General features: G+C 46.9%; 1 protein-coding gene across 1 annotated transcript; it reads right to left on the reverse strand.

Moving 5' to 3' along the window:
* Positions 1–9,664: 9,664 nt before the first annotated feature.
* LOC8050652 lies at positions 9,665–118,112 on the reverse strand. Its single transcript, XM_042286312.1, has 5 exons — positions 117,531–118,112; positions 91,716–91,929; positions 15,013–15,118; positions 11,171–11,223; positions 9,665–9,690 (listed from the first exon to the last, which is right to left on the reverse strand). Exons 1-5 carry the CDS (start codon positions 117,915–117,917, stop codon positions 9,665–9,667), a joined length of 786 nt encoding a protein of 261 aa, XP_042142246.1. The 5' UTR covers positions 117,918–118,112.
* Positions 118,113–144,179: the final 26,067 nt, after the last annotated feature.

Here is a 144,179-nt window from a genome sequence, read left to right on the forward strand (position 1 = left end):
TTATTAAACGGTCCGACAAAACACGAACTGCCATAGCTTCTAGAGTGGTAGTCAGCGGGACCTCAGCACATGGAGTAGACGGCTAGACAACTATAGCTACTCCACCAGAAGTGTGAGGTAGAAGAGGTTTGTCCCTGCGAAAAACCTGAAAGTGCCTTAGGATATAAGAGTGACTATTGTTTAAGCGTGTTTCCTGAAAACAAAATGCTATAAGGTGATTCTGGACTAACAGAGAGTACACGTCGTAGTTTCTGAGCAGTACTCGACAGTTCCACTGCAGGAATGGTGCCATCATGCATGAATTAGAAGAAAGACCATGGGTCTAGACCTTAAAATTAATTTTGATGCGGGGTGTATTTTCCTTTTTAGATGTATCCTTCGGTCTACCTGTGTTACTACAGGAGGTCGAAGCTAAGGACTTTGAGCTCGAGTAGGGCCTGTCGTCCTTGGACTTGGGCCCCCTCTGGTCTATCGGCTCGTCTGGGGCCGCCTCGGGCCGACCTCTAAGGGCCTGTGACCCCGACGGCTCATCAGGTTTCCGGGCGCCTTCAGAGGGACGAGAAGGAAGTCCCCGACCTCGAGGCACCTGGGTTTTGGATGGCGCAGGGATTGGAGAACCCTGCGCTTGAACGGACCCCAGAGTGATAGGATCCACATTTCATTTTGGGATTGAAGTGGTTTGTGCCCCTCCGGATGGGGTTGAGGGGGACTGAGGGGAACTGAGGGGGGAGACGCAGGTCGACCGTTGACGTCTGTGTTCCGGTTGACGTCGTCGACCGCCCCGGTCCCCTGCGCGTGGCCTCGGCAGAAGAGCCTTAAAAAATAAAAGAATATCTTTTCCATGCCTCTGGGCAGGAAATATTTTCTTTGGCCTTTAGTGAGAGAATTTTCTTCTCTCTCTTCCACAGGGGGCAGCTGCGAGAATATGCTGAGTGTGTTCCTTGGCAGTTGACGCAAAAATGGGTATTGTTGCCACAGTTGTCGGAAGGGGGGTCAGTGCTTGCACATTTTGCACAGGTGGCTTTTCCTTTGCAGGTTAGTGACCCATGTCCAAAGCACTGGCAGCGGAAGCAACGCCTTGGATTGGGGATGTAGGGGCGAACTTTGCCGTTTAGATACCCGGCTTTAACTGTGGAGGGGACCGTTGTCGAATTGAACGCTAGCACAAAGTGTTTTGTGTCCCGTTCTTCACCGTCGCGACGGATAGTGATACGTCGCACAGTGACCACCTCTTGATCTTGAAGTTCCTCAAGTATCTCGTCGGTAGATATTCCAAGTAGATCATCTTCAGAGATGACACGCTGCGTGCTGTTCAGTGAGCGATGTGGAGTCACTGATACTTTGTAATTTCTTACTTGGTTGAGTGCAAGTGCTTTGCTTTGCTCAGCATTTGTGACCTCCACAAGCAGGTCGCCAAATTAAAGTTCTTGGCTTTAAAAGATTTCCCAGTTACAGTTTGTAGGGTTTGTGCGACCAAGAACGGGGAAACCTTTCCAAGTGGTTGATCTTCGTTCTCCGAGTGCATTACTATAAATTTAGGAAAATTCATGACTGGCAAGGTAAGGCTTGTTGATGTTGTCTCTTCGGTCCGGACCCTTTTCGGGGCCCGATCAAGGAAAGATTTAGTTTTGGTATCCATATGAATGGGAAAAAGATTTCGGCACCTACGGTGTGCCGCCCTCCATTGAGCCCAACTTAGGGAGTAGTCAGCAGCCCATAACAAAACCGGCTTTGCTGGAACCGCTGATCTACTAGCACTTGCCCAGGTGCTATACCCAAGTGTGGTTAGAATAAGGGTATCTGCCACCACATAAGGTTGGCACTTGCCGCCAAAGAAGGCGAAACTGAGGGAGCGGGAAGGGGAGAAAAGAGAAAGAGGGGATAGTAGAAGAAAAGGCGACTAGACTGAATCATCCTGGCCGTGCCTTAAAAGGACTCCCGTCTACGAGAAGCGGGGGCCGAAGTGGTGTATTGCCTCACCCGGGGGGCCCCGAAGGGTCCAAACCTACCCCGAGCTCGGCTCAAGCCCAGGATGCCCTTTTCCCCGGGCACGGGAAAGCCACGGAGAGCCAGACGTGGGCGGGCGAACCCGCATGGCTCGGGGTCCGAGGAGACGCCACTCTCCAAACACTTGCTTTCACAGGTGCCCCCTGCGGGGAAGTTGAGAGTACAGCCAATGTCATAAGCACGAGAGCTCGAGGTCGCTGCTTTGATGGGTTCTTCCGGAGAGCGAGCACAAGCGGCAGAAATGTGTGGCTCAAGGCCAGAACCACGGCCTAGCCTGTGGTTATGGCCTGTTGTAGCTTTGGCTGTAGTCTCAGCTTAAACGGGTTATGACACGAAAATTAAACGGATAGATTTTTTTTTAAATGGAATGCTAATAGGCTACTTAGTTTATACACAAAGATACGCGATTAATAGAGCCCTGGTAATTGCAATAATAAATCTATGAATTTTGATAATTTTCATCTGGCGACCAGGCACCACCGCCCAAGTTGGTCACACCATGGTGTCCACAAACCACGTGATCATGACCACTTTCTCATTCAAAGCGCCCCCATGGTCGTCCAAACTCGCCTCACCGCGGTACAACCAAAACCGCTCACGCAACTCAGAAACCCGAGCGTTATTCTCGCTCTTGCCCCCGGCCCGTTGGCCTTCCACCGTGCATGCGCCTGCGAGATCCCATACAATGGTGATCACGGCGAGTTCGTCCGTAGCTCGCCGTCGCTGGAGCTGGTCGCCAGCGGTTCGCAGTAAAAATGAACAGCTTCCAATATCTCTTGATAGCAATCACTCTCAACGCTGCTGCGACCAATGTCGAGCACTTTGACGAGGCGAGCGATGCCGTAGACGTAATCGTCACGGACCGCATGCTCAAAACGTGGAAGGTAAACGAGGAAACTGAAGCTCGTGACGCCAAGAGAGCAAAAAGAGCAGACTCTGTGAGTACGTACAAGGGGACGCCGCGCGGTTAGCTGATGACGTCGCCGGCCTCCAGCCTCAAATTCGGCCTTTTCGAATGGGGCGGATCCGAAGGACCCACATATAGATCGATGTATCCAAAAAACTATCGTGACATTTTAAAGCGCAGCTCTTAGGCGCCCGTTTTCGGCTTGAGTGGCGTCGGCGTAACCGTGAAGTCACGTGACCCCTCCCCACCCCGATTAATTTCCCAATTAAATGACAATCGCCCTGTTACCATATGTTGTAAGGGTGGAACCAAGAATGACCTAGGCAACTATAGGCCAATTTCTGTACTGCCGCTTTTTTCTAAACTCGCGGAGCGTAATATTTATGAAATAATATACAACATTATGAAAGCTCGAAAAGTAATTAGTAAATAGATATATGCATTTCAAGCAGGTAAATCGGCTGAAACAGCATTATTAGACCTTAAATAACGTATACTCAATAACATTGAAGAACTCTTTGCTGTCAGGATTTTTCTCGACTTCCGTAAAGCATTCGATTCTATTAGGCACCACATTTGGATAAAAAAATAGGCATATATGGCATTCGTGAAGTAGCATGTAATCTTGTAGAAAGTTATCTCTCAGGTAGAAAGCAGTACACGCAGCAACATGAAATTCAATCCTTGATTGGTGTATTAAAATATGGCGCTCCACAGCGGTTCATACTCGGTTCCTTACTTTTCATCCTGGGAAAAATCGTACGGTTAGCTTCCCCTTAACCCGTCATATAATTCCATACGCTGATGACACTAACGTGGTTTTTTTCAGGTAAAGATATTTTTTCTATTGAAGGACGTGTAAGTGTATGGCTCAGTGAGCTACATATTTGACTTAACATAAACAAAATTTACATAAATGAAAACAAAACAAAGTTTATCACTTTTCGTCCGAACAACAAGCCTTGGCATTGTGATATAACGTTGCGCATCAACAGTTGTGAAATTACGCAAACAAACGCATGCAAATTCTTAGGAGTGGCCTTTAAATTTGATTGAAGATCACATTAACAAGGAACGAATAAAAATAGCCACATCTATTGGATTAATGTACCGATTAAAATTCCTTCTACCACTGAGTGTAAAAAAAAACAATATACTTCTCCTTAGTTTACTCCCACCTTGTGCATTGTCATCGCATCAGGGGTACGTGCAATAAGACTCATTAAGATCGACTTCTTTTCTTTCAAAGAAGGGTCCTACAAACAATGTTTATTCGTGAAGCTGTTGCTAACAAATGCGTATATAATAAATTCATCATATTACCATTTGTTGAGCTGTATAGTTTCTGCCAAGCTATTTTAACCTATTACATATTTAGACACGACTTGACCTTTTTTGCAAACAAACACTATCAAGAAACATAGCAAAAACTTTCGCACCGCAAAACCTTGGTGGGGTCCAGGTCCCGAACAAATTATGATACTCAAATTATTGATAATCAAATTATAGCCTGATGAAAAATGCATCCTTCCGTGATTGAATGAACTGAAGCAAGTGGAACAATATACTAATTAAAAAAAAACTTTAAAATTTCTTTTCTTTTCTACTCTTAGCTATACCTAATAAAACCAATCTGAATATTTCAACAGTAACTCGACAATCATCATCCCTTTTTCGGTTTGTGACGTTAAACAAGCTTATAGTACGTGTTTTAATTTCCTCGTTATTGTTTATTAGTTAAAGTGTTGGCTCTCCTTGCACTGTGCTTGTGCTAGGAGAATATACAAATATGTTGTATATACTTTTGTCTATGTTTTGCTGTATGATGTGCAAACTCGAGGTGATGGCCTCGTCAGGAGATACGTTGGGGTCCCTTAGCCGCACCTCAAGGACCTTTGTACTTTGTATTTATGTCCGGATAAACTTTGATTGACTTCGATTGATTGATTTTAACTCAAGTTGGCAAAATATATCACGTCTGAACATTACGAAGGATCTTCCAAAAAACCCAATGCCTGTGCGCTCGTCACCTGTAGATTTCCAGTACAGGGTACAGTTTAAACCCTTAAACATGCGTAGTCCGCGGGCTATATATAGTCTGGTAAAATACGATACTCGATGGAGCGGCCTCGGAGAGGATGCATCGTGGGAAAATTGTCTTTTCGGACACGGAGTTTTCAAAACGTTGTAGCCGAAATTTGGGAAGCATATTGGCCCTATCTCCTGCCAAAATACAGGCCATGGCTCTTGCTGTAGGTGCTTGGAACCCGTTTCCGGCTGGTGTGTTTACTGCGTCCCAAAAAGTGGCCCATTCATTCGGAGTGTCATATTGACGCCGGCCGCTCTCATGGCTGTGTCAGAGTAGCGAGTGCGGATGTGGCAGCCGCCTGTTCCGCTGCAAGTCGCTCTCCAGAATGACTGTCCACGGCAGCTTCGGCAACCAAGAGTTGAGACCCCGCGACGACAGCGACACTCGCGCTCCCTCGTAATTTTTTGCCGGAACTTCCAGCACCAATCGCCAGGATCGCGACATGCGACAACATGACACGCCGGCTTTTGTGGCGCCATTTGTTGCCAGTTCGAAACAACTTTCCCAGCATGTGCGTGATGTGGGACTCTAAACACACCAGAAGGAGACGGGTCCCAGGCAGCGTTTCTCGGCTACCGCATCCACGTACCCGCTTCAGTTTGCTCGAGTTGAAGGCCGGTGTTAGGAGCGTCCTCAATGCCCGCCACCTGCCACCGTAAAGCCTCGAGAGTTTCTCGTCGTTGACTGGAATGCCACTGGACATCTCGACGTATTGCTGCAGATGAAGCGCCATCTTCAGTAAGCACTGAAACCTTAATATCATCGCGAGGCACCTTCACTGATGTTCTTTTTTGCATTTTACCCATTGTAAGTCTATCTCAAGGTGCTATACACATACTGTTATAGGGTTTTTTTCCTACTTATGGTACTGCTTATGTATTTGTGTTTCTCCAGAGTCGTCTAGAGAACCACAAATACCTAAGCTTAGGAAATACTCATTCAGCGGCGGTCACCGCCGTGGTCACAAACCATACAAAAAACAGCCTGCAAGCACTTTGTGAGGCCTTCCTTACATGACGGTCGTTTTGGCCATACATAAACTGCCTGCGGACATGATCGAAGCACACATATGCATAAAGCAAACACATGCATCGAAGATTCTTGGCACGTGTCCGCAGGTAATGCTCTTATCATGTCTGCAGCAAACACCTTGAGTCTTTTGTACAATGGGTGATCAAGGGGATTGCCTGTTTGCAGGTTTCGACTATTGGATTGAAACACTACCAATGCATATCTGCAATCATTGCAGCCGTCAACAAGCGGCACGTTTAAGATTCAATTTGCAGACATTAATACTGCGTGTCGTAAAAAAAATCCGTAACAAAAAAAAAGCCTCAGCAACTTCGGTCAAGAACATGAACTCGTGAATTCTGCCGGGCGTTTTTGATTTTTTTTTTTTTTTAATATTATATTACCTTAAAGTGGTTTAGTTTCGAATACTTCGGGGGGGGGGGGGGGGTAGTGATTATCATTCTCGACTTTTGCAGTGACAGGATTAGGCGGACCATATAACAACAAATAGAAATGCATTATAATTTATCTAGGGTTCCGTTAAAAATTGCAAACGACAACGCAAAATTTGGTGCGCTCGACAGCAGCAGCTGTTACGTTCCTGAAAGAGCTGGCTTAAGGCATTTGCTTCGGGAGCTTTGCGTTTGGAAGAATAGTTGTCGGAGATGTGATTATTTGTAATGCTTTTTGTTATGGGATGCACTTTCATGTCCTGGAGTTTACGAGATGTCTTTGTATGAAATCTGTTTTGGGAACATGCGCTCTCGGCAACAAACTGAGACGTGCTTTTTGGTTGAAAGGCTCGTATGGAATGTTTTGTAGACGCGCCGGGGAACCCACCAGGGACCCGAAGTGGCAGCGGTTTCGGAGATGCGGCCATCTACAAAGGGAGCGATACCGCGTCTTGTCATAGATGACCTGGTTCTTCGAGGGGCGACGGTGGTGGGCGGAGAGCGATTGCGCGGCGGCGACGGGGCGGCGCGTCCTCCGAGGCCACGGGCGTTTTTCATACAGACGCCGTCGGATTTCACCGGGAAAGGCACTAACAGCTGCCGCTGTAAAATGTGGCCTCGGTAAAATTGAGCAAATGTGTGATACAATTTTTGATGGGCACAGTCGCGCTCCATATAATCATGGCAATCTGTAGGCGAGCAGCAATTGGACTCGAAGTTTTTCAGTGTTGCCAAGTTCATTAACCATAGCAAATCGCCTGAGTTCCGGTGCCTCTTTAATTGCTTCGTTTTGTTGTGGGCTCATGCCCAATCATATGCACGCTAAGAATTTGTAGAAAGCTATAGCTACGCATATCGCGTTTCCCTTAGTTTTAGATGTATACCACAACAAAAATTTGTGAGCGTGGGAAACCATCCCTATGCTGAGTGCAAGTTCGTCTTCTTCTTTTGCAGGGATTGCGGTGAAGTCAGAACGCCGAGCGTCGATTGGCTCGATTGGAATTAGGGATAGTGAGTAGACCGGAAGGTAGCTGGCATAGAGGTCTATACACACTGTCCTTCCAATCAAAGCCAATACGAACTCGGCGTTCAGACGTCACCGCAACCCCTGCACAAGAAGCCAATACGTGCACTCTGTATAGGCCTACACACTGTTCAGAAATAAGTCAGCGTTTGGCGGAGTAAAACGGCTGCGCTTGCTCCATGCCGAAAACAGCGCCACCACAGCGGTGTTACGTCAGGGCCATGTGCAGGCGTATAAAAGAGCATGTAGCAGCACAAGAAGGAGGAAGAATCCCTCCTCCAACGCACTCTGCAATAAATAATTGGCGGAAGGGTGGAAAGGAAGAGAGGCTTTTAGAGTGAAGCTTGTCGTGCTGTCCTTAAAGAGGCCCTGCAATGACTTTTTTACTAATTTTTAATTTGCACCGAACCTGAGCGCACTGAACGTAGTAACTTAGTGACACTTTTCTTTTCTCGAAATTCCCTTTATTTTTAAAAGTTATAGGCAAATTAAAATTACAAAAACAAGCAAAAAACAACCTCCCTCATGACGTCCTTGGTAGCTTGAGAGTGCCGTGAACTGGAGGAGATGTAGTGAGCTCATCAAGCGCTCACGGCTGCCGCACTCCGAGTCGACAACGCGAGAGGGCGCCATTGAAGCGTGTTCTGGATAGGCTGTATGCATTTGGCAGCCAGAGCGGCTCTCATTGCATTTGCTGCGGGATTAAATACTAATTCGGCATGACACTTCATTGGCCATAAACGACAGCAAACACGGGGTAAAGATCAGTTCAGAACGGGAGCCACTTCGCGCTGCCATACCGCCAAAGGGCTGAATCGCCAGCCAAGCCCGCGCCGAGAGCCTTGGGAACGCTCGGAACCGGTCGGATCCTCGAGCCGGCATACGACCGCAGCGCCCCCGCGCACATCCGGGACCTTTCCGTGTCGGCACCTCATCCCACTATTCCTTTCTAGTATGCGCCGCTTTTTCCACCGCTTGGTGGCGGGTAGGTCGACGGGTCATTTCTTGTTTCCATACTTTATAAACTGCATTCGTATCTTTTTTTATCTAAAATACTGAACAAAAGCTACTTTATAAATAATTGAAACGGTTCGCGCCACTTATATTTTGTATTTCGACTAAAAAGAAGCTTTTAGCGGCTCTGACCAGTAGTAAGCCCAGGACCAAAGACGTCACATTTTGTGCGCTTTCGGTACCGCGGTTCGCCCTCGTCGGTGGAGGAGGTTTCCGCGTCGTCCGGTTAAAGTAAGACGCACTGATATTTAGTTACTCTCTCCGTGCCCGCTGGCTTGCCCGAACCCCAAGAGACGTGGAAACCGCAAAAAAGGTGGACGCTTAAATATGATTGCAGGGCCCCTGGCCCTGCAATCATATTTTGGCTTGCCCGAACCCCAAGAGACGTGGAAACCGCAAAAAAGGTGGACGCTTAAATATGATTGCAGGGCCCCTGGCCTGCAATCATATTTAAGCCACAGGACGTAATTTAGTCGGAGTCACAACCTCTCCACACTTGAAGCTCCCGCTCTTTCGACGCGCCCGGAGTGGCTGGTGTACGCCACTCCGTGAGGTATAATACCAACTTTGTGACGCCCGATTGAAAACGGACGAAATAGCCGCAAACTGAGATCAGTGTCGCTCAATAAATATTGCTGTAAATGATTTTTCTCCAGGAAAAATTGTTTTTTGACATGCTTGTCTAAATTAGGCTAATTAAACAAAAATAAACTTTTTTTTTCAGTTACCATTTAACCTTCAACAGGCTATATTTTTTCGCACAGTGAAAATTCCGTCTAAAGCACCGAAGTATTGGATGACTTAAATATAAACGATACATCGGCAAATTTTATATTTATCGACCGAAATAATTTTAATTCAATACAATATAGGAGCTGCCGTTATAGGCAGCCCTTATACTGTTTATTTGACGTCCCTTAGCAGTGTGTTCCACTGCAGTGAATTCGGATTTAGCGAGCAATATCACTTCAAGTAGTAATTGCCAGTATAGCTTCACAGTGAGTGTTCTAATCAAAATACGACGTTTTATGTTTGTGCAACCTTCGCGATAGCCAAATAAATGTGCCTATTATAAGATGAATTTCGCACCTGTCTTGCCGAGAAGTTCTCGAAGTTTCTAATAAATATTTGCCTGAGCAATTCGGGGTCTCGTATGATCATCACGGGTCTGAAGCCATCAAAGTATCTAAAAAAACAAAGAAACCACACACACACAATAATGATATGATTGCAGAAATTCAATGGGCTATTAGAATACTTTTCTGTGTATCATAGTAGTGGATTATTGTTATTTCCTTTAACTTTCCCCAACAAAAATAATTGCTACATTATTACAATGATTGTTAGTGGGGGAATGTTGTACCGAAGATGACATAAACCGCCTTTGTCAAAATTATTTTTCGGCATTTGTCTGTTACCAGGCATTTGAGTTATCCGATAGGATGTCCACAGTGTGCCTCGGCGCTCTAAAACAAACCGGAAACATCAACGCCTGTACATAAAGCAAGCCCAAACGTTTACTGAATGTATATTGATGTGGTCCATTCTTGTGAATGAAATGTTAAGGCACAGCTCTCTTCCTGTGAAAAATTACAACACAAACCTCGTCAACGTCAAAAGCGGACGACAGAGATAGCGATACTTGTGACGCTTGGAGTTATCTCCCAAAAGGCGAAAGGACGACACGTCGTCTGCGGTTTGCACGGTTCGGGAAGTGGTCGGACGCCTTACAAGTATCAATAACTCGGTCATCTGCTGGCCCGTGTGTCATTGACCCAGGTAATTTTTTTTTTGTATTTTTATTCAAGAGAAGGAAGCTAAGCTTTGAAATTTCATCAACGGGAATCCACCATATTAATGTCCATGGGGAGAAAGTTTGGGCTTCCGAATGCCCAAGCACTGATTTTTCCGGCTCCTTTTATATCACAAAGATTCATTGCGGACATCCCATACAATAAAACCGGCACTTTCGTTAACCACTGCTTCCCAATGTGCCGACAGACGTCTGAATATAACATCTGATTATCTGAATGATTTCCGGTTGGAACAAAGTAAAACAAAGAGCAGAAGAATATGGCTTTCCAAGCTCTTTTTTTTTTTTTTTGGAGGGGAAGACATTGAAAACTTCAGGTGAGAAAGGTCATGGTAGATTTTCTGCTACACCTGACCGCGAGTGGTCAGGGTGCACACTGTTCAAGTCGCGAAAAAAGAACACTTTTGTTTCCGTTTTCAATGATGGGTCACCTAATCCAGTTAACGTTTTGTATAACTTTGTCTTAAAGAAACTTATTCTTCGTTCTTTTTTTTTTTTTTTTTTTTGAGCAAAGACCGGGCATTTGCTTCACAGTGTATACAAAGAGAAGTTTCGGCAAGCAAAATAAAATATGTTAATCTACAGTTACCCTGAGACGTAGGAACAATAAAAAAGTGTGGACAGAACAACGAAGTTTTATTATTTAATTGTTTCTACGTCTCAGGTTCATTATAGATGTCATTTATTAGCTCGTCTGCGTTTTTTACTTTTCGTCACATGTTTATCTAATTTAATGGACGGTCTGAACCGTTGTACTTATACATATTAAAGAACATTCAGGTTAGTTATTTTTATATGGCGTAGACTTTTTCTAGAGCTGAAGGTCACAAGAGAGACTGGCAACCCCAATTACCCAGTGATATCGCCATATTTGGAGGCCCATTTTTCTGTTGCTTCCAAACTGCCCTGGAAAAGAGACACAATTTTTCAGGGATACGGAATCAGAAGAGGCATCACAATAACATGTCATTTGAGCAGCACTGACTTCAAATAGACACCGCAACGAAATTAACTTTTGAAAATAAATGTGTAATGGCAAAGCAAAGAGTGTGTAATGGCAAAGCAAATCACGGTATAGTTTTCGACCTCCAGTCATGACGGCCTCATCAGCCACGGCATGACGTTGTTAAGGGCGATATTCTAGTGCACTACCTCGGTGCACAATTACCTGCACATTTTTAATGGAATCTTCAAACAACCTTGAAATCTAGTCTGGAATAAATAAGTTCAAAGACTCTTTGTAGTCGCCAAGATTTATCAGGAGCAGCGTCCGTAGCGCCTTCTGCCCGAAGTCGATCCGTCGAACACCTCCACTTCTGTGATGACCGAACCAAAAATCATCAGTCATGGGTGAACTCAGAGTAGAGTCACAGTGATATCTGCAAAAGCTTATTGAACCCTAATGCATCCTTATGTATCATGGAGCAAACCTGTCATGAACACATGATGGCCTTGTATAGATGCGCCCTGCTTCATCTGCCGCGGGCGGCGCTCTACGTGGAAGAACCATCGTAGATATCTGCTCGTACATTGCCACACTACTATATCTTACGCACGCAGAAGCCACCTAACAGACGCGGCATAAAACTGAAGTGGCATGATGTAACGTCACCGCAACTGGGGCCATCTAGCGAGGGCTGCGCGAAGCACATATGTGAAGTCGTCCCTCGCAGATGCGCCTTAAATCGTTTCCTAAAAAAAACGCGTTTTTGTTTAATTTTTTTCTTCCGCTTCTATGCATTTGGACACGTCGACCACGGTCGTTTATACACGAACTCAACTTTGTGACGCCACAGCGCGGTCGTGGCGCGTCGGTCGCACTTCCGGTCTCGGGCTGCGGGCAGAAGTCCCCATGCCAGACGTGTATTCTTGCCTTGTTTTGAAAGGAACCAGACAAAAAACCTGCCTTCTCGTCGTAATGCCGCGACTGGGGCCGTACCAAAACTGCCGAGAAAGTTTTGAAGGTCATTTTTCACGTGCTCGGTTCGTCCGAGAATCTGGATATGCGCCGTGAAAAGAGAAAGCAGACGCCGTCGGACAACTATTGCTCTGGCGGGAAGCATTTTAAGTTGAATTGACGGATAATTGTCGTGATCAGATGTTTTTTTGTTTTTTTTTTGTTCCAACATCAACGCCAGAAAACCGTCAAGGACCACGTGCGGACTACGCTCAGTACGTCTTCAAGTTCAAACGGCCGCCTGATCGTTCGAACTGTCGTCTGCTCTTTCGAACGTTTCTGCTTGTTGTCTGCTCTTTTGGACGACGCCGGCCCGTAACCGAATGTTGGCCCAGTACTGGCGGTAAGAAGTGAATGCAGGCCTCAAAAGACATGCGAATCAGGCTTTAGCGTACATACTGCGGCGTCCACGCGGAATGAATCGCCACATGTCACATTATTCACGCGAAGTTTTGCGGTATAACGAGCCTCGATAATTTCGCTGACGCCGCTCAAGTAGTCAGACACATCGCTAGGAAGACGTAGAATCAACAATTCAAACGCGAAAAAGGGCAGGGAGGCTCACACCGAGGCCGACTAGAGCACTATATAGCTCCTACGGAGCAGAGTAGCGCAACCCTTTGATCCGCGTGTTTCGCCGACAACATGGTTGACAGAGCAGCTCGGCGCGAGTCACGTGGTACTCAGGGTTCCAAGAGGCGGCCCGCTCTATGGGAGAATACATGGTGATCGACTCAACACGGCTGATTAAAAAATAAACGCCGAGTTCACACTTTTCAAAACTAGCCTGCCGTGAAGATGGTAAAACACTAAACACTTTATCAAAGTTTTAATAATATCGGATGCGTGTCAAAATTGTGAGAAGGCAATTTCCATGGCAATGGTGTTTGAAGCAGACGATTGTTTTGCGCAGCGGAGATGGACTTTATGGATTGGCCGGAGAGGGTCACGTGAATGGTGTGACGTCGCCGCGTCGTCTGCTGCGTGATGCCGCTCAAGCATTTTTTTAAAACAAATTACGTTATTACATGGCACACAACTTAGCGAAAATTATTGGAAACTGTTCCTTTATTATGTCAAAAATTATTGTCGTTCCGTACATTCCCAAAATATTCAAGAAACGGCGATTTTCTCACGTTCCCCATGCATTTGTGACCGGAGTTGGAACCCTCGGGCGTTCGCCGCTAGTCGCCGAGAGATGGCGTTCTCGATTGCGCTACTCTGCTCCGAAGGAGCTATATAGTGCTCTAAGGCCGACAACATCGCATTTCAATGGTTTGTTCATGGGCGACGACGAGCTTCTTGCCCACACCCCCATCGTGCATGCGCGGTGCCGGTGGCGTCCGCTGAGGGCGCTCCGCTTTGTTTGTAAATACGAGTTGGTGTATGCATGTGTTTCCCCGTGGTGTGTCTGATGGTAACAACAGGCTACGAACATGAGCGATGCCGTCTGGTTGTGGTTTTAGAAGCGATCCAATCGCAGCTTGAAAACCTCCTGACTGCTGAATAAGCAGGGGAGCATCCGAAAGTGTTAGAGAGGGCAACCGGAAGCTGGTTTCCTTCAGCCCGTTATTGAGAACGTGACTCGGAAGACGGTACAAAAGCTAAAAAAGTACTCCAAAATATTTTGTTTTCATTTTTAAAGCAAGGAATGCTTGTAATTGAAAGCCTTAATCTCGAAATTCTATACGTCCGTGCAATTTCCCGCCACATTTAACGGAATAATTAATGCCACGTGACGTCATGAAGTGATGTAACACCACAATAAACAAGACCATGTCACGTGATGTCAACTTTCCCCGCTAAAGTTAATGCGGAAATCGACATCAGGCGACCTAATATCGCGGTGACTTGATGTAAATTGAAATTTCGCAGCTAAAATTAGCGCAAATATTGACGTCACCTGAACTGACCTCACGTGACGTCATGATTTGACCCAGTGACGTAACGTCTTGTTACGTACATTTCTCAAATAAATTTAGCGGGGAAAATTTAAGTGACATAGCCTCGTCAATTGTGCATGACATCTGATTACGTACGTGGTGTCCATTTTTCTAATTAATTTCGTAGTGAACCAGCAAACGATGTTGTCCACTCCCGGAAACGACTCTTTAATTTCTTCTAAACAATATCGGACGGTTATTCCTGAACTACTGCATTCATGCATTAAAGGACATTGGTAATAAAGGTCGGTTGCCGTTGTTAAAGTAAAAGCCAGTGCATGCATGTAAAAATGGATCTCTGTTATTTATTATACAGCTGACAAGGCCTAACTCCTGCAACCGAGAAACCGAAGTTGCCAATATTGTGGCACTAGTTGTCCTTTTTGATATTGAGGCTGAGGTGTACAGTTAACAAAGAAAAAAGACAGCATACACATCGCGGTGTGTATGTTGTGTTTTTTTGTGTGTGCTAATTGTGCGCTGTGAAGTCGGGAACATGTTCAGCCGACTCGCCTAAGATGTACTTTTGACAACAAAAAACCTTTATGTTTTCAGAAATCTGCCCCTGAACACAATAAGCCGCTAAAACAAAATTTTGATATTTTAGTGTTTTTGCAGATCCTTTTGAGTTTTTTTATGTGGAATGAGGTAGCAGTCTTGTTTTCGGGTGTTTTTTTTTTTTTGTTTTGTTATATAAACAATATTTGTAGAGACATCGGCTGCGTGAGTTCGAAAGTTTCTTAATTGCAGCTCACCAAGCAAAGGTGTCAATGAATTTACTGCAAAATGAGGTACCATTTCGAGGATTTCAAGCAGATTTCCATAGATGGGGTGAGGGCTTGGTCCCGGTACACCCAGGTCTTTAAAGAATGTCGCCTTCTTCTTGCACGACTTGTAAACACTGCAGAAAAAGCGATGCAATCTTTGAGGGACTATACTTCAACCAGTGAACTTTACACTAACGGGCTTTGACAGGGTGCACTTTTTTAACCATCGTCATCATTGTTTGCGACGCAACGGGTAGCAGAGACGGCGCAGGTCGTGGTTCTGTGGCAGGGATCTCCAAGCCCCAGCCCTTCGAGGTCTTCCGAGCGGCCCGGGGCAGGCTGTGGTCCTTCCAATGAAACCCGTCCTTCGTAACGCAGTCCGTGGCCCGCTTCCAGCAGGTCCCGCTGCTAGCGGCGCCAAAATGAGCGCACGTAAAAGAACGGCGTCGCAACAGGCACCAACAGCGTAAACCTAGAGAGCCTCCAAGAAGTATTCGGGTATATGAACAGTAAGGCATATGCATTTTGGAGCCAAGATACAGAAACTGAGATACATTTTCTATGGTTTTTTTATATAGAACTGGATATTGCTGAGATACTTCCGCAAAAAAACCAAAAACATTATTTAAGAATACAGGCACAGATTCATAAATACATTTTTTTTGCCCGAACACGGGTAGGTGCGGAGGGTGCAGTTCGTGGTGAATGCAAGTGGCAGGCATTGTATTCCTCAAGTTCATGCCGGTTTATGCATGTCCCCTTACATGGAGCTTTCTTATCTATTTACGGATAATGTCTCGAATGCATATAAAAAATATTGTAGCCCCCAGTGACCCACAGGTACTGGAGGTAAACGACGACTCGCCATGCTTGAAAGAACCCGTCGGCCCAAATTCCTTGAAGGCGTGTCTTTCCTTGAAGGCGTGTCTCCATTTGAGACACACCTACACAGCAAAACAGGATTGTGGGGGAGTTTATCCTGCTATTCTTGCAAGTTAATATTCTTCCTGCCTCCTTTGTTCTGCCTGGTACCTTTTCCTTTATCTTGTTTTGTGGCAATAATTTTTGTTATGATTTCCTTGGTGATTTTCCGACAATTAGGCTTTCCCGCTGCAGTTATAGTTGTGCGGCGAAAGCATATTGCAAATTCAAGGACCCCTTGAAGCAAAAAGTGATGTTCCGTTTGTCATTAAAAATCGACGGGTAATTTTTCACAGTAAATGTCATGAGATCCCCGAGCCTGGCAGTGTACTACAATAAAAGGGGTGTATAAAATAAACTCCTAAGAAACATTTTTAGGGCTCAAGTATCGAAGCGCCGGTAGTCTTCGTGTACTATTTTCTACCGAAATGAAAAAGCTGTATAATGAAAATAGACTATCCAGCGCTTTCCCCCACTACAACGCCTATTGCGGTGAACCTGTAGTGTATATATATATATATATATATATATAACAAAGTGAAAAACTCACGGTGAAAAACAACAAACTGCGGAAGTTTAATCGACAGTTTCGTCGAGAGACTCGGCTTCGTCAGGAGATTATATATATATATATATATATATATATATATACATATATTTGGAGGAAATGAAACTAAGGAACGAACGTATCATCAAGTTGAAGAACGGCAAGTAAAACTCTAGAACCTCTCGCGTATGTAGTAAACACTTCAGTTAAAGTCACGTCGTGTATCTTTTAGTAACTCTGCCTTTTGTCAAAGCTGGTCGTTTAGTAGTTTAAAGTTTTTGGTTTGTTTTTGTTTTAATTTAGTGAACCAGTGAGGAAATATTTCCTCAAAACAACTAGTTGGAAGATGCGGTGACTTGCTTCGGGTGTCGGGGAAATAAAAAGGCTTAGGCAGGAAGTGAACGAACTGGAACGCCGAAGCCCGAAACAAAATCTAGAAATTCACGGAATTCCTAAGACTGACAACGAGGATTTGCTTGCCAAAGTGAACGAGGTTGCAAAAAAACTTGAAGTGCCAGACTTAGATCTCAACGAAGTGGCCGCTATCCATCGCTTATCATCCCGAGCAGATAAAATACCAGGCATCATTGTTCGCTTCGCTCATCAGACAATCAGAGATGGCTCAGTAAACGGCAGATTCTAAGGAAATCAAAAGACGATGCTTACATTCAAGAAAAGTTCACCAAACAAGACCGAGCCCTTCTTTGGGAGACAAAAGAATGGGCCAAAACAACGAATTATCGGTACGTCTGGTACAAAAACGGTCACGTCCTTGTGCGGAAGAAGGATCGCGAGCAAGTGCACGCGATCAGGTCTGTGGATGAATTAGAGAAGCTGGTGTGATGCCTCATGTGACACGCACTCAGTTTTAAGATGTTCGGTTTTTTTTTTTCCTTTTAAATGGATGGCACGGATAGTTTTTTGAATAAACGGAACTTTATGTCCAATGACTATTTTCTTCCTTCGAATGTAAAATCTTTTTTAGGAAACGAGTATAATCGATTCTCTTAAATGCTTTCATCTGAACGCTCGATCAGCGCGAAATAAAACAGACAAGCTTGAATTATTTTTGATCAGTTCGAATTTTCGTTTGATATAATTATGCTTTCAGAGACGTGGTTTACGCATAATACTAACGTTTTAAATTTACCAATGTTCAACAGTTACTTTTAAACCGCACAGAATGTCGTGGCGGGGATGTTGGCCTAATAGTAAAGGCTGACATTTCCTGTGAGATGCTATCTGATTATTGCTGAGTTCACAAAGACTGCGAGGTGCTGTCTTTACTGATGGGAGAGAGCATTATAGCTGTCTGTTATCGCCCGCCAAGCGAAAACTTGTCTTCCTTTTTTGCTTACTTGGAGTCTTTTCTCGAGTTCGCGAATGAAAATAAATACAACGTAATCTTGGGAGGCGATTTTAATGTTAATATGCTACTTGACACATGTAAATCACAATTCGATGCGTTAATCAAATCAAACGGATGTGAAAATATGATAAATACTGCTACGAGAATCACAACGTAATCATCGACATTATTAGATCTATTTATTACAAGCAACGATACATCATATATCAAATCTGGCGTAGTGATAGCTGATATAAGCGATCACTTGGGTATATTTTTGTGAATAAAGAAAAATCAAACTATAAACATCAAATATAATGATCAGTTAGCTATACGGTTTCAGAATATAACGCTTGATAACATGAACGAATTCAGACAAAAACTATCTTGTATGGATTGGGACGATGTCCTTTATGAAACGAAAGCAGATAAAGCACATGACTTGCTCTTGAACAAATTCAAACAACTATATGAAAGCTGCTTTCCGTATAAAAAATTAATTACTCATAGAAAAATTCGTACACTGTGGATTACAAAACAATTGATCACAAAAACTCGTTCTAAAAATGCGTTATATCAAAAATTTGTAAAACCAAAATCACTCGAAGAACTAACAGTGTTCAAACGTTATCGAAACCAATTAAACAAAGAACTCCAAAGTGCCAAGAAAATTTATTTTTGTGACTTTTTTCTTTCTTGTAATAATAGAGTCGACGTTGTGTGGAAAAAACTAAAGTCTGTATTGGGTCGTTCGTGCGCCACAAAACAAGTTTTAAAGATCAGCCACAATGATCAAGAACTGTCAGGACAAGCATTGTCAAATGTGTTTAATGACTATTATGTAAGTCTAGTTAAAGAACGTCCAGAGTCAGATGCTTGCAAATATATAAATGCTCGAAATAATGAATCCATGTTTCTTAGGCCTGTTACGGCTTCAGAGGTAATATCTGTCTTTAATGCAGGGCTGGGCGTCGATTAAAAATTTCAACCCGATTAATCGCCACCCTTTAATCGATTAGTTAATTGATTACTCGGTTGCGTTAAGTTTTATAAATAATATATTCAAAAAGATTGCAACTCTTGTTGCCTTTGGAGACTTATTTTACTTTTTGTTACACGGCGCAAAGGACATTTAGAATTGGGAATACATATAGTTCAACAATTCAAAGACACATATTTTTGCTCCAGCTCCGTAGACAAAGAAGTTTGTCCACATTCTCCGACAGGAAGACAAAAAGCAGGATTTGGGCGATCCTTTCTTTTTTTCGGAGAAAGGAATCTCTATGGAGAAGGCGTTGATTGCTGTCACCGTTCTGGCGGGTGTCCTTGCTGCAGCTGCATGAGTGCTTCGCTTGTAGGCGATACTGAAGCGAACTTACGCTTTTACTGTACGAAAAAGGCTTTTTTCAGATGATGCAGTGGACTTCCTTCCAGTTAAAAACTTCCGGAGTTTACTTTAAACCGCTGGAGTTTACTTTAAACCCAAACTTTCCAGCGAAATTGCCTTTTATACTTTGAAGTCGTCCATTTTACGTGCCGAATACTGGAACAAGTAACGATGGCGTTGTTAGCTTCCCAGCTTGTTTTTCTGCTTGTTTGTCTTGCCCGGGCAGGATGTGTAATAGATCCTCAACACGTGAAGTTCCGCGGTCACGCGGGGATCAATTGCGGGCCCGGCTTGTTCGTCTGGCGGTCTGACCTCGGCAGAACTGTAATGTATATCCTCGAACACGTGACGCTTCGCCAGCGCGAGAATTGAACCTTGCTCATAGCACCTGGCTGTGAGCGGACTTTTTAGGGGCGAAGCCCCTTAGGGTCTAGCCTTGTCCGTCCGGCGTCCGCGCTCCCCTCGATTGCCATTCCTACTGTCTTCTTAAAAAAAGAAAAAAAAAAGTTTGCGCAGTCGACAGGATTCGAGCCTGTGCGGGGAGACCCCAGTGGATTTCTAGTCCATCGCCTTAACCACTCGGCCACGACTGCGGGACGAGTAGGGGGCTCTGAGATGTGGTAGTAACTCAAAAGCTGGGGATGTCATGGATGAAACATGGCATGTAGCCGCTCAACGTCTATACAGGAGAGGGCGCTGCGGTCGAATGCGTATATAATCGCGTTAAACTTTGCATGCATTGGCTCAACGTTTATAGGCGAGAGGGCGCTGCGGTCAAATGCTCAAATGCTTATATAGCCACGTTCCATACCACACATTCTCTTTCTGACATCGATGAAAACGAACAAAAAGCTCGGCATGGTGCGGCTCAGCGTATCAGGACCCCCAGAGCTTCGCCCCAATCAACATCATTCACTACGTGGAGATGCAGCCATTTTTTGAGTACCGATTAAAAAACCGATTAACCGGTTAAAGGAGCGATGCAACAATTTTTGTACTTTGCGCAAATACCGCTTAAAACGGATCCCTAACGTTAATGACCTATGAAACACGCGTTCGTTCTTCACCCCACGCAATAGAAGTCCCAGAAAAAAATTTAAGAAAAACGAGCAGCATTCACCCCCTCAACTCACAGCCAGAACAAGCGGCCACGTGATCTGGAGCCGACTATATGCCGCCAGTGTTGATCATAGCCACGCGCTGGGGTTGGCAAAGCGCAGGACACGCGCTGAGTTCCAGACATTGTTATGGCTCGGCTGTTGTCGTCGTTGCAGCGATTGGACACGGGTCACTACCCGAATGCTTCTCGAGCTAGCAATTATCACGAGCCCAAGTCGAGTGTCCACGCAATGCTCGGGTCCAATCTATGAACCGCATTCAAATATCGTCACTTGGGTGTACTGCGATCCCCACGTTACGTCATCAAATTTTGCAAAGGAGAGATTGAATGAAAATGATCGCTTTTCTCCTTGAAATTACACCGCAACAAGGGAGTTTCTTGGCCAGTGGCGTTGCGTGTGGTATCCTTGAGTCCCAGGTCGGCCAGTAAGCTCGTTTAGAGAGAAAAACATTCCAATTGAATATCGTTGCACCGGTCCTTTAAAAACGTTGATCGCGATTAAAGCGTTAATCGACTAATCGGAAGGTTAATCGATCAATTGTCCAGCCCTACTTTAATGTACTAAAAAATAGCTAAAGTTGCGGCCCCGATGGATTGCAGATCAAACCAGTTAAATACGTAATTGATCTTATTTCTCTTCCCTTAGCACATATATTCAATCTCTGTTTCATAAACGGTGTGTTTCCCTGTCAAATGCAATTAGCGAAGGGAACAGTTTCATATAAAAAAGGAAATAAAAACAAACTGGGCAATTATCGACCCGTTTAAATTCTTCCTGTTTCTCTAAGGGTTTAGAAAAAGTTATACTGCTTCGAATGACAACATTTTCTGATAATCATAACTTGATTAGCTCGTCGCAGTTTGGTTTTCGAAAGCATCGAACCGCAGAACTGGCTCTCCTTGCGCAAAAAGAACATATACCTAGAAATTTTGAAAAAAAGAAACTTACGCTCGGCTTATTTGTAGACTTTGCTAAAGCGTTCGACTATCTAGATCATAATTTGCTACTAAAGAAGTTAGATATGTATGGATTTCGTGGTCATGCATCAAAACTTCTACGTTCATATTTATCTTCCCGCAGACAGTATGTTCATATAAATGGCCACTCATCTGAAATAAAACCGACTGAATCAGGGGTTCCCCAGGGAAGCATTCTCGGGCCATTCTTATTCAATGTATATATAAATGATATCGTAAATATTAGTCACTCAAATCATTTTGTTATTTATGCAGATGATGCAAGCTTATTGTTTGATGGTGATGATGCGTCGGAGCTTATTGAATACGCGAACGAAACACTAGAAAAGCCTAATAGATGGAGTAGGCATAATGCATTAAAAATAAACGCCGTTAAGACAAAAGCTGTTATATTCCGACCTAAGAATAAACATGTTAATGTTACCAAGGATATTTTTATAAATTCTTCTCGGATAGAAATTGTTCCCGCATTTAAAGCTTTGGGCGTTATTTTTCAAGAAACCTTGTCATGGGACGACCATATTAATCATATCGTATCAAAATTATCTAGCGTCGTCGGTATTCTATACCGTCATAAACATACTATACCACTTAGAACAAAGTTAATATTATATAATTCATTATTTTATTCACATTTAAATTATGGTCAACTCATATGGGGCACTACTACCTATACCGACCTCCACAAAATCTTTATGTTACAAAAAAAAAAAGATAATAAGAAGTATCTCTAATGTGCCACTAGAACATTCAACCGATGATCTTTTCAGTAAAATTGGTGTGACGAAAATTTTTGATTTATATAAATATCGTTTATGTGCAAGGTATAAAATAGAAACAAATTTATCCCAATATCACATTAAAAACTTTGCGAAGCTAACAGATAAAATTTATATATACCCAACACGAATTCAAGAACCTTGGGAAGTACCCTTTTTTAGAACAAATTACGGCCACCAAAGTTTAAAATATACTTTGCCGACTACCCTTAACCAGCTTAGTAGGCAAGATATTGAGCTCAGCAATATATCGGTGAGCATCTTACGGGAAATGTTTATTTCAAATGTTTATTTCGAGCCACATTGTCCGCAATAAGCGCTAAAATCTCTTGAATCGATGTTTTCTTTCGCGTTTATTTCTGTGATGTCCTAGCGTTCTGTGTATTTTTTCGCTATTGTGTAAATTGTATGAATATGCTACTTATCTTTATAGCGTCACCTTTTTTTTGTGTGTGAAGTTTCTCAAACATGTAGTACAGATGTCACGTTTTATTTTTGTACAATTCCTTTGGCGCCTGCATCGCGACTGCTGGTGTAGGTGGCTCGGGGCTCGTCAATCTGTTTTTACAGCTTTTTTCCCGTGTCACCTTTTTAACATTGTATTTGGTAGGAAAAACTAAAGCTACTATTATTATTATTAACTTAATATGTGTCTATTCGCCCATTTGACGAGAAACGTGCAAAACAACTTCCGCTATCGAAACCTGTTAGTCAGTGATACTGCAGCGAAAAAAATAGGTATACATCTGCTATTAATTACGACCGTTTGTGTGTGTGTGTGTGTGTTTGGACAGACTCAAAGAAATGATTAACCAATTCTTGGGAAAATAAAATTGATAGAGTGAATAAATCCATGGCGTCTTAGAGGGGTCATGAAACCATAACGGGTTGGAATGTTCATGACTTTGCAAAGGCGTTCTGTGCCTAGTCTGATCTATGTATACTCGCACAGACCTCCACTGGTTCAGAAGCCTCTTTGTCGCGGTGAAATTGCGAAAATAAAAGGGAAATATTTCTTTCAGTCATGCCTTCGCAAAGCTTGGCGACGCAATTGTGGGATGGAAACCATCCGCCTGGCGACAGTCGATCCTGGCTCATGAATTGGACACGAGAACTGCGTGTGCACACGACGTCGGCGCATAACAATCAATAGACAGTTATAGTGTAGCGTTGCTGGCTCTTACGTACGCAATACGTAATAGTATAGCGTACGCTAAAAACGACCCGCTCGGACCGATTTTAGTTGTGCGTTACGTTTCCGAGTGAACACCTCGCATGATCTTGGTTAAGTCTGCCAGAACCGTGGAATTCCGCGTGCCTAATAGCGCCACAATGCTCCTCATAATAATTATTGAAAATGAAAACGTGTCCGAATATTTTATTCCAAGTTAAACCAAGCCGCAGCTGCCTCGTTGCGCTTTTCTGCGGGCTACAGAGGCTACGAGTACGAGTGCGTAGCCGAATTCGATCGGGGAGCCTCCGTCACTCGTCCCGTGGAAACGGCACTTTTCATCAGTGCTATCGCGGAATGAAATCCATGACCTACTGATGTCCAGTGCATAGCGAGAACTTCGCTGATTTCTTGAAAAGTCGTTCGTCCGTCGGCGACGAACTGAGCGAATAGGCCTAGCGTTGAGCAGATCGAAGCGTTGGCGCACATTGCGAACGGTGAGTACTTTCACTGTGCACTCCTTCAGCTGCACGGCGATCCGATTCGACCGCGGTACGTCCCGGAAAGGATTGTCGCGCTAAACACCACGTTATTTCACCGTTCACGTAACACAGAACTTCGAGAACACCACGACGGCCTTGCTGCCCCAGTCGAGGTAACCGCCATCTTGAAACTGGCGCTCTCGTTGGGCTCGAGATCTCTCGAGAGCTTCCCGCAAAGCCCGCTAGCCCACAACGCAACAGCCCCAGCGTTGCATGCGTACGCAATACGCTCGCCCTTCTATTTCGTTCTGCGCATGCGCACTCACGACCCGCAATTTTCTTGCGTACGCAAAGCTAAAGCGTACGGTCCAATAAAACTGTCCAATGCCTCGTCGGACACTCGGGTAGTGGCTTGCGTCCACGTTGTAAGATGCACTCTTTAGGTGAGGACACGGCGCGGCTGGATGAGCGGCGCGAGGAATCAGATAGCGTTCGTTCGACGGGCATTCGAAAGGCTGCATTATTCCGCGGCCACCGTGCTCTCAGCTGGCAGTATCGCCGACGGCCAAACGGCGAAACTGTGTGAGGGCGAAAAAAATTATCTCGTTGCCATGACACCCTGGTACCCCGTGGTCTTTCAGCACGAGCGACAACCTCGCTGGAGCTGTGCGCCTGTGGAGACTAAAGCGCGATCCAAACCAACGCTTCTTTTTGCGCCTGTAGGTCGTGCGGCTGCGGATGTGACGTATTTCGTGGCGTTTTTGCTGTTTCCGGGCGCGCTTTCTGAGTCAGAACCGTGCGCTTTGGTTTGGACGGGTGAAACTTCGGGCGAGCGCACACGCAGTCGCAGGCACGAGCGCACAAGCGAAGTGCAACTGCGACAGACTGGCCGGCCAGACGGCGAGAGAAAGAGAGAGAGAGAGAGATCGCGTTGTCATGTTGGAAGAGAATAAAAGGGGGGGAGGAGAGGGCAGCCAGACGGCGAGAAACGCGGAGCCGGAACTAGCTTGCCCTCCACCGATTGGCCGGGACACAGGAGCGCCCTACTACGTCACCGCGCGTTTTTGTGCGCGTTGAGAAGAAGTTGAAATCAACCAACTTTCTTGTGCGCGCCCGGAAGGAGGGAAGAAGCGGCGCGACGTCACGAAAATGCGTCACATCCGCAGCCGCACGACCTACAGGCGCAAAAAGAAGCGTTGGTTTGGATCGCGCTTAAGGCGGCACGAGCCGTATTGTGCACTGCTCCCTGCCTCCTGCGTCTTACACCGTGCCCTCGGGTCGACGAGTCACCTGCCGGCACCGATTGAAACCATAGTGAGAGAGAGAACGAGAGAGAGAGAGAAAAGCGAACTTTATCTGCACGTCGCGAGAAGCGCGCTGTCCTCACCTGAAGAGTATGATCTTACACCGTGCTTGCTTCCAACCACTGCGGTGCTGAAAATAGCCGAACTCTAACGATGGCTGGAACTCAGCACGCGTTTTCTGCTTTATCAACTCAGCGGGTGGGTAATACCCCTGTCAGACGGCAGCTAAAATGGCATTTACGCCAAATGACATTCAGGTTTTCAAATGACATTCAAGATGGGACCTGCCAGACGACAACTAAAATGACATTTAAGTGATGTCTATTACGATTGCGATCGCAAATTCGTCTCGTGCACATAGAACACGTTTTCGTCAATAAACAATTTTAACACGGCAAAACACTTGTTTTTGTGTGTGTTGTCTGCTGGGAAAAGAAAATATAACAAAAAACTGGGATAGAAAGTTGCGCTCACTAGTGTCTGACGAAAAAATAAAGCGAAGCGTGGGGCGAAATTCATTAGCCAACCTAACGTCGTCATAAGCCGATCCGTAAGCCGAGCCTCCCGCGCTTTGCCAGTGCCACTACAGCTGACAGCTTGCTCGCACAGTGGCACAGTTCTTTCGTTAATTTCGGTAGTGCTTGCTTGCTCTGGTTGTCCCTCACGCTCGATCTTCGGCTGCCGTGTTCACTTCTACGTCTGCGAGGGATCCTGGATGCCGTATTGCGCTTCCGCCGTCACTATCACGGTGGTATGGATTGATCTTGGTTCGAGCGTCTCCGGCTGTTGAGAAGGCCGTCCATCATCTTCGTCGTAGACGCATTCCGCGAGCTTCGGTTTGAAAACAGGCTACCGTACCTACTAACGTACTGCCTCTTCAAGCAGGCGTTTGGCTGATGCCGGCGACGTGATCAGGCACCTTGTGAATGTGTGTCGGTGTTACATAGAGTACTTGGTTCGCCAGGTGACTTGCGTGCACCTAACCACCCCAGTGACAAAGTGAGTCGGCGCTGCAAAGCCATACTCTCCTGCGGAGGACAGAACCATCGCCAACTTGCTCGTCGTGAGGCAAACCACTGCCAAGTGATCGCATCCCTCCGACGCGTCTGGCCCAAGATCGTGAGCGCCGCCGCGACCGCTGAACGGTTAAACACACACGGGATAGCCGAACTGCCTCAGGATTCCCTCAGGTCATAGAGAATCGCTGTAGGAATGCCACTTAGGACATCAAGTTTCAGCATCAGCGGCTACCAAAGCATAATAAAAATAGTAAGTACCTCCTTTTTTTGCAAAAAAACAAGAAAAAATGTTTGAACTAGTAGAAATAATATCCCTACATGTTTTTTTAGCTCTTAGAAAATGCAGGCAATCTTGTTTCAAACTCACAAAATTAAAAAGAAAAAAAAATTCACTTGTCTTCCTTTTACTGAATGTCACTCAAAACTAACTGATATAGCTCCTGTCAGCATTCTAAAGTTATTCGTTAATTCGCTTTAATGTGAATAAAACAACTGGATTGATCATCTTCCCAATTGTGCATCCTCGATGAGGTGAAAATGACTGAATAACTGTTTCTAAATACGAGACAAGAGTGCCAGCTTCTAGCATTGTAAATAGTATGTTTAGAAGCTATAGAATGTTTGCCATTCTGTGAAGTTTCCGAGAAATGTTCCAAGCTAGCTGTTTGGTGAAATTTTGACTGCTCTGCTTCCCCATTGAATCTACAATTTTGAGAATAATATGTCTAAGGTGTAAGATATTTTATGCCTAGAGGACTGATGCATCTGTTGCAATGTTTCTATCCAACTACAGCGATTCCTCTGGCTCTCCTAGACCACTGCTACCAGTTCCAGTGTCTCAATGTTGGGATGCTGAGGCAGTGTTGTGACTATGTTCAAGAGGTTGGCACTGGCTAGCACTCGGGAAGCAGTGACACCCCAGGCACATATGGCCACAGTCAATGGGACCGCCATGCCCCCACGGATCCTGTGTAACCAAGTGTTCCTGATAACATCCAACATGCTCGAACCTTGCCCAACCCAGGACATCATCTTGCAGGGAACTGCACGTCGATCAGTCAATTCCGTACATGCGACGACCCTCCCAGACTTCTCAGCATCACTCCCAACTTCTTGTAGTGATGGATAAACTTCAGCCTACTACTGACTTGGAGAATTAGAGTGGATACAGGGGCTATGGTTTCATTTACTAAGCTGAAGCTATGAGCGTGAGCATGTTGCCCTGAACGATGCTACCACTGCATGATCGTGCATGCTTGGTAGCGACATTGAAAGCCTGGATCTTGCACTTAAAATGAAACGGAATTTTGCGTCGTGAGTGTTGTGTGTGTGCATGTGGCAACATCGGCGAGTCAGCAGAAGTCGAGCCAAGGCGAGTCAAGCTGGTTTTACCGAACCGTTTGTCATTCTGGGGACTCGTCGTAAACCACGTGTCTCTTGTCTAACTCCTCTTTTCTGCACGGCCATGTCGGCCGCCTGAATAAAGCTTTGGGCAACAACGAGAATGAAGAAATTCAAACTCCGAGGCACGCAACCACACTTTTTTGAGCAACGACAGCTTCGTGACAACTTGGCAACGACGAGAGCATATGGCGAAAAAGGACGAGCCTAACGTTGTCATCATGGGGCGGCTGAGACATCTCGAAGAGTTAGACCCAAAAAGATTGAAGTGTGGCCCCTGTACCAGGAGCGACTAAACTTTTTCTTCATTGTGCACAACATCGTCGAGGAGTCCCCAATGTATGCAGTCCTGTGTAGCGTTTGTGGACCGACAATCTACTCCGTCGTATGCTCGTGTGTGCCAGTCGACTCCCTATGCGGACATTGTGTTGGAGCTCACTGCCCACTTCACACCGTGCCTGTCAGTGATTGTTCAGTGCTTTGCGTTTCATAAGTGCAGCCTACAGCCTGGAGAAAGCATCTCGAATTTCGTCCCCGCCCCGCACCGCTTCTCCGAACACTGCAACTTTGGTGAGGCCTTGTCAGCCATGCTATGGGACCGTCTGGTGTGTGGTATCCTGGACAAAAGGCTGCAGCGTCGTCCCCTGGGCAAACCAGTGTTGGAGTTCAAAAAGGCGTTAGAGGCTGCAGATCCTTCGCCTTTGTAGGATTTGCAGCAACGACATTGATTTCCGTCAACAGCTTAAAGGGGCACTCAAGTGGATTCTGAGATCGTCTATTTATTGGCATAACTCAATCTATGGGCTTTAAGCATCCTAAAAAAACCAAGATAGCATTCAAGGGCAGCCGATTTTCATAGTAAAAATCCAATTAAAGATTGTGGAACCCTTTCCGTGCCGTAGTTCAGAACACCAGGTGGTGCCACCGGACGGGAAGGCAGCAGTGGAGGGCACGCGACAGCCAGTCACGAGTGACGGCTTCTCGGCGGACTGATTTTTCAAAGGTGCACATGATTGAAAATTTAGTGTGCCGGGAAGCCATTATTCGTAATTGGCTGTCATGTGCCCTCCCCTGCTGCCTTCCCGTCCGATGGCACCCTCTGGCGTTCTGCGCCACGGTGCAGAAAGGAGGGCATGCCACAATTTTTAATAGAATTTTAAATAGCGAGATTGACCGCCCTTGTATGTAATTTCGGGTTTCGTAAAATGCTTGGAGTCCATAGATTGAGTTATGACAATAAATAGACGATCTCAGAATCCACCTGAGTGCCCCTTTAAGACAATGACTGCCTTCTTTATCTAAAGTAGCTACCCACTCAGCGTTCTGTGCAATGCGAGCAGTCGCGTCTCTAACATTTCACGGCACGACGCTCTATTTCCCCAACCAAGATCTAAACCACCATGCAACACCCTCATCATCACGTTCCATCCCTCCATACCCAGGCTCAGCAAACTAATCATGGATACCACTTTCCACCTGGTAGACTCTACAGTTATTTCTAAAGCACCCACCCTAAATTCCTATCGACAGACCCAACTTACGATCCCTTCCAGTATGCAGCAACCACTCCGAAACCCCCTCATCTTTACGTTCCATCCCTCCGTACCCAGGCTTGGCAAACTAATCATGGAAACCACTTCCCACCTCGTAGGCTCTACAGATATTTCTAAAGCACCCACCGTAACTTCCTATCGAAGCCCAACTTACGATCCCTTCCAGTATGCAGCAACCACTCCGAAACCCCCTCATCTTTACGTTCCATCCCTCCGTGCCCAGGCTCGGCAAACTAATCATGGAGACCACTTTCCACCTCGTAGACTCTACAGTTATTTCTAAAGCACCCACCCTAACTTCCTATCGACAGACCCAACTTACGATCCCTTCTAGTATGCAGCAACCACTCTGAAACCCCCTCATCTTTACGTTCCATTCCTCCGTACCCAGGCTCGGCAAACTAATCATGGAGACCACTTCCCGCCTCATAGACTCTACAGTTATTTCTAAAGCACCCGCCCTAATCTCCTATCGAAGGCCAACTTACGATCCCTTCCAGTATGCAGCAACCACTCCGAAACCCCCTCACCTTTTCGTTCCATCCCTCCATACCCAGGCTCGGCAAACTAATCATGGAGACCACTTTCTACCTTGTATACTCTACAGTTATTTCTAAAGCACCCGCCCTAATCTCCTATCGAAGGCCAACTTACGATCCCTTCCAGTATGCAGCAACCACTCTGAAACCCCCTCATCTATACGTTCCATTCCTCCATACCCAGGCTCGGCAAACTAATCATGGAGACCACTTCCCACCTCATAGACTCTACAGTTATTTCTAAAGCACCCGCCCTAATCTCCTATCGAAGGCCAACTTACGATCCCTTCCAGTATGCAGCAACCACTCCGAAACCCCCTCACCTTTTCGTTCCATCCCTCCATACCCAGGCTCGGCAAACTAATCATGGAGACCACTTTCTACCTTGTATACTCTACAGTTATTTCTAAAGCACCCACCCTAATCTCCTATCGAAGGCCAACTTACGATCCCTTCCAGTATGCAGCAACTACTCCGAAACCCCCTCACCTTTTCGTGCCATCCCTCCATACCCAGGCTCGGCAAACTAATCATGGAGACCACTTTCTACCTTGTATACTCTACAGTTATTTCTAAAGCACCCGCCCTAATCTCCTATCGAAGGCCAACTTACGATCCCTTCCAGTATGCAGCAAGCACTCCGAAACCCCCTCATCTTTAAGTTCCGTCCCCCCGTACCCAGGCTCGGCAAACTAATCATGAAAACCACTTTCCACCTCGTAGACTCTACAGTTATTTCTAAAGCACCCGCCCTAACTTCCTATCAAAGGCCAACTTACGATCCCTTCCAGTATGCAGCAACAAGACCACAAAGCCTCAGACTTTGCTCCCTGGTACCACGCCGTGCGGCTCTCCGACATGTCTTGCGTGCAAACACACCGGCCCTCCTTACAACCTGCCATTGAGAATTCCTCCGGCCCTTCAAAAGTGTCACAAATATTAGATAATGCTGCTCTCCAGCTAGTGAAGGCACATCTGAGATATCATAATGACCACTGTGCCCAGTTACGCCAAACGCTCACTGTCGCTAAGACTCCTCAAGTCCCTTGACTCATCTTTCAATTCACACTCATGCAAACTTGTTGACAAAATTCTGGAAGTCAACTCATATCTCTATGCCGATGGTCTCACCTGTAAATCAAGGAAATTATACACACCCTTGCCCCGAAATGATGAGGCTGCCATCCAACGCATCGATGATGTCACCATACGAGACGATTTACCCCTCACTGCCCCTGAACACGTTATCTTATCGAAGGGCCTGTCCTTCGTCCCTGCACTTCAAAGCCGACCTTAGCCTTTTTTGTTTTTACATGTGGACAGCGAACAATTCTTCTGATGCCTACTTTTAGATGCCCACTTCACCCAGCATCCGTTTAACTTTAATCGCACCATGTTCGACACCATTAACCCAAAGACTACTATCCGGACCCCGCTTCCCGCCAAACACCCTGAAACTGACAGTTCAATCAAAGCATGTCGTAGCATCCTTGCCAACTCCTCTAGCAAACTAATCTCTAAATACCGCAACGCAACCCCACAAGAAGTTACCGCTCTAAACTCCCTTCGAAACCGCACCAACCTCGTAACCAAGCCAGCCGATAAGGGTGGAAACATGGTGGTCTGCACTCTGTAACGCCTACCCCTCCCTCAAGTTTACCTCACCGATATCGAAATGCGCTGTCAACTTCCTAGACTTAAAAGTCACTAGCGACGGTCACAGGTTCCACACCTCTGTGCACTATAAACCCACTGACAGCCATAGCTACCTTCTTTACTCCTTGATCCATCCTAGATCCCAAATCAACTCTATTCCCTTCTCACAATTCCTTCGCCTCCATAAGATTTGCAGCGACGAAATCGATTTTCGTCTTTAAGACGATGACCGCCTTCTTTACTGAACGTAGTTACCAACTCGACCTTCTGCGCAATGCGAGCAGTTGCTTCTCCAACATTTCGTGGCACTGCTACTGCGACTCGCATCTTCCGAGTGCTCTAGTGGGGCATGTCGGGCTGCTTCAACAACGAGCCGAAGCAGCTTCTATGGCTATGTGGCCTTTTCCTTTTCACTCTTGTCAGCTCAGCTGCACATTACTGCTTGTGCCGGCCCTTATACCACTGCTTCGTCGGCCTGTTCTGGTACTCGTGGCATCATCACTGACATTGCCTCTAGTCTCGGGTATCTTGGGGTCAACACCAGTGACAGCCTTGACGCTGGCTATTGGACTGTCATCGTCAGCCTCACACAATTATTTTATTGCTGCTTTTCTAGAAGGTACCTCACACAGGTTGCTTTCTGCGATACTTTTACACTGCACGTCTGAAAACAAATGAGGAGAATGTCACAAAAATGGCCACGGTTGCAAGAAGCTGCCACTTATTTAGAGACAGTGATCCCGGGAAGTTGTAGATTCCTCTGTAATGTAACCAGCTCACTACTTTGCCTACTTCTATGGTGGCCCCCAGCAGCAGATGTTTTCTGGAACACGTAAATATCTCAAGTAGCAACTGTGCAGCAACTGTATTCGATGTATATATGCAATGCCTTGTTAAACAATTTTTAGGATGTTTTGGAATAAAATTGTGCACCTATCATGTAAACACACGTAGCATATTTCGCTTTGAAACAGTATGGGATTATCCAACATCAAAGAAAGCTAGAAATAGAAACATTGAGAGACTGACTTCACGCAGCATTTCTTTTTATTTCTTTTTGGAGGATGTCAATGGGAATGTAAAAGCCGGTCAAAAGTCAGGGTGACGAATACCTACACTACGTTTATTAGAACAGGGCATTTACAAGATTTGTACAACTTAAAGAAAAGTAAACTCTTTTTGTCGTATTGCATTCTTCCCAGAATCTCTACTTCGCGGCAGCCAAGTAAAGATTCAGCCAACTTCGCAAGCTGTTGCCAGAGCAACAAACGCGAAATTTAAAGCGCTGCTAGGTGAAGTCAGCTAGTATGAACCACGACCAAGCGTCGTGCAATGAACTCGTTCGAGGTACGCAGTACTCGTTCGAGGTACGCAGTGCTGCGACGACCCACACACAAAACGAATACTAGGCGGCCGTCCGCTCCGCTAATTGTTTTGCGTGCTCCTGTTGGTTATACCCACCGTTAAAGTTATATCTTACCCAAAAATGTTCCTTGAGGTTTCGGTATTGTGATGAAGCGCGATGTATATCTTGAGGAAACGGAGGGCTTCTAAAATTGCCCGTAGGCCGGTGCAGAACCCGCCGTTCCGCTTCTGCTACCGAAGACCATTCGAGGTGCTCGTCTCACATAGTTTGAGTACCGACGTCTCGCGGGACAGGTCGCCTTTTTTTGTCGGCAGGCGCTCCTTTCGATATCGTAAAAACGCGTAAATGAGGAGCGCATCGCAAGTGGAACCAACGAACCGAGAGCCGACCGAGGCGAGCACACGACAAGTTCCGCGGTTCAGACTTCAGAGCCATTAGGCCTACTGGGTAACTGGAGTCGTGAGTAGGTTAAACAATTAGGAACGTAAAGTGCGTGCGAATTACGCGTTAAAGAAATTATTTTCGTAATTAAAACGATGTAAAAATAGTTTCCGCAATATATGCCTTCTTTTTTTTTAAACAATCCCGTAATATGTGTCGAGCGCTGCCATCGAGAGTACGCTTTGCGAGCCGTAAATGAGTTTGGGGAACTCTGTTTACCCGAAATGGCATTTAGGTTAAATGCCATTTGAGTTGCCGTGTGGCAGTGCCTAAATGACATTTACACTGAATGTCATTTGGCGTAAATGCCATTTTAGCTGCCGTCTGACAGGGGTATAAGACTAAACATTGGCGACATAGGATAGGTACCAGGCCACGTGGCCTCGTGTTCTGGCTCCGAGTTCGGGGATGAACAATAATCATACTTCTTGCTTTTTTTTTTTTTTTTTTTTTTTTTTGCGGCTGCCATTGTTTAGAATGAAAAACTGAGACAATTAAGTTTATTTAGTTACTACCGTTTGGGAGTGACTCTAATTAGTATTTAGCGAAAGTTGAAAAATCGTTTCAAGGCTCTTTTATTTCGGCAAACCATGGCCTACAAATAAAAATACAAAAAGAAAATACAGAAATTTTTGCTTTTCCTTCGGGCAGAAGTCACGATGCAGCCCACATTTGATGCGGGGGCTGAAAGAGCCTGTATAAAAAATGAAAGCCGTTTACAACTCCCTGTAACGCCGAATTAGAGCTCAGCTCTTGAGGAGGAGGAGGAGGGAAGGGTACTGGGGGTGGGTCAAGTGACCTCGGGTGGCGGGGGGTCCTGCGACCTTGGAGAAGGGGGTCACGTGACCTTGTAGGGGTCACGTGACTTTGGGGTGTCACGTGACCTGGGGGTCACGTGACGATGCCGATGACGTCACCAATGATGTCACTGATGACATCATCAGTGACGATCACGATGCGGATACCGATGACGTCATGAGTGTCGTCACTGATGATGTCATCAGTGATGATGACGATGACGATGCGGATGCCGGTGACGTCACTGATGACGTCATCAGTGGCGATGACGTCAACGGGAGTCACGTGACCTCACGGGTAGGGGGTCACGTGACCTCAGGAAGGCTGGTCACGTGACCTGGATAACCATCGCGACCCTCGTGAGGGTAACCCTTGTGAGGGTAACTCTCATAACCCACGTGACCCTCGTGAGGGTAACCCTTTTGAGGGTAATTAACCCTTGTAAATCTCGTGAGGGTTACAAGGGTTAGTAACCTTCGTAGCCCTCGTGATCCTCGTGAGGGTAACCCTCGTGAAAGTACCCCTCGTAACCCTCGTAAGCCTCACGAGGGTTGCTCGCGGTTACGCTGATGGCGACGCCGATGGCGACGCCGACGGCGACGGCGACGCCGCTCAAGCCAGTAAAGGGCGCCTAAGAGCTGCGCTCTAAAAAAAGTGAAAGCCTTTTACAACTCCCTGTAACGCCGAATTGGAGCGCAGCTCTTCAGGAGAAGGAGGGAAGGGTACTGAGGGGAGGGTAGACCCCTCCTCCTTCTCCTCCGCCTCCCGTCATTCTTTCATATGCTCCGGGGGGTCACCTGACCTCGGGGGGAGGGGGGTCACGTGACATCGGGGGGTGTTGCGTGACTTCGGGGGGGGGGGGGGGAGGGGGGTCACGTGACCTCTGGAAGGGGGCCACGTGACCTCGGGGGTCACGTGACCTCGGGGGATTACGTGACCTTGGGGGTCACGTGACCTTGAGATGACCTTGGGAGGGTTCACGCGACCTGGGGGTCACGTGACCCCCAAGGTCGCGTGACCCTCAGGTCACCTCCTAAGGTCACGCGATCTGGGGGTCACGTGACCTTGGGAGGGGTCACGTGACCTCGTGGCTCACGTGACCTTGGGGTGACCTGGAGGACACGTAACCTTGGTGTAACCTTGAGAGGGGTCACGTGACCTTCGGGGTGACGTGACCTTGGGGTGACTTTGGTTACGCCGACGGAGACGCCTCTCAAGCCGGAAACGGGCGCCTAAGAGCTGCGCTCTACAACATGAGTCTCTTAGACTCGGTCCACATTGTGCCGAACAATAGACCGATCTCACAGCTAGTTTGAGTATGCCACCGCTGCCGACATGCATCGTTTGAGCTGTAGTCTTTCTGCACGCGCGACAACCCTGCTAGAGGTCTGCGCGAGCAGAGCACGAGGCGGCATGAGCTATCTCGTGAACTGGCGTCTGCCTCCTACGAACTACAGTTATGGCGGCGTCACGCATGCGTAGAACGCTTGGTGAGATCGGTCTATTGGCCGTCACCGACTGTTGAATGACACTTAGCGGAAGCGTCGGTGTCGGCAAGCTCAATGTGGCTAAAACAAGCGTGCTGAGCCACGCAGCTCAACCGCACGCGCGTGCTCAGGAAACGTGACAGACATGTTACACACAGCTGACTGCACAACGTTTTTCTCTACAGCTGCCGCCACAGGTCCCACAGAACAAGGACCAGAGACGGCGCGAATAACCTTGACGCACGCCGCGCAAGCAGTCACGTGAACCTCAAGACTTGTTTGTGAACATTTGTAAGTCATAACATAAAAAAGCGGCTTGGAGGCGTTGCAATGCACTATAAAGATTACTTACAAGCACGTCGTTTCCTTAAAAGCTGAACAGGTTCTTGAAAAAAAGACACGAGTTAGACGTGTGTTCAAGCGTATTTTCGTCCTGTGAATATGACTAAAGCGGGAAACACATGTACGACGAAACCGTCCGATCCGACGTCCGACCGCGCAAAACGACGGTCGGAGGCGAGGGTTTTCAACGCTCTCCGATGCTACGAAAACCCTCTCCCCCCAAGGTCATTCCGGCAGTCCGCACGTCGGATCGGAAGGTTTCGTCGTACATGTGTTTCCCGCTTAACACTGACAGTTGAGCCGAGGATACTGATGAACGCAAGAAGAACAAAACAAAGAAAAGCAACCTCTAAGTGTGTTGTGGTACCCAGAGGATACAACCGTCTTTTCTCGCGCCGCTTGTGAGGGAGCGGGCGCAGAGTTTTTGACTGTTCAGGCATGGCTTGTGCAAGGCTCGGAAGTGTTGTGATCTCTGTATATTGCGTGAGGATTGCCCCCTCCCATCTGACGTTCCGAGAAGGAAGACCTTCAACTCTGTTTTGAAAGTTCTGTTATGTCTATTTGGAATATCAACTTGAAATATGTTTCCGATGCTCGATTCCTCAAAGCCAAATAAAGACAATTTTTTTCCCCGATTAAATACGGAACTGCGTCAGTTTTCCTTTATGAAATCAACCGTTATCAGAGACTTTTAGCATTGCACGTGCGAGAAACGCGAGTACATTTGCGTTAACGTTGCGTGTTCTACAACTGTGGGTGCGCGGGGCAAAAAAAACTGCGTCTTGTATCAGAAGATGGCGACGAGGCCCACGCCGCAGCGTGGAGCACGCAACGCTCCAACGGAAACGCCCCGAGCTTGCGTTTTGTTCCATACGCCATAGTCAAACTCTATGAAGCGGCATAGGTACGAACAGCCACTCCGTGCGACGTCCTCATCACGGAGCGGGTGCTGTCCTCCTTTCTTTGTCGCAGGAGAGCGGCCTCCAAGTGGCGCCATCGAAACATTTAGCGTAGAGTAACTACAGTTACTCTAATTTAGCGCTCTCTGGGCGGCACCATTTTGTTCGACCGCAGCGCCCTCTCCACACATCCGGGAAGTTCAGCGGGTTCGGCAGGGTAAAGCGCGAGACACATGCGCGTCAAAACTGTCCGATCCGGCGTGCGAACTGTCGGGAAGATGACTGCTCCGAATCGCCGCACCGGACGGTTCGCGACACATGGTTTCCGACGCGTCGTTGCGTCGCTCCGTTCAGCTCCGCCCAGTTTCGGGTGTACCTCTACCAAATGGATGGATGGATGCTAATGGCTATATTTATAACGGGCGGTAACTCGCGCCACCTAGCCTAGAAAACTAAAATACTTTTCTCGTCCTGCTTCGTTTTTCTGACTTTAAAACAAACATAATATTTTTATTACATTCTATCAAAGTGTGCGTGTGTGAAGATTTTCCGTGAGGCTATTTTTGTGCTCAACATCACTTAATCGCGAAGGACCGCAGCGGACCTTAGAGCCATCCCAGCGAAACGAGCACTGCGTACAAATCACGTGACTACGTACCGCGCGCATCGCTGCGTCTCTCCCGAAGCTCACATGACACGCGACATTGGAATGGCTCGTAGCGTCCGCTGCTGTCCATCCTAAGGTGAAACGGAGTATATTCGGGTTTCGACGGGCTTGATCGGTCCCAGAAGGCAGGCTTGCTTTGGCGCTCGAAATCAGCAGCTCGTTTTGTGCGCGCGGGAAAACTCGATGGCGTCCGTTTCCTTCACAACCACGACCCGCCGCGCGTGACGCACAGCGCACCGCCACATCCGCTTCCCCGAACCACATGGCGCCTCCTCGCCCGATCGGTCCGAAAGTCACTTGACAACATGACCTTCGCCATCCGTGCTCATTGGCTGCGGCCACTGCGGCCTTCCGAAAATCGGACCGTGCGTGCGGCGATACCTGGCAAGTTGGACGCACGCGGGCGCCGGACGGAGCCCCCGTCCGACGCTCCGGTGCGACGAAAACCCTCGCCCTCGGACGTCGTTCCGGCGGTTCGCACGGTTCGCACGTCGGATCGCATGGCTTTTTCGCGCATGTGTCTCGCGCTTAAAACGCGAGAAAGGGCACGCGCCCGACTCCTCTAGCAGACGACAAACCGGGAGGTTGCCGTTCTCCATCTTTGGGCTGTATCGGCGGGCTGTACCGAACATCGAACTCTCACTCGTGACTGCCGTTGTGAAGTGGTTCGCGTACTTAGGATAGTTGTGGCTACTCCAAAACAGACTTGGACGTAGTTCAACTACTCTACTCAAACTACTGTAGTTTAACTACTTTTCTTAGTAACTTGGTAACTTTCAATTACAATTTGATTTGGGTAATTAGTAGCTTAATTTAACTACTTTTTTCAGGTAACTTCTACTCAAATTACTAACTACTTTCGAAATTATATAGTGCTAATTTTGCCCATCACGAAAGTTTGAGCGCAGAAATGAATAAGACGCCGGTAAATTAAGAGGCATTCCCTAACATGGGGTTCCCTTGTTCGGGAAGGCGTCCTTGGGTCAAGGTGGCGACGAGCAGCCAAAACATAACACCGGCACGCACGAATGCAGGAAGAGATGCTTAACAAGCCTTCGTCGGGTATTGACCTAATCCGGTAATGCACGCAGGCGCCGCGTTTCCAGCTTCAACCGTGAAAGACGGGGAAACTCCGAGAGTTGTTGTCTGTCTTTAGAGAGTTCTGACTCAAGCGGTAGGCGGAGTTGCTGGGCGCCTGTTCCCATGGTCGCCTTGTCGTCAGCGCATACGCCTTTGCAAAGCCGGACTCCCCCGCGCACAAACCCTGGCCCGGATAATCCGTTTATGGAAGCACGATCGCGCTTCCAGCTGCAACTGTATACGAGCGACGATGCTTGTTAACGTAATCCTTCGTGTCCTTCCGACCATCCACGCCAGGGAGACCTCTTCTTTGTTAAAAACGATTTACTTGTCCGGCGTGTCAGGCGCGTCAGAATATTGTAGTCGCCGGCGAGGATTGCGAGTTACCCTTGGGAGATCCTTCTGTTGGACCCGGCGTCAGCGGCGAAGTATACTTCGGTTCATCTTCTGTTAGACCAACACATTTATTTTTTCAGCGTAGCACTATAGTCAGTTACAGGTTAAGAAGGTAGCGGCAAATGCCCCTCAAAGGGAATCAGATATCCCTCCGCCACCTTTGCATCCAATAGCGTCCCACCGTTTCCGTGACGTCGCGGACAACGCGCGAGGAGGGTCTTGCCTTTCTGTACATATTTGCATTATCTTTCGACTTTGACTTAGCATTGTGGAAGCCACGAGAGGGAGATTAGAGTTCTCCCCCACCGACGGAAACAAATACGACTTTCGGGAATTAGCTTCCCCCCCCCCCCCCCCCCCCCCCCCCCCCCCCCGATGATTACAAAGGCTGCTTTCAGGGGCTCGGTTCCCTCTCCGATGAATACAAAGGTCGCTTTCTTAAAAAGTGGGATCGAAGACAAGTGGGAATCCATTGAAGCGGAACAAGGAGCGTTTCCAGTGAACTCTTCTTTCGGCTGCGGAGAGATTTGAAACGGGCGCATCACACTTGTGGGAGGAGCTTCTCCTACCTTCTTGACTTGTAACCGACTATAGCACTACAACGGGACGCGCAGTCGTCCGGATGATCTCATCGTCGTGGCGCGAGACTTGAACCCTTGACGGTCTGGTGCACTCGCTCAGCGTACTCTCAGAACGACGTCAGAATAAAGAGGGGCCAGTCATAACAAGCTCAACTTGACAAAGAAAAAAGAAAAAAGGAGGAAAGTTTGTTATAAAAGACCCTCTACCCGAGGCAAACCTCACATGTTTCGTCATGGACACCTAAGACTCCGAAACTCGCTTACTCGACCCTGCACAGCCTGTTTCTCAAATTGAACGCTGCCGTTCCATCCAGTGCCACGGTGGAACGTCTATTTAGCTTGGCTGGGGACGTCTTTAAAAGGAAAAGGGGAAAACTCTCCTATCAAGAACTTTGAAAGTCAATTGCTTCTGCGAGCGAATAAACTATTTTGGCGAAAACCCAAGCTATAAATAGAGTGCATTTATTTTAGGCTCGCCGGGTTTTTCATTGATCAAAACTGCTGTTCATTTTGCTACCACAAAAATATAAAAAAGTAACTTCGAAAGTAACTTGAAAGTAACTCGCTACTTTCTAGAGTAGTTAGTAGTTTACTCAATTACTATTACTAATGCGTAATTTCTACTCTACTCCAATTACTTTTGGCGTCGATACTCAGTAACTTAACTTAACTGCCTTTTTTGAGTAATTTGTACATGTCTGCTCCAAAATCAGCCTATAGCTCTCTGTTGTTCTATTTTGCTAAATGATCAACTAGCACATCTTTTTTCCGTTACTTAAATAGTACTTGAGTCAGCCGGCAGTACTACCCTCAACTACTGCGTGTATTGCGGCAGGAGAGCACGTTTTATTTATTATTTCAGACTTCCACTCATGGTCGCTAAAGGACTACATCAGTACGAACTTTGTATAGTGAAAAAGGTATAGGAACCGGATTTACTTTTCGCCAAAGAAACCGGCCAATCTGACACAGTTTTCCCTATTTTTTTTTATTTGCACGCAGGTAACAGCGCAATGGACCTTTTCCGAGAAGCGTTCTGCGCACGCGCGAGCGCCCGATGCCAAGCGGTGGAAGTCGGCACGAAAAAATCGAGGAAATTCGGAATGAGGCTGTAAATCGATGAGTAGAACACGTAATTGCAGCATATATATAATTGTGTTACACAAAAAAAGAAAGTGGACGGAAAGAAAAACACGACGTTTGGGTGGACGCTACGGATTTCCTTCTTTAAAGTCGCGCTAGGCCTACCTCGTTGCGTTGGGCACGCGACGCTGCTCAGAGAGCGAAGCAACTGGTAACGTAGCTCCCATTATCGATGGTAGCGCAGGTAGGTCACTTCCTTGATTTTTAGTTCGTGCAGCCACCGCCTGGTGCCGTCGGTATTTGGAAAAGGTCCATTGGACCCCGTGTCTTTTTATCTAGCATAATATTACACGACAACTGGCATACAAAAATCTGCGCATCTGCGCTTGAAAGTTTCAAAATGACGCGATTTTAATGAGAGTTTGCACGCCAGCCGGACGCTAGCTACTACATCCCAGTCGGCGGAGCGGACGACATGCGGGGTGAGAGGGGGAGTGCATTTTGTTCTCTTTTACCCTCTACGAGTAGCGACAATCTTACGAGTAGCGACAATCTTTCAAGCAAAGACTGCGTGACGGCGCAGGTGTTAGGAAGCGAATGGCGGCGCACAGTCGATGCTTGAACGGAATGCCCCCTTTTTTGATCCAGAATGTGCTTTGTCATCTATATCGATTGTCGTTACTCGTAAAAGGAGTATCGAGGAAGAGAGGATCCATTCCAAACCATGGCGAGCGTTTGCAAATCAAAGGCGGACGCCTCCTGCAGAGATTGATCTCAAGTGCGCATGCGCGGTGTTTTTTGCTTGGCGAGGAGGAAAGCAGGCGGAAAGGCGAAGACGTTCGCAGACCGTCGAAGCGTCCGTCACCTCCTCGCAGCTCACGTTGCAAAGGTGGCCCATAAATCATTAATGTAGATGGAAATAAGCGAATTATTATTGTTATCCTTATTAAACCATGTGCCCCCGATGGAGCGGTTTCGTCGTCTCGTAGATCAATCACTCGCACAACTGCAGCTTTGACAGAGACGGAGCACTGGAACAGCTACGCTAGCCTTGACTGTGTAGCACAAACGGTTGACGCCGAGTATAGATGTAGTCTGCTTTAAATGTGCTACCATACCGCAAAGACTGCTTGTTCTGGTGCACGACACAAAGAATACATTATTATTATTATTATTATTATTATTATTATTACGTTTATTTTATAAAGGAAGTCGTCGGGCTCGGCCGTTCCTTTTCACCGCTGCCAAAAATGAGTCTTTATTTTAATGATTTCGTCGACTTAAAGGGGTCATGAAGCTCTTTTCCAACTTTTTCCTGTTTATCGTTCCTCCTCAACTCATAAATCGCGCATTCCACTAAACATTTCATGACGAAAAGAGGAGGGACCCACTTGCTCGGAATCTGGTTTCAGTACCCGGACAGAGCCATTGTCCCCCTAGAAGATGAGCCCGTCGCTCAAAATTCAGACAAAAGTTGCTTTACCCACCCGGTTCACTCCGAAGCTGACAGTGCTGAGAAAGCTACGTGTTTATTGGGCCAGCCAGATCACGCTCCTTCGCGCATGCCCACGCGCGGAGAATGAGGTCAGGTGATGAAAGGGAGGCGGCTGATTGGTCCGGCAAGCGTTTAGCTTCCACCACAATGTCAGCTTAGGGGTGAAGGGACTAAGTGAGGCCCGGTTTTGTGTGACGTGCGTTTGGACCCGATGACGCGCTTTTGGGACCGCGGAAGTATCACAGTGAGAACGCAGAGAGCTTACGAAGGGGAGAAGGTACGAAATAGTTCGCTGTGTTTTCGAATTTTCGCGCTGAAAGTAAGGCTTTTGACTTTCTACCTTTTTTCTTTTCGCCCACTGAAGGATATGCTGTTAGTAAAATCCCAATCTAAAATGATTTATCTCAACCCAAAATTTGTTTCATGGGCCCTTTAAGGCCTCTGGTTCTGTGTTGGCGCCCCTTTTATTCAATCTGTATGTAAATGATATGGTACAAATACGTCCTGGCTGTGACTTATGTCACTACGCTGATGATACCTTGTTAGTGTCGCGTCACATAAATTTGCACAATGCAATTATATTTACTGGAATTTACTGCTACCAATGTAATGAATTGGTTTGATATGCCAATCTCATCAAAATTAACACGAAGAAAACAGAGCTTGTGAGTTTCAGTAATCTCTTGAAATATAAATTTTTGGATATCTCATTTTTGCTTCATTCAATGAATTGTGTTGATTGCCACTTTACACCTATTGAGTATGTTAATGTAATCGAATACACAAGTATACTTTTCGATAGTGATCTATCTTGGAATTCCCACCTTACCTACATTGCCAAAAAACTGCGAAGCCTTTAAAGGGATACTTCAAAGAAATTCGAAATATACCCGTCGTGTTCAAAAGGTTGAATATGATCCACAATATCAGTAAATGACAATCGCACGTTTGTATTTCGAGCCTGGTGGCTGTATATTTCGTCATAAACGGCAAATCTGGCAAGCGTTCGGAAAGCAGCCAGCGGAGGGCACCTGACATCCTTCGCAATCATAACGTAGTTTGTCTCGGGACGACCAAAGCCGCGGCGAGGCTGACGTCGAAAGGATGTCGTAGTCGTTCCAGCCACATTTTGTACGAACTTTGAGTGACGGGTTAGTCTTCTATAATCTTGTAGATGGACAATGGCGACTTCTGGACGTCACGAAACAAGTTCTCTGGGAGAGGGTAGTTCCTCCTTCTCCTCTACTCTCGTGGTGACCGGAGGCGAGACAGTTGTCGTCACTACCTGTCAAGGTTTCCAGACGGGCATTACAAACGAGGCGTTAGCGACATCCAACAGGTGATCTTTGATAATTGTTGAATTCGTTTTAAAATTCCTTTTCGTGTCTTTTTTTAACAGGATATTGGTGTGACAATGTGATACTGCTCCTTTGACCACATACAGACAAAAAATAAGCGCCGAAATTTCGTTGTAGTATCCCTTTAATATTCCACGAAAATTTTTCTGCCTCTCTCAGTGCGAGGAATCGTTGCCAATGTTTTGGCATATGGTGTACTGCGTTGTGGCGTCACTGTATATCCAAATTGTTCGCAAACGTGGAAAACTAAACTTGGCAATATACCAAAAAGAATTTTACGTGTAGCTGTGTACACTACTGAGGATGCACCAAACGAATATTTATTCGAGTGTTTAGATCTCCCGCGTTTTTCTACATTTTCTGAAAGATCTGTGATGATGAAACGCTATTGGGTTAGCTCTTTTAAAATCGATCGTATTGTTCAGCACTCGCTAAGAAACGGTGCGTATTTTTCAGTACCTCGAGGGGACGCCAAATATGGAATGAGAATGCGGTCTTTTTATCTTCCGGACATTTTGATTAGACTACCAGAGTCGTTTCTTGTGCTGGACTCCAAACGACGGCTGAAGAAAAGCCTGCAAACATTGCGCTAGATGTCTTTGTTTTATGAACTATTACTGAACTATTCTGTTATAAATTTTTGAACGGTATATCTTTTTTTTTATCTGACGTGTGTCGTGCTTGTAGCGGTTACAGAAAGTGTTCTGCTATGTTAAGTTGTGCTATGCCTACTAGTACTTTCTCTCAGCAAGACAAGCAAGCTTTTACTTCCCAATCCAGTGTGACGATTGTACTGTTTGGAACTTCGTAGTTATTTTTTTGTAGTTCTCTTTAAAAACATTTTTTGCATTATTAGTATTTTTTCTGTACTTTTTTTTGTCTTTCAGTGCGTTGTGTGCAGTTCGCTCATTTCTCTTGATTAATTTGGATATTGTGTGCGGCTTCTTCGTTTTTCTAGCTCGCTGTTCATTGTCAATGTCATCACTGTCTGTCATCATATTGTGCTTACTTAATGCTATTGAGGAGTGCAAGTCCTCCAAGCCATTAGAGGCTTTGTCGGACCCGTAAAACCTTTTCGACAGTAAACACATGTCAATAAATTATTATTATTATTATTACTATTATCACCATTATTATTACTATTATCATCATTAATATAAACTCACCGGTACAAAATTGCCGAAAGACCAAGAGCAAGGCAGGCTACAATTTCATAGAGCATCGTGCTGTCCACTGCGGGTGTAGTGCCGGTTTGGCTGTGCGGCACTCTATCGTGCAACCCAACTGTTTCATCTCTCTTGTGCCGCACCTGCGCCCTATATTCGGGTTCAGCCAGCGGATATACTAAAGGAGGCAATTAAATCGTCCGTAGTTGGAGTCATCGCCCCGGACAAAGAATGCAATAACAGGATGCGCGTTTTGTGAGTTTTATAAAATATTAATAATTGAAGTTATGGTGACTACACTTGGTTTCAGAACCGAAGGATATACTGCGAGCTAACTGAAATGAATTACAGGATAGCTTCGCGTTGATATTTATCGTGTATCATTTTTAGCCACATTTCAATGTCTTAAAGTGACTTTTTTTAAATTCTCGTTTCTTGCTTCTATGTTCGAGGCTAGTTAAAAAGAACTTGAGGTTATAGACATTCATACGGTGTTATTGTAGACAAAAACAAACGAGTCTCGCATGAGATCTTGTATGACTTCTAATGAGATGTAAGAACCTTATAAGAAATGCCTCATAAGAGAGAGAGAGACGTATGGCAAAAGACGAAATATACTAAAGGATATGTCATAGCCCGAGGCCAGATGGTCATCCTTAGTTTCAGGGGAGGAGAGATAACAGCTGATAGAAGAGAAAACTGTGCGCAAGGATGCGAGGTGTTATATTACATGGGAACTTGTATGCTTCCTCATATTGTCACGGGTGGTGACTAATAAACAAGAAATAAACAGGAATAAATAAACGTTTAATGTGGCGAACTTGTGCCAAAAATAAAGAAGGAGACAGAAGAAAGCAGAGCGTCGCGGGCGTCGAAGTCGGCGTGTCAGCAGAATCGAGCGCTGGGGCGAGACTGACTCGACAAGGTCGCGGGCGGCCTCTTATCTAGAGTGCGCCGCTATCTCAAAGATTCGGCGAAAGCGGTTCGAGCGTCGCGTGATCGGGGCGAGAATGAACACGTACTTTCTAGAAAACAAAAGCAGGGATAAATGATAGAAGTTACGTGCGGTACATGAATAAACGAGAACTTTCTGGAGGTCCGTGTCCGAGCGTTTCTTCCTCAGCCTTGCGCGCGGCAATATGACATAATAACTTGTGTGATTTCTTATATGGATCCATTAAATGTACAGGTTATCAAATGATGCTACGACTGTTCCTGTCCTAATATTACAATACACCGGCGTTTTATTGTATTATAACTGAAGTTTATACATATCATGTCAGAGATATCTGGAGGTTAGATGAAATAAACGTGGCTACAGGCACCGCGGAGCAGACAGTTTAACAAATATACCTAACCTCGTCTGTTAACAAAAAATACCTCAATTTGGGACAGGAACGACACGCAACAGTCAAAAACATTGCAATGCAACTGTGGCCACTTGTTTCATCGCCTTGCAGGTGCCTGTTCATGCACGTGTTTATATTTGTCATTCTTCGTAGACGACTTCCTTTGGCACCACTCCAACTTTGTTGAAGGTACCTTGAAAAAAGAGCGTAATGCAGGTTAGCTACTATTATGCAATAAGGTATGACCATCTGTGTCACATCCAATATCAACTTGTAGCCAAGTAACAAAAAAACATTATAGGCATTCAGCATACTGATTCGTTTTAAAAATGATTTATATTTTCTTTTTATTTCTTAATACTAATCACATTTAATTCAGCTTGTTTTCTGAAAAAATGTACCCTGATTTTGATTTACGGATGTCGTCTGTGAATACGTTTCACCAGCATTCACAATGTTTACAAAGCAACGAACTAACTTAAGAATGTGACAAGCAGACATTCAATTCAAAATAGAAATAGACAGTATAAAAAATTCAGATTGTACTACAGCATGAGTGCAAAAAGAAGTGGTGGTGGAAAGCATGTGACGACTAGAGTGAGCGCTCCACACTGCCGCCGTCACGGCCACCAACAACTTCCCACCGTTATGCCGCAGGCTCCGTTGGCCCCACTCCAATCACTTACGTATTCGAATGCCATTGTATTTCGAAACTTACTCCAGAGCACAGGTTTTGTAACTGGACATTTGAGAGCGCCTAAACATCCCCACATTCAGCATTGCTCAGTATGTAACCTGACCTTCTGGAATCGCCGTCTTGCACTGCATTTCGTGTATGAAGATTAATGAAAATCAGTTGCTTTGCAAGATTACCATGGCTCTAAATATTTTGAAAATTAGACCTGCTTCACTCATTTGCGTACAGAGTGAGCAACTTTCCTTTTACTTTAAGACATGGAGGTGAAAAAAGACAACAGACATCGTTAGTTGGAGAGCCAAGAGTGTATTTTGGGGTGCGTGGGGTGCTTGTGATCTCAATTACTTGGGGAGCGGAACTGGCGAAGGAACCAGGTGTGAAAAATGTCACTAGACACGCAGGGGTGAATACATCTCTGGGTTAAAGGAAGTCGAAGCTCCATAACCATACTACATGCCTATGCCCCAGCATGGTATCCAAACTAACTACTGAATGAATATTATCAGCCACCACGCTTCATGAGCGAAAAATAAGTTCAGTTGAGGAAACAGGTGAATTCTGCCAAGGAAGAATGTGAACAAAACTTTATCCTTCGTTTAAAAAGAAAAAAAGAAAAAAAAAAAGCTTGGACGCACGCATAAAATAAGTTTTCTTGGTAGTACTGCGCGCGTGTTACAATTAGAACAAAATGTTGTACTGACACAATTGTATCACTTTTATAGCGCCCCTGTTACAACCCAAAAATCGGGTTAACAGTACAAATCAGTAATAAATAAACCAATGTTGTTTTCAGTCCTCCCAGCACAAGGTCTCATCACCTGCATAACTAAAAACGCACACAACAATACGCCTAAGGGGCCCAAGACATTACTCTGCAAGGACACTTTTGAAGAACAGCGGCAGAAGATGCTGTCACTTTCACCCCGCTTGATGTCCCTAAGGCTTCCAGCAGGAAGGCTTGTCGCCCAGGATGGAAGACGGATGTCCATCATCAGCCTTGCCTTCACCCTAAAGAGCGCTGCGGACTTAGCAAAGAGACTCTTTGAGGGAGACAAGTGCAGGTAATTTCGAAAATTCAACAAAAATAAATATCGTGGTTGTCCTAAAAAGTTAGCGACTTCTAAGCTTTTCCTTCAATAACTGCTTATGTTATTCCTTCAGAAACATAAGCTGTAACAAAATGTGTTCCCTCTCTCAGGTATATCGGCACATATCGCTTGAGCCAGGACCACCTGGAGCTGTTTTTCAGATGCGTCCCGCAACGAGGTGTCTGAAATAACTACCCTTCAGCCGCCCAGTTCCGCTATGCATACCGCAGCTTGCTTGTCAATGCTGACGTTCAAGTTCCAGCAACTGCTAATGTCACCCCAGACATGGAAGGAATCTCCACCCTGCGGCATCAGGGAACGATGAGGACGACGGAGGAGGATGCGGAACCTGAAAGTTCTAATCCCCTGGAATTGGTTATTCCAGACCATGACTATGGGGTACCTTATGGCCTATCAAAGTTCAGTGCCGAGGCAGTGAAGTTTATCGGAGCCTTTGTGACAAAAGTAGTGGCAAGACGAATCAAATGCTCAATGTGCTTCGACCTTTTGATGCAAAATGATGCAACAAGCTAGCGTGCTGATCTATCTCAAAGAAGACCTCGTTAAGCCATCTACTTTTGTTCATCAACTAGTCAATTGTGCGGAGTTTGTATTCCGACTAAATGTCGATGCTCCACAGAAGGTAAGCGTCCAGCATCTGACACTTAAGGCATTTCAGTATTTCACTGATAAACATGAGCCGAGCCTTTCAGACATGCCGCACTTCAGAAGGAACCAGTAGACCCAGTTAACATGTATATTTCTTGCAAGTGTAACTAGTATATATCTGTGTGCTGTATATATGTGTACGCTGTAAAGATGCATATATCTTGTAAATACACTTTGAATAAGTACACATTTTGCAAATGTGCTGTAGATATCTATTTTCTATAAATATAATGTGAATATGCATATATATATATATATATATATATATATATATATTTATACCAGAGATGATCTCAACATGTATTAAAAATTGTTATAAAGCTGCCTGAATGCCAATATTTTTATGCACAACTTCGCTACACTGCTGAAAAGCTAGTAACAGGGGTGTATTTACACAAAAAAAGGAAATTGAAACTCTGGCGACATCAAAAACTAAGCTTGACAGCAATTTCTCCCACTTCTCATGGCTACACAGCACGGACTGTGCTCACATCCGAGATTTGAGAACACTGTAGAGGTTCCACGCACCGAGCAAGCTTCCTGTCCATGATAACACAAGCGCGCACATGTAGCCAAAGCACGCTCCATTGACCTCATTCCAAAAGCAAGGCAAAATGCTTCTAGGTCCGGGCCTCAGTAGACGTTGTACATTTTCCACACTTTGACACCGGATAACTGGATGAACGAGGATTTATATTTACTTCAAATGTCACTCTCACCACTTCCTCACCGTCGAGCAGCCGGATCAGCTTGCGACAAGCCACAGATGCAAGGCTTGGGCATAAACAGCCCAAGGGCACTCTGTGCCAATGCGGGCAATGCGGGTTTCTGTCAACCGGTAGCCCAGCACAAACCGTGAACGTGCCAGCTCTTCGTCATGACACGGTGTTGCGGGGAGCAGGGTAAAATACAGCTACACGGACCACCGAAGCAAACACACTGTTATCGTAAATCTTCTGAGTGCGCCTTTGTAGGTTTTGCTGGAGAGACGCTAAGGATGGGCATAACAAAATCGTTTGTATATTCCGCATACCCCGCAAAAGCACTTACCCAGTCACCTTGCGAAAAGCGCAAAACACTGAGTCTGCACCGTTTTGACTTCCCAGTATTTTGTACCTGCTAGTAGGTATGTCCACTGAAACTGCAACTTGAAACTGGGGTCAGTGCCAGAGAGAAGAGAGACAAAGATAAGAAAGCTTGCTCGCTCTCCCCAATTGCTTAACTCTCAAGTGATTGTACCATAATAAATTCACCCAACACCTTTTCCCAAAATAAGGAAAAACCACTATGCTCACTCCGTAAAAAAATAGTCTCAGCTCATGCATCCGTGGGAAGGTAGAAAATCTTGCCCTAATTTATTCCCACCGCATGATGAGTGCAACAAACTCGCACGAGATTTACAGAAAAATATCGGTGGTGACTAAAGTTTCCCTGAAACTCTGTAAAACCGGTCGTCTGCAGGGCCGAATCATCGACTCGAGCGGTGTGCATCGCTGTGCAAACGCAGCCCAACACGAAGCATAAAAACTGCAGATTTAGGACAACAATCCTGAGTCCATTGTTCGATTAAAACGACGTAATTTTATTGAAAAAAAAATTACACCATCTTCCCGAGGGGAACCATGGGGTGACGCGGAGCATCGCGGATCGTTATTTACGGTGTTATTAACGGTGTTAGTAACGCTGTTAGTAACGTTGTTAACTTGCGTTGGTTACCACATATCGCATGAACGTTGTTGGAAACTCCGCGATGCTCCGCATCACCCCATGGTTCCCCTCGGGAAGATGGTGTAATTTTTTTAATTGCGTAGATGAAGGTGAAACTGACAGTGCGTTGGTCCGATGAGTTTCGTTACGGATGTTGCCGATGCCGGTGAGGTTGTTGTCGAACCGAAGTCTATCATACACCTTGCAACTGTGTCCGAAGCTCCGGTCCAGGAAGTCACGTTTGAAGCGAGCGTCGGGCTGCGCGTGCTGCTTGGCTCGCGCCGCCGCTTTCGCTGCGCGCTCGCGTGCAGCATCGGGAGCAGCCTCTCGTTGTTGACGTGGACACGCGGCTTCCCGTTCTCGAAGGTCGGGTTCCGCCGCTCGCTTCGTACGTTCACGTTGAACTTCACGGTACCGAAACTCAGGTTCTGCTACTTGACGTTCACGAACCAACGCGGCTTCCCGTCTCCTCTCATTCACTTAAAGGAGAGGAGACTAGAGGAGGAGAGTTGCGCATGCGCGCGCGGTGTGAGTAGAAGCGAACGCACGCGAAGTGCACGCAGCTGGTAGAGAGAAAGAGCGGAGAGAGTAACGCGCAGCTGTTGGAGAGAGGGAAGGAGGAGAGTTCCGCATGCGTAGTGTGAGTGCGGACTACGACGCCGCGGGACATAGACCCGAGCAAGAGGTACTCCGCATCTAAAACGCCCGCAGCTTTTTACTCACGGTATGCGTCGGGAATCTTCCACATTTTGAAACGGAACGAAGGAAGGTTTCCTTTTAGAAAAACTCGCAGCGTCCTCCCGGTCCAGCTGGACCGGATCAGCTGACGACGACGCGACTGAACCCGTAGAAACTCAACCCCACAATAACCAATTTGCGCTTCGTGTTAGTGTGAGCTTCTACCTCCAAGCACCGCACCACACACCATGAACGTTTCAGCTCTTTGTCGCATCCCCGTGTTGCACCAAACAAAACGAGATCGCCGAAGTCAACGCAGCGCTGTCGTGAACCTTGGCTTGTGGTTGCGCACTTGTGGACCCTGTGACTCCCTTTGCTTTCAAACCACACACGACGATTACGACTGATACTTTCCGTCTTCTGGGAACATCACAGGGACGCTTCTCCGGTCACGTCTTCGCTCTTGGGCTCGTAGACCGCGGAGTTTCTAGCTTCTAGCGTCCCGTACGTCCCGTGAAACCGAAACTATACCGGCGCCATGTTGAACGTGCGTTGTTGCTAGATTTCCTCCGAACAAACAAAAACAACGAAAGCAATCCAGCTCTGGCTTCCAGCGTACATCGGCGTTACGCCGTGGTCAGATTTTCTTCGTTGGCTCTAACTTTAAGACGACCTAGAGATGCAGCAACACCGGTGTCAAGTTTTAATATGGCGGCCCCCACGGAGCGCCGTAAGTTCTGAGGAGGTTGTATAGGAAGCGGCGACACCTTACCCCCCCCCCCCCCCCCCCTGTCTCCAAGACATGTCCAAGCCCGATGCTTCACCTCACAACACGCACGTTCAGCTAGGTAGCGCCGCCTCGCGGACGTTCGGCTTGTCTATTTTTCTAGCATGTTGTATTTACCTTATTATTGAAGATATATCATATATATGTTTTTTAACAACATGCTGAACACTGATCTGGGTGTGACCGTCCTGATTCAAACGAGTTTTGCTGAGACAAAATTCGAAACTACGAAACAAGCACGGCCAGGCTTCGCTTTTGCAGCGCAAACGCGGAGAACGCTTGGCCGCTTGACCGTCTGCTTTGGCGCCGATTGGCGGTCACCTTGAAGCGCACGCATAGAAATAGTTGGCGCCGGGTCTTGTGCGGGTGAAAAAATAGGAAAATAAGAAGAAAAATTCCGTTGAAAACGGCGAGCTGGTGCCGAGCTGTCAGTCAAAAACATTTAGATTTCTTGCTGTCGGTGCTGCTGGGGCGACATCATTGAACCTCCTACGGAAGAGATGGTTGGCTTCACTACATGGCAGGTTTGTACGCCTAGGTGGCTTCACCGCACGGCAACCACATGCACTATTTGCCCTCTCCCTTCCGTTTGCCAGTGCTCGGACCTGACAGGCATAGTGTAACTTATATGGGGGGCACTGCCCTGCCTCGCCTGTTTTAAGAAAGTGGCGTCTACGCAGAAAGCTTTCCTTTCCTTACAGCTCTCCTGCCCGGATATTTTTGAAGATTCGTTGTGCGGAGATCTCGAAAAAGTGCAAGCAGGTGATCGCCAACGTGTACGCGAGTTCAAGAACGCGTTTTCTGGAGACGTCGTTCTGTGAAGTCCTGGAGACGGTCAGTAACGACACCGGAGTGTCTGGCAAGGTGGCGTCCCCAAAGCGAAGACCTCGCAATGTGAAAGTTTCGAGCACGCGGACGAACTGTCTTCTGTCATGTCTGGTGTTAAAATCGGCCTTATGGCTTCAAAGAAAAACAAGCCTCAAGAAGGAACCGCCTCGGTGATGAATCGTGTCTACGGCTCCGTCTGCTTGCGGGACGTTAAAGGCTCGTTCACACTCTTGCAACCGAGTACGACCGTGAGAGACCAGACCGGACTTTAATCCTCTTACGACGTCTTAGGACCAGCTCCGCAGCAGCGCGCCTGGTTTTAAGAAGTCGCAAGAGGATTAAAAACCGGTCTTGTCTCTCTCGGTCGTACTCAGTTGCAAGAGTGTGAACGGGCCTTAAGGCCCGTTCACACTCTTGCGACCGACTAAGACCGAGAGAGACCAGACCGGTTTTTAAGCCTCTTGCGATCTCTTAGGACCAGCTCCGCTGCAGCGTACCCGGTCCTAAGAAGTCGCGAAAGGCTTAATAAGCGGTCTGGTCTCTCGCGGTCGTGCTCGGTTGCAAGAATATGAACGCACCTTCAACCTTGGTCGGCTAAGCGGACGATGCCTGTGGCTGCATTCCGACACGTCTGGGTTCTTCTGCCTGCGGCACCGTAACCCTGCTCGGCTAAGTGGACGACGCACATGCCGGTGCCTGTATTCCGAGGCCCCTGCTTTCCTCGAAAAGGAAACAACACTCGATCGTGATCTCGAGTGCCGTGTGTTGTGTACGCGTCTATTGCGAATCTTTCCCGGTTCATGGGGGCGCCGGCACCAGAGTAGCGAGATACGGCCGTCTGGATGACTTTCATACACCGGCGAGTATCCGACTCCGAAGGAAACTTCCATGAAGTCACATCACGGGAGGGAATGCCAAGCCGTCTGACCAATGGTCCAGCGCGGTCTCCTAATCCCAGTATTCCGTATATAAAAGACCGTCCTCCGCACTCTCAACGTACTCTCTGATTTCACGCTACCATGTAAATAAACGCCTTTAAATGACACATGCAAAGGAAAAAAAACTTTTTTTAGACAGCTTAGATGGAAAAAGGATGTCATAAAACGATTTTTCAACGAAGAAAAAAAATTTTTAGAGCTATGTTTACGGCGCTATAGGATTTGTAGTTGGCACTCGCGGGAGCCGCCGCTGGTCACGTGGTAGGCCCGCGCGCCGCCGCGCTGCGTCGCCGCCGCACGCTGAGCGTTGTGCGAACGCCGCTTCAACGCGTTTCTCCACGCCGCCGTCGCCGCCGCCGCACAAGTTCGTCTGCTTCGGGGCGCCGCCGCCGTCGTCTGACCGGCGCACAGGTCCCGTTCCATTAGGGTCATAGCAGAGAGGGTAAAAGAGAAAAAAATGCAATCCCCCTCTCACCCCGCTTGTCGTCCGCTCCGCCGACTGGGCTGTAGCTAGCGTCCGGCTGGCGTGCAAACGCTGTTTAAAATCGCGTCATTTTGGAACTTTCAAGCGCAGATGCGCAGATTTTGGTATGCGAGTTGTCGTGTAATATTATGCTGGATAAAAAACTCACAGGGTCCAATTGCGCAGTTACCTGCGTGCAAATAAAAAAAAAATAGGGAAAACTGTGTCAGATTGGCCGGTCTCTTTGGCGAAAAGTAAAACCGGTTGCTGCACCTTTTTAACTACACAAAGTTCGTACTGGTGTAGGCCTTTAGCGACCATGAATGGAAGTCTGAAATAATAAATAAGAACGTGCTCTCCTGCCGCAATACACGCAGTAGTTGAAGGTAGTACTGCCGGCTGACTTAACTCCTATTTAAGTAACGGAAAAAAGATATGCTAGTTGATCATTTAGCAAAATAGAACAACAGAGAGCTATAGGCTGATTTTGGAGTAGCCACAACTATTCTAAGAACGCGAACCACTTCACAACGGCAGCCACGAGCGAGAGTTCGATGTTCGGTAGAGCCCGCCGAAACAGCCCAAAGATGGAGAACGGCAACCTCCCGGTTTGTCGCCTGCTAGCGGAGTCCGGCGCGTGCCCTCTCTCTCGTTTTACCCCGCCGAACCCGCTGAACTTCCCGGATGTGCGGAGAGGGCGCTGCGGTCGGACAAATGGTGCCGCCCAGAGAGCGCTAAATGGAAAGGTCTATAGGAAGCGAGCAAGCCGGCCGTGTCGCGGCGGTCGCCTATTGTTCGCCGCGACCTAGCGGTAGCCGCCGCAGGAGAATCGGGGAGCAATGGCGACGAACAGCACGGCGGCCAGTGTCCCCGTCGTGATTACAAAGGAATTTAAGGCAGTTACGAAGTCGGAAAGTTCCTTCGGTAGCGAGTGCCGTCGGCGCAGAATCATTGGGAAGTAATAACAACGATCACTACAGAGGAGAGTGGGCGATTACGAATCCGGAAAGCTTCTTCGGTAGCCAGTGCAGAATCATCGGGGGGAAGCAATGGCGATGAGCAGCACAGCGGACAGTGTTTCCGGCGTGATTACGACGGGGTTTAAGGCGGTTACGAATCCAGAAAGCTTCTTCCGTGGTACCAATATGACGAAGGGAAAACTCCTTCGTGAATCTGGCCGCGTGTGCGACGTGAAGGAGGTCCGCTCCGACGGACAAGTGGATGTCACGGAGTGCCGTACACCGCTAACAAAATTAAGCGCGCCCGCAAAAAATGTAGTGGGCGTTGAGTGGACTGTGGTAATTATGTAGTACGTTTATTTCTGAATCAGCTTGACAATAACTGGGCGATTTTTTTCGCGCCGTTCCGCGATTCCCACTGTAGGTTGATGGAAACATCCAAGGGTAGGCTTAGGTGGGCGACCGCATTCCGCTTCTCGATTCCGGTGAAGTAGTTGCTGCATACTTTAGAGTTTGCCGTCGGTGTCGATGCTGTTCCATCGTAGCAAGAATAGAAAAAAAAGTTAATTGTATTATTCGTCAGCAGCTTAAACAAAGCGCGAACTGGAAGGTAAGAAACGCCACTAACCTGTATGGACGCACAAGTCGCACCCAGATCGCGTAGTACTCCGCCTCGTACGGCTTCGAAGGGACGATGTAGTACTACGTGCCGTGCGCGATCTTCGACGTACTGTTGCAGCCGACCACACAGCGATTGTTGCGGCTTTCTTGGTGTGGAATAGACATCTCAGAAATTACAGCGCTAACCCACTTCAACGCACAGCCAACGCAGCGACTGGCAGAAGCTCCCCGATGCAATGGACCCGTTTGACGCTAGGGGCACCCTGGTCGGGGCTTGAATTAGATGCGCACGGTTCCTATCACGTCTGCTTGCGCTTTTTCAGGAGTTTCCTTTGGGCTCTAAAAGTTACTAATTCGTCTTAGTTTTTGTTATACTTCAAACAAGGATGAATATGTTACTTTTAGAGGCCGTAGGAAGCTTCCGAAAGAGTGCAAGCACCACGTGACAAATATGGGCCCGTCACGTGATAAACAAGGGCCACTTTTCCGCGGCGCCCGCCGGCGCCAACTACAAAATCGTTAGCGCCGTAAATATAGCTCTAAATATTTTTCTTCTTGGTTGTAAAATTGTTTTATGATACCCTTTTTCCATCTAAGCTGTTTTAAAAAAAAATTTTTTTCCTTTGCATGGGCCCTTTATTAAGTAGAGGCGCCCTGGATCTCGATCGTTCTTCCGTTTTGACGAGGCCGGGGTAGGGTTCAAGCGGAACACCAGCCCCCAGTCTACCGCTTTATAACTAAAAAGGTACAAAAAGAGGAATTGAAATATGGACTTCCGCAATGCGCACAATCTTGCACAAAAAATACGTCAAAAAAAAAAAAAAAAAAGCTCTGCGCCTTAAAGGGATACGACAACGAAATTTCGGCGCTCATTTTTTGGTCTATATGTGTTCAAAAGAGCAGTATCACATGGAACATACCAATATCTTGTTAAAAAAGTCTCGAAAAGGAATTTTAAAACGAATTAAACGATTAGCAAAGAGCACCTGGTGGATGTCGCTAACGCCTCGCTTGTAATGCCCGTCTAGGAACCTTGACAGCTAGTGACGGAGGTTGTCTCGTCTCCGGCAACGACGAGAGAAGGGGTGAAGGAGGAACTCCCCTCTTCCCGAGAATCCCTTTTGTGTGTCGCAGAAGTCGCTAATGTCCCCCTAGAAGATTATAGAAGATTAACCCGTCACTCAAAATTCGTACAAAAGCAGCCGCTTCGGTGGCTGGAACGACTAGGCCATCCTCTCGAAGTCTGCCTCGCCGTAGCTTTGCTTGTCTGGAGACGACCTACGTCACGATTGCATTGGATGTCACGTGCTCTTAGCTGGGCCTTCTCCGAGCGCTTGCCAGAGTGGGCCGTTTATAACGAAAAATACAGCCACCAGGATCAATATACAAACGTGCGATTGTCATTTACGGATATTGTGGATCATATTCGACCTATTTTTAAACACAACGGGAATATTTCAAATTTCGTTGAAGTATCCCTTTAAGTGGATTCGAACCACCGCCACCGAGACGCCGGTATCGCCAGAGCAGCGCCTTGTACCATTCGTCCACGAAACACGCGAAGTAATGCATTATTTTTTTTTTGCTTTTTCATGCGCAAGACTTTAGTACCTTTGCCATTGTAGCACGCTATGTATGACACGGATATACCTGCAGCACGTATGCGTAGAGCAAGTTCGTCTGCTTCTTGCACAGGTGTTGAGATGATGTCAGAACGCCAAGCTCTTATTGGCCGATTGAAAATATAAAAATGGGCTCCAGGTCATCCTAGCACTGAAATCCACCCACTATCCTTTCAATCAAAGCCAATCAGAGCTCGGCGTCGTTCTGACGTCACTGCAACTGCTCCGGAAGGAGCAGACTTGCTCTCCGCACGGCTAGTAAGAAGGTATCGGTCAGAAAAAGGCAGGAACTGCTGCACTTACTAACCTTTTACTAAATATCGTACATTCGCGGTAGCAAACCGAAAAAAAAGGTAGTAACGATCAGGAAAAGGTGCAGCTACTAGCTTGTTTTCTAAGAGCACGTGTATAAACTGATGCTGTGCTCCCATTGGCTGTGAACAATAGTAAGAGGCTTGGGTCAGGTTCTGTGTTCTTCAGGTTTTCAATAATTATAGTGATTATAGCATTCGCTATAGTCACTATCACATCGACTCCTATCTACCTTTATGTGCTCAAGTACAGAGTTACAAAATTTTTGTTCGCCGGATATGGGACTGAAACTCATGAGGCTGCTGAAAAACATTTCCTTTTTATTGCAAACGCGAATCAAAGAGGAAAGTTGTTTTCGAAAGTTCCTTTAACACCGGAAATGTCGCTGAACTGTAGCGATAACGGTTTCGCCGCAAAGGCAGGATTACAGTGTTCTAGAGGGTGTAGTGGCAAGAACGGCGCCCGCTTACAATGATGCGCGTGAAGACGGTCGATGTAGATACCGCGAGTGGCGCTGGAGTTCTGTGCCCAATAGGGTGCCTACATGTCTGTCTGTCTCAGGGTGAAGACATCCATTGTTGCACTGAATGTGCCAGCGCGTGACACTCTCGCGCACTCGGTGCGTGACTTGGGCGACAAAATGGCGTCTATGCATTAGCCAAAGCTGCGCGCTCGAGCTGAGTAACACCGTATTGCGAGCACTTCAAAATGCATAAAAAAACGATTGGGCGTGAAAATGGCTGAGATGTCACCACTCAAGCAAAAGCGCGCGTGTGTATGAAGGCACTCTAGTGCCCAAGGAGAATTAATGGCACGTGTGCGATGAACGAAGGAGACGACGAGGGTGACGCGGTACGCTTCTCCGAAATATAGCACCGTAGAACTTCTTTCGCAGCTGTTAAGCCTGCAGCCCTAGTGATAGCGTTGCTGAACGATGTGTCAGTACTGGGGGGGGCGGGGGGGGGGGGGGGGGGGAGTCGATATTAATTAAATAATCTCCCTCAAAACACGCGAATATTTCAAATAGAGGATAGCACACACTCTAGAGGCATTAGTCCAAAGGCAGAACTGCAATTTACTATACTTCGTTTCACCTTTTGTTGTACCGCAGCGAAGGCTAGAAGCGCGAGCTCATAGCGTTGGCAGCTGCTCTTAATTCACGAGAGCGTGTGCCGCTGAGATGTGCCCCAGAGCTAAAAGCTCGCGCTTTTAGCCTTTCCTGCGGTACATCATAAGGTGAAACAGAGTATACAGAACAACATTAGCAGTTGTTTCGCTCCGCGAAAAGCTCCAATCAAACCACAGTAGTAAGCGCCGAACAGCGCTGATGATGGGGCTGACGGGGGCGCGCTCGTAGGGCACAGAACAGCAGCGCCATGGTGTCCTCTACGCGCAAAATCTTCACAAAGCGGCCGCCGCTCTTGCCACTACAACCCCCTCTAGAACACCGTTGCAGGATCGTGCTTGCTGCATCTCAGACATCATCTTGTTCCCGCGTGTGCGTCTGGTGTCGCACTAACGACGACGACAACCCACAGACAGCCTCGAGAACAACGCGCGAGCAATCATGGAACTGATGGCCTACCCCAACTACACTCTAAAAAAAGCCCGTGCGCCTGCTTTCCCGCAGAACACTCGGAGTGCCAATCACCGCAACTTACGGAGGCAGCTCAGTGAATGACGATGCCGAAACATATGTTTAGACCAAAAAACGCAGTCTGAGTTGTGACATTAAGCAATGCAAGCGTGACGTTTTGCATTGCTTAATGTCACAACTCAGACTGCGTTTTTTGGTCTAAACATATGTTTCGGCATCGTCATTCGCTGAGCTACCACCGTAAGGTGCGGTGATTGGCTCTCCGAGTGTTGTGCGGGAAAGGAGACGCACGGGCTTTTTTTTAGAGTGTAGCTGCCGACGCCCGGTCTGTACCAAGAGCACATCTCGTGTAAATACTTGTACCATCGGGGAAAAATGAAATGCGAACAGAGGAGCGCGTGGCTCGCGGTACAGGCTGCGCCGCCTGGAAGTGAGCCAAGGAGCGAGGGTGCGTGGCCTACTCCGACGTGTTCACGCCCCTCCCTCTGGGCTCCCCAAGCTTCAGCAGTGCGCCTCTTAGTGAGCTGAAAGCTATCACCCGCTATCTTTGCTGGCTCAGCGCGTGCGGTGCAAAGAAGCTCGCCGCACTCGCCGAGCAGGCAAAGATAGCGGTGACAGCTTTCAGCGCACTGAGAGGCGCACTGCCGAAGCTGGGGGAGCGACAAAAGAGGGGCGTGAACACATCGAAGTAGGCCACGCACCCTCGCCCCTAGGTTCACTTCCAGGTGGCACAGCCTGTACGACGAGCCAGGCGCTCCTCTGTTCGCATTTCATTTTTCCCCGATAGTACACAGATTAAAGAACACTAGTAACTTCTCTAATAATGTCTAGCAATGGCGACGAGTACCAAACCAGCCTCTGAAGTCAACGGACGCAACTCCGAGTATGCGGTGATGACGTGCCAAGTACCACAGTTCGACGAGACGAACGAGACGCGGACTTCGTATATTATCCGCATTGAGTCCTACTTCGAGGGAAACGGCATCGTGAATGACGTAAAGAAGAGAGCGCTTCTCGTTTCGGCACTGGGCTCAAGAGCAACCTACGTCTTGAGTGGGCGTTGCGCGCCAAGGAAGTTTAGAGAATTAACCTACGGTCAAGCGGTTGAAATTCTCAAAGAATTTTACGCACCGAGACAGAACGAGATAGCTGAAAGCTTCAAATATTTACGAGGGTTCAGAAAGAGGAAGAGTCGGCTCAGGAATTCATCGTGGAACTTCGGCAGCTGGCCGATAAATGCAACTTTGGCGACATGTTAGACCGCATGCTACGAGACAAGATAGTGTGCGGAATTCGAAATATCGACGTTCAGAAGACACTACTTTTCAGGCCCAAGTTGACATTGCAGGAAACTGAGAACATCGTGCTGGCGGCGGAGGAGGCGAGACAAAGTGTCAAGTTCATGAAGCCTTCAGACGTAAGATCAGAGCCGGAACTGCACAAACTGGTGGGTAAGCAGCGACCGGGAGCGTCACGCCCGTACAGCAAGGAAGAACGTGGACCATCGCTAGCGCGCGAACGGTGCGGCAGCAAGGAACACTCCGAGATGGCCTGCACGTTCAAGAATGCGAAGTGTTTCCAGTGTGAAAAGAAGGGACACCTCGCACTAATGCGTCGTTTTAAGGGCAAGCGACAACAGAGGACGTTCGCAGTAACAGAAACCTCCGCTGAGGACGGCGACACAGCATTCTCCTCGCACCTGCTGTCCCTGAAACAAAATCCGAACGGGGAGAACAAGATCGTCGGTCCAGGGAGGCTATGTTGCGCTTTTTGCACTCCCAGGAGACTAGGGAGAGGGAAGTGACGTCAACGACACAGCAAACGCAGATTGGGTGTTGATTTCGTTTTCTTCTGTCAACATCCAATCTGCATTTGCTGTGTCGTTGACGTCACTTCCCTCTTCCAAGTCTCCTGGGAGTGCAAAAAGCGCAACATAGCACCCCAGTTCGGCGCAAGTTCTGTTGGGTCGGAGTCGACATTATTATGGAGATCGACACGGGATCACCTGTGTGCCTGATATCCTGGGACGTTTACAATTAGCACAGGGAAAGTTGGCCAAAGCTGGAGAAGTCAACCCTGAAGTTGTCTTGCTACTTGGGGCCCATTGCCGGTAAGCTCACGCTTCCTGTTTTGTATGCCGACAAGACTGTCACCGCGTCGATGACTGTACTTCGCCGGCCAGGACGATGTTTGTGTGGCCGAGACCTGAACCAAGCACTAAACAACTTGGAAACTCCTGTTCTCAGTGTGTCCAACTCGAAAAGCCAATGTAAAGGGGAGGGTCTGGATAAAATCTTGACCGAGTACGAAGAGGTATTTGAGCCAACGCAAGGACTGTTCGAGATTCCACCCGCACACCTGTATGTCAAGGATGGATCGGTTCCAAAGTTCTTCAGGACTAGACCTCTTTCGTATGCTATGAGGGACAAGGTTTCTGACGAGCTCGACAGGCTAGTGAAGAACGGCGTTCTGTCTCCGGTGGCACACTCAGAGTGGGCAACCCCGATCGTGCCGGTTACGAAGAAGGACGGATCAGTCAGTATTTGCGGCGATTACAGGCTAACCGTGAACGCGGCATGCGTTACCGAGCAATTTTCCGCTACCTGTGATTGATTACCTCTTCGCCGCTCTCAACGAGGGAGACGTGTACAGCACGCTGGATCTTCGCGACGCTTACAATCAGATTCCCCTTGAAGAAGAGGCTAAGAAACTGACGGTCATCAATACCTATCGAGGATTGTTTTGTTACAACCGTCTGCCGTTTGGGGTGTCTTCCGCACCCGCTATTTTTCAGCGTACTATGGAGACTAAGCTGAAGGGCCCCGCCCCTCCCCCCCCCCCCCCTACCCCCCCGCGGCTCTTGGAAGTTACGTGGTTTTATTTGCGGCTCTTAGGCTGGGTCAGCCTGTCCTAAGAGCTGCATCAGATGCTATAAGCCACTGAAGCGAAATCAGCATGAAGTGTGTCATGCGGCTTCCTGGTTGCGTGAGGCACGAAGCCACGGGGCACGCACACATGAAGTGCCGAATTGTCTGAAATGGCTCGCGGCATCCGTCGCAGTAAGTCGTAAAGTGCAACAGAGCAGTCTAAAGAAGTTCCGAAATGTGTTCATGGCTAAAGGGAAGCTCTGGCAAAATTTTGATGGTCTGAGTTGCCTCAATATTGGTTGAAAATATCAGTAGTCATGGTTGTAGTAGTAACCCATATTATAGGTCAAAAATTATTTCTTCTTTCAAGTTCGTTCCCCATCGCTTTTCAGACTGCAAGGCTCAACTGGCAACACTGAAAATATGATGGGTGTTGCAATTTGAGCATTATGGCTTGTTCCCAGCGAGTCGCAAAAAAACTTGATGGTGTGAAATTAATGCTGCTAAAGCTCACTATAGCGGAGGAAAAACAAATGTGTGACATAACTCTTTATTTTACTGTCAACTCAACCTGAAATTTTTAGATATGATGTCGTGACATCGGAGAAATCTGGACGTTCACGTTCAGTTGCTGTTCTCTCAATGACTATTCTGAAGTTAAAAATAAGAAATAACATGCCAGAAACAGTAAAGCCTGGACAATCCATTAACGTAGTATATCTTGTTAGCCAATGCTTCAAACCTACTTTTAGCGGTCACCAAAAATCGGTCTCGGTGTGTTATGCTGCAATTTAGTGCAGGGGGGCGACTAGGTGGTGGACGTTTGTTGTGAAAAGATCAACAGATGACGTTGCCCCGTTCAAAAGGGAAAAAAAGAACCTGCTTCGGGCAATCTATGGTGGCATTTCGAAGACAATGCCTAATGGTGCTCGCCGACTTGTATAAAATTCCAACGGATGGCGCAACATGAGACACGCAAAGATGTGACACTTCCACGCCCTGCTGAAGCTGTTTTGTTTTTCTCAAAAATTTCCGTCGCGAACTCCGCAAATTTACCTCGGGAGTCATTTTTCTTGTTTGATTCGTTGATGTTACTACTGAAACTTGCTAATGCTTGCACCTGTATAGTGATCGCAATATACATATGCGAGCTTATCAAGGCAGTTTCGCCACGCCATATATACAAATATGCAAGTGACTTCTACAAAAGTGCAACTTACTATTTTTTTTTTTGTGAAAACAGTCATTTTAAGGTGTGGACTTATAGACTGGAAAGTATGTTACCTATTTTTTATTTAGTGTACTTAGAATATTATTTAATATTGAAAGTGTACATTACAAGAGCCACACCGTGCTGAAAGAAGTGCAGCCAAACTTTCCGAAGATTGTCTATTGAGCGTGGCACACCCTCGACACTTCTGACATCTGTCGGCAGCATATCGCAGGTGGCATGCACCGCCTGCGAAATGTCACTGTAGATTGCCCAAAAGAGGTTCTCTTTTACAGCGGAGCCTTTAAGGGCTAGTTTCCCCAGTATCATGTGCGCGAACAGACAACTGTCGACACAAAACTCCGGACAGCTACAACGACGGCAACCGGCTTGCCGGTTGTCTAGTTGCCGCCGACGCTCACAGGTGGCGGCAACCTTTCTAGCCTTTTCACTCCGGTTTTTACCAGAGTGGAAAGGCTTAATTTCTCTTAAAGTCGTCCTCGAGGTCATCCTCGAGGTCGTCGAATAAGTCGTCCAAGAAGTCGCCTAAAGGCCTGTCCAAACAGGATACTACAAAACTCACGACTCCGGCAAATCGTTCCGCGCTCCGCTTCCGGCCGTCGGAGGGAAATTTCCCTTTGTCAAAGCTCCCGGGGGGAAACTTTCCTCCGACAAATGTCTCCCTCGCTTCCTCCACGGCGGCTTTGCTCTGCTCATAACGTGGGTCCAGAGAGCCACTCACACGCTCTCTTGGCTGTCGGTCAATCGCTCAAGGCCTCCGCTCACAATACGGAACCGCGTCGGACGCCATCACGACGAAAGTGAATCTCGACATAGAAAGCAGATCCGAGGCGGACGAAACGCACCCTTCGACGCAGGAATGTCCCAAATCCACCCGAAGCCCGGACCCCCTCGGCCTTCGAGCCGAGGCGACGGCGGTACGCGAGGTCGTTGGCGAGGTGAGCATGACGCAGGTGGCGTGTGATGTCAGAGAAAAGTGGAGGAGGCGAGGAGAGCAGTCGTGATCGTGAAAATGTTTACGACTCCTGCAAAAATTTTCACGACTCCGACAAATCGTGAAAATAAAAGCGTCCGCTTCGATTTTCACGATTTGTCGGAGTCGTGCGTTTTGTAGTGTCCTGTTTGGACACCCCTTAAGAAGTCGTCCTAGATGTCATCGTCCTCTAGGCATCATCCTAGACGTCGTAAAAATAACAACTTCGCCGGTCCCCATCTTCGCGTAAGGTGAAAGGGCTCTACATTTTTTCTGTTGTAAACGAGGCAAGCTCTTTTGTTGATATTTCCACTTTCCACCAGCAAGCTGCACCTCTAATAAATTGCAGCGCGATACATTGAGAAACCGATTTCGTATGACTATAGTGGGTCCGAAGAATTGGTTTGCACATCATAGTTAGGTCAGGTTGCTTGAAGAACCACTGGAGCTCCCTTTCAACCAAATTTGACAAGTGAAAAATATTAAAAATTTGGAAGATCTAAGTTGGAAGTGTTAGTTGCCTAAAATAACTAACTTTGCCTTTATAATTTTTCAGAACTGATCTGTCTGATCTTCTGTTTGTTTCCACTCCTGCTTAAGGCCACGGTCCCACTGAATGCGGCAGTTTAGGTACTTTTTGGGAGGTCATTACTCATCTCCTTTTAAATACTGTTTTGTGGGATTGATGTCATTCGAAAGGCAATGCAATCCCCTTTCATTTGATATTATGTATGTGTTGGTTTATACTGTTCATGCGCATTTGTAGCGTTGCGAATATGATGGCGCGGACCCTCACTTGCTCCGCTAGTTCATGTTTTATGAACGATCCATTAAAGACAGCCCGGTTCCAATATAGCAGTTTTGTTAAGATGATGTCGGAGCAGAATGTAACGATACACTTTTTTGGTATTTGCACTACCTTGTTTTTTTCATCCCTCCAAATATTGCCCTAAAATTGATATTTTTCAGCACAAATATGTTTTTAATGACACGCGCTAGGGCAATGAAATTAGCTACAGATGTAGTGCTTATAATTGATAATATGCAGAAAAAAATTTAATGTTGTGTAAAATTTTTTTGTTTAGATATTTTATATCAAACGTAGCACTTTTTTATGCTTCGAGCCATGGTACTTCAAATGCCGCTGAGGAAATTATTAAACTATGATAAAATCTTTTATAACATTTAGAGCTACAATGGTTGCCCAAGAGGTGGACGATGGGTTTTTCTCATTTTCAAAGTCATAACGCTCCAGGAGCGTTTCAAACTTACCTGTTTTGACGCATATCTTTTTTGGACATCAAACAGATTTATTGGCATCTAATAATATTTATTGTTTGGAATAGATATGCATTGCGATGTATTAACCTTTCACAATGATTTTGCTTTGGTTTCTTAATAGGTGTAGAGCTTAGCTAATTTTAAAAACAATTAAAAATTGTTTGGCTGTTTTGTTGCGCTACCTGGCGGATGGCAGACAAACTGCTGATTTCTAATGTTCAAAAAATTTCCGAGGGCGGCGTTGGCGTCTGTATCATCATCAATCTCCGTGTCTTTTTACCCCCCCCCCCCCCCCCCCATTTAAAAAATATATTGGAAGATTTATTATCGATAACTGAATGGTTTAAGTACTGGGTCAGACTAATAAATCCAAGACAAATAATTACACAAGCGTAGCGTGACATAATGTGTTCATTATTCGATATGATTGAAATCAATAAACAATGAAGACGAAGAGGAAAAGAATACACCCAAGTTCACTTTATGCCTAGAGTCACTAAATGAGCTTTAAAGTATCAGCACTCCGTTCCCCAAAATTGTTTTGGGCGCCGCCATTTTGGGTCTTGCTCAGAGCTAACGGAACTGCCGATCTCATGATCCAAATATACGACTTCCTCAGCATTAGATGCGGTGCTAGGAAGCTAATGCAATATTGCAATGCTCTGTTGCGGGTTGTTTAAACATTTGCGAGGGACGGAAAAGTGTTTCCTGTGATTTTAGATAAAGCTTCATACAACTGGCAACAATGATTTTAAGCCACAATATGGCCACGTGTCGTTACTCTGAACCGTAGCTAATTTACTGGCACAAGCGGGAACAATGAAGAAGAGGCAAGTGTCAAAAGGTAGTGGCTTGTGGAATCCACGGGGCTTACGTCATGGCCCCTTCAGGTATTACAAGCCTCTTGAACAAGAGCATGAATAGTGTCATTAAATAAGCTACGCTTCAGAGTAGCGACACTTGGCCTTATTGTGGCTTAAAATAATGGTTGCCAGTTATTTGAAGCTTTATCTCAAATCACAAGAAACGCTTTTCGACAAAGCAAAGCAACATTACATGAGCTTCCTAACACCGAATCTAATGCTGAGGATGTCGCACTTTTGAATCATGACGATCGGCAGTTGCGCCTGCTCTGCACAAGCACCAAAATGGCGGCGTTCACAACACTGTCGGGGAAGAGAGTGCCGATACTCTAAGCGCAGCTCATTTATTGGCTCAAATTCTCGCGAAACTCCTTTTCCCTGACTGAAACTGAGAGTAAATATGAATAATACACCATTATTATAGCTTATTTAGTTATAACCAAATACACATAATGAGAGGAGGAAGAGGGCGGGTACGAGAAACGCGGGTTTTATGTGCGACCGTTCTAACCGTCTCAAAAAAGATAACGCACGAGCTTGCGCTGGGTTAAAAAAAAAAGGCATCCAAAGAAAAGAGGCGGCACGCTGTGTTCTTTTTTATTATGCGTCTAATTGCAAATTGTTATGTGTATGTTTCTACAGCCGGAAGTTAGTCTGCCTTAGTGGGCGTCTGGTGTCTCAGCTGTAGATGAGTAATTTAGCCAGTGCGGTACAACCGCAAACCTGGGATCTTTAACGTGCACCACGCAGTAGTGATACACGACCGCACGCCGGTACGATGCTCTTCCAGATCGAAACGGGCAGGGGCGGGGTGGGTTCTGCAGCGCGAGCTTTCGCTCCAAGTGCTCCGAGATGGTGTGCGTTAGACCATGCACTCGGCCACCGACCCCCCCCCCCCCCCCCCCCCCTTGTGCGTCTAATTTATATACAGGTATAAGTATTTGAAGATCGACGATGGACGTCGATCGTTTTGAGGTAATGTAACTTAATAACATTATAAAAATAATAAACTTGTTGAAGGACTGAACGACTAAATTTTTTCAATTATTGGACTGTAATATGGTGGTAGCCTATTGTACTTACTGTTGATAAAGAGCAATATGAGGTGACGAGGTAATGATTAAATGATGAGGCTCTATAAGGACGATGACATTAGTGGGTGTCGAACCACAACGTACAGTGCCAGACTTGTTTCAAGTATCGTGTACCCAAAGACTTTCTTCACCCGCAACAGTATATGGTAGAACCAATGAGGATGCGGCTTTACAACTGTACGTGGAACAGGAAAACTGCACTGTGCAGAAGTGCGGCTTATTCGTTAATAGGAGGGAAGGATTTCTAGCAACATTCCCTGATTGACTACTTGGAACAAATGGCCTCGTTGACGTAAAGTGCCCCGTTCTAAAAGATTCTTGAAGCGTACTTAAACCGCAGAGGAGTATGAGGCGAAAAATAAGAAAAAGGAGCCTGGTGTGAAAGGTCAAAATCACCACCATAGCTTTTACTATCAAATACAAGGGCAGTTACACAATACACAAAGAGAGTTTTGTGATTTAGTTATAGTTACACTTAAAGGCATTGATATCCAACGTATTCAGAGAGATGACACCTCCTGGTCAACCAACATAGAGCCTTTTCTACTCAAGTTTTACACGGAAGGCCCGACTTTCGCTGAAATTCCTCACGTAGACGAGTTGTCCGACCGAATAAACTGCCATTATTCCCGATCTGGGAATCTCTCGATCTTTGTTCGTAGGCCATAATATCATGAGATCGAGGGGTGTGGCTCTTCGTCCGCCGCCAGCTGAGCACAGCTGGCAGCGGAGCGAGCAAGGCCACGAGGGGAACGTGATGGTGCTCGAGCCATCCCACTATGAACCAATGTTTCGGCCACCCCACGGGTGCGTGTCGCCATCTATTGGTTGAACTAACGCCTTGTTCAAGATGGCTGCCGTGGGACCGCAGCCTTAAAGAAACTCGCAATGTCCTTCATCAGATGCGAAGCAAGTTTTGCCATTTTCATGAACTAGACTGAACATTCTAGACTATTTATATATAGCATGAGTCAAAAATTTGTAGGAAACAAGAAGACAGTCATGATTTCGTTTTGATTTTAGTTAACTTTTTGTTGTCTCACTTTGTGTCCATTTGATATAAAACTGATTGAACTTGGACAAATATGCTATTGAGACTGCTGCTTACGCTATTCTCGCAGAGAGGCTGTTATGCTAATGGGAATGAATAGCAGCCCATTCCTTATCATGCTTTAATGGATGACAACAAAACTCCAAAAAGCATCACACCCATACTTGCCTCAAGGGGGATTATACCCCTGGTCTAAGCGTCTATCACAGTTTATGGTTGTGATGCCTTGGCTCCTGCAAGTATGAGCTCGGCGCCTTGATAAAAAATACAAACCGAACAATGTTTTGCAAGATCCTTGCTGTTGATTCTTCCGAATGCAGCAATCTGGAACATATATTGGTGTTTATCTTCACAGCTGCATACCGCTCGTATAGAGTTGCAAATTCAGAACCTCACTCTAATATCAGCGTCTGCGAGTAACAAGCTGAAACATTCGCCAAGTTGTACTTTATAGGGTAGACTTTACCTCGTGTAATTTTAAGAAGTAGCTCCCTTCCTGTGAAAAATTAGACCAACACTCTTAACATGTTCATGCTGTAGTTTGCTGCAAATAACAGAGTTCAATGCGGTTTGTGCCGGTAATACGATCTCTACAATTGCAGCAGGCAAATGATGGCGTTGCCTCGACTATAAGTGCTGTTGTCTGCTTGGTGTGCCTATCGGGAGATGGCACCGCAAACATAACCCTTAGTTAACTCTATCGCCTGCATCGGTCCGAGATTAGTTGTTACATGTAGGCGCTGATCTTTCAAGCCTGTTTTAGATCAAGTCTTAGTTATCTAATGACCTGTCATATTATATATAATCTTTTAGCCACTTACAAAAAATGTCAGCTGTCATTTATGAATTGAATCTCTTGGTTGTTTTCAGTGGTAGTTGTCATTTCAATAAGAAACAGCTTTTTCTGGGCTCTTCACAAGCTAAATCTCGCAGTGAAATTTCTTTATAGTTCCTTGCGGGTCCGACTAGATTTATGTTTTTTTCAGTTATCGGTAGAAGGGGGAAAGTACATGAAGATTCAACGAGGGCATAGCATCATTTTTAGCAAAACCAGAAATATTTCAAATGTGCTGGTTTCCTTTTGGCGGCGGCAATCAGTATGAACAAAGGCCGTGTGCCGAACGCCGTCCAGCACGTGCGAAATGGAATACATCGGTCTTAACCTGACGGTGATGGTCTGCTGCTGAAAGCAGCTGCTGCAATCGCTTGCCTTCTGTGACCGTCATTCCTTCTACCGGGTGAAACAAGGAGACGGTAGGCTCTTTAAATCGACCGGAAAATTCGGTTTCTTAACCTATCGCGCTACGACTTTGTGCAGCGTTGCCCACAGATGGTGCATTTTTTTCGTAAAATTTGCAAAGAGCGAACTTACCTGAGGAAAAAGTAAATAAAGAAAAAGGCTTAGCTCCTATGGAAACGCAGCGACGCCACCGGTGTTCAAACAACACGGTGCCGTTTCGCGCTGGACACAAGAGATGGCGCAACGAACGCCGCAACGAACGAGCATACGGCGCCGAGAGCAGGCCTTTTAGCAGACGATGTTTTCGATTCAAAAGCGGAGCGCGTTCCGTAGGCGGCGACAGTCGCAGAAACAAAAAAGACAGGCGCGGTAACAGCAAGGAACTGCAGTTCCTTGTCTGCTGAATACGCCGGCTCTCGGCGTCGTCTGCTCGTTCCTTGGCGGCAGTTGGCGTCGCGACCGCTTGCGCCATCTCTTGTCTCCCATGCGAAGCGGCGCCGTTTTGTTTGCAGACCGGAGGCGTCGCTGCGTTTCCGTAGGAGCTAAGCCTTTTTCTTTCTTTACTTTTTCCTCAGGTAAGTTCGCTCTTTGCAAATTTTACACAAAAAATGCACCATCTGTGGGCAACGCTGCACAAAGTCGTAGCGCGATAGGTTAAGAAACCAAATTTTCCGGTCGATTTAAAGAGCCTACCGTCTCCTTGTTTCACCCGGTAGTATGAAAGCTTTAAGTTCATCATAGAATACTGTCGAAGTCGGATTCTAAAGAAAGCCGTAAACTTTGAACTCTACTTCATTCGAAAGGGCAGCAACCAGACGGCTAAAAGACGTTGGCTGAAATACTGAAAGGCACTGAATGGAGCTTTTACTTGTAAAAACCAGACCTAAAGGTTCTGTGGCCGGAAGAGGGGTGGCGCACAAGCCTTGCAGTTGATACTCTGGGGAGGCTAACTGGTAAGATATGTTTCTTATGTCTTGTGTCCGTAGTCTGGGTCACCACTGTAGCTGACGATGGAGAAAATGCAGCAAAACAACGTAAAGATCAGGTTAAGGGTAATGTATTTCGCTTTGCGCTCGCTGGCCGGCTTTCGGCACGCGCTCGCCGCTCGTTCCTATCAGCGGCGCCAGAGTCTTTAAAAGCACAGCCTAATGAATTAGTTTTCTTATTTTAGAATTAATAAATTAAACTTGAAAGGTTCAATTTTTAACATATATTAAATGCCTAGTGTCGAGGCACAATTCTTGTACCAGTAATTGCTGCTATCACAGGTGGCACAAACTACCTCACTGGAAGGGTGGAATAGATCTTAATCTGTTGGGCATATATTTCTAGCTTTAATGCAAGGCATTAGATGCATCCGTGTTAAGAGCCTTTGCACATACAGCAACCACATCTAGGAGTTTTAGATATCACAGTGCTCCACAAACATAATGTTGCCCGGGGATGGTCCATTTTTTGTTGATTGTGCTACTCCTTGGCCTGCCAGTCGAACCACGTGGTGAAGTTTGGGTAACAGATGATGTCGTAGCCTGGAGAAGATATTCCAGCTGCTCCAATGACCAATTTAGCTTTGATTTGCCAAGAACAATATTTGAGTAACTGGTTTGGGGTGTTAGGTTTAAGGGGTATGTACTGTACCTGTTTCCGATATTCTATCATCAGTTATCTGCGTCTCCTGTAAGGGTAGGCCTCATTTTTTTGTTCGAAATACTTCGACTTTATGATTTGTCTTAATTTTCAACCTTTGTTTCAGATGTGCCCCGCAGTCTATTCCGTCGCAGTGTGTCCCAAGACATCAACAGAGCGCTGCAGTGCGCTTTTTGAAAATCAGGTTTATGAGGCAGAGGGCCCTCTGGACGTTGTTGCACTTTGCTTCTGCCTGGCATGGGTTTTCGACCTTTAGCACTCCTTGAAATATGATCGCACATTTGTTTGTTTCGAGAGACTTGTAGGTCTCAAACACTCAAAGCTGGGCTGCATGGGCACAAGGCTGCTGCTGACCAGCCTAAACTAAAAGAAAAAAAGAAACTGAAGTTTTTTTTTAAAACATGCTGCTAAAAGAGAACGTTTTTCTGTGCTTGTGCAATGCAGTGAAGCAATGCATTCGCATTTAAATGAACCTTATTTTTACTTTCTTGAGCACATATATTCCTAAAGGTCAAAAACCAAAGCCATTTCTTTTAATTTTTAAATATAGGATGACCCAAGTTACCAGGCTCGATCTAAAATGGACCGTAAAATCGTCGCCTGCACGTAGAAATCTATGCTTTTCGTCAAAGGAGCATTTTACTGGTCGGTTTTTTCTTGTAAAATTGCAAAGCCGTAGCGCTCTTTCTCTACAAAATAAGGCCAAGAAACTTGCCAGGGACTACGGCGGGCGGCGAAGCAGACGGCCAAGTCTATTAGCGGGGTGTGTTTTGCGTTCGTATTAATAGATGGCGCTACCTCCTTATTGTGACGACCCGCGCCTACCGTTGTTTATTAAAATGAACATAATCTTTTTGAAATGTATCTTTTGTTAAAAAATAAATGCGGACAATAAAAGCAAACCTTAAACTAAAAAAAAAAATAACTCGTCTGCATAGCGACGGCGCTTTTGCTGCCAACGAATTTCGTCCGCGTGTCGTCTGCTTTCTTTCGCTGGTCGGCAGCATTTTCCGAAGCTGCTCTCGACGCCATCTTTCAACGCGAACGCCAAACACACCCCACAACTGGACTGGGTCGTCTGCGTCGCCACCCGCCGTAGACCTCGACAAGTTTCTTGGCCCTATATTTACAGAATGAGAGCTACGCTTTGCTGTTTTACAACAATAAAAACCAACCTGTGAAATAGATTTTTGACGAAAAGTTCAGATTGCCACTTGTAGTCGTCGATTTTTACGGTCCATTTTAGATCTAGCCTGGTGACTTGGGGCATCATGCACTAGTGATTTTTGAGGACATATATTCCTGAAGGTCAAAAACCCATTCCAGGTTTTTTTTTTAATTTATAAATATACTAGTCATTTTACTGCCTCCTATTTTATGATTGGGAGCTTTTTTAACTAAGGTGTTTGATTTTTTATAATAATTTTCATTTCGTTACGTTCATTATGTTTCTGTCATTCTAACAGAAACGTGGCTGAAACCCGAAAATGCTGACTCAGAAGTGTTCCCCCCCAATATGAATTATACCTTACACAGGTGCGACAGACTAGCAAAGAGGGGTGGCGGTGTCCTAATCGCTATCCGAAATCATATTAGTGCGTCACAAGTTAATGTTCCAGGTAACCTCGAGATAGTATGGCTTCAACTTCACTCTCAGTGTTGTGATATCTTGATTGGTGTGTGTTATCGATCATCACGCTAGTTTCATTAGCGAACTTCATGACTCCCTCTCGTTCATCTTTAATACCCTTAAACCAAATGCGTCGGTCATCCTCTTTGGCGACTTCAACTTTCCGAATACTGATTGGGACTTCCTTTTATCAGGTCATTAGTTTGATAATGAATTCATCGACCTAGCTCTCACGTTTAACATTTCCCAAATGAAAACTAAACCAACAAGAGTTAGCCATCACTCTAGCAATTAACATTCTTGACCTGTGCCTTACTACTGACCCCTCACATGTGAAAAACATCACTCATCTTCCCGCTATTAGTGATCACAATGTTATACACTTAAACCTGCAGTTTGACGTCGTCATCAGATCATGCCATTATAAATTCATTAAAGACTACAATAAAGCTGACTATGATACAATTAATAGAAATCTTCAACAGTTTTATGATACTTTTTATATCAACTTTTATCAAACAAAAGTTGAGGAAAATTGGAATCTCTTTAAAAACAAGGTAACAACTCTGACTCACACGTACGTTCCAACCATCAGAACTAAAACAAACAATGCAAAGCCTTGGTACAACAAGAAAATCTCCAAATTAAGTGCTCGCAAGAAACGACATTTCAAGCAAGCTAAAGAAAAGGACAATACTATTGCATGGGATAATTACAACGCGTCTGCTAAGGAATATAAAAGAGAAGTGAAAAATGCAAAGAACAAATTTTTTAACTTCGACCTTCTTAACACTTCAAAGAATAAGACTAATAAGTTCTGGGAGATCATTCATCCTAAAGAGCATAAATCCATCCACCTGACTAATATGAATAGAATTCCCGCATCTGATAGCGAAAGCGCCTCACTAATAAATACCTACTTTAGCTCAGTATTTACACTAGAAAACCATGACAATATTCCTCTCCTAAATCACCTTGCTCATTCTGCTATGCCTTCTATCGAAATAACATATTTGGGTATAGTGAAAGCGATAGAAAATCTCAAAACTTCTGCTAGCTCCGGTGATGACCTAATACATTATAAATTGCTGAAAAAAAACAAGACATATATCATCCCAATTTTTAACCCTTATTTTTCAACAGTCAATTGAAGTCGGCAAGCTTCCGTCTGACTGGAAAATTGATACAGTCATTCCTATTTTTAAAAGAGGGGATCGTAATGTTGTATCGAACTATCGCCCAATATCTGTCACCAGCATCTCATGTAAATTACTAGAGCACGTCATTTTCTCTTCTATCATAAAATATCTAGAAAATTACGATCCGCTTTTTAAAAATCAACATGGTTTTCGTAAGACATACTCGTGTGATACCCAGCTAATACATTTCATTCATGAGCTTCACAGTAACCTTGACAAGAGATTACAGAGCAATGTCATTTTCATAGGCTTTTCTAAAGCATTCAATAAAGTGCCCCACCAACGTCTCCTACAAAAACTAACCCAACTGCGTATTCATAATTCAGTAATCACTTGGATAAAAAATTTCCTATCCGATCGTACACAATATACTGTTGTAAACGAGTCCCGTTCACCTCTTTCTCGTGTATCGTGCGGTGTACCCCAAGGTAGTGTTCTTAACCCCTTGCTGTTTTGAAGATACGTTAACGACCTTCCTGCTAACCTAACATCTGAAATTCGCCTCTTTGCTGACGATTGTGCTCTATACAGACCGATAAGTAATAATATTGATCACCTACTCTTACAGGCTGACTTACTAATAATAGAAGAATGGTGTCAAACATGGCAAATGACAGTTAATGTAAATAAAACCAAACTAGTGTCTTTCACCAGATCACAGTCCCCATCACTCTTTTCATATCAACTCAACGACACAATAATTGACCCCTGTACATCTTATAAATACCTCGGCGTTCATTTAACCTGTGATCTATCTTGGGCAACTCACATTAATTTTATTTTATCTAAGGCTAATTCATCATTAGGATATCTTCGGCGCAACCTCAAACTGGCCTCACCTGAAATTAAACAATTATCATGCATAACATTTGTTAGATCTCTTTTAGAGTATGCGTCTTCTGTATGGTCCCCATGGGAGCATTACTTAGTTATGAAATTAGAGGCAATTCAAAACCGAGCTTTAAGGTTCCTTTTCTCAGACTATCGTTTTACTAGTGTAACAGGCCTAAGGAGCAAAGATAACCTTCACACACACTCATTTAGGCGCATTCTTTCTCGACTAACCCCTTTTCATAAATTATACTATAACAATGCCTCTATTAGAGCATCCCTCTTCCTTCCACCCCACAGCATATCTCTCCGCCATGATAACTCCCGCAAAGTTCGGCCGATTTCTAGTTAAACTGTAGAATTTTGTAATTCCTATCTGCCCGCGACAATCAAGGACATGGAATAAATTACCCGATAGCGTTATAACCGAGACTAACTCTGATAGATTTGCCGAAGAACTGACCTTGAATTTACAAACATCAACCAAACATCTGCTAATTTTTTTTCTTCCTTTTTACTGTTCACAGTGCATACCTTAAAAATATTATTAGAGAGTTTTAGTAGACCGTTTTCGGTTTCCCGCTCCGCTCTATGGAAAGCGGAGTCGCCATCGCGCATGCGCGACCCGCTCTGGGATTTGAGCGTGGAGCGTCAGCTCCGCTATCGTCGCCATTTTGAGAAGTACGTTCCACTCTCAGTGAAGGTTCGCTAGATGGTGCTTTTCTGGAAAGGTGGGTGCTCGCTATTTGAAATCATGCTTGGGAACGCGCTTGACCCTTATGAACCTCGCTGCATTAAGAAGCTGCGCAGACTTTGTTTGAAAAGGCGTCCCCCAGAAAACGTTTCACGGTAGTCAAGAACCTCTGGCTGCTTCGAGAAATCGCTGGCCGCAATCTTTTCACGGCAACTGAACGGTGGGAACAGGTGCTGCCTTGTCTAAGCCAGCGGGCTCGATTTTTCTATGCGAGATGACGACGACGACGTTGAGAGGATGACACACCGGGCGACAGCGCTGTCTCAATCTGAGCCCTGGGCCTCGGTTCCTCGGAGGCGGCAGCTTCTACTTCGGCTGGACTACCTCCTTGGAGCATGATTCTTTGACCCCAGTGGACCCCAGTGAGCAATAGCGCCATTATGTTCCTGGTGCTCCTTCATGCACTGATCGAACGGCGTGCAATATCCTCATAGCTCGCTGCTCACCCGCCCAACCCGCCTCCACGAAGTCTGGACTTTTGCGAATCGGACTGCCACCCTCCCCAATACCAACAACCCATGTCGTCGTCATCTTGCACGTATATACTCATCACATTACCATGTTCCCTAGACGCGGCACCGCGGGCCTCGGTGGTACGGGCTGCTGCTTTCCGCGGTGCCGCAGCTCTCCAGAGCCAAAAATTAAAGGTTAAAGACCAAAGACTAAAGCAGTCGGCAAACGGACAGATATTTTGTTTGGTTACTTCAGGCAGCAAGACAGTGAAAATTAGCGAAAGCGAGTGCTCCATTTATATCTCTACTTGTTTTTTCCCAATGAAATGAGTCGTTTCTTCTTCGTATGCTTCGGTTTGTGATATGGTGCCTTGGTGTTTATTTACACTGCGCGACACTGTTAGCGGTAGCATTCAATATCCTGTTTTCATTTTTCACCTTAAATTCGAAGGGCTGACATTTGCCTATTGGTGTGGAATAAAGCGCTCGTTTGGGGCACCAATCTGAGCGACAAATTTTCAGCTTTTTCAATAGCTGTCAAAGAAATAAACTGCAAATAAAAGCGATTTTTTTCGTGTTCGTATTAACAGTGGAGCGCAGTGTATGTATCTGCCTTGAGGGGTGACATGAAACCATTTTGCTTCACTATACACTTCTTTTTATTTCTTGTGTGTTTATGAAAGTGCGTTTTTCAGCTTAAGCTCCTGCCCAGTTTCTGCCTCATTTGTGCTACGGTCTTTTCTTGCAATGGAAGGCCACGCAACACAGTCTACTCTTACAATGCTGAATTCAACAGTAACACTGTAATTTGGTTAGATGCAATATTCACACGCACATCTGAGAAGTAAAATGGGAGTCGTTAGTAAACGTTTTTTATTAAAATATTTCTAGATGCCTTTGAGACCCAGTTGGACAGGTATTTCGCTCAGTACAAAAGCTTGAATATGATTTACTGTGATAATTCTATGCATTCTAATATTAAACAAACAAAAAAATGCCCATGGTCTTTGTAGGTTTCGTCCAGCCGTCAAATTATGCCGTCTGCGCACATCACTGCCTGGTGCTTCACGACGAGCACCCTCTTGTGGTCTTCTTCTAATTTTTTTGATGGACGGCATATGGGCATGCTGTGCGGTCAACAAAACCCTTGTCCTTGACGTTCCCTTGTCCTTGACGGCCTAATAAAAACGACAAAGAAAAACACTCTTACAACAGGGCAGTATTTAAACATTACCAAAACATGTGATATGGGACTTGTTACTCCTCTAAGATAAAGCGTATTTCCATTGTAGAGTTGTAAAAAACTGGGTATCGTAAATTAATATATATATATATATATACATAGTTGTTTCTTAATTCTGCTAAGGTTTGAGGCCGTCAAACTGTGCATGCGAGGCCCGCTACGCCGGAATTCAAAACGAAACTTCTGAAAACTCTTCTAATCTACCACTATTGCTTAGAAATCCAGGGTTGTGTTTGCTAAATTTTGAATTGTTTATGCCTGTCTGGTTTTCACCAGACAAAAAATTGACGTGGAATATTCTTTCGACCCGTTATAGGTAACTCTTTTCAAAACACCACCGGGTAACATATTCGGCCGCCATATTTTGGGCATCGCTTTTAGTGCGAGTCTTGTGACTAGAACCCATTTCATATTCAGTATTGACGCAGCATTCGTGTCTAATACATTTAGACTCGCATCCGCGACAAACAATGACGTAGCTCTCTTGCTCCCTAGACACTTGGCCAAAATAAGGCGGCCTCGAAGACTAGCGGCACCATGGGTTGCACTTTTAAAAAGGCTGCATTCAAGTTTCTATTCTTTTCTAAATCTACCAAGGAAGTCCAACGCAAACATTTCTCGAGGAAAGTTAAACAATTCAAAAGTTGCGATCGAGTGTGAATAAATAAAGCTGAGAGGAATGGTTTCTTTGGTGCAGCTTGCGAGCGCTATGCTCGTGGTCAGCTTTCAGTGGCATTTTCGACAGGAGGGCGCATGCACAGATATAATCGTCGTTCAAGCACGCGCACCCGTACATCTGACTGCATAGCCATAGGCCGTCCACAAAACGCGACGACTTTACCGACGCCGTGCTGTTTGCAAAGTGATACTCGTTCACTTCGTTTGATTAAGCTGTTTTGTGTTACATAGAACTCAAATCGAATGGTTTACTTTTTACGCGCGGGGCGTACGCTTTACTTCTTGATTCGACCTCTTTCAAGCTGAGGTCACGGTCAAAAACATCGACGCGTATTGAGTAAGTGCAGCCATCTTGAGATCTAAGCGATCACGCTAAGGACGCTGAGGGCAGTCCGCTCTACAACTTGTGAAGCGGAGCGCACGCTCACTCCGCTAACTTTACGCTCCAACTCAGAGCGGGCCACGCATGCGCGGTGGGGACGATGCTTCTCGCAGAGCGTAAAGTAGAGCAAAGAGGGCTCATAAAAGTGGCCTACTAATACTCATAGATTACGAACGCGCTCGTCGTGACTTCTCCTGACACTGCCCATGTACACCTTTGGCGTATAGAAAAAAGGAACTTTTCACCAGACAGAGCAGCTGTGCTAGAAACAATGGAAACGCGAAATTTACACAAACCATGCAGGGTCTCACCTGTGAGCACAGCTCTAGTTTCGCCAGGGTCAACCACCTATGTTTGTTCATGTCAGCGAGCAGGTGGCCGAACCTCTCGTTGATGTGACGCACGATGAGGTTCACAGAACTGAAGAACACCGACAAGTTCCGTCCAAACGCTCATCCAAGTACGAACAGACGGTTGGGATAGGCCAGTCGAGGAAGAACCATGCAAAGCCTCTCGCTAGATTGGCAACACCCTGCGCCGATCTGTCGGGTGCTGGTATTTGGAGGCCCGCATGCAGAACAGCCAGGTCCTTCTTTAGGCAGGATAGCTTTCTAAAGGGTTTCTTTTCTACGTTGGAAATATCCAACAAACCGCGTTCGGAAAGGAAGCTTCGGCGCTTGATGGCACGAGGGATACGAATCATAGATTCGATGTCTCGCCAGCTTAATCTCGTTAGTAGAAGTCTCCTTCCTTGAGAACAGCGGGGATTCATCGTGCAGTTGCCTTGCTAGCCTTGAGCAACACTGTACTCGTACTACGCAAAAGGATGTACTCCCAATGCGCAAACTTCGTCCTTTTCTCTTATTTTTCTACTTCCAATAAGTAAATCTGTTTCAGTTTTAATTCGAGTGGAGCAGAAGCTACAAGAGCGAGTGCCGGCCTTTCAGCGTCCTTGATAAGCACGCGCGCTCGTGCAGTGCAAGTACCGTTTAGAGCAACATGCTCATGCTTATACCTTCGGCTTCACTAGCACACAAGGTGGAACGATTATATTTATATTTTATAGCTTAATATTTCTTCAGGTGTGTGCCTACTCTTTTGCGTTCAATATTGTCGCCTTGGTTTTTACTACCTCTACAATCACGCTACCTTTTACTCTCTTGGTGTTAACGCTTAGGTTTTTTTGTCTTACTAGTACTATAAACGTCCACTTGTGGGGCCACGCAAGCAAATTTTTCGAACCCGCTCAAAACGCTCTTACGCTGAAGAAAAACGCTCTACTAAAACGCGTTTTCGGACCTCCGCTTTCCATTCCGGCGAAGCGGGCCGCGCATGCGCAGTTTGGCACCCTCAGAGCGGAGCGGAAGATGAAAACGGTATACTAAAACTCTCTATTAATATTGTGTAATGTTGATAACTACTTGTATTTTGTTGTTCTCTGATTCATCTGTATTGCTGACTTCCTCTCTGTGGGTGTTAATTTAATTTAAACTATGATTATTAGTGTGTTATTGACCCCCCTTGTATAATGCCCTTACGGGCCTTTAAGGAATAATAAATAAATGAATGAATGAATGAATTCCGCAAGAAAAGAAAGGACATTGATAAGAGCTGTCTCTTGGTAGCTTTCTTTCTCTCCAAGTTTTCTTATTCTTGAATTGATATATAGGGTGTCTACAATATGTTTTAGTGCTGTGAAACGAGCTCGAAAAATCACATCCTGCATGTAGAAAGCTCAATGAAGATTAAACCTGTAGCGCGTTCTATGTTGTGGACGGAAGAGATTGTTTGACCGAGTCCGAGCTTGGGTGAAAACGTTTATTTTCTCGTGCCGCCGGGCTCGTATCGACAAGTAACGTCGTCGTCTTTTATCTGCGGCTTGGTAGGCCGATGGACCGCCGCAGAGCCCCCCTAGAGCCGTCACCTGCAATTATGCAGGCTGTAGGGGACAGAGCGATTGAGTGGTTTCGGCTGCAGCAAGCGAGTTTGGCTGTTGCCGTTGGCGTTTGGTAGGAGCTGAAGGACGTGGCAGAGTACGGTGCAGAAGACAGCCTGCGCAAACCAAGCAGGGATTGGACGCTGAAGTCAGGCTTACTGGTGTAATACGGCAGCAGAGAAAGGGCACAACGATGCGTTCGTGCTGTGCATCCAATGTGGGGTGGGCTCCATCGCAGCTCGGGCTCCAGGGGACGTGGCGGTCAGCTGTGGGGCCGATACAACGTCATCACCGGAGGTGACGCACCGAGCAGAGAGCAATGCGTGACCAGGGGTGCTATGTTGAGCTTTTTGCACTCCCAGGAGACTTGGAAGAGGGAAGTGACGTCAACGACACTGCAAATGCAGATTGGATGTTGACAGAAGAAAACGAAATCAACACCCAATCTGCGTTTGCTGTGTCGTTGACGTCACTTCCCTCTCCCTAGTCTCCTGGGAGTGCAAAAAGCGAAACATAGCCCCCCAGCGATAAGGAGGCCCTGGTCCGTTAGCAAAGTGCCTCGTAAAGACCATTAGGGTCCGCCGTGACTTTCCATGCCCCAGCGTGGCGCAGTGCGGCACGCCCCACATGTTGTGGCAGCACGCTACCGTGCCAGGCCAGCACCACACCACACAGATGGGCACGACTGCCGGGGTGACACCAGCGACTGTGGCAATGGTGGAAAAAACCTAAGAACGTTGACTTGCCGAGCCGGCAGGGTGAGCGAGGTGGTTGCAACCCGCGGCTGGGAGATGCCGGCGGCAGACGCGACGGGGCAGAGGCAGTGTCGGAGGCTCCAGGTGCCGAGGCCGAGGGAGATGTGTTCTCGCATAATTGCCGAGATCCCAAGCCGTTACCGTGTCCCGTACCGCGGAGAGCGTTCCCCTGGATGGCAGGTACTTCCGGGTCACCAATTTGTTAGCGCGTTGCATGTTGTGGATGGAAGAGATGGTGCGACCGACTCCGAGCTTAGGTGAAAACGTTGTTTATTTTCTCGTGCCGCAGGGTTCGTATCAACGAGTAACGTCGTCGTCTTTTATCTGAGGCTTGGTAGGCCGATGAACCGCCACAAACTCAATGCGAATTTTTCCTGCAGAAATTTCAAAACTTAGCTCCCTTCACATGAAAAATAAAACCAACGAACTGGCCAGTCTTAATAGTAGTCATGTCTGCAGATGGCGGAGTTAGCAATGTTTGTAACTCCCGATAGGCACGACGAGCAGATGGAAGATCGCCTTCTGTTTGCCATGTGCTTAGAACAAAATGACGTTGCAGTTTACAAGTATTGCTTGTAAACGGTGCATGCTGCAAGCATTTCCACCGTTGACCCCGGCAAGTTGGTCTCATTTTTCACAGAAAGGAGCGAAATGCCTTACAATTTCAACACGTAACATGCACATTCAGTGAATGCTTAAACGTTTAATATGCAGGCACCAATTTTTCGGGCCTGTTCCGCAGTGCTAAAAACCATTGTACACGAATATATATATATAAGCTAGTCATATTAAATTTTGGTAAGTCCTTCAGTGCCAAGATGGCACTATTTTCTTTTGTACACTTTCTTGTGACGTGCAATTGTCTTTGTACTCACTGTTGTGTAGTTCCAGAACAAATATATTTCCACAATGAAAGCGCTATTTTTCGCCTACAGATTTGCTGGTGCAACGTTTCTTCGTAAAATAGTGATGTGGGCTGTTAAAGCGTGCCTGAAAGTTCTATGACCTTTGTCCGCATATCCAGTCTTCGCAGTCATCATTCCCATCTAGATTAGGGTAGGACATGATGCTGCTTATTTGGCAACACAGGCTTGTTTTTTTTTCCAAATAAACGTATGGGAATTTTCAGATCTACTGCAATATTTCCACCTTTTAGCTGTGAATGGGGGTCAAAGGTCTGCGGTATTGAATACCTCCCTGTTCTGAAAAGACGCTTTGTGCAACTTTTCAGAAGAGATACATTTCTAAACAAGCTGCACAATCTGCTTTTTCTGAATAGGAAGCTGTTCATAGCCGAAAACCTTTCACTCCAATTCACAGCTGAAGGATCTCATTATTGGTAAATTCGTATTTAAAAGTGTCAAAATTCGTCCACAAAGGGACAAAAGTTACTCCCTCATTACTATAAAATTCATCTCTAAAAGGGTCAAAATTTATCCTCAGAGGGACGAAATTTACTCCAATACTGGAAAATTCGTCTACAAAGGGACGAAAGTTAGTTCCTCACTACTATAAAAATTAGTTTCTAAACGTGTCAGAATTGATCCTTCAAGGGACGAAAGTTGCTCTCCTAATTTTATCAAATTCATCCCTAAAAGTGTCAATAAATGGTCCTCAAAAGGACAAAAGTCACTCCCCCGTCACTACAAATATCATTCCTTTAGGTGGTAAAATTAATCCTCAAGGGGACTAAAAGTTAGTCCCAATCGAAAAAGTTGGTCCTCAATCAGCACTGTTGATCCAGAATCAACGTTACTCCCCTATCTGTAGACACGACGACACTGAAGGGACCATAATCAATCCCCTGAAGAGTGAAAGTTAGTCCCTGATGCCCTGCTGTAAGGATCAAAAGCACTCTCTTAAAATGATCGAAACTTCAACCTAAAGGAATCAATTCAAAGGGACTAAACCGGGGTTATGCCGTTTTTGGGGGATCACTCTCAGTGACATAGATTTAGTCCCCAAATAGGACGAAGTACTCTTCCTTCTTTCTAAAGTGTAGCGGGCAACAAGCTCCGACCATTGGCTAAACTCTCAGTATAAACGGCTCTGCTAATGGCGGCCGGTTCGACGCGCCATCTGGGACCCTAGACTATTCAAACACAAAGTTAGAGCCGAAGGTTCGCGGACAGCGCCGATTGGACGTCGGCGACGAAAACGAGAAGTAATCATCGTGATAATCCAATCGGTGTGCTCCGTCAACTTCGACCCGGACTTCGTGTTTGACGAGTTCAGAAAAGGGAGGTCATCTGGATTTTACACTCACTTAAATTGCTCATGCTGTATTCTCCCCCTGGAAGCGACTCGAAAATCCCTCAAAGGGTGCCTTTTCTCCATCTCTTTCCCGTGATGTGCATTTTCTTTCCTCCCGCTCATCCTTTCCGCCTCAGGCGTCCCGGCGCGCTGACCCTTCACTCCCCGTCCAAACACTCCAGCACGCTTCTTGGCTAAAACGGCAGGAAGTTACAGACAACTAGAAAGTTTTCTTCAGAGCACCTTCTCCGACCAATGAACGAACCGCTCCAGAATGCTATCATTTGTTATATAGAGTTGAGGAGGTTGGGGTTTGTACTCTCGCTGCTCTAAAGATAGATTACTCAGTCGCGTTGTTGTGTTCACTCTAGCTCTCCTCTCGTTTATTGCTGGGACCCCTACCCGGGTCCTGTCTCCAGCTGCGATGCGGTCTGCCCGAGCGGCAACGTGAGCCTATACCGGCAACACTTCCATCGTGCACTTTGGCCGCAGGGAGGATTCACTTTGGAACAGCTGATTTTAGCAGCCTTTCCTTTCTGCTAGATACCGTAAACGGGTTTTATTGTATTTCTCTATTGGCAATAATGTATTGGACGTATAACTGCGCGAATGACGGGCCTCTCTTGCCCCGCGCTCAGGCCTGGGACGTGGAGTAGAGCGACGACCTGAGCTCGGACTCAGACGATGGGCAGGATCTCCTGCGGGGCCTGTCCAGTCTCGAGTGGAGGTCCCCCTTTCCTAAGTCCACCAAGGTCTGCTCCAACGTCGTGTCCGTCACCAAGAACTGCGCGGGCCAGAACCTGGCCTGTACGGCCTCCACGCGGCCGAATAGCTCGCTATGTGCCATCTTCTCGTCGATGTGGAAGTCGAAGACGCGCTGCAAACGAGATACCGTGCTGTCTAAGTACCTTACAAGATATTACGAGAAATTATTTTTGTTTTCTTATTATCGCACCTCCATTTGAGCTTTTGCGCATTATACTAACGGTGGGATGTTTTTGAAGCTTTGTTTGCTTGAGTGCATATTTCCAAGTTACTTCTTATTCCCATGCTATTCGTATGGATTTATGAATGCATACGGCTGAGCCCTTTAAATAAGGCGGAGTCTGGCGCCACCTATCCAGTGTGTTTAATATTAACGTTTAAATTCTATAATGTACAAAACATTACGGTTAAGAATTTTAATAGTAATATTGGTAGACATTACCGCGCTTGTACACGTTACTAAAAAGTAAGGAATTACGTTTACAATGACAAAAAGCTAAATTGTACTTAATTACAATTACATTTACTCTTCTATAAAAGTAAGTGACAGTTACACCAAAAGTAATTTGTTATTTGTGTGGTGTTCCTTCCAGCACTACTATCCTCAAGTAAGAAATAAAGCGAAGGGGGCTATTTAAGTGTTTATTATTGCCATGAGTCCCAATGATTGACCTTGAGTACATTGAGCAACAGCTAGCTCTGGAAAGTATCGTTAGACATCTGGCTGGTTGGAGCTGAGCTAGTTGGACCATATTCTTGGGTGGTGCCGGCTGAACAGTAATAAACACAGAAAATTTACAACCACTGGACTGTCAACTATATTACGGCCTTCTTCTTCTTTAGTATTTATATTGAAGCCCTGTTCTTCCTTATTTACGACCTGCATTAAAGCCTTCCTCCTCTTCTTCTATACGTATACCAGTGGTTGTAAATATTCTGTGTTCATTACTGTTCAGCTGACACCACCCAAGAACATCTTGCTTTATTTCTTCGTGAAGATGTCGACTGCAACGCTGAACACCCGTTCAACTGAGGCACTGGAGGGGAGTACCATTTTGTTTCTCACGAATGCTCGATGTACTGCATCGGCCTTCTCCAGTGAAGCCTAGAAATGCTGCTGCGCGCCGTTCCGCTTCCTTTTCTGTTTTCATCCCGCGTTACCTGGCTTTCGCTTGTTTTGCTCCTCTTTTACCCCGATTAGGTCAGAGCTGAATAGTGCAAAAAGGATCAAGTCAAAGGAACGTACACACGAGGCCCTGTTTGCTCTGAACTACTCCCAAATTTTGCTCTAATTTTTTTCTTCTCTCGCTACTGCTTATTTCCCGTTTCGCTCCTACATTTTTCTCCTCCTTTCCCCCTTGAAGGTTTTGAAACTGTTTTCTTCTCGCCTCGCTACCCGTCGCTTTGATAGCCCTTTAAGGCCTGTTTATACTTCAGCGTCGACGAATGCAACACTCGCCGGAGCAAAACGACGTTGGCCGTCTAGTTGGCCACGTCTTAGACGGCGAACGTCCACGACGCATTCTGACGAACTCCTTTATCATGCACATGCGCGTCCCCGCCACAGCCGCGTCGTGCTGACAGTGTGCTTCAGTTCGTCGGTGCTACTGCACCATATGTTCGGTGAAAGCCGCGATTCGGGGCAGTTTGCTGCTCCGGTATACACTCGAAACCTAGGCCCTCTGGAAAATCACAGTGCCTCTGTGTTTAGGAGAAACATTTATGTGTGGGACAAAATGCACTTTGTCAAGAGAGTCAGCGAATATTGGCGCGATTTATTTAAGGAAACAAGAACCCAGTTTAGAGGGTTATATCTGAATTTAAGAAATACAGAAAAAAAAGTATCAGTTATTTGTTAATCTACAGTCCAGTCACAGTGATAGCTGCGACATGTCACGGCGAAGTCCTTGGGCATCGGCGTCGCATTAATGCACCTAGGGGCAGGGAGGTGAGTGAACAAAAGTGTTGGGAACAAAATAAACATCTGTTTTGTTGCGAACGCTTTTGTTCTGTTTCATTTTATCCCGAACGCTTTTGTATCTTTTTTGTTCCGGAGCACGTGAAAGCGCGTCTGTCGGCACAACTCTTGTCATTGACAGTGCTACGATCGCGTTTTTTTACAGGCTTTTTTCTTTTTCAAGAGAGCGCATGCAGAGGGAGTCGGGCACTACCATAGTCCCCTATATACTCACAAAGCCTGGCAGTTCAATGACGGAGCCATAGAGTGCCGGGTCGCAGAATTAGAGCGCGAGGATCTGGTAGCACAGAGTATCAAAGAGCCATTTCACGGGGAACCTGGACGTCAGCGCACAGCTTTTGCAGCGGCGAGAGCCCGAAACACACTTGTTCGCTCTGGAGAAGTGTGTTTTGGCGTCTCGCCGCAGCGGGGCGCCAGTCACGTGGCTCTCCTCTCATCCGTTGTCTGCCGCTCCACCTTTTCCATTTCGGCGGCCGCTTCTCGTGGCGATCTGCCAGGCTTTGTCAGTATACAGGAGGCTATGGTACTACAAAAAACCTGAGTTTAGAGCGGCGTATTAACGCTGTGGCGTGGTTGGGATTTCACTTCCGGCCGCCGTAGCGAATGTTTGGGTAATGATGAGCTCTGACGGAGTGGTAACACCGGCCATCTCAGGCCGTGGTACGTCGGTCCATAGAAGCGCTGCAAATTATCAGAGTATTCTGCCACTCTGCCAACCGGGTACGTGATTGCCAATGCAGTCTTCCTTTGTTGTGTTTTAAAAGGAAGGCTCCACCGAATGCAAGACTTTCGTCAGGAACTCAAGCGGCTGGACGTGATGAAAGACCTGCCAAGTGCCGGGCCCCACCAGGCAAGTCATGTCTGGATGCTGAGGATGTACTCGCTAGCCGCCAAGTAAAAACTGGTTGACGCCAAGGAACTGACCATCAAAGGGGGGGGGGGGGGGGGGGGTGCCTCGTCATTGATCCGGTGAACACAGCCGTGAAGGCTGTGGCAGCTGCCGCCTCGCTGCTCCGGCAGAGGGCGAGATGCCCGACGGCAGCACCACGCGACGGCAGGGGGAAGCTCTGCGGGGGATTCGACTGGAGACGTGGGATTAAAAAGGACGTCAGAAATCCTTGCTTGTTCACTGCGTGTAGTTCCGGGGTGGACCGCATGGACGAGAACCCGGGAAAAAATCTCTACCCCAGTCTCAGGTTAATTCAACATGGAGAATCCGGGGCATCCGAGGTGTGGAGAAAAGCTACATTGGCGGTGGGCCTGGTTCGTGCGGCTGACTCCGGAAGGTAAATGCGTACTTTTTCACTGTTCGTCTCGTGCTTGCATGTGCTCGCGTTCACGCACTCTAGGAGGCGATGGGGATTATCGGTGCATAAGCCGGCGACGATTCTGCTACGCACAGCACGGGGAAGGATACAGGCTGCTCATAATTGCCGTTTAAAGAAAACAAATAAAATGTCTTATTGGAGATTATTTTGGTCAGGATTATTGGTGACCTGCTCCACTCCCTCTGACAAGTGCACGCGTTTCCGCGTGACTGTTTCTTGACCCTCGTTATCGATTTGTCGATTTCTTGTCGAGGTGATATGATATTGCCACTTTTGAAGAATGATTGCGCGGTTCTCCATTTGTTTCTACTTATTCTTTTTATTTTTCTTATTTGGTCTGGGTTCTCACGCTTGTGTTCGGCTAGGGTGATTTGTTCAGGCAGTACAATATTGCATGTGCTGCGTGCGGCTTGTGCGCTTGCATACCGAAGATGTTATCTAACAACAGGCCTCCTTTCTGTTAAATTTTTGCTTTTCATTTCACCGATTCCACGCGGAGAACTAGCTGTTGAGAAGTGTCGCACTTTCGGCAGAAAGAGACTTCCACAGCACGATTTGAAGGGCTTGTTCACGGATGATCTCAGCAACGACGAAGACAATATACCCCTCGGCGAAGCTGCTAAAACCTGCCAGCACTGACGAACATGGTGCACAGACCTCGCTACCAGTGGCAGGATCGGCAGACGCAGCGCAACGGTATACTGTCGACGAGTTGAGATCTCTCATGACCTTCCTGCTTCAGTGTCAACAGGACCAGATGCTTCACCTAATAGCGAGTTCGTTTCACACGCACTGGCACCGTTCGAGTTCTCTCCCAGAATGCATGCACTAGCAGAGTGTTGCACGGAAAACTGGACTCAAACGAACACGCCAAATGCACTGAGTGCAGAAGACTGATGCTGCCGCCATCTATGTTGTAGAAAAGGTACCAACCTCAAACCGAAACTAGCACCTTTCTGTTCGGAGTGATGGGTAAGAATGCCAGAGTGCAGTCGCTACCAACGTTTACCTACAAACGTTGGTCGCTGCAACCTGTAGTTTATAGTTGCGATGATTTCAAGCGATTCGGCTGTCGTAGAGATAAATACAGACGACGTAAATTTCCGCCACCAGCTGTCTACAAAGCAGCTGGTTGCGATCTCTTTATAACCGCTTACACTGAAGAAAACTGATGATGCTGTCCGAGCAGAAGCTTGATCCGTCTGAGCATGGTATTATGCGTCAGCCATTGAAGGGGTACGGCTTAAAACTAGTCTGTTGGAATATCCAGCAAAACTTTTCGAAAGGGACTTTCCGTTTTCGATCGTCATTACAGGTGGATCAGATATTAGCCTTGCTGAGGGCGTCGAGAACGAGAGCTTTCTCGAGCAAAATATGACGGGTCAAGTTAGCTGACGTAGGTAAATGGTGAACATGATGATGTTGCATAAGCCTCGGGTAAAGTCACTCCGTTTAGCTTTCTCTGATGCTTATTGGGTAGTCACAGGTTTCTGCTGGGAGAGTTTTGTCGACACATGTTAAATTTTTCACCCGCACACAGATGGTGATAAACATCTAGGGGACCGCCGATGCATTTGTTCTGAGCATTTCCTTACACACTGGTATATTTCAGCGTCAGTACGGCAACAGCGCGACTTAAAACCCGCAAATAAAGCACGGTTTGTCAATTGCTTCCTTCATGATATAGCAGATGCTCACAATTCAAGCTCGCGTTTGATTCTGTTGCCCGCGGGACGCGATTTCTATCAGAAAATCGACTTGTTCCCCTTTCGATTCCGCGACACATCGTAGCAGACGAACCCTCGTCGTCTGCTCCTGCTCCTCGCTGGAGCGAGGCATGACGGGATTGCATTTTGGCACACTCCCGATTATCTCGGTGCAGCGGGTGCATGCACGCGTGGGGTGCCAGCGCTGAAACGAACTCGGAGAGTGCAACCACTCGTGGAGTTCCGGCTGAAAGGAACCCACTCCACGCTGCGAGTGGGCACGCGTGGACACGAGTGCCGAGAAACGAACTCGCTATAAGCCTCCCTCCTGTGACAACCATTCCACCTCCCAAGGACCATTTGTGGCTCTCGCTTACTATTCCGAAGTATGCAGGCTTCCCGGAGAAGTCGGTGACAACGTTCACCTCCGAGATGCAAGACTATAAAGCAGTGTCGGGAAGAGAAGACGAGGTATCGCTCGACTGCCTTCTGCCGGTTGCACTGAGAGACAAGGCATCACTGTCGAGACAAATATAAACCAAATTCACAAGTACGTCAGATTTCGTAGCGCGATTCAGGACGGAGTTTCTTCCTCTGGATGAAAGTACGCGGATCAAAGACGAGCTGCGCGCGCACAGATAGCACCCGGAAAAGTCACTCATCGAGTTCGTAAGAGCTCTCCAAGGGCTGTACGACATCGCCAACGTCACTGCACCAGACGCGGCGAACGTCGAACACGCCATCCGCCAAAGCTACCCGCGTTTCTATCCCCCATCTCAGGAGGCGCATCTTAAAGAACTTGAACGAGATGGCCCGGGAGGCAACTACCATCCAGGCCGACATCACCGCGGAACTGAGATACCGCCCCCGTTTTCTGCATAACATGACCCAGGAACCATCATTTGCATGGTCTGGAAACTCACGTGTACATAAAGTCAGAAGAGAGCCAGGCGAATCCTACTAGGCGTCTGTCCCCCGTGTTCTTGATCCCCATGTATACAAAACACGCAGACGCAACGGTTATGAGGGCACACATTCACAACGTTACAACCCCTCCAGCAGTCAAGATGAAACCCTGGCCTCTGGCCCGGTGACGCAGAGCTTGGGACACCGCACGAAGCAGACGGGACAGCCCGTTGCTTCCGATGCGGCCAGCCAGGACACCGGGACTGCAGCGAAGAGCGCCGCCCGCCTCATACACAGGGAAACGGCTACAGCCGGCGGTGGTAAGAGATTTCTACTCTGCGCTGCGCCGAAAGCACGATCCACAAGATCGAGCCGTCGCAGCCGCCTCTGGGCCTCCCGGAGGCTCACGCGGACTCCGGGGACTGACGCTTTTCTGTCGATTCTCGGTTGCCTTTCATCAGTTTTTCTTGGTCATGAGACTCCCTGCGTGTCTGCTTTTGCATTAATCCCCGGGCGGCCAGCTCACACTGTTCTCGGCCATGATACTCACGGCCTGTCTGCTTCTGTATCGATCCCCGGGCGGCTAACTAACACTGTTCTCGGTCATGAGACTCATGGTTTGTCTGTTTTTGCATTGATCCCCGGGTTTCCAGCTTACACTGTTGTCGGTCATAAGCTACCCGGAGCAATTGCATTTCAGTTTAACCCTAATGCGACTCCCATTCAACCAAACGCCGGCCCTCCAGATTCCTTTCCGATCCCAAGGGTCACAGCCGGTTTGAATTTGTGAACACCAAGGATAGTCGCTCTAGATAGCCGGGGGCCCATCGACTCGCACTAGGCGACGGGGTTAGGAACACCCTCCCTAACCGAAAAACCGGCAGCGCTCATCCCAGCTGTTAGTGGAATCGAACCTACACCCAAATCGCTTGAGCCTCGTACGACTGTGTGAATGTTCTAGGGACCCTAGTGGCCACTCTTTTAGATACAGGTGCAAACGTATGTTTTTATTCGAGATAGTCAACGCAGCGCACTTGAGCTAACCTCTGGACACGTCTTTCGAAGTGGACCTAGAAAGGAGAAGCCTTCATAAATGTGCCAGTTGGGGCACGCCATAGCTACCGCGTCGCGTCTTCACGAAACCGGTTGAGTTCAGCCCAGTAAAGTGTAAACCAAATCACGACCTTCCAAACGAAAGACGGCTGCATGCACCAGGACAATAAATGCCAACCCGTCCAAAATTACGCGGAAATCGCTGCTATCGCTACCCCGATTCTCGGCGAAATGCGTTAGCATTTCGCTAAGGTGTTTGTTGTCTTCGTAGAGCCAGTTTGTTCTCTCGGCCTTGGCGCTTTTGAATGCACCCACCACACCTTCCTTTGATCGCCGCCAACGGTCCGCGTACTGTGGTTTTCGGTAAGACTCCTCCCGGGTGTCGGCGGTTTCGAATGCAGCCGCCATATCTTTGAAACGAGAGCGCGTAAACAGCGGCTAGTCATTGGAAGTGTGCGAGAAGACTTTTTCCGTCTTACGTAAGAGGGAAAGTTGACGTAACAGGTGAACGAACGGAACGAAAGTGCTCCAAACCATTCCAGTCCAAACCAAAGACGCGGCTGCATAAACCGCCGCGTCCTTGCATGGTTAATGCGAACGCGTTAAAAAAAAACCTTCGTACAACGTCTATCTATCGATTCGTATTATATAAATACAAGCAGAAGAAAAATAACATCACCATTTATTGTTCGGACAGATATGGGACTCGGTATCTTATCGCCAAAACATAATGGAAAGTTACCAAGCCTTCCTTCACATTGAGAACCATCAACCTTGGTCATCGAGTGCGGGAACTAGTCCAGTTTACTCGAACTCACTGCAGAATAAAGGTATTTTCTCCTGACGTTTGCAATCCTACTCGCGCCCGCTCTATCGGTAACATCTCGTTTTAAGGCCAGCGGACTCAGATCTACTCGACCAAATTCGGAAGCCAAGCGGCAAAGGCGTGAGCTCACCCGGCGGTAGCTCCTCAGCTTGGCTCCGGGGAACGTGGCCTCGACGGCGTCCCTGAGGTCCTTCGGGGCCGTCCCCTTCCTGCGGGGCAGCTTGACAGCCAGCCTGTGTCCTCGTGCGAACCGGTCCCGCAGATGCTGCAGCGAGCCCAGGCACCTGAGCTGGCCGTCCGATAGGATGCCGATCCGATCGCACATCCGCTCGCAATCCGCCAGGCTGCGCTCCAGTACACGCCGGAAATGAAAGAATCGAAGGCCAGATTAATGAAAACGCAATTCGAAAGTAGCTCGTGGACACCATTATGGCGGCCGAGAAGGAGAGCTGTGGTGATCGCTTGCCACTCCTATATGGACCAAGAGCGGTTGTACACTCTTATGTGTGCCTATTTCCATGGTACCATCTGTAAGCTGGCAGCAGTGCCAGGACGGCATAGAACGGATAATTCGTTGAAAATTAGATTCCTAATAAAACGGAGCGGGAAAGATATCTAAATTATAAAACAATATCTTTCCATTCAAGGTGAACATTTACAATAAATTGCCCAATCGGCCACTTTTTGTTGGCGTCTTCTCTTCATTCCCGGTGTTGTAAGGTGGTGCTGTTTACTGAATGCAGGCTGTGCCGCACTTGATCGCTTGATGTTACCACTTTTTTTTTTTGTACTCACCATAACGTAATTGACGAGACACGCAGACGCGCGGTATTTGTTTCTTTAAACAAGTGAACAAGGTTTCCGGCCGAAGCGTGTTTTTACGGAGAAGCTCGTACGAAGAGCGCAAATGAAACCTCATGGCAAGTCATTAAAATCATGCCGTGTAACACCTGAGACTATGGTGCAGAAGAAAAAAACTGATAGTCGAAGGAACAGACACAGAAGGAAACGTCTCAAAGTCACTAAAGCCGATTTTTTTTTCTGAACTTCACGCCTTGAACAAGCCGGGCAGATCAAGCCTCCGCAATACGCAAGCTAAGAGTTGAGTCCCCGCTTTTAAGGCATAATAACGGAATCTAAATAAGACCTTGTGTTCGTTTCTTACGTGGGACAAACACGAAATTACTGCTGGTGGCAGTGAATCGAGCAGTGTTGGCTATGACGTACCATGACGACTACCGGGGACGGCGGCGAAACGATGGCTGGGGTTATTGGCGGTAAACAACAATTTTGAAGACTAAAAAACCAACACCGCGTGTTGAAGCATATAAACGTCAACCCGTGCGAACGTAAGCGAATCTGCGAGAAGGCATCCGAGGCGACATCGGTGTACACGTGAAACAAAGGCGGATGTGCACCTAAGCCTCGAGCCCCTCCTCGTCCTCCTCTCTACCACATACACCCGGGTATAGTGAGGAATCAGAAAAGAAGGCCTCCGTCACGTGTGTCTAGTTTCCGGCGACGGCTCATTTGTGAAGTGCTTAAAAAAATGCCAATCAGGCGCCCCAGATTCGCCAGATTGCTTTAGTGTGTTAGGAAACCACTATACGCAGCCGAGGGAGTGCCACTCGCCTCTGGCACGAGAGGACTAGGGTGGTGTCAGAGCAGCGCTTGACGGCCTCCAGGAGGCTGAGCACGGCTCTGCGGGACTCCGCGTCCGTTCCAGCCGTGGGCTCGTCCAGAAGGATTAGTCGGGGCAGGCCCATGACGGAGATGGCCACCGATAGCTTGCGCTTGTTGCTCTCGCTGCAAGAAACCCTCTCAGTTTGAGGCAAATAATCGCTCCCAGTTTTAAGTGTGGCGTGACATCGGAAGCTGTATGATGTGCAACTGCTTGTACATCATAAAAAAAACAGTCTGCATACAAATTCGGACACGACTCACCGCGAGACTCGTACTTCGAATGCCGCCTGGCAATGAGTTTTTAACTTGTTTAATGCTTATAAAATAACCAAGTGGTTCCGAATGATATCTGGAGCGGAATATCCACTTGAGCTCTCGTGAGTCACGAGCTCCAGTCTTCCGGTTTCGTAGCGGCCTATAGGCCATAGGCCGCTACAGGAGCTCCCCTCCTAGGAAAGTAGGCGGCAGAGAGGCGTAGCCCATGTGACTTGACGACGGCGGTACTTGTGTAGTGCTGGGCCGAGGAAATGCAGACAGTTGGCGAGCAGAAATATGACGAAATGGACGGGACTTGGTGGTTGTTCACAAGTGGGCACGTTTAGTCGGTCAAGAGGTACCGTGTCTGTTGACCGACTTAAACCTGCCCACTTGTCAACAACCACCAAGCCCCGTTTATTTTGTCGTGGACTTAGGTAGTCCAAAACGTACTGTGCCTGTTGGGCTAAATAAGCCCACGACAGAATTCTTGTCTCATCTTTCCATGACTTGAAAATGTCCGTTTACCATCTTGAGTTTGGTCGATCGCTGCGTTAGTCAGCCGTCGGTTGCTTTGAGCGAAAAAAAAAATTGCCTTTCGCGATCATTTGACTGTGACTGAACTTTATTCCCCCTTGTCATGAATGAATCTTTCTCCATCTTTCCTTCTTCATAGTTGTGAGTACGCGCCTGTCTGTGCTGTGTTCCTACCTATTGTTGTGAGTACGCGCCTGTTGTTGCGTGGGTACGCGCCTATGTTGTGCTCCTTCCTAGAGTTGTGAGTACGTGCTTTTCTGTGTTCTGTGTTTCTCCCTATTTTGCCCTTGTTTCATTTGCGCGATCTTTCAGTATGTTCTCTGTGGAGGAGTTGGCAGCTGCAGGTAAATCAAGATATAGTTTTGTTGAAACTTACGATTGATGCAACTCTGCTACCAGCGCTTTGGCAACCTCCTTAATGGAGCCTGCCAGCTGCGCCAGGGCGCGCAACTGGAGGTCTGGCGCCGTGGCAAGCGAAATGCGCACATCGGTCGGTGGTCGTTGAAGAAATATTTCCTTCAGAAGTGACGCGTTGAATAATGCTGCCCTCTCACCGAAGAGCTGTTGGAGGCGTCTGAGCAGCCGCAAAGTTTTGCGGTCACTGAATTCTTCGCTCGTTAACTGTTGGTGTAGGCGGCGATTTTCAGATTCGGACGTGCACTTCACCAGTTCCAACTTTAAGGTGGTGTAAGGTTCGTTCGGTGCGGAACGAGGACGAAGCCCCGTACTTCGGTCGCGATTTTGGCTAGCGGCGGCGACGTAGTCCACTACGCCGCCGCCGCTTTTCCACCCGAAAAAAAAAAAAAAAAAACACAAAAAAAAACACAAAAAAAAAACACGCGGATTTGTAATGTGATGCGATACGTGGAAAACTGGCTTTCTACTTCAGCAAGCCATACCTCCGTATCGGCGGTCTATTAATTTGGAAGACGGATGTTTACATATGAGATTTCGCCTGTCGTGGAGGTTTCGTTTTAACTCGTGACGGTGCACTAAAGGCGAAGGTGCTTCGCCTTTAGTCATCTGGTCATCAATTATCACTTCTTTTATACCTATGAAATAACGAAGTGGTTCCGAGTGATATCTGGAGCAGAATGTCCCCGGGGGCTCTCGTGGACCTCGGTTTCCGGTCTTCTGGTTTCGTTGTCTTCTCCTGCCATATTCCGCAACAAGTTGAAGGAGAAACTTGGCCCGCGGCATTCGTACCACGTATTTTGCGGTGACTCTTGTTTGCAGACTGCTTTTGGCATGATGTAGAAGCAATGCGAGCCCCGGCTTGCAAAAAAAAAAAAAAAACTTTAGGGCACAAAAACCCTCACGGCACAATAACCGTCACAGAAAACCTGCAAGGAATTCCCTCCAAGTTTTAGTTTACTGCACGTCCCGTCAACTTTAGCGAACGGTGTTCGAGTGACGTCATAGGCGTGACGATCGTCATTAGGACGTCACGGAGTCACGTGACTCTGTGTTTCCCTCTCACGCTAACCCAGCGCAGTTCGAAACACGCTGGATAATTCTGATCTTAACCGTAGGACTAACGTACAGTAGTCATTTTTCTTAAAATACTTAAATCGGAGGACTAAGCCGCAAATTGCCATGCTTAGAGTCTCGATGGAATGACGTTTTACAGGGATGACTAGTTAGTGTTTAAGAAAAGAGCTCATATTTCGTAAAATAATAAAATAGCCGCAAGTTTCTATCTATACGTGAACTTGTTTGCCAAAGAAGACATGATCGAGAAACAGATGTCAACCAGCTTGCCTATTGACCAACCAATTCTTGTATAAAGCGCGTTCTCAAAACCTTGAAGTTTGCCTAATTGCTATGATAAAATATAATTTATATATTTTATCATAGCAATTAGGCAAACTTCAAGGTTTTGAGAACGCGCTTTATACAAGAATTGGTTGGTCAATAGGCAAGCTGGTTGACATCTGTTTCTCGATCACGTTTTCTTTGGTTTCTATAAATTATATTGAGGTACCCTACCAAAAAAAGACTACTTGAAATCAGCCCAGAATATGAAATCCAGCTTAATTTCAGCCTGGAAATAATCCGGAGAGCGAGTTTCCGACTTGAAGAAGTTGAAGTTTGTCAAATCCGGCAAGAATGCCACTCGGAATAAGTTCGGACACAGTAGCTTCCGGCTAGGGCAAAGAATCTCCGGCTAGCCCAGCCCGGATTTTGAGGAATCTGCCTAAAGCGCGAGACACATGGACGGCAGAATCCTCCGATCCGACGTCCGATCCGAAAGTCCGAACGCCGCTCCGAATTGCCGCACTTGACAGTTTGAAACACACACTTCCGACCTTGCATGCGACAGGACGATCCGTTCGGCTCCGCCCAGGCGATCCAAGCACTCCAGCGGAGGTCCGCGTTCATAGATCTCTGGTCCCAGATTGACGGTTTAGCTCGCACGAGCGAAGTTAGGAGCTCGTTTTCGATAGCGCGTGCATTCTTTGCCGGTGCCATCTTTTTCGAATGGGTCAGCGGGATCCACGCGTCCGGCTTCCCATCGCCCTTCCCGTTTTCTTATTCGTCCCGCCAGACCCAGTACGTCATCATGACGTTCGCGCTAGCTGTGCCGTCATTGGCTGGACGCTTCCGACAATCCGTCCGCCGTGCGAAACTATCTGGCGCGTTGGACGCACGCCGGACCGCCGATCTGACGTCTGAAGCGACCAAATTTTTCGGATCAGGCAGTCGTACTGCCGGATCGGACGTCGGGTCGGACGGTTTTTCTCGCGCATGTGTCTCGCGCTTAAAACGCAAGTCTGATAAGGTCCGGCCAAACAGTCTCCTGTTAGGCCATCCTGGATTTTGAGGAATGCGTCTAAAGAACGAGTTGAATAAAGCCTGCGCAAAGGGTCTCCGTCTAGCCCATACTGGATTTTGAGGAAACCGTCTGAAATTCAATTCGAATAAAGTTTGTGCAAACAGTCTCCGATTAGCCAAGCCCAGATTCTTAAACATTCGCTTAAATGGATACTTGGAGAGAGTTTGGATAGAGGCTGATTGCAAAAAAAACAACAACATATGTTTCTAAATCTGGCTAAAAGGCAAATAGGTAACAATCCTAACAAAATTTGAAGTTCTGGAACTGTTTTCACAAAATGCAAAAGGCAGAGTTGAAAATCACGGAGCGAGAGGCCTCTGAGGTATGGCGACACAGGTTCGCACTATAAATGAGCAATGCGGCCGCAGGGCAGTGCCATGCTCGTCCAGTTCAACACAGCACATTTAGTGGTGTGCGCTAAGTTCATTTATCAGGAAGAGGCGAATAAAATCCTATTGGATAATAATGATGCAACATGTGTGTCAATCACGAAATATGTTTATTATGAAACCTATAGAATATTTTCAACATTTATACTTTTCTTCGCATTGCTGGATAAGTGCAGAAATACATTTTTTGTGAGTTTAGAACGCACCGTTATTGTACTCGCATTTTATTTTTAAAAATTTTTATGAAAGCATTTACAAAATGCAACATTTACATTTGGTTATGTAGTGGTAAAAGACTTTGAGGAACGCTTCTGTTGACATACACTCCTAGAAAAAAGGGTAAGGATAGTCCTCCCTTAGGGAGGACTCTCCATATAATTACAGGTAGCAGCTAGGCTAGGTGGTGCTAGGTTCCCCCCAATTCCTGTTCTACAAAAAATAATTTGATCTTCTCAGGCTACTATTGCGCTTGGGGATCCTTTACTATAGGAGATATTCACTGGACGCCATTTTGAGGGCGATGTTTAGAGCGCATGCTCAGAACGCGCTCACATTAATAGCCCGCTAAGACCGGCAACCTTGATGGTGCTAAATGCACGCTCCAAAAGGACTGCGGAAGCTCGCCGTCAGCACGGGCTCAGCATCAGCGCACACGGATATGGCCGCCAGAGAATACTCCCTATACACACATTACACTTATTAGAAGCATCAGGTGAACATGCAGTCAGCACATACACGGCACACACAAATATTAATACAACGAGACACCACACTAACCCGAACACTACACCAGTGCTCTGCGTTTCCGTCTTTTATACTGGTCGTTTTGAACGGACGGAATTTCTCGGTGACTAAATAAGCAATACAAAATATTCCCAGCATGTTGATTTTTTTCCAGCAATGTCATACCTCTGAGAGTATTGTGAATGGCTCAGGGGATGAATCTCTTATTAAAAAGCAAACGCTCGATCATGCCGTAATTATTTGAAAGCCAATAAATCAAGCCGCTCCAATGCGGTTCGAAGCCATGAGTTTGTTTTCCCGCATGGCACGTCATAGCCTGTATTTTTTTTTTGTTTGTTTGTTTTTCAATTTGGGCTGTTCGCGCAAAGCTGCAATTACCGTCTTGAATTAATCTCTGTAGAGCGGATATTGACTCAGCTGGAAGTGATGCTTCACGGGCCGAGAAATCGCTTTTCGATCAACTTAAATGCAGTCAAAACCGCAACTTGCGGCAGGTGTTAAGTGTACGGAGCTATGCCGTGGCGAGCCTGAAAACTTCTAGCGCTCATCCCAGCGCGCCACTTGGAGGGTAGTTTCTCCAGGAACCGTAGTACATTTAAACAGTAAAATAAAGGGTAGCTCCTTTTTTCCATTTTACCTACTTTACATACTGAGAGACGTAAATAATCCCTGGAGAAGGGGAACAAGAGGGACAAAGGACAAACACAAAACTCCAAACACAGCTAGGTGACTGGTGCGCGGCCGAAAAAATCCGCCTGGTCCGGGTATCGAACCCGGGACCTCTCCATTACAGGTGTATTGTATTATAATCAATACTGAGAGACTTTTTCGTGTTGTGTCGTTTACCCGCAGTCTCGGTTTTTTTTCAACCATTGCCTACTATTGTTTTTAATGCTAAAATTCCACACTCTTAATATACGTACTTTCCGTCACGATTTCGTACTGTTGTCCTTGCCCCAGAGCGAAATCGCTCTCGGGGACGAGACAGTTGACAGTCACATTAGCCATTTTACGACAGGAGCTTATACTGTTCAGACCAGCGTTCCAACATGACAATCCGCACGTCGATCGATTGCACGTAATCCCCCAAGTGGTATTAAACTTTTTAATGTAAAGCGGAATGTCAACCTGCGACACCCCGCCCTTTCCGATCACGGCCCGACCGGCGGCATCAATTCCCGACAGTTTACGATCTCGTCTTGTTGTTACACCACTGACACGCGAACACACGGTCACATCGGCGATAATTCCTGTCTTCTGTTCACAACCCACAACACTGCCATCACGATGTTGCAGCTATGTTGCTGACACGCACAAATACAGAACCACGTTGAACGCCGGTTGCACTCGGCATCGGTAAACAGAACCGAACTCAGCACGGAAGGCACCCAGGCAGCCGGCAGAAAAACCTGCCTGTCTTGGACGCAGTTCCTGCGGTTTCCATAACGTCGAAAACGTTGACACAGTTCCGCGTGGTTTCGCTACTGTAGGACTGTAGTTCCGTGCCGCGCGAGGCCCGCAATCCGGAGGCGGCCATCCTACCCAGTGTACGTGGAGCTGCTGGCACTGCTCCGGAACTTCGCTGTTTCTAGCGGCTTCATTTGCTCGTTTGATAAAATTAGCGATAAAAACGTCAATGCCACCGAAATGTTCTGCACGTTTAGACTAGAAGACGAAATTACACGCGGCCCTCGCTGCCGCTGAAGCTCAATCAACTCAACAGCTATTTATTAAACAACGTGCCCGACCTGCTCGAAAAACGAAACCGAAAGAAGATGAGCCGGGAGGGCGAAAGCTTTCTCCCGTCCGCCTGGAGAAGAAGAAAAACGTTTCGGTTCCTCTTCTTTTCTCGTGTCCGCATGGCGGCGCGTCAGTAGAAGGGAGGAAGACCCGCCGTTGCTACTTTTTTCCTCCATTTTTTCTTAGAGTGTACGCTCTCCACATCCATTAAAACTATCTTAAAGAAGCCTTAAAATAAAAAAAAATAAAAAACATTCACTAAAACAACTAGCTATATTTACAGTGTTAGACGCAATTTAGCTGGGCTCTAGGGGTCGCCCGTTACTTACAACACTAAGCAGTTTTTCTCGACTCCCTGCGGTTGGAGAGATGAGTGACGTGTGGAATGTTGGTTCTGAAATTGTATCTCCGAGCCGAAATAATATTTTAATCGACGATATTTTATGTTTGAGAAACATAATCTAAAGACAGGCATTATTATTTTCCTAAATCTCCCGAGATTGCCTTTTCGCATCGGTTCCAACAGCGACAAAGGTGGCTGCTGGCGCCAGCGGAGTCATCGAGAGCAAGACGTCCAGCCTTACCATATATTTTCTTTAGTTCTTCTCTTTTGCTGTGTGAAAATATTCGTCACTATGTTCCACTTTTATCTCTATTTCGTATAGTTTATTATCTGCGTTATCGTTGCTCTGAAACTGCCAATATGGGGGCCTTCGGCAAGTTTTCTTTTTTTTTTTTTTGCAGGCCTCCTGCATTATGTATTTTTGGTGTAACAATAAACATTATTATTAAATATTGTATTCCTTTGGTCATTTCACGCGCGGACTGACCGGAAAAGTTTCTTTAAAGTAGTGCTCGAGCCACGCCCTCCGAAGCAAAGGGGAAGGGGAGGAAGCCCGTCAGCCGACGTCACAAAAGGTCCGGCGGGGGGCCACGGCTGGCAGCACTTTTCTCGTTGGCTGCTCTAGGCTGCTCAACGGACTTTTTCGGCCGTCCCCGTTCTGCCGCTGCATACCGCTTACTGTTATCCCTTGACCGGTTGTGCGATTGATTGAATAGCCTGGCGTGTTGATTGTTCTCTTGTTTGTTCACGGGTTTGCGGAATTCTCGTGGCACCGAAGCAGCTAACTTGCGCATGATGCAGTTCTTATGTGTAGCTGTCGGCTTGTACGTCGCAGTTGTTCTTTCCGCTTACCGCCCTTTTCACTCCGACATGGAGATTTTAAATTATGGGCTCCCACTACGCAAGCAGACGAGTTTGAGCAAGTACACCGTTTTTTTGTTTAAAACGTGTTCCGGACGGCGTATATGAAAACAATGTATGAATAGGTTTGGGTCTGAAGAAGGCTCGCCTGGACCCGACGCTCTGCCCACCATCTTTAAAGGTAAGAATGCAGTTCAGCTCATTAAAAGGCCCACTCAAAGAGGAGACGAAACTAGGTAGGAATTATAAGTCGACGGTGACAGACAAAAGCTGTGTACTGGAAACGCCGCGATCATGTATGCAAATATCGGGCTTCCACCGGCTTTTTCGTCTTAACCACCTTATAACAGTGTTCTAGTTTGGTTTTCTCTTATATAGTTGAAGTGACTATAATTCCTGGACCGACTCGGCTACCCAAGATTTTTTTTTTCTATTTCGCTACCCTGTCACTTGGGAGAAGAAGGCTTTTTTGTAATGACTGCATGATCATGTAATTCATCGTGTGACTTTCACGGTGCAACTTGTTTTATCATGGTCTTCTTTTTCACAGTTGCTGGTTCTATTTGAGGTCACAAATTTTTTAAACGTAAACATAAACTTTGTTGAATTTGTTTTTCATAGGTACATATTCTCTTCAGAAGCGCTTTTTGGGGATACGAAGCATGTGACCATCTGTAGTGAATTAAGTTCTTTATATACAGGTTACGCAGTGTTTTCCAAATTAAGCTTGTGCGCCATGCAATGGTTCCTTGTGCCGCAGAATTGCTATCGGACGACGCGAATGCTTGGCCAACATATCTTGGGTGAAGTATGTGAATGTACAGGCCCAGGATGGCTTTCACGAATTCGACATCAGACTGAGTGCTGCCGGGCACACGTATCCGCTTTTTCTAAAGCTGTAATTACATAATAATTGCTGGCCAACAAATAGAACGCAGATGAGGGTATCACTATCACAAGGATGGATTTCTGCACAGTGTTTCGCGTAGTACGCAAGGAAATCACGGTGGCAGATCGGCGACCCTGCTGTCGAACCACTGATATCAAGGGGAGCTCTCCCGTTACCCGAAGCCGATTATACTATCCCTTCAAACCACATCAGCCTCGGGTAACGATGCAGCCTGCACACTCACGTGTCCAGCAGCTGCCAAGCATGAAGGCCGATGTTTGCTGGATTCTTGTCCTCTGACGACTCTTTTGGGAAAGGTCACGCTAATCCCGCCTGACGCATTCCGTCAAAAGTACTGCGGTTATTGTCGACGTTTTACGTTACAATAAGTAGCAGTTTGTGCATTCCTGAGCGTATGAAACCGGCCATGTCGCGTCGGCGCAAGTGGATCCTCCTGTCTGCCCGTATTTATGCGGAGGGTTATTTTTCTGCTTGGGCTACGCTGGAACGCGTACATTGTCACGTCGAGGGTCCTCTGGACACATGCCCCTTTTTGGATGTACCGAAAGATTTGTAAAAATCAGAAGCCAAAGGGCTTCTAATTTTTCAATATCTTTCGGTAGATTTTTCGAAATCTTTCGATTTACAAGAGAACAAGTCTTGGCGCCCGACTACTTCCGCAAGCGACGGAGCAAGCAAGAATTCAGATGCTCCTTTTATGACGTACCGGCGTGTCACGCGTGTCTAGCCAATGGCGTGCCGATGCGGCGATCGCTTCTGTTTTCTGCGTTTTTTTGCGTTTAGTGATTACTTTGGGTCAAACGGCTGCGATATTTGGACTCAAAGGGCATAAACACGTCAAAATCCACCATTAACTAATTTTTTTCGAAACGCTCTTCAGCATCCCTTTAAGGAATGTGTGTGCTTACCTAAAACAAATGCAGGGAAATATTATTGAGGAATAATATTTGCTTAATCTCTTCATATTTTTGTTAAGACTAGCGTGGTCATTGGGCTAATCGAAGCGCGAAAAAGGACGACATATAGTTTCACGGGTTGGGACCAAAACAACAATAAATAAACAAGAAGAAATAAACGTTTCATGGGGGCCAATTTGTGCCCAAAACAAATAAAACTGATTACAGGCGTCCTAGGCGAGCGTCGATGTCGTCTTAGTAGCAGGTAGCAAGATCGAGAGCTGGCGAAGAACGGACTTCATGGAGCCACGGAGAGCGCCTTATGTAGACTCACGGGTTTCGCGAACACTCGAACTAGAATGTCCGGCTTTCGAACATTCTAAACGAGAGGATTTTAGGACGTGGTAGAAGCTACTACAAGAGACAAAAAGGCAAACAGCGCACAGTAAACGGGGACTAAAGGAAGTACAAACTGGACAAGCGCTGACTCTCAACTGAACTTTAATCGCATAAAAACAAAGCAAAGAAAAACACCAACCCGGCCCACGTCACATGATACATTCACCACGTGTCCAAAAAAAACAAAACAATCTCTTTGCTACTTAAGCCCAGTGACGTTTGGCTCACGCATTTGGCGCCTGCTTTGCTAATTGCATGCGCGTCTAACATTTCTCTGTTCACTCTGTCCCTTCCATTGCCAATGATACCAATCTGAGTGAAAATAGGTTTGCCCCCACATCCATGACAATGCAATGGCAGATGCTCCCCTACAGCTCCCACCACTGATCGCAACAACAGGTCATGCTCCCGCAGTCTGTGATTAACACACCTGCCCGTCTGACCGACGTAGCCTTTCCCACACGTTAGTGGAATCGAGTACACAACTCCCACAAAACTTGAAAGTATAAAACAGAGAGGACGAGGACGAGAACAGGACATCTTTCATGAAAGATGTCCTGTTCTCGTCCTCGTCCTCTCTGTTTTATACTTTCAAGTTTTGTATCTATTAACCAACACGCTCGTTTTCAATTGAAACAACTCCCACGTTCCAAACAACATATTGATTTTCATGCTTCGCCGAGCAAGCGGGGCCTTTGTCTTTCTTATCACCAACTCTCCCACATAGTTCCGCCAGCCTACACGGAGCGGAAAACACCAATGGCACATGGTACCTCAAGGCAACTTTTTTCAAGTTGTGTTAAATTCTATGGAGATACGGTATTACGAGCGGTCTTTTATTTGGCCTTTCACTCTCCGGACGGGGTTCCTTCTTGAATTTTTTTGACAAGCCCTCCGCAATGCTCAATAAAACCGAAGTTTGGAAACCTGCCACTGTCAGTCTCTCAACCATGCCGGCCAAACTATCGTTAACCACACGATGACATGACTTCTCAATTGCAGCTTGTAGGCAAGGCGAGGCAATACTTCTGTCGGAGTTGAAATATTCAACGGGACAAATTCAAAAGACGACTGTCTTCGAAGCACCTCCTCGGTCTAGTGTTTATTTCATTTTTTTCTGTTGCCCTTTTGGGCTGGCGCGTGGTCTCCTGTGCAGGCCTCGCTTGCTGTTGGGCTTGCCTCAGCCTATGTCGCCACACTTCTCTTGACGAGCTTGGAGTGCGATGAATAATAGGGAAGAATACCCTTCTTTGAACGTAAATGATAACACCAGCAAACGTGTTTAGCGATGAATTCTAATCTCGAATCCAAAAATTTTAGGTAAGCCTCATTCTGAAGTTTATGAGTGAAAGTGAGCCCCTCCGAATGATGTGTAAAAAGAAAAATTCTAAAACAGACCTCACGATATCTGCCTCACATATGCCCTCCAACCTAATAAACAAAACTAAACAGTCATACACATAACGAAACACTTTACAAACGCGCTCGTCATCCAGTTTATCACATATGGCTCTATTGCACGTGGCTAAAAAAAAATATCACAAAGCACAGGCGCCGCAGACGAACCAATACAAATTCCTTTTTTTCTGAACGTAAAGCTTACCGTTAAATGGGATAAAAGCTGAACCAAGTAAAACTTAAACAGCTCTAAAATCCCATCAGTACACACACCACTAGCGTTCTGGAAGCCACTTTCGCCATTTCTTTGAATACATTCACGTACTGAGACAGACAGAGCGCTATGAGGGATGGAATAAAAAAGATCATCAGCATCTATGAAAAAGCCCCCCCCTTCCCACACACACACACATCTGTGACTGCACCTGTACTAAGATAATCTATGCCACTCCGCGAAATGCGCACAAAAAAAAAGGATCAAAGCTCTTTAACCGACTTAAGTGCTCTTGCAGGAATCGACTGACTGTCTCTGCCACGCCCTCTTCTCTGTAACGATATTCCGCAGGGGTGCATTTACTTTATGTGTCTTAACAGAAAATTATACATCAAGATTACTTTTTGTGGTCTTTCCTGTTCCTTTTTCCAGCTTGGGCAGTTGTAATTCCTTGCACAACTTGGCTGCCGCACATTTGGCCGTTTTTGGCTTATGATTGGTAATCTCGAAGTTCTTCTCAATAGCATCGTCAGCCTTAGTGTTAAGTACGTTCCGGGGTAGCACAACAAATCCTCCCTCCTTATCAGCCTGTAGCAAATTGAGATTGTTCTTTTGAAAATAGGTAACAACACTTTGTAGAAAACCCTTTAAGTCAGTATTAACCAACTAACCCACATCGCCGCCTGTATTCAGTTCATTTCTTCTACGGTGGGTTCTTTTACGTGTTATAACAGCAACTACGACGATGCCATCACCTGCACTAACCTCATCGCCGTGTCGACCTGCCGCGCAAGGTGTACCTCTCGATTTGCATTAAGACGGGCGAGGCTCCTCCTGAGGTCAAGGCCCTGTTCGGGTGTCTTCGTACAGCTGATGGACATCGCAAACGCATATACAAGAGTCTGAGGTCAGAAAACTGGAGGCAAGTGTGTTTTCTTCACGACTACCTAAGGATGTTGAGTTTCCGAGGCGGTTCTACCCCCTGGCATACCGACACCACCGAGAGCATCTGAGGCTTTTGACCCAGGTTAAAGAGTTTTTGTGGCAACGCGTTCGAGCTGGAATAGCCAAGAACTCTCGTTTGTGTGGGAACAGACATAGTGGACTGGTAGTTTTGGGAGACGCCCAAGCTCCTGAGCATGTGGCCTGAATTCTGGAAAGAGGGCCAAATTATAGTGTCGAGCCTATAATGAAGGCGCATGAATTGTTGGCTGATGTACGGAGGGTGTCGGAAAAGGCTGCGTCTGAGGATAAGGACCACCGTGTTTCGAAGGGGGTTGCTTGCCTACCGAAATGTGCTACGAAACGACCTTTTGCATCTGGGATGGGTTCTCTACAAAGTGCTGTTACCTATTTTCAAAACAACGATCTCAGTTTGCTACAGACTGATAAAGAGGGAGGATATGTTGTGGCTACCCCGGAACGTAGTGAACACAAAGGCTGACGATGCGATTAAGAAGAACTTCGATATTACCTATCTTAAGCCAAAAAGGGTCAAATCTACGGCAGCGAAGTTGCGCAAAGGATTATAACTGTCCAAGCTGAATCTGAGAATTGGAAAGACCACGAAAGGTAATCTTGATGTATTCTTATTGTTAAGAAACAAAGTGAATGCACCCCTGCGGGCTATCGTTACAGTAAAGGGGGCGTGGCAGAGACAGGTCGGTCGATTCCTGTACTACAACGAAATTTAGGCGCTTATTTTATGGTCTATATGGTGTTCAAAGGAGTAGTATCATATCGAACACACCGATATCTTGTTAAAAAAAAGTCACGAAAAGGAGTTTTAAAACGAATTAAACGATCAGCAAAGAGTACCTGGTGGATGTCGCTAACGCCTCGTTTGTAATGCCCATCTAGGAACCTTGACAGCTAGTGACGGTGAGTGTCTCGCCTCCGGCCACGACGAGAGAAGAGGGGAAGGAGGAACTCCCGTCTTCCCGAGAATCCCTTTTGGGTGTTCCAGAAGTAGCTATTGCCCCCCTACAAGATTATAAAAGATTAACCCGTCACTCAAACTTGGTACAAAAGCAGCCGCTTCGGAGGCTGGAATGACTTGGCCATCCCCTCGACATCAGCCTCGCCGTAGATTTGCTCGTCCCGAGACGACCTACGTCACGATTGCGTCGGATATCACGTGCTCTGAGCTTGGCCCTCTCCGAGCGCTTGCCCAGAGTGGGCCCTTTATAACAAAGAATACAGCCACCAGGCTCAAAATACGAACGTGCGATTTTCATTTATGGGAATTGGGGATCATATTCAACCTATTTATAAACACGACGGATATATTTCAAATTTCGTTGAAGTATCCCTTTAAGTAGGTCTTAAACCTTTGATCCTTTTTCGGTGCGCGATTCGCAGAGTGTCATAGATTATGTTAGTACTGGTGCAGTCACAGATGTGGGGGGCTTTTCCATAGATGCCGAGGATCTTTTTTATTCCATCCCTCATAGCGCTCTGTTTGTCTCGGTACGTGAATGTATCGAAAGAAATGGCGAGAGTGGCTTCCAGAACTCTAGTGGTGTGTGTACTGATGGGATTTTAGAGCTGTTCAAGTTTTACCTGGAGTCAGCTTTTATCCAATTTAACGGTAAGCTTTACGTTCAGAAAAAAGGTATTTGTATCGGTTCGTCTGTGGCGCCTGTGCTTTGTGATATTTTTTTTAGCCACGTGCGATAGGGCCATGTGTGATAAACTGGATGACGAGCGCGTTTCTAAAGTGTTTCGTTACGTGGATGACTGTTTGGTTTTGTTTATTAGGTTGGAGTGCATATGTGAGGTCAGATGTAGTAAGGTCTGATTTAGAAGTTTTCTTTTCACACATCATTCGGAGGGGTTCACTTTCACTCACGAACTTCTGAATGGGGCTTACCCACAATTTTTAGATTTGAGATTAGAATTCATCGTTAAACACGTTTGCGGGTCTTATCACCCACGCTCAAAGATGGGTCTTCTTCCATATGATTCATCGCACTCCAAGCTGGTCTAGAGAAGTATTGCCTCGTCTCGCCTACAAGCTGCACCCGAGAAGTCATGTCATCGTGTGGCTAACGATAGTTTTGCCCGGTAGGTTGAGAGACTGAGAGTGGCAGGTTTCCCAACTTCGTTTTTATTGAGCGTTTCGGAGGGTTTGATAAAGAAAAAAAAAATTCAAGAAGGAATTCCGCCCGGAGAGGGAAAGGCCAAATAAGAGACCGCTCGTAATACCGTATCTCCATAAATTTTCACACAACTTGAAAAAAGTTGCCTCGAGGTACGATGTGCCATTGGTGTTTTCCGCTCCGTGTAGGCTGGCGCAACTATGTGCGAGAGTTGGCGATAAGAAAGACAAAGGCCCCGCTTGCTCGGTGAAGCATGAAAATCAATACGTTGTTTGCAGGGTGGAAGTTGTGTACACGATTCCACTAACGTGTGGGAAAGCCAACGTCGGTCAGACGGGCAGGTGTGTTAATCACAGACTGCGGCAGCATGACTTGTCGTTGCGATCAGTGGTGGGAGCCGTAGGGGGGCATCTGCCATTGCATTGTCATGGATGTGAGTGTGAACCTATCTTCTGTAAGACTGGTATCATTGGCAATGGAAGGGACAGAGTGAACAGAGAAAGTTTAGAGGCGCATGCAATTAGCAAAGCAGGCGCCAAATGCGTAAGCCTAAGTCACTGGGCTTAAGTAGCAAAGAGATACGCGTGGTGAATGTGGTGAATGTATCATCTGACGTGGGCGAGGTTGCTGTTTTTTTTTTTTTTTTTGCTTTTTGCTTTGTTTTTATATGAATAAAGTTCAGTTGAGAGTCAGCGCCTGTCCTGTTTGCACTTCCTTTAGTCCCCGTTTACTCTGCGCTGTTTGCCTTTTCCTCCGTATGAACCAACTAACCCAGATCGCCACCCGCTATTACAACACACCAATAAAAGTTCTGCGGCTCTCAGGAATCAAGCCTAAGGTCTCTGCGTGCGAGTTGGGTGCGTCGCCACTCGGTCACGCACGCGGCATTAAGCGCGATCCAAACCAACGCTTCTTTTTGCGCCTGTAGGTCGTGCGGCTGCGGATGTGACGCATTTTCGTGACGTCGCGCCGCTTCTTCGCTCCTTCCGGGCGCGCACAAGAAAGTTGGTTGATTTCAACTTCTTCTCAACGCGCACAAAAACGCGCGGTGACGTGGTAGGGCGCTCCTGTGTCCCGGCCAATCGGTGGAGGGCAAGCTAGTTCCGGCTCCGCGTTTCTCGCCGTCTGGCTGCCCTCTCCTCCCCTTCTTTTATTCTCTTCCAACACGACAACGCGATCTCTCTCTCTCTCTCTTTCTCTCGCTGTCTGGCCGGCCAGTCTGTCGCAGTTGCACTATGCTTGTGCGCTCGTGCCGAAGTTTCGCCCGTCCAAACCAAAGCGCACGGTTCTGACTCAGAAAGCGCGCCCGGAAACAGCAAAAACGCCACGAAATGCGTCACATCCGCAGCCGCACGACCTACAGGCGCAAAAAGAAGCGTTGGTTTGGATCGCGCTTTACTCCCCTCCTTAAAACGCGCATCGCCCTGATGCAGCAAAAAAAAATGCAAAAAACAACAAAAAAAAAACAAAACAACAACAACAAAGGAACGGCACAATCAGAAGTCCCAGTTCTCAGTCAGTCCGCAGCTCTATCGATCGTAATACGGCTTGAGGTGGACGACGTGCACCACATCGAGTCGTAGTTGACGGCTTGCGGGGGGCCCGGTTCCGTCGAGAACTTCGTAGTTGAGATCTCCGAGGCGTCCAATGCTCTTGAAGTGTCCGAAGTATCGCTTGAGCGGTTTTTCGCTGAGACGGTGGCGACAAATTGGTGCCCACGCCCACACTTTTTTTCCGGGCTGGAAGTGGACGTCGAGGCGCCGAAGGCTGTACCGGTGAGCGTCGACACATTGTTGATCGTGGATCCGAAGCCGGGCAAGCTGGCGTACCTCCTCTGCTCTCTGACTTAGCAGATGGGCATCGTCGCTTCCGTCACCCACTGGCTGATGGGGCAGCATCGAGTCGAGCATGGTCGTTACCTTTCTGTCTTGCAGCAGCTCAAATGGTGTAAACCCGGTGGTCTGTTGAACAGCCGTGTTGTAAGCAAATGTGACTTAAGGCAGTACCTCGTCCCACGTCTCATGCTCTACGTTGACGAACATGAAGATCATGTCCGCTATCGTCTTATTGAGCCGCTCTGTGAGCCGTTCGTTGGTCTGTGGATGATAACAGTGGTTCGACGATGGTTGGTATGGCTGAGCCGAAGGATCTCCTGCGTCAGCTGTGCCATGAACGATGACCCTCGGTCTGTGATCAAGGCTTCTTGGGTGCCGTGATGGAGGAAGATGGCCTCGACGAAAAACTTGGCGACTTCCACCGCTGTTCCCGACGGTAGGGCTTTTGTCTCCGTGTATCGTGTGAGATAACCTGTGGCAACGATGATCCAGCGGTTTTCGACGTCGACGGTGGAATTCGGGGCAGATATTGGTGGTAGGAGTCCTGCTGGCTTTGTTAGTGGCTTCCTGCACCATTGGCACTTATGACATGGTCGGGTGTACAGATGGACGTTCTTCGGGAATCTTGGCCTTCAATAGTTGACCCGAATTCGGGGTGTGTACTGCTTGCCGAGGGGTCCAGCCGTTGGGTCGTTGTGGAATATGCTTGAAACCTTTCGCCTCGAAGGCTGGTAGGGACAACCAGCAGTCACGCAGGGCTTCTGCAGAGCCGCATATTGAGAGTGTTTGGCCAATGGGCAGAGCAAAGGCCGCTGCCAGCGCCGAAAATTCCCTTCCGCGGTTAGAGCGTGAACTAAAAGTGCGACAGAGCGCCTACTAATCAGCAGACCGCGACGCCAAAATATTGGAAACAACATTTAAGGCGTGAAATAGAAGCGTTCAATCTCGGCGTCTCGGCGACACTGGTGTCAATAGCCAATCAGCATCAATGGTCGCAGCAACGCAGTTTGCGCGAGTTTGAAGTGCACGTTCCTTTATTCTACCGTTAAATATGGACGTGACGAAAACCCCACACGCGCAAAGTTTTCAGTGACCAAGAGTTGTACCCTCTTACTCTAGCGACGCTAAAACGACCTAAATTGGTCGAGTGGCATTTTTAGAGCTCACTACCACCGCTAGGGGCTGTTTTGTGGCCTATGGTTGGCGACGAGATGTTCGCCTATTCAAAACAGCCTATGGCAAAACCCTCCCAATACGCGTCGCTGGGCTGCTGGTCCGGAAGCAGTTTTTGAAGAGCACACCTCGTCGAAGGACGGAACTTTACGGGTCTGAAGAAAAGACTTGGGGAACTAAACTTCCTCGACCTTCGAGTTGGTCGATCACTGCGCGAAGTTCCCGGTCGTTTTGCTGAAATGCCCCCTGTCGATACCGCTAACTGCGCCGAGATAACTGTCGCCGTCGTCGTCGTCAATGCCGGTGGGAAGAAAATCAAATGGGACTCCATACTTCGTTTCAGCTTCGGTCCAGACGCAGCCAAAGCTACAAGCGCGAGCTCCGGGCTTTCAGCATCCCTGCCAAGCACGCGCGCTCGTGCAGTGCAAGCCCTGTTCTGGGCCACATTCTCGCGCTTGTAGCATCGGCTGCGCCTGGACCGAAGCTGAAACGAAGTATAGACAAACAGTCGGCGTTGCTGTGCTTGTGGCTGGACTTGTGCACACGGGTCAGGTCGAATTCTTGCAGACGAAGTCTCAAGCGTGCGAGGCGTCAAGAGGGGTCCTTCAGGTTCGCGAGCCAGCAGAGAGCGTGGTGGTCTGTGAATACACGGAATGGACTCCCGTACAAGTACGTACGGAACTTTGTTTTCGCCAAGATGACGGCAAGACACTCCTTGTGGGTCATGGAGTAATATCGCTCTGCCTTGAATAAGGCCCGGCTAGCGTGAGCGGTCACCTTTTCTGATTTTTCTTGTCACTGGACGAGCAACACTCCGAGTCCGGTGTTGTTGGCATCTGTGTGAATTTCCGTATCCGCTAACTGATCGAAATGTCCAAGGATAGGGGCGACTGGAGTCTATGCTTCAATTCGTTGAACGCTTGTTCCTGCTCGTTTCCTCACTGGAAATTCACGTCGTCCTTCGTTAAATACGAAGGACGACGTGATAAAGTGTTTTACATGTTCGTTGTCTGAGCTGCTGCCATGTATAAGGGGAACCCAGACCCAGTCAAACTGCTTTTAGCAGCTTTTGTCTGGGGACCAGTCCAGTACATCTGGAAAAATAAAGTTTATTGTATTGCATTGTGTAGATGTTGTGTTACCTTGCCATAATCCCTGTATGTGCGTGTATGTGTATGTGCAGTGTCTCGTGATGTGTATACGATGTTTCTTTGACGTGAATTATCATGTGGTCGTGCGGGCAGTCAAATTGGTTGCGACATTTTTTACAAATATGTTCCACTTCCTTTTTTTGCCGCTAGATGGCGCTCATCGACCCCCAATTTTCAAAGTTTGGCAGCTACTGATCTATGACTATTAGAAGGCTGGGAATTGATCATCTAAGATTTCACTCATCCATCGGTCGCGTTGATCGCTTTGATCCCGTTGATAGCCCTGTTATGGTGCCTGATTAAACGATTCGAGGAGGTTAGGCGGCTTTCTCAGTGAGTGTTCTATGTGCTGAAAGCCCATAGAACACGCAGAATCGTCCATGACTGGGTAACACATGTTTACAATGGTGAGCACGGGCAATAGTTGATCGAGAGCCACACGGACAGCGTCAGTGCGATACCTCCTGACCGCTGTCGACAGAGCGTGTCGGAGCGATTCGTTCTCGCTCACGGCAAGTGACCGTTGTGTTCAATAAAGCCAGCATTTTAGTCTTTACAAAACAATCCCTTCTTTATAAACTCTCCAGATGCGATGAAAATGCGACCGGCATTAATCCGGTCCAGCGATACTTAGTCAGTGACGATCTCGGCTCTTCAGCCTCTAGCGCTTTCAACCCCTCGTATTAGGTGGCCTGTTGGCGCTTTGAGACTAATGTTTGGAATGTTTTTGCGCCTACAGATGATTTGAAACGAGCGTACGAGCCGTATGACAGCGCTCAGGCGACAAGCAGTGTACAGCTTGCTAAGCCTAGCAAGTACAGCCTGACTGTCGCATACTGGTCGCCATATTGTTTTTAGTGTGTTATCAGTTACGCGAGTTTTCTAGGTCATTGGCTAACACATTTACACGAGTAAAGAGATTAGCCAGACGAGCATTTACAGAAATAAGGGTGTTAAAATGTGAAGTAGGCAGAGGTCAGCGGCGTCTGGATTTCAGCTAAAACGAAGTGTAGGCGTCCAGTCATTTATTATTGCACTCATTCCACATACCTTCAAAAGCTTGCCTGTCGTTTCCCCACACAAAGGTCCTACTTTAGATAACACCCACGCCCTTAGTTTCGGTGCCAAAAAACGGTGGCGAAAAAAAAAAAAAAAAAGAAACCCAGTTGCCGACAGGGTATGAATACAAAGTTACAGGAAATTAACGTGCGTGACTTTGTATCGGTAAAAGTTAAAGCGTTCGTTTTATTTTGAGATGACGTAGGTCTGTAACGCATTCGTTTGCTTTGCAAGTAACGAGTTAGGTATTTCGATACTTTATTTTGGTAACGCCTACAACACTACACTAGTGTTTGTTTCAGCTTTATTTTGCACAAAAACAACGGCGTCGCGTATTGTATAAAACCAAATAGTCGACGAGTTATCGAACAGCCTCAACTTGTCGCAGCATGAGGAACTCGCCTGTCTTGTGCTTTCTTTCACCGATATCGTGTCGCTATATTTTGCCATCTTTCTCTGGGGAACAGCGATGTCGGCGCTTACGGTTTGGCGCGTTCTGTTCCTACCCTGTCACCTAGAGATGAGGAATGCACAGACTGACTTTGGAAAAAAAGCCGCACCTGATGAGCCCGGTCGGCCTGTGTGCGTCCTGTCGCAGTTCCAAGAAGGAGAGCAAGCTCTGGACCAGCTCCTGGGCTCGGTGTCCGGGGACTCCCCTGAGACCCGCGAAGAGTCGCAAGGCGTCGTAGGGACTCAGCCCGTCCAAAAGGCCACCGGACTCGGGGCAGAAGCCCACGCTGGCCTGCCACTGCGCCCATCAATTCAAGATGGCGATCTAGCCGTGCAATAGTACCTCCCCATGACGTTATCGTTCGTGGACTCAAAATACGCTGAAGTTCGACAAGAAACGACGCGTCCGTCTTGGCGTTGTCTTACTCGTTGGTAGATGCGAGATGCGCTGGCGGCCATGTTGGTGCAAGCTAGGCACCCTGCATCCCCTTTTAGAGCTGCTATTGACCTTCCCACAGCACACTCGCTGGACACTCGGTGGGAGGTGCCCACCACTTTAAGACCGAGGGAATATATCTCTCACAACCGAAGAGGCTCATATTTTTCGAGAATAAAGAAGTGTTTGTTCACTCCATCGATCGCATCGGTCGTCACGGTACGAGTATAAAGTTATAATTAGTAATTAGTCACATACTCTAATAAGTAACGTTTCAAATACTCGCCTTTGGCAGCTTATTGCAACTGCGTATTTTTTGCCCGTTGTCTGATTATGTCCTAGATGTTGGAATAATTCAGTGAACAATTCTGCTCCAGGCACTGTCAAAGTTCGGGGAGAAGGCGCCAAATAGGGACGGAGGTGCCGCCTTCCAAGACGTCCGCTGCGGGAGCATGCAGCAAGTTATCGGTAGTCCATGAGGCAGCCTCGGATTCTCGAACGTAAATCAAGATCTCTTCAGACTTGCAGCTTTGAGCGCTTTTGAAGATCCCTCTTAAAGGCGCTCATGGAGTCTGCAGCTCATGGAGTCTGCAGCGAAGCACCGCAAAAAACTGCCCCGTGTTGTTCTCGACTAGGGCGGACTCCAGACAAAACCTTCTCAGCAAATGGCGCAATTTTTTTAATTTTTTTTTCATATGTTGGCAGCTGCTACAGAATAATTAAACGACGGACAACCCACTCATTGGAATGATTCAGGCAAAGCGAATATTAAAAAAAAAATTCCGATAACTACGTATACTAATTTAGTACTTTTCGTTCGTTGCGTGACTTTTGTCGCGGTGAACAGCGCTATCCCCCAAGGAATCGTATCTTTTTTTACGAGTGTTCTATTCAAAAACTATTTTTTTCAGTCATTGGTGCGCCGCACCAATGACTTTTACACAGGTGTACTGGTCCTAGTCTGGCCCAAGTATACTCGCACGGACCGCAACTAATTCAGAAGGCTGCGGAGCGGGGATGCTTGGGTCAGGTTTCTTCTGCTGGCCGACGTTGCAGCGCACTCAACAAACTGTCACTCAAGCTTTCACCACACACAAAGAACAAAACTTTCACGCAGCGCTGTACGAAAGTTTTCTTCCTTGTATGTGTGAAAGCTTGAGTGACCGTTTTTTTGAGTGCGCTGCAACGTCGGTCAACATGAACAGCCAACTCGCCCAATCTTAAGTTCGAACAGCTTTTCTTATGCTGTCAGCTGTCGTGTGAAACTACAGGAATCAAAGAAAGAGTAAAAACGCTTCGGGACAAGGACAGACGGCACAGTTCTTTCAACTAGCAACGGACCTTTACCTCATGTCTCCTTCAATACGTACAGTCAGCACGGAACGAAACCCGAACGCCGGAACGTGTCACCATCCACACAGGCTGCTCCACCTGGAGGGCCCCTGAGAACTAATGAAAATGTGCTGGGGTGCGAGGGTGCATCTGCTCGCCACTCGCGCGGTGCGACTGGGACTTCCGCGTTTCGTCGGTGGCGCGCTGTATGCGCCGTCACTTGGCGTGCTTTTGTGAGCCGCGCTGTCGCCCAATCGACACCGGGCGGCCGATTAACCTGGCTATAGCTCTTTGCGATAGGCCCTGCTCAGACAGGGTGATGAATTTATTCTGCTCCGGACTTGCTACGCCTGGCATATCGGTGGTTACAAAACAAAGCGTCAGCGAGCAATTCCTCGGTTTTTATAAGAATCGACTGATAACATCGCACGAAAACAGAGGCATTGCTTATAAAAACCGAGGCATCTGCGTCGGTTTGTTGCAGCATTTTGTTTTCATAAAGAGTCTGGTTCTGCCAATAAACGAATTTTAGTTCGCCTCTATGACGTTTTACTATTTCTCAGAAACTGCGCGTGGCACGTTGTTTACCGGAGCGTGGATCCGGTGACAAGTCATCAAGCACTACGAATCTTCTGTGCACTAAATGTTTCAACTTTCATTTCGTCTTTGCAACACACAAAGCGATAAATAATGAAAGCGCTGAAGAGACATCGCTCGGCATCAGATACGCAAAGCGATTTACGGCGCTTTGTGTATCGGATGTGACGGCGCTTCCAGGGCATCACCGGCAAAACACGGAAGTCCCAGACGCGCCGCGCGAGGCTCGAGCTCATCTTACTAAAACCCGCACCCACGCACCCCGGCGCATTTTCATTAGTTCTCAGGGGCCATCCAGGTGAAGCAGCCTGTGTCGATGGCCACGCGTTCCGATGTTTGGGTTTCATTTCGTGCTGACTGTACATTCTCCCTCCCAACATATTAAATCGAAGAAGAATATACATGAAAACAGTCGGAAAAAGAAAATACCGAAATAAAGGAATGCCAATTTTTCGAGGGAAGACAAATCAGTTGACGGTCCCCAGTATCTTAATCTTCATATCCATATTCTTCCGTCCGGCATTTGTTGGGCCTTCCAACAACGATCCCCCTCCCACCCCCCCCCCCCCCCCCAAAAAAAAAAATGCCACGTCTTCCATTTCGCAGTTTTCATTCTAAACTGGTCAAGGAAAAAATTATCCGGCTCCACCTTTTACCTTCTCACGACAAATCTTGTTTTCACTTAGTTAGCATTGCATTGCAAAACAACAAGAACACCTTCTCAAAGCTGGATATCCGCAAGATGTACTGAGTGCTATTCTTGGCATTCAGTACATCTTGCCATATTTTCACAACTCTGCCCACCGACTGAAGGGAATAGCAGCGCGGTTTAACACTACAGTTGCTTTATTCTGCAAGTTGCACATAAAGCGAACTTTGCATAAGAGTGAACAACAACGAAGCCCCCAAAGGATGTGCCATCAAACATGCCAATTTGACCGTTCCTTGTGAAGAGCGGGTGGTATACTAAATCCCCTTTTTATGCGGTGATCGATACATTGGTCAGACAGGACGCCGCCTAAATACCCGCTTAAAGGCAGGACTTCACAGGAGAATATACTGCAAAAAGTCGACGAATTTTGCCCTGTGGCTTTTGCTCTGCGCGTGGCATCAGCACAGTGTCTGCTACGTCGCGCGCAAAGCGAGCGTGCCGTCGGCCGACGTTCTTTAGTTATTCGTCACCAGCATAAATGGGAAACACAAGAACAAGCTCGGCCGAGAGGTTGTTGAAGCCTATAGGATATCTGGTAACGAACACAACATCGATTGTCCTTCCCTTGAGTTGTACAAGATTGAGATCAACTACCTTAAGCCAGAACCGAGTTAGTCAATTGAATTGAATCTGTTTGAAGCCAGAACTGAATTTATCGATGATTTTTCTTTTTTATCTCCGCCAATTTTTTCTTATCTTCTTTTTTTTTTTCGGGGGGCTTTCACTACCTACTTTTTCGGTTTAATAGGGTGTGAGGGAGGAGGCACATATTCAAGGAGACATCAGCAGGTGTTCGTCCTAGTTGAACGAAGTGTGCAGTCTGTCCTTAACCCCAAATGACTTTATTATTTCTTTGATTGTTGTGTCTTAAGTTGCATCCAAATGGCGGCTCACCTTACGCTGGTTCCTGGGCAGCTCTACAGCCTGCATATACGCCTCCCCGGTGGACATTGGGACGAGCCCCGCAATCATCTCCAGGGTGGTAGTCTTGCCCGCGCCGCGCACACCCAGCAGGCCGAAGCACTCGCGAGGAGGCAGCGCCAAGTAGAGACCCCTGACCACATGGCGCTTTTCGTGCCACTTGTGCAGGTTGCGTACCACCAGGGCGTGCTCCGAGAATGCCTGCCTCGCCTGGAGGTCCTCCACCTTCTCCTTCTCCAGCTCCACGTCCTGGTCCATGGTTCGCGCGTCGGCTTCGCCCTCACCGGTCATCGCGGTCCGCCCGTGTCCTGAGTCCATCCAGCCCAGGAAGCAGAAGAGCACCATTCCTTCCAAGAGCATCACGACCACGTCCACGCCGACGCCGTAACCGTCGAGGCTTAGGGTATTCAGGGGCTCCCATTCCTTCCAGGCGTCCGTACGAGCAACTGCGCGGTCAACGCGGGGTCAATCACTTCTTTTGACTTCGCAGTGCAGTAGACACAAGAAACTCCCATCGATGCTGGAGACTCCATGCAAAGTGGGCGGCATTACAGACCCGGCTTGCTAGGAAGAACGTCTCAGCTCGGGCTGGGCAAAAGAAAGCACTGCAAAGCCAGCGCACAATCCGAGCGCCACTCAAATCGCATCTTATGACGCTCGCGTGCCCCAGAATGTGCAGCGCTTTCTTTCACTCAGATTCAGCTCAGACGGTTTCCTAGTAAGCCGGCCCAGGAACACGACGAATAAGGAAGTCGAGTCCATGTGCTAAGCCTTTCACCTGCAACGACAATGGGACTCACACCAGATTTTATCAGCACAACTCCGAAACGGACGCATCACTCGACTTCGTGTGGACAGAGTGCCTTCCTGTTCGCTTTGCCTAGAGTGGTGCCATATTTTGTAATACCACTTGCCAACAAACCAATGTTGTGAGACTGGTTAGCCCGCTGTTTTCGTCAGCCGTTTTGTAACCGGGGCTAATCCCCGTTAGGGCCATCTTCTTGGTCAGCAAAATGCGATCCTCGCCCATGCGAGCCCTACAGGCGCGATGTCAGCGTGCTGCATTCCGTTTTGTTGCGGAAGGTTCAGACATGGGTGCGAAGTTGTACCGATCCACACGAGCGAAGCCAGAACGGAGGACGGCGTGGATGTCTCAGATCAGGAGTAGGAGGCCTCTCTGGGAGCTGACGCGTAACTCGCTAGTCCGCAATGTAAGTACCAAAATTGTCGGTCCTGAGTGCGCGCAGTGTCGCGAAGTAATGAAACTATAGGGAGTATTCACTGGCGGCCATATCCGTGTGCGCTGCTGCTGAGCGCCTGCTGACAGCGAGCTTCCGCAGTCCTTTTGGAGCGTGTATTTAGCAGCATCAAGGTTTCCGGTCTTAGCAAGCTATTAATGTGAGCTCGTTCTAAGCATGCGCTCTAAACATCGCCCTCAAATATGGCGTCCAGTGAATACCTCCTATACTTTGTCTCAGCTCTGGCCGCTCTCGGTGGCTGCGCGAGCGCTCGCGCGTGGCGAGCGCCAGTTAGGGCAGTCAAGGCTAGCGTCTCGCGCTGGCGCAGCCTTGGCGGTTAGTCCATGCTAAGGTGAGACGAAGTACAGGGAACACTATATCCATATATCAAACAACGTGGCCTCGGGTCTTGGCCGTCGAGGCAGCGACTACACTCGGGGACCACTTTCTGCGGGCGAGACGCCCGCGCGCTCGCGTTCATAAGCGCTACTTTGCGAAAGCGATGGACGCGCAATATTCGCCGTTCTTTAACTGCCCTAAAATACCGTCCGCATTTTCTGTACATCGCTCCTCAACGATTCAGGTGCGATCTACAGAAAATGTGCCACCTGGCGTATAGGAAGGCCTCCCTCCGATACATGTACCGTTAATAACAGTGGACCGGCTTCATGAGAACAAGTATTCACTGCCTTGTCTCGCAGAGAAAAATATAATAAAAATCCGCAGCTCACGTGAGGCCATATAATACAAGTACTGTGCCAAAAAAAGTTAAACCACTTGTCTGTTTTACTTAGTTCTATACGAATACCAAATTCGTCTGAAACGTCGAATTGCTATTTGATCCAGCATGTTGTAGATGAAACCCATGCATCTAGGGCCTATGCATACGTAGGAACTCTTTCACGCTGTGCTGTGTTTAGAAACCTGGCATACCTTTTCAGAAGCACTTGGAAAAATCCTGTTTTAAGGACAGGGGAGCAGATGGGTGGCAGCGTCTGAAACTGACTGCCGTGCCAACATTGTTCTCCTTCTAAAGTGTGCAAAGTGACCATCTCAACCCACTGAAACAAGCAATACCTGTGTGCGGAAAGACAACATGCGCCGCAGTTGGCAAGTTTTCAGAATACCCCAAAGGCTCCTGTTCTGGTGTCAAATGAAGTTAACCAAATCAGTGTTATTTAGTGCCCCTTGGTATATATACAAAATAAAACAATGACAAACAAAAAGATACCAGCTCTTTTTACAATTTTATTCTTATCTGAGCTGTCAACAATATTTAAGGCCACCAATATTCCCCCTCTTCTTCACCAAATTTTTCATGTGGCCTTTATTGTGAAGGATTTACTTTTCATGACACCCGTTGTAATTAGTATGTTCCCATTCAATTTCTTCCAGCTTCTCAAAAAATGCACAAGCTAGCAAGCCCCAAGAAAGATGCAGAGCAACAACACCACGGGCCAGCCGGGGATTCATCAAGTTTGCCTGGAGAGCCGGGAGCCGCATCAGAGTAGCCCTGCTGCGAGCAACAAAATTTGCTTCCGGAACTTGAATCTAAGCACTGCCTCCAAAAAAGGGTCGCACCGATGGACTGCTTGGAACCTCTCATGAATCACCCTTCCAGGCCTCAATTGACGGGACATTTCCTAAAGAGGTATGTAATAACACTTCAAATGAGTGCAGAACCACACGAGATCATATGTCAGCAACTCCTTCAGCAGCGTTTGTGCAAGATGACCTCATCCCTGAAGATGATTCTGTAGATCTGGTGGCAAGAGGTTTGGCTACTTTATCGCCTGACGATGACGCACCACTCAAAGATCCAGTGACGAACCCCTCAAGCTTGCCTGCAACAACGAAGCCGCAGCAAAGTAGCCCAAGTACAAGCAACAGAATACGCTTCGGCAGCTTATATTCCAGCGCAGCCAGCAAAGAGATTGCCTCCATGGAATGCTTAGAACCACAGACGATTCACTTATTCATCCCTCGGCTGCAGAGGGCAATTCATAACGAAATCAGGAATGACACCTCGGTTGGATGGAATCCTGCAAGACTTCAACTTCATACGTTAGAAACCACCTCGGCAACGCTCAATTAATCAATCAATCAATCAACCAAATGATCAAACAGTTAATTTTTTTCTTTCAAGGGGTACATACTCCTTGAAATGGTACCTTGGCGCAAACGGCGATCGTGTCGCCTGACTGGGCACCAAGGTCCGATTGGGGGGGGAGGGGGGGGGGAGGGGGGAAAGTCCAACAGCAACGACACTAAGGATTAAACCTTGAAAGAGAAAAAATACTTATACAAAATATAGTGGATACACACACACACATACACACGAGGTAATGGATGCACAGCCATTATAAAATTGTAAAGAAGGAGTACTAGCATACATTAATGTTGTTTATGCTAACATTGTCGTAAAAACAAAGATTAAAAAGTAATGTAAGACATCAAGCAAACAAATAATTAAATAAAAAAAAGCTTTCTGTATAAATGACAAAAGTGAAGAAGCTAGATTACACATTCATGAATTCGAGGCAGATAGAAAAATAGCAATAAGATAACCGCACCTCTGAGGATGACTGCATTCCTAAAGATGACCACATTTCTGAGGATGACGGGGTCTCTGAAGATGACCGCATGGATCTGGCGCCAAAAGGTGCAGTCGAAACTACGCCACCACCTGACCATGATTTACCACCTGACACGAAATCCACACCGGACAGAATGTCAACACGAGCAGGAAACCTCTGTTGCCGTCAGCTAAAGAAAACCATGAGTGATACTACCAAGAAGTACAAGAACCTCCAACTACATCATGAAGCTGCAAAGAAAGAAATCCGCGCCCTGAAGAAGGAATTAAAGAGCGGAGAGCAGCAACTTTGCTGGCTTCAGGATCCACAGTTCTTGGCTGATGACGAAAGAAAGGTACTCACCAGAAAAACCAGCAGGGGAATGCCATGGTCTATGCCGACCGTGAAGCAAGCTCTCCAAGTTAAGTTTGCCTGCGGCACGACGGGCTACAAGCTGCTCCGAACCGTCGGCTATCCGCTTCCTAGCACCACAACTCACATGAGAAGAATGCAGAGTTTTTTTTCTTTCTGGCCTGGGATTCTCCAAGAGGTTTTCAATGTTTTGAAGAAGAAGGCCAACACAATGCACAAAAGTAAACGAGACAGCGTGTTGTTCCCAGACGACATGGAGATTGACGAAGGCATTCAACAACACCAAGCTCAGGAATGTTTCCTTGGGTCCATCACACTTCCACCAAGAAATGATGCCTCAAATCGCGTTTTGGTGTTCATGTTGGGAGGAGTAACAAGTCGGTGGAAGCAGATAGTGGCCTACCAATTCACGGGGCGGTCGCTTGATGGCAAGCTTCTCAATGTCTTCGTTCTGAAGCTCGTGCAGTTGGCTTCTGAAGCAGGGTTGAACGTTCTTGTGGTGACATGTGACATGGGTGCGGCGAACCGGGCTGTGTGGCGAGAGCTAAATTGTTTGAGCACAAGAGACGCGGATACAGTGGTCAGCATTCCCCATCCGTCCCTTCAAGGACGCCGTCTTTATTTTATGGCGGATTTGGCTCACTTGGTCAAAAACATTCGATGCCAGTTTTTGCGCTCGACTCTTTTTTTTTCTTAGCGAGGACATTGTCAAAGAAAACGGCCTTTCGAGCGACACCATCAAGCCTTAAGTACATAGAAACATCCCTGGGTATTGGCAGAAAGAATGACCTTAAGGTTACCCCTGGCTTATCGGATGTTCACCTAATTCAGGGGCCCTTCACCAAAATGAAGTTGAATATCGCTGTCCAGTATTTTCGAGACGCACCGGCTGCCATTCGGTACAGGGTCGATCAAGGCCAGCTCCCACTCGAGGCAGAAAGCATTGCTTGGTTCTGCGAGCTGGTTTCCAGATGGTTCACTTTGACGTCGTCAAGACATCCTGTTGTGGCCGTCAATCACCTTGACCTAGAGCAGCATCAGACTGCCATTCGCACGCTTGATCGGACTGCACAGACGTTCAGGCAAATGAAGATGGGTGTCACGGCCCACCGGAAGCCTTCGCAAGCAGGGGTCATATCTTCAACAGCAGTTGTCTATCAACTTCAAGAAGTTCTGCTCAACGATCATGGGTATGCGCACCTGCTCACGGGTCGGCTGACTCAAGATTGCCTTCAGAACGTGTTCGCTGTCGTTCGACTGAAGAAACTGTGTCAAATGCATTAGAATTCAAGCGCGCTCTTCGCATTATTTCTGTTAGCCAGTTCGTCCACATGCCCAAAACGCCTGGCTACACAGTAGATGGTGGGGAATATCTTGCAGACCGGTTTTCAAGAAGTGGAAGAGCTCCACTGCACGAACCTGCAGCTGTAGAGGAGGACATCATGGACGACTTCCTCGTCATGATGACAAAGGAGGAAGGTCACATCTTGGCATATGTACGTGGATTTTTCGTCCGTACCGTGATGAAAACCACGAACTGCAACACTTGCAAGGGAGCCCTCACGGCAGACTCTAACGGTGAATACAGCACCGTCATCAGACTGAAGGAGTATGTGCGAGGAAGTGAGAACTTGACCTACCCCAGCCATGCGGTCATGCAGTTTCTCACTGCATGTGAAGAGCAGCTTAAGGGCCTCACGTACACCGCAGAAATCTTGAATCTTGCTTCACCATTCAAGACCATTGCGGCTATCTTCTGGGAAACGAGCTCACTCGTGTCCAGAGTGTGCTGTACCACTATAAATAGTTAAAGATACACTGTTTTTGCTTCGGAAATTGCTACGATGGCAAAAAAAGCCTCTGTAACAGATGCAAACTAGTTAAGAGGCAGTAAGAAACTAGATTGTCACTGCTTCTCACTTTATGTAAGGGTTTGTGACATAGAAAATTAAAAAAAAAAGTTCAGAAAGAAACATGACTGTGCCTGTTCACTGAGGACTGAAGGCACAGATTTGATTGGAGAGCCTGTTCTCTTTGGCCTGCATCAAGAAATTATTGCCAAACACGTAATTTCAAGTGGGCTCTCCGCAGTGATCTGAGTAGACCAGATCCTCCACACTTCTAGAATGTCTGGCTATTTTTGATGACACGCAGCACTTTTACCAGACATAAAACTTTTGAAGGCACCTTTTTTAACAGGAATGAAGGGTGAGGAGCAGCAGGAACCTCGGAAACTATAAAAAAAATGGAAGTCACTAAATGTAGCAAAAATTTTGACAAGAAGGAATAAACACACAGGAAAACGCGCAGAGAGTGCTTTTGTAGTTATTGGTCGTAAGCGTTTGCAGAAGTCAAAAGTTCGCTTCTTTTTTCCTGTAAGACACAGTCAGGGTGCTTACATTGTTATATGCACCATGAATAGGCATCCGCAAATCTCCTGAAGTCGGCAGTCATGGTCCCAAAAGCAATATATGTTAATACGTGCAGCTTCTCGCACTTTCCCGGTTGGCCGTTTGCAAGTGAGCGCACCTTTGCACGGACGAGAGTTTGGGCCGCTGACCTTTCGAAACTGTGTGCTAATGATTCAATATAGAGCACAGCACTCCGCCAGAACACATACACATACAGAACACACAGAACAACACTCAGCACGGTTAAAAAAAGGGCACCCCAGTGGCACACTGGATAAACACTGACACGCAGGTTTGTGCACGAACGGAACTACACGAAGAACTCTCGCTCAAAGAGCATATAGGGAATGTAGTTACACGCGCTGCGCGTGCTCGACTTACCTGTATTTATGATTCGAACACACCACAATAAAAAGGCGTTCGCGGACGCAGGTGCGAGGTGCCACTTTAGATTTTCGTGTTAAAAAAGTTGCTGCTGCCAACACCGGAACGCTTAGCGCGTGCAACTTCGTTCCTGTATGCCATCTCAGAGAGTGCCAGAGAGAAAAGAGACAAAGCTGGGAAAGGTTGCTCGCTCTCTCCGATTTCTCAACTCTCAAGTGATTGTGCGAAAGCGCAAAACACGGAGTCCGCACCGTCCTAAGCTTCCCCTGTCTTTTACTTGCTTTAGAGCAGTTTTTACCTGCTAGTAGATATGCCTACTGAAACTGAAACAGGGCAGTGCCAGAGAGAAAAGAGACAAAGTTGGGAAAGCTTGCTCGCTCTCTCCGAATTCTCAACTCTCAAGTGATTGTGCGAAAGCGCGAAACACGGAGTCCGCACCGTCCTAAGCTTCCCCTGTCTTTTACCTGCTTCAGAGCAGTTTGTACCTGCTAGTAGATATGCCTACTGAACCTGAAACAGAGCAGTGCCAGAGAGAAAAGAGACAAAGTTGGGAAAGCTCGCTCGCTCTCTCCAATTTCTCAACTCTCAAGTGATTGTGCGAAAGCGCGAAACACGAAATCCGCACCGTCCTAAGCTTCCCCTGTCTTTTACCTGCTCTAGAGCAGTTTGTACCTGCTAGTAGATATGCCTACTGAAACTGAAACAAGGCAGTGCCAGAGAGAAAAGAGACAACGTTAAGAAAGCTTGCTCGCCCACTCCAATTTCTCAACTCTCAAGTGATTGTGCGAAAGCGCGAAACACGAAATCCGCACCGTCCTAAGCTTCCCCTGTCTTTTACCTGCTCTAGAGCAGTTTGTACCTGCTAGTAGATATGCCTACTGAAACTGAAACAAGGCAGTGCCAGAGAGAAAAGAGACAACGTTAAGAAAGCTTGCTCGCTCACTCCAATTTCTCAACTCTCAAGTGATTGTGCGAAAGCGCGAAACACGAAATCCGCACCGTCCTAAGCTTCCCCTGGATTTTACCTGCTCTAGAGCAGTTTGTACCTGCTAGTAGATATGCCTACTGAAACTGAAACAAGGCAGTGCCAGAGAGAAAAGAGACAACGTTAAGAAAGCTTGCTCGCTCACTCCAATTTCTCAACTCTCAAGTGATTGTGCGAAAGCGCGAAACACGGAGTCCGCACCGTCCTAAGCTTCCCCTGTCTTTTACTTGCTTTAGAGCAGTTTTTACCTGCTAGTAGATATGCCTACTGAAACTGAAACAGGGCAGTGCCAGAGAGAAAAGAGACAAAGTTGGGAAAGCTTGCTCGCTCTCTCCAATTTCTCAACTCTCAAGTGATTGTGCGAAAGCGCGAAACACGGAGTCCGCACCGTCCTAAGCTTCCCCTGTCTTTTACCTGCTTCAGAGCAGTTTGTACCTGCTAGTAGATATGCCTACTGAACCTGAAACAGAGCAGTGCCAGAGAGAAAAGAGACAAAGTTGGGAAAGCTCGCTCGCTCTCTCCAATTTCTCAACTCTCAAGTGATTGTGCGAAAGCGCGAAACACGAAATCCGCACCGTCCTAAGCTTCCCCTGTCTTTTACCTGCTCTAGAGCAGTTTGTACCTGCTAGTAGATATGCCTACTGAAACTGAAACAGAGCAGTGCCAGAGAGAAAAGAGACAAAGTTGGGAAAGCTCGCTCGCTCTCTCCGATTTCTCAACTCTCAAGTGATTGTGCGAAAGCGCGAAACACGAAATCCGCACCGTCCTAAGCTTCCCCTGTCTTTTACCTGCTCTAGAGCAGTTTGTACCTGCTAGTAGATATGCCTACTGAAACTGAAACAAGGCAGTGCCAGAGAGAAAAGAGACAACGTTAAGAAAGCTTGCTCGCTCACTCCAATTTCTCAACTCTCAAGTGATTGTGCGAAAGCGCGAAACACGAAATCCGCACCGTCCTAAACTTCCCCTGTCTTTTACCTGCTCTAGAGCAGTTTGTACCTGCTAGTAGATATGCCTACTGAACCTGAAACAGAGCAGTGCCAGAGAGAAAAGAGACAAAGTTGGGAAAGCTCGCTCGCTCTCTCCAATTTCTCAACTCTCAAGTGATTGTGCGAAAGCGCGAAACACGACATCCGCACCGTCCTAAGCTTCCCCTGTCTTTTACCTGCTCTAGAGCAGTTTGTACCTGCTAGTAGATATGCCTACTGAAACTGAAACAAGGCAGTGCCAGAGAGAAAAGAGACAACGTTAGGAAAGCTTGCTCGCTCACTCCAATTTCTCAACTCTCAAGTGATTGTGCGAAAGCGCGAAACACGAAATCCGCACCGTCCTAAGCTTCCCCTGTCTTTTACCTGCTCTAGAGCAGTTTGTACCTGCTAGTAGATATGCCTACTGAACCTGAAACAGAGCAGTGCCAGAGAGAAAAGAGACAAAGTAGGGAAAGCTCGCTCGCTCTCTCCAATTTCTCAACTCTCAAGTAATTGTGCGAAAGCGCGAAACACGAAATCCGCACCGTCCTAAGCTTCCCCTGTCTTTTACCTGCTCTAGAGCAGTTTGTACCTGCTAGTAGATATGCCTACTGAAACTGAAACAAGGCAGTGCCAGAGAGAAAAGAGACAACGTTAAGAAAGCTTGCTCGCTCACTCCAATTTTTCAACTCTCAAGTGATTGTGCGAAAGCGCGAAACACGAAATCCGCACCGTCCTAAGCTTCCCCTGTCTTTTACCTGCTCTAGAGCAGTTTGTACCTGCTAGTAGATATGCCTACTGAACCTGAAACAGAGCAGTGCCAGAGAGAAAAGAGACAAAGTTGGGAAAGCTCGCTCGCTCTCTCCAATTTCTCAACTCTCAAGTGATTGTGCAAAAGCGCGAAACACGAAATCCGCACCGTCCTAAGCTTCCCCTGTATTTTACCTGCTCTAGAGCAGTTTGTACCTGCTAGTAGATATGCCTACTGAAACTGAAACAGAGCAGTGCCAGAGAGAAAAGAGACAAAGTTGGGAAAGCTGGCTCGCTCTCTCCAATTTCTCAACTCTCAAGTGATTGTGCGAAAGCGCGAAACACGAAATCCGCACCGTCCTAAGCTTCCCCTGTCTTTTACCTGCTCTAGAGCAGTTTGTACCTGCTAGTAGATATGCCTACTGAAACTGAAACAAGGCAGTGCCAGAGAGAAAAGAGACAACGTTAAGAAAGCTTGCTCGCTCACTCCAATTTCTCAACTCTCAAGTGATTGTGCGAAAGCGCGAAACACGAAATCCGCACCGTCCTAAGCTTCCCCTGTCTTTTACCTGCTCTAGAGCAGTTTGTACCTGCTAGTAGATATGCCTACTGAAACTGAAACAAGGCAGTGCCAGAGAGAAAAGAGACAACGTTAAGAAAGCTTGCTCGCTCACTCCAATTTCTCAACTCTCAAGTGATTGTGCGAAAGCGCGAAACACGAAATCCGCACCGTCCTAAGCTTCCCCTCGATTTTACCTGCTCTAGAGCAGTTTGTACCTGCTAGTAGATATGCCTACTGAAATTGAAACAAGGCAGTGCCAGAGAGAAAAGAGACAACGTTAAGAAAGCTTGCTCGCTCACTCCAATTTCTCAACTCTCAAGTGATTGTGCGAAAGCGCGAAACACGGAGTCCGCACCGTCCTAAGCTTCCCCTGTCTTTTACTTGCTTTAGAGCAGTTTTTACCTGCTAGTAGATATGCCTACTGAAACTGAAACAGGGCAGTGCCAGAGAGAAAAGAGACAAAGTTGGGAAAGCTTGCTCGCTCTCTCCAATTTCTCAACTCTCAAGTGATTGTGCGAAAGCGCGAAACACGGAGTCCGCACCGTCCTAAGCTTCCCCTGTCTTTTACCTGCTTCAGAGCAGTTTGTACCTGCTAGTAGATATGCCTACTGAACCTGAAACAGAGCAGTGCCAGAGAGAAAAGAGACAAAGTTGGGAAAGCTCGCTCGCTCTCTCCAATTTCTCAACTCTCAAGTGATTGTGCGAAAGCGCGAAACACGAAATCCGCACCGTCCTAAGCTTCCCCTGTCTTTTACCTGCTCTAGAGCAGTTTGTACCTGCTAGTAGATATGCCTACTGAAACTGAAACAAGGCAGTGCCAGAGAGAAAAGAGACAACGTTAAGAAAGCTTGCTCGCTCACTCCAATTTCTCAACTCTCAAGTGATTGTGCGAAAGCGCGAAACACGAAATCCGCACCGTCCTAAGCTTCCCCTGTCTTTTACCTGCTCTAGAGCAGTTTGTACCTGCTAGTAGATATGCCTACTGAACCTGAAACAGAGCAGTGCCAGAGAGAAAAGAGACAAAGTTGGGAAAGCTCGCTCGCTCTCTCCAATTTCTCAACTCTCAAGTGATTGTGCGAAAGCGCGAAACACGAAATCCGCACCGTCCTAAGCTTCCCCTGTCTTTTACCTGCTCTAGAGCAGTTTGTACCTGCTAGTAGATATGCCTACTGAAACTGAAACAAGGCAGTGCCAGAGAGAAAAGAGACAACGTTAAGAAAGCTTGCTCGCTCACTCCAATTTCTCAACTCTCAAGTGATTGTGCGAAAGCGCGAAACACGAAATCCGCACCGTCCTAAGCTTCCCCTGTCTTTTACCTGCTCTAGAGCAGTTTGTACCTGCTAGTAGATATGCCTACTGAAACTGAAACAGAGCAGTGCCAGAGAGAAAAGAGACAAAGTTGGGAAAGCTGGCTCGCTCTCTCCAATTTCTCAAATCTCAAGTGATTGTGCGAAAGCGCGAAACACGAAATCCGCACCGTCCTAAGCTTCCCCTGTCTTTTACCTGCTCTAGAGCAGTTTGTACCTGCTAGTAGATATGCCTACTGAAACTGAAACAAGGCAGTGCCAGAGAGAAAAGAGACAACGTTAAGAAAGCTTGCTCGCTCACTCCAATTTCTCAACTCTCAAGTGATTGTGCGAAAGCGCGAAACACGAAATCCGCACCGTCCTAAGCTTCCCCTGTCTTTTACCTGCTCTAGAGCAGTTTGTACCTGCTAGTAGATATGCCTACTGAAACTGAAACAAGGCAGTGCCAGAGAGAAAAGAGACAACGTTAAGAAAGCTTGCTCGCTCACTCCAATTTCTCAACTCTCAAGTGATTGTGCGAAAGCGCGAAACACGAAATCCGCACCGTCCTAAGCTTCCCCTCGATTTTACCTGCTCTAGAGCAGTTTGTACCTGCTAGTAGATATGCCTACTGAAATTGAAACAAGGCAGTGCCAGAGAGAAAAGAGACAACGTTAAGAAAGCTTGCTCGCTCACTCCAATTTCTCAACTCTCAAGTGATTGTGCGAAAGCGCGAAACACGGAGTCCGCACCGTCCTAAGCTTCCCCTGTCTTTTACTTGCTTTAGAGCAGTTTTTACCTGCTAGTAGATATGCCTACTGAAACTGAAACAGGGCAGTGCCAGAGAGAAAAGAGACAAAGTTGGGAAAGCTTGCTCGCTCTCTCCAATTTCTCAACTCTCAAGTGATTGTGCGAAAGCGCGAAACACGGAGTCCGCACCGTCCTAAGCTTCCCCTGTCTTTTACCTGCTTCAGAGCAGTTTGTACCTGCTAGTAGATATGCCTACTGAACCTGAAACAGAGCAGTGCCAGAGAGAAAAGAGACAAAGTTGGGAAAGCTCGCTCGCTCTCTCCAATTTCTCAACTCTCAAGTGATTGTGCGAAAGCGCGAAACACGAAATCCGCACCGTCCTAAGCTTCCCCTGTCTTTTACCTGCTCTAGAGCAGTTTGTACCTGCTAGTAGATATGCCTACTGAAACTGAAACAAGGCAGTGCCAGAGAGAAAAGAGACAACGTTAAGAAAGCTTGCTCGCTCACTCCAATTTCTCAACTCTCAAGTGATTGTGCGAAAGCGCGAAACACGAAATCCGCACCGTCCTAAGCTTCCCCTGTCTTTTACCTGCTCTAGAGCAGTTTGTACCTGCTAGTAGATATGCCTACTGAACCTGAAACAGAGCAGTGCCAGAGAGAAAAGAGACAAAGTTGGGAAAGCTCGCTCGCTCTCTCCAATTTCTCAACTCTCAAGTGATTGTGCGAAAGCGCGAAACACGAAATCCGCACCGTCCTAAGCTTCCCCTGTCTTTTACCTGCTCTAGAGCAGTTTGTACCTGCTAGTAGATATGCCTACTGAAACTGAAACAAGGCAGTGCCAGAGAGAAAAGAGACAACGTTAAGAAAGCTTGCTCGCTCACTCCAATTTCTCAACTCTCAAGTGATTGTGCGAAAGCGCGAAACACGAAATCCGCACCGTCCTAAGCTTCCCCTGTCTTTTACCTGCTCTAGAGCAGTTTGTACCTGCTAGTAGATATGCCTACTGAACCTGAAACAGAGCAGTGCCAGAGAGAAAAGAGACAAAGTTGGGAAAGCTCGCTCGCTCTCTCCAATTTCTCAACTCTCAAGTGATTGTGCGAAAGCGCGAAACACGACATCCGCACCGTCCTAAGCTTCCCCTGTCTTTTACCTGCTCTAGAGCAGTTTGTACCTGCTAGTAGATATGCCTACTGAAACTGAAACAAGGCAGTGCCAGAGAGAAAAGAGACAACGTTAAGAAAGCTTGCTCGCTCACTCCAATTTCTCAACTCTCAAGTGATTGTGCGAAAGCGCGAAACACGAAATCCGCACCGTCCTAAGCTTCCCCTGTCTTTTACCTGCTCTAGAGCAGTTTGTACCTGCTAGTAGATATGCCTACTGAACCTGAAACAGAGCAGTGCCAGAGAGAAAAGAGACAAAGTTGGGAAAGCTCGCTCGCTCTCTCCAATTTCTCAACTCTCAAGTGATTGTGCGAAAGCGCGAAACACGAAATCCGCACCGTCCTAAGCTTCCCATGTCTTTTACCTGCTCTAGAGCAGTTTGTACCTGCTAGTAGATATGCCTACTGAAACTGAAACAAGGCAGTGCCAGATAGAAAAGAGACAACGTTAAGAAAGCTTGCTCGCTCACTCCAATTTCTCAACTCTCAAGTGATTGTGCGAAAGCGCGAAACACGAAATCCGCACCGTCCTAAGCTTCCCCTGTCTTTTACCTGCTCTAGAGCAGTTTGTACCTGCTAGTAGATATGCCTACTGAAACTGAAACAAGGCAGTGCCAGAGAGAAAAGAGACAACGTTAAGAAAGCTTGCTCGCTCACTCCAATTTCTCAACTCTCAAGTGATTGTGCGAAAGCGCGAAACACGAAATCCGCACCGTCCTAAGCTTCCCCTGTCTTTTACCTGCTCTAGAGCAGTTTGTACCTGCTAGTAGATATGCCTACTGAAACTGAAACAAGGCAGTGCCAGAGAGAAAAGAGACAACGTTAAGAAAGCTTGCTCGCTCACTCCAATTTCTCAACTCTCAAGTGATTGTGCGAAAGCCCGAAACACGAAATCCGCACCGTCCTAAGCTTCCCCTGTCTTTTACCTGCTCTAGAGCAGTTTGTACCTGCTAGTAGATATGCCTACTGAAACTGAAACAAGGCAGTGCCAGAGAGAAAAGAGACAACGTTAAGAAAGCTTGCTCGCTCTCTCCAATTTCTCAACTCTCAAGTGATTGTGCGAAAGCGCGAAACACGAAATCCGCACCGTCCTAAGCTTCCCCTGTCTTTTACCTGCTCTAGAGCAGTTTGTACCTGCTAGTAGATATGCCTACTGAAACTGAAACAAGGCAGTGCCAGAGAGAAAAGAGACAACGTTAAGAAAGCTTGCTCGCTCACTCCAATTTCTCAACTCTCAAGTGACTGTGCGAAAGCGCGAAACACGAAATCCGCACCGTCCTAAGCTTCCCCTGTCTTTTACCTGCTCTAGAGCAGTTTGTACCTGCTAGTAGATATGCCTACTGAAACTGAAACAAGGCAGTGCCAGAGAGAAAAGAGACAACGTTAAGAAAGCTTGCTCGCTCACTCCAATTTCTCAACTCTCAAGTGATTGTGCGAAAGCGCGAAACACGAAATCCGCACCGTCCTAAGCTTCCCCTGTCTTTTACCTGCTATAGAGCAGTTTGTACCTGCTAGTAGATATGCCTACTGAAACTGAAACGAGGCAGTGCCAGAGAGAAAAGAGACAACGTTAAGAAAGCTTGCTCGCTCACTCCAATTTTTCAACTCTCAAGTGATTGTGCGAAAGCGCGAAACACGAAATCCGCACCGTCCTAAGCTTCTCCTGTCTTTTACCTGCTCTAGAGCAGTTTGTTCCTGCTAGTAGATATGCCTACTGAACCTGAAACAGAGCAGTGCCAGAGAGAAAAGAGACAAAGTTGGGAAAGCTCGCTCGCTCTCTCCAATTTCTCAACTCTCAAGTGATATTGCGAAAGCGCGAAACACGAAATCCGCACCGTCCTAAGCTTCCCCTGTCTTTTACCTGCTCTAGAGCAGTTTGTACCTGCTAGTAGATATGCCTACTGAAACTGAAACAAGGCAGTGCCAGAGAGAAAAGAGACAACGTTAAGAAAGCTTGCTCGCTCACTCCAATTTCTCAACTCTCAAGTGATTGTGCGAAAGCGCGAAACACGAAATCCGCACCGTCCTAAGCTTCCCCTGTCTTTTACCTGCTCTAGAGCAGTTTGTACCTGCTAGTAGATATGCCTACTGAAACTGAAACAAGGCAGTGCCAGAGAGAAAAGAGACAACGTTAAGAAAGCTTGCTCGCTCACTCCAATTTCTCAACTCTCAAGTGATTGTGCGAAAGCGCGAAACACGAAATCCGCACCGTCCTAAGCTTCCCCTGTCTTTTACCTGCTCTAGAGCAGTTTGTACCTGCTAGTAGATAAGCCTACTGAACCTGAAACAGAGCAGTGCCAGAGAGAAAAGAGACAAAGTTGGGAAAGCTCGCTCGCTCTCTCCAATTTCTCAACTCTCAAGTGATTGTGCGAAAGCGCGAAACACGACATCCGCACCGTCCTAAGCTTCCCCTGTCTTTTACCTGCTCTAGAGCAGTTTGTACCTGCTAGTAGATATGCCTACTGAAACTGAAACAAGGCAGTGCCAGAGAGAAAAGAGACAACGTTAAGAAAGCTTGCTCGCTCACTCCAATTTCTCAACTCTCAAGTGATTGTGCGAAAGCGCGAAACACGAAATCCGCATCGTCCTAAGCTTCCCCTGTCTTTTACCTGCTCTAGAGCAGTTTGTACCTGCTAGTAGATATGCCTACTGAACCTGAAACAGAGCAGTGCCAGAGAGAAAAGAGACAAAGTAGGGAAAGCTCGCTCGCTCTCTCCAATTTCTCAACTCTCAAGTAATTGTGCGAAAGCGCGAAACACGAAATCCGCACCGTCCTAAGCTTCCCCTGACTTTTACCTGCTCTAGAACAGTTTGTACCTGCTAGTAGATATGCCTACTGAAACTGAAACAAGGCAGTGCCAGAGAGAAAAGAGACAACGTTAAGAAAGCTTGCTCGCTCACTCCAATTTTTCAACTCTCAAGTGATTGTGCGAAAGCGCGAAACACGAAATCCGCACCGTCCGAAGCTTCCCCTGTCTTTTACCTGCTCTAGAGCAGTTTGTACCGTCTAGTAGATATGCCTACTGAACCTGAAACAGAGCAGTGCCAGAGAGAAAAGAGACAAAGTTTGGAAAGCTCGCTCGCTCTCTCCAATTTCTCAACTCTCAAGTGATTGTGCGAAAGCGCGAAACACGAAATCCGCACCGTCCTAAGCTTCCCCTGTCTTTTACCTGCTCTAGAGCAGTTTGTACCTGCTAGTAGATATGCCTACTGAAACTGAAACAAGGCAGTGCCAGAGAGAAAAGAGACAACGTTAAGAAAGCATTCTCGCTCACTCCAATTTCTCAACTCTCAAGTGATTGTGCGAAAGCGCGAAACACGAAATCCGCACCGTCCTAAGCTTCCCCTGTCTTTTACCTGCTCTAGAGCAGTTTGTACCTGCTAGTAGATATGCCTACTGAAACTGAAACAAGGCAGTGCCAGAGAGAAAAGAGACAACGTTAAGAAAGCTTGCTCGCTCACTCCAATTTCTCAACTCTCAAGTGATTGTGCGAAAGCGCGAAACACGAAATCTGCACCGTCCTAAGCTTCCCCTGTCTTTTACCTGCTCTAGAGCAGTTTGTACCTGCTAGTAGATATGCCTACTGAAACTGAAACAAGGCAGTGCCAGAGAGAAAAGAGACAACGTTAAGAAAGCTTGCTCGCTCACTCCAATTTCTCAACTCTCAAGTGATTGTGCGAAAGCGCGAAACACGAAATCCGCACCGTCCTAAGCTTCCCCTGTCTTTTACCTGCTCTAGAGCAGTTTGTACCTGCTAGTAGATATGCCTACTGAAACTGAAACAAGGCAGTGCCAGAGAGAAAAGAGACAACGTTAAGAAAGCTTGCTCGCTCACTCCAATTTCTCAACTCTCAAGTGATTGTGCGAAAGCGCGAAACACGAAATCCGCACCGTCCTAAGCTTCCCCTGTCTTTTACCTGCTCTAGAGCAGTTTGTACCTGCTAGTAGATATGCCTACTGAAACTGAAACAAGGCAGTGCCAGAGAGAAAAGAGACAACGTTAAGAAAGCTTGCTCGCTCACTCCAATTTCTCAACTCTCAAGTGATTGTGCGAAAGCGCGAAACACGAAATCCGCACCGTCCTAAGCTTCCCCTGTCTTTTACCTGCTCTAGAGCAGTTTGTACCTGTTAGTAGATATGCCTACTGAAACTGAAACAAGGCAGTGCCAGAGAGAAAAGAGACAACGTTAAGAAAGCTTGCTCGCTCACTCCAATTTCTCAACTCTCAAGTGATTGTGCGAAAGCGCGAAACACGAAATCCGCACCGTCCTAAGCTTCCCCTGTCTTTTACCTGCTCTAGAGCAGTTTGTACCTGCTAGTAGATATGCCTACTGAAACTGAAACAAGGCAGTGCCAGAGAGAAAAGAGACAACGTTAAGAAAGCTTGCTCGCTCACTCCAATTTCTCAACTCTCAAGTGATTGTGCGAAAGCGCGAAACACGAAATCCGCACCGTCCTAAGCTTCCCCTGTCTTTTACCTGCTCTAGAGCAGTTTGTACCTGCTAGTAGATATGCCTACTGAAACTGAAACAAGGCAGTGCCAGAGAGAAAAGAGACAACGTTAAGAAAGCTTGCTCGCTCACTCCAATTTCTCAACTCTCAAGTGATTGTGCGAAAGCGCGAAACACGAAATCCGCACCGTCCTAAGCTTCCCCTGTCTTTTACCTGCTCTAGAGCAGTTTGTACCTGCTAGTAGATAAGCCTACTGAGCCTGAAACAGAGCAGTGCCAGAGAGAAAAGAGACAAAGTTGGGAAAGCTCGCTCGCTCTCTCCAATTTCTCAACTCTCAAGTGATTGTGCGAAAGCGCGAAACACGACATCCGCACCGTCCTAAGCTTCCCCTGTCTTTTACCTGCTCTAGAGCAGTTTGTACCTGCTAGTAGATATGCCTACTGAAACTGAAACAAGGCAGTGCCAGAGAGAAAAGAGACAACGTTAAGAAAGCTTGCTCGCTCACTCCAATTTCTCAACTCTCAAGTGATTGTGCGAAAGCGCGAAACACGAAATCCGCACCGTCCTAAGCTTCCCCTGTCTTTTACCTGCTCTAGAGCAGTTTGTACCTGCTAGTAGATATGCCTACTGAACCTGAAACAGAGCAGTGCCAGAGAGAAAAGAGACAAAGTAGGGAAAGCTCGCTCGCTCTCTCCAATTTCTCAACTCTCAAGTAATTGTGCGAAAGCGCGAAACACGAAATCCGCACCGTCCTAAGCTTCCCCTGTCTTTTACCTGCTCTAGAGCAGTTTGTACCTGCTAGTAGATATGCCTACTGAAACTGAAACAAGGCAGTGCCAGAGAGAAAAGAGACAACGTTAAGAAAGCTTGCTCGCTCACTCCAATTTTTCAACTCTCAAGTGATTGTGCGAAAGCGCGAAACACGAAATCCGCACCGTCCTAAGCTTCCCCTGTCTTTTACCTGCTCTAGAGCAGTTTGTACCGTCTAGTAGATATGCCTACTGAACCTGAAACAGAGCAGTGCCAGAGAGAAAAGAGACAAAGTTTGGAAAGCTCGCTCGCTCTCTCCAATTTCTCAACTCTCAAGTGATTGTGCGAAAGCGCGAAACACGAAATCCGCACCGTCCTAAGCTTCCCCTGTCTTTTACCTGCTCTAGAGCAGTTTGTACCTGCTAGTAGATATGCCTACTGAAACTGAAACAAGGCAGTGCCAGAGAGAAAAGAGACAACGTTAAGAAAGCTTGCTCGCTCACTCCAATTTCTCAACTCTCAAGTGATTGTGCGAAAGCGCGAAACACGAAATCCGCACCGTCCTAAGCTTCCCCTGTCTTTTACCTGCTCTAGAGCAGTTTGTACCTGCTAGTAGATATGCCTACTGAAACTGAAACAAGGCAGTGCCAGAGAGAAAAGAGACAACGTTAAGAAAGCTTGCTCGCTCACTCCAATTTCTCAACTCTCAATGGATTGTGCGAAAGCGCGAAACACGAAATCCGCACCGTCCTAAGCTTCCCCTGTCTTTTACCTGCTCTAGAGCAGTTTGTACCTGCTAGTAGATATGCCTACTGAAACTGAAACAAGGCAGTGCCAGAGAGAAAAGAGACAACGTTAAGAAAGCTTGCTCGCTCACTCCAATTTCTCAACTCTCAAGTGATTGTGCGAAAGCGCGAAACACGAAATCCGCACCGTCCTAAGCTTCCCCTGTCTTTTACCTGCTCTAGAGCAGTTTGTACCTGCTAGTAGATATGCCTACTGAAACTGAAACAAGGCAGTGCCAGAGAGAAAAGAGACAACGTTAAGAAAGCTTGCTCGCTCTCTCCAATTTCTCAACTCTCAAGTGATTGTGCGAAAGCGCGAAACACGAAATCCGCACCGTCCTAAGCTTCCCCTGTCTTTTACCTGCTCTAGAGCAGTTTGTACCTGCTAGTAGATATGCCTACTGAAACTGAAACAAGGCAGTGCCAGAGAGAAAAGGGACAACGTTAAGAAAGCTTGCTCGCTCACTCCAATTTCTCAACTCTCAAGTGATTGTGCGAAAGCGCGAAACACGAAATCCGCACCGTCCTAAGCTTCCCCTGTCTTTTACCTGCTCTAGAGCAGTTTGTACCTGCTAGTAGATATGCCTACTGAAACTGAAACAAGGCAGTGCCAGAGAGAAAAGAGACAACGTTAAGAAAGCTTGCTCGCTCACTCCAATTTCTCAACTCTCAAGTTAATTTGCGAAAGCGCGAAACACGAAATCCGCACCGTCCTAAGCTTCCCCTGTCTTTTACCTGCTCTAGAGCAGTTTGTACCTGCTAGTAGATATGCCTACTGAAACTGAAACAAGGCAGTGCCAGAGAGAAAAGAGACAACGTTAAGAAAGCTTGCTCGCTCACTCCAATTTCTCAACTCTCAAGTGATTGTGCGAAAGCGCGAAACACGAAATCCGCACCGTCCTAAGCTTCCCCTGTCTTTTACCTGCTCTAGAGCAGTTTGTACCTGCTAGTAGATATGCCTACTGAAACTGAAACAGAGCAGTGCCAGAGAGAAAAGAGACAAAGTTGGGAAAGCTCGCTCGCTCTCTCCAATTTCTCAACTCTCAAGTGATTGTGCGAAAGCGCGAAACACGAAATCCGCACCGTCCTAAGCTTCCCCTGTCTTTTACCTGCTCTAGAGCAGTTTGTACCTGCTAGTAGATATGCCTACTGAAACTGAAACAGAGCAGTGCCAGAGAGAAAAGAGACAAAGTTGGGAAAGCTCGCTCGCTCTCTCCAATTTCTCAACTCTCAAGTGATTGTGCGAAAGCGCGAAACACGAAATCCGCACCGTCCTAAGCTTCCCCTGTCTTTTACCTGCTCTAGAGCAGTTTGTACCTGCTAGTAGATATGCCTACTGAAACTGAAACAGAGCAGTGCCAGAGAGAAAAGAGACAAAGTTGGGAAAGCTCGCTCGCTCTCTCCAATTTCTCAACTCTCAAGTGATTGTGCGAAAGCGCGAAACACGACATCCGCACCGTCCTAAGCTTCCCCTGTCTTTTACCTGCTCTAGAGCAGTTTGTACCTGCTAGTAGATATGCCTACTGAAACTGAAACAAGGCAGTGCCAGAGAGAAAAGAGACAACGTTAAGAAAGCTTGCTCGCTCACTCCAATTTCTCAACTCTCAAGTGATTGTGCGAAAGCGCGAAACACGAAATCCGCACCGTCCTAAGCTTCCCCTGTCTTTTACCTGCTCTAGAGCAGTTTGTACCTGCTAGTAGATATGCCTACTGAACCTGAAACAGAGCAGTGCCAGAGAGAAAAGAGACAAAGTAGGGAAAGCTCGCTCGCTCTCTCCAATTTCTCAACTCTCAAGTAATTGTGCGAAAGCGCGAAACACGAAATCCGCACCGTCCTAAGCTTCCCCTGTCTTTTACCTGCTCTAGAGCAGTTTGTACCTGCTAGTAGATATGCCTACTGAAACTGAAACAAGGCAGTGCCAGAGAGAAAAGAGACAACGTTAAGAAAGCTTGCTCGCTCACTCCAATTTCTCAACTCTCAAGTGATTGTGCGAAAGCGCGAAACACGAAATCCGCACCGTCCTAAGCTTCCCCTGTCTTTTACCTGCTCTAGAGCAGTTTGTACCTGCTAGTAGATATGCCTACTGAAACTGAAACAGAGCAGTGCCAGAGAGAAAAGAGACAAAGTTGGGAAAGCTCGCTCGCTCTCTCCAATTTCTCAACTCTCAAGTGATTGTGCGAAAGCGCGAAACACGAAATCCGCACCGTCCTAAGCTTCCCCTGTCTTTTACCTGCTCTAGAGCAGTTTGTACCTGCTAGTAGATATGCCTACTGAAACTGAAACAGAGCAGTGCCAGAGAGAAAAGAGACAAAGTTGGGAAAGCTCGCTCGCTCTCTCCAATTTCTCAACTCTCAAGTGATTGTGCGAAAGCGCGAAACACGAAATCCGCACCGTCCTAAGCTTCCCCTGTCTTTTACCTGCTCTAGAGCAGTTTGTACCTGCTAGTAGATATGCCTACTGAAACTGAAACAGAGCAGTGCCAGAGAGAAAAGAGACAAAGTTGGGAAAGCTCGCTCGCTCTCTCCAATTTCTCAACTCTCAAGTGATTGTGCGAAAGCGCGAAACACGACATCCGCACCGTCCTAAGCTTCCCCTGTCTTTTACCTGCTCTAGAGCAGTTTGTACCTGCTAGTAGATATGCCTACTGAAACTGAAACAAGGCAGTGCCAGAGAGAAAAGAGACAACGTTAAGAAAGCTTGCTCGCTCACTCCAATTTCTCAACTCTCAAGTGATTGTGCGAAAGCGCGAAACACGAAATCCGCACCGTCCTAAGCTTCCCCTGTCTTTTACCTGCTCTAGAGCAGTTTGTACCTGCTAGTAGATATGCCTACTGAACCTGAAACAGAGCAGTGCCAGAGAGAAAAGAGACAAAGTAGGGAAAGCTCGCTCGCTCTCTCCAATTTCTGAACTCTCAAGTAATTGTGCGAAAGCGCGAAACACGAAATCCGCACCGTCCTAAGCTTCCCCTGTCTTTTACCTGCTCTAGAGCAGTTTGTACCTGCTAGTAGATATGCCTACTGAAACTGAAACAAGGCAGTGCCAGAGAGAAAAGAGACAACGTTAAGAAAGCTTGCTCGCTCACTCCAATTTTTCAACTCTCAAGTGATTGTGCGAAAGCGCGAAACACGAAATCCGCACCGTCCTAAGCTTCCCCTGTCTTTTACCTGCTCTAGAGCAGTTTGTACCTGCTAGTAGATATGCCTACTGAACCTGAAACAGAGCAGTGCCAGAGAGAAAAGAGACAAAGTTGGGAAAGCTCGCTCGCTCTCTCCAATTTCTCAACTCTCAAGTGATTGTGCAAAAGCGCGAAACACGAAATCCGCACCGTCCTAAGCTTCCCCTGTATTTTACCTGCTCTAGAGCAGTTTGTACCTGCTAGTAGATATGCCTACTGAAACTGAAACAGAGCAGTGCCAGAGAGAAAAGAGACAAAGTTGGGAAAGCTGGCTCGCTCTCTCCAATTTCTCAACTCTCAAGTGATTGTGCGAAAGCGCGAAACACGAAATCCGCACCGTCCTAAGCTTCCCCTGTCTTTTACCTGCTCTAGAGCAGTTTGTACCTGCTAGTAGATATGCCTACTGAAACTGAAACAAGGCAGTGCCAGAGAGAAAAGAGACAACGTTAAGAAAGCTTGCTCGCTCACTCCAATTTCTCAACTCTCAAGTGATTGTGCGAAAGCGCGAAACACGAAATCCGCACCGTCCTAAGCTTCCCCTGTCTTTTACCTGCTCTAGAGCAGTTTGTACCTGCTAGTAGATATGCCTACTGAAACTGAAACAAGGCAGTGCCAGAGAGAAAAGAGACAACGTTAAGAAAGCTTGCTCGCTCACTCCAATTTCTCAACTCTCAAGTGATTGTGCGAAAGCGCGAAACACGAAATCCGCACCGTCCTAAGCTTCCCCTCGATTTTACCTGCTCTAGAGCAGTTTGTACCTGCTAGTAGATATGCCTACTGAAATTGAAACAAGGCAGTGCCAGAGAGAAAAGAGACAACGTTAAGAAAGCTTGCTCGCTCACTCCAATTTCTCAACTCTCAAGTGATTGTGCGAAAGCGCGAAACACGGAGTCCGCACCGTCCTAAGCTTCCCCTGTCTTTTACTTGCTTTAGAGCAGTTTTTACCTGCTAGTAGATATGCCTACTGAAACTGAAACAGGGCAGTGCCAGAGAAAAAAGAGACAAAGTTGGGAAAGCTTGCTCGCTCTCTCCAATTTCTCAACTCTCAAGTGATTGTGCGAAAGCGCGAAACACGGAGTCCGCACCGTCCTAAGCTTCCCCTGTCTTTTACCTGCTTCAGAGCAGTTTGTACCTGCTAGTAGATATGCCTACTGAACCTGAAACAGAGCAGTGCCAGAGAGAAAAGAGACAAAGTTGGGAAAGCTCGCTCGCTCTCTCCAATTTCTCAACTCTCAAGTGATTGTGCGAAAGCGCGAAACACGAAATCCGCACCGTCCTAAGCTTCCCCTGTCTTTTACCTGCTCTAGAGCAGTTTGTACCTGCTAGTAGATATGCCTACTGAAACTGAAACAAGGCAGTGCCAGAGAGAAAAGAGACAACGTTAAGAAAGCTTGCTCGCTCACTCCAATTTCTCAACTCTCAAGTGATTGTGCGAAAGCGCGAAACACGAAATCCGCACCGTCCTAAGCTTCCCCTGTCTTTTACCTGCTCTAGAGCAGTTTGTACCTGCTAGTAGATATGCCTACTGAACCTGAAACAGAGCAGTGCCAGAGAGAAAAGAGACAAAGTTGGGAAAGCTCGCTCGCTCTCTCCAATTTCTCAACTCTCAAGTGATTGTGCGAAAGCGCGAAACACGAAATCCGCACCGTCCTAAGCTTCCCCTGTATTTTACCTGCTCTAGAGCAGTTTGTACCTGCTAGTAGATATGCCTACTGAAACTGAAACAAGGCAGTGCCAGAGAGAAAAGAGACAACGTTAAGAAAGCTTGCTCGCTCACTCCAATTTCTCAACTCTCAAGTGATTGTGCGAAAGCGCGAAACACGAAATCCGCACCGTCCTAAGCTTCCCCTGTCTTTTACCTGCTCTAGAGCAGTTTGTACCTGCTAGTAGATATGCCTACTGAAACTGAAACAGAGCAGTGCCAGAGAGAAAAGAGACAAAGTTGGGAAAGCTGGCTCGCTCTCTCCAATTTCTCAACTCTCAAGTGATTGTGCGAAAGCGCGAAACACGAAATCCGCACCGTCCTAAGCTTCCCCTGTCTTTTACCTGCTCTAGAGCAGTTTGTACCTGCTAGTAGATATGCCTACTGAAACTGAAACAAGGCAGTGCCAGAGAGAAAAGAGACAACGTTAAGAAAGCTTGCTCGCTCACTCCAATTTCTCAACTCTCAAGTGACTGTGCGAAAGCGCGAAACACGAAATCCGCACCGTCCTAAGCTTCCCCTGTCTTTTACCTGCTCTAGAGCAGTTTGTACCTGCTAGTAGATATGCCTACTGAAACTGAAACAAGGCAGTGCCAGAGAGAAAAGAGACAACGTTAAGAAAGCTTGCTCGCTCACTCCAATTTCTCAACTCTCAAGTGATTGTGCGAAAGCGCGAAACACGAAATCCGCACCGTCCTAAGCTTCCCCTGTCTTTTACCTGCTATAGAGCAGTTTGTACCTGCTAGTAGATATGCCTACTGAAACTGAAACGAGGCAGTGCCAGAGAGAAAAGAGACAACGTTAAGAAAGCTTGCTCGCTCACTCCAATTTTTCAACTCTCAAGTGATTGTGCGAAAGCGCGAAACACGAAATCCGCACCGTCCTAAGCTTCCCCTGTCTTTTACCTGCTCTAGAGCAGTTTGTTCCTGCTAGTAGATATGCCTACTGAACCTGAAACAGAGCAGTGCCAGAGAGAAAAGAGACAAAGTTGGGAAAGCTCGCTCGCTCTCTCCAATTTCTCAACTCTCAAGTGATTGTGCGAAAGCGCGAAACACGAAATCCGCACCGTCCTAAGCTTCCCCTGTCTTTTACCTGCTCTAGAGCAGTTTGTACCTGCTAGTAGATATGCCTACTGAAACTGAAACAAGGCAGTGCCAGAGAGAAAAGAGACAACGTTAAGAAAGCTTGCTCGCTCACTCCAATTTCTCAACTCTCAAGTGATTGTGCGAAAGCGCGAAACACGAAATCCGCACCGTCCTAAGCTTCCCCTGTCTTTTACCTGCTCTAGAGCAGTTTGTACCTGCTAGTAGATATGCCTACTGAAACTGAAACAAGGCAGTGCCAGAGAGAAAAGAGACAACGTTAAGAAAACTTGCTCGCTCACTCCAATTTCTCAACTCTCAAGTGATTGTGCGAAAGCGCGAAACACGAAATCCGCACCGTCCTAAGCTTCCCCTGTCTTTTACCTGCTCTAGAGCAGTTTGTACCTGCTAGTAGATAAGCCTACTGAACCTGAAACAGAGCAGTGCCAGAGAGAAAAGAGACAAAGTTGGGAAAGCTCGCTCGCTCTCTCCAATTTCTCAACTCTCAAGTGATTGTGCGAAAGCGCGAAACACGACATCCGCACCGTCCTAAGCTTCCCCTGTCTTTTACCTGCTCTAGAGCAGTTTGTACCTGCTAGTAGATATGCCTACTGAAACTGAAACAAGGCAGTGCCAGAGAGAAAAGAGACAACGTTAAGAAAGCTTGCTCGCTCACTCCAATTTCTCAACTCTCAAGTGATTGTGCGAAAGCGCGAAACACGAAATCCGCACCGTCCTAAGCTTCCCCTGTCTTTTACCTGCTCTAGAGCAGTTTGTACCTGCTAGTAGATATGCCTACTGAACCTGAAACAGAGCAGTGCCAGAGAGAAAAGAGACAAAGTAGGGAAAGCTCGCTCGCTCTCTCCAATTTCTCAACTCTCAAGTAATTGTGCGAAAGCGCGAAACACGAAATCCGCACCGTCCTAAGCTTCCCCTGACTTTTACCTGCTCTAGAGCAGTTTGTACCTGCTAGTAGATATGCCTACTGAAACTGAAACAAGGCAGTGCCAGAGAGAAAAGAGACAACGTTAAGAAAGCTTGCTCGCTCACTCCAATTTTTCAACTCTCAAGTGATTGTGCGAAAGCGCGAAACACGAAATCCGCACCGTCCTAAGCTTCCCCTGTCTTTTACCTGCTCTAGAGCAGTTTGTACCGTCTAGTAGATATGCCTACTGAACCTGAAACAGAGCAGTGCCAGAGAGAAAAGAGACAAAGTTTGGAAAGCTCGCTCGCTC

The sequence above is a fragment of the Ixodes scapularis genome, unplaced genomic scaffold, assembly GCF_016920785.2.
Source record: "Ixodes scapularis isolate PalLabHiFi unplaced genomic scaffold, ASM1692078v2 PGA_scaffold7__128_contigs__length_106722199, whole genome shotgun sequence".
NCBI lineage: Eukaryota > Metazoa > Arthropoda > Arachnida > Ixodida > Ixodidae > Ixodes > Ixodes scapularis.

Bases quoted from the DNA above. Each gene is read 5' to 3' on its own strand.
- LOC8050652 (XM_042286312.1), bottom strand. From the start codon at position 117,917: ATGCTCTTGGAAGGAATGGTGCTCTTCTGCTTCCTGGGCTGGATGGAC. The intron at 91,930-117,530 runs GTGAGCCGCCAT...ACTGGAGCGCAG, and splicing joins TGCCCAGGAACCAGCGTAAG to CCTGGCGGATTGCGAGCGGA. The intron at 9,691-11,170 runs GTAATTGGGGTT...TTGTTTTTTTAG, and splicing joins AAATATGGCGATATCACTGG to ATACTTTGATGGCTTCAGAC.